We start from the raw sequence: 144,179 nt of genomic DNA on the forward strand, positions 1-144,179 counted from the left end.
ACGTCCATTCTGCCATAGCTGTCATGAGAGTGGAGATGGAACGATTGGGGAAGGACGTCAAAGACCTCACTGGAGAGTTGCGGGCTAGACTCTCTTTGTACGAACGAGCCTTAGCAAATGGAGGGGCTGGCCACACACAAGCAAAGATAAAGGTGCCTGAGCCAAAGTCTTTCAGTGGAAAGAGATATGCAAATGTCATAGATAATTTTCTATGGCAAGTGGAGCAATACTTCCATGTGAGCAAGCTCACTGACGAGCAAGCTAAGGTTAGTACGGCTGCCATGTTCTTGTCTGATGATGTTGTTCTTTGGTGGAGAAGACGCATGGGAGATGAGCAAGAGGGAGAGGACCCCGTCCACACTTGGGAAGATTTCAAGAGGGAGTTGCGGAGGCAGTTCTTTCCGGAGGATGTCGAGTACCAAGCAAGGAAGGAACTTCGTGCATTGACGCAGAAAGGTACAATTAAAGAGTATGTACAATCCTTCACTTCCCTTATGCTTTGTATTTCCAACATGACGGATGAGGACCGTCTCTTCTCCTTTCTTGCTGGCCTTCGTCCATGGGCTAAGCAAAAATTGAGAAGACGAGAGGTAAAGACACTAGTTTCAGCGTTATCTACGGCTGAAAAGTTAACCAAATACGAGAGGAGGAATGATTCGGTTAACAAGGTGTCCAAGGAAAATAATGGTAAAACAAATTTTAAGAAGAAGGAGAAAGGGGAGAAGAAGCCATGGGTAAAAGATACCAAGGCTAGGCCGGAAGAGAAGAAGAGAGGGGACAAACAGAGGAAGAAGGTCCATTGTTTTATATGCGAGGGAGAGCACTATGCGAGGGATTGTCCTAAAAAGAGACTCCTCAATGCTACTCAAACAGAATCTGACAATGGAGGAATTGAGCCTAGGATGGGTTCTCTAACCCTTCTCAATGCTGCTGTCCGTTCCAAGGAGGAGAAGGCTGCTCCACTTCCGGTAAGACCCTAAAGAGAACTTCTTTTTATATCACTAACACTTGCTGGACATACTATTAAAGCAATGGTGGACACTGGCGCCACCCACAACTTCCTTTCGGAGGAGGAGGCTAGGCGCCTAAGGATACGAGGAGAGAAAGATGGGAGCAAAATGAAAGCCGTAAATTCTGCTGCTTGTGAAGTCCAAGGCATTGCCAAGAATGTCCCGGTGGTGACAGGCAAGTGGGTAGGATTTCTGAATTTTACCATTGTTGGTATGGATGATTTCAAAGTAATTTTGGGAATGGAGTTTTTCACGGTTTGTAGGGCTTTTGTAATGCCACATGTTGGGGTAGTGGGGATTATGGACGAGCAAAGTCCTTGTACTATTTCTGAAGTTGAAGATGAAAAAAATAAAGATTTAATACTATCAGCCCTCCAGCTTAAGAAAAGTCTTAAGCAGGGCTGTTCTACTTACATTGCTTCTCTTTGTGCTATAGAACAGGATGAGGCCATGCCTACCCCTAAGGAGATACAAACCGTTTTGCATGAGTATAGAGACATCATGCCGGAACAACTCCCAGCGAGGTTACCACCTAGGAGAGGGGTGGACCATCGCATAGAGCTTGAACCCGGAGCAAGAAAGCCAGCACAAGCACCATATCGAATGGCGCCCAAAGAGTTGGACGAATTGCGAAGACAACTCAGCGAGCTGCTGGATTCGGGGTTCATAAAGCCAAGCAAAGCACCTTATGGAGCCCCTATACTGTTTCAGACTAAAAAGGATGGAAGTATGAGACTATGCATCGATTATAGGGCGCTCAACAAGGTAACCATCAAGAACAAGTACCCTATTCCCCTTATTGTTGATCTCTTTGATCAATTGAAGGAGGCAAGAGTTTTCTCCAAACTGGATTTATGAAGTGGTTATTACCAAGTTCAGATTGCTGAAGGAGACGAGGGGAAGACTACTTGTGTAACGAGATATGGGGCTTACGAGTTCATGGTTATGCCCTTTGGCCTAACCAACGCACTAGCAACTTTCTGCACTCTCATGAACGAGGTATTTTTCGAGTACTTAGACAAATTTGTCGTTGTGTATTTGGATGATATTGTGGTGTATAGCAAGAGTATGGAAGAGCACAAAGAACATCTTCGAAAGGTGTTCAAGAAATTGAGACACAATCAGCTATATGTCAAGAAGGAGAAGTGTTCATTTGGGTTGCAAGAGGTGTCCTTTCTTGGACATTGGATAGGGGAAGGACGGATATGGATGGACAGCAAGAAGGTGGAGGCTGTGCGTGATTGGTCTATCCCTACCAAGGTGCGTGAGCTTAGAAGTTTTCTTGGCTTAGCAAACTATTATAGGAGGTTTATCAAGGGTTTTTTAGCTATAGCAGCCCCCTTGACCGATCTCCTAAAGAAAGACCAAAAATGGCGATGGACGGACTCATGCCAAAGAGTATTCCAGCGGCTGAAGGATACCATGATGGTTGAACCAGTGCTTCACCTTGCTGATTTCAGCAAGCCATTTGAGGTACATACTGATGCCTCAAATTATGCCATTGGGGGTGTACTAGAACAGGACGGACACCCAGTCGCTTATGAGAGTAGGAAGCTCAATGAAACTGAGCAACGGTACACGATACAAGAAAGAGAAATGACGGTGGTAGTGCATTGTTTACGTCTTTGGAGGCACTATCTTTTAGGCTCCAAATTTATTGTAAGAACTGACAACGTCGCTTCTAGTTACTTTCTTACGCAGAAAAAGCTCAGTCCAAAGCAGGCCCGGTGGCAAGATTTCTTGGCCGAGTTTGACTTTGAGATGATGTACAAGGCGGGGAAGGCCATTGGTGCTGCCGACGCACTGAGCAGGAAGGTGGACGCACCTAACTCTTATGAGGAAGAGACTAGCCAGAGTTTAGCGCACATGGCGCAGAAAGCACCAGCATCATGCACGCATGCGGCAGAGGAGAAGACGCGTGCGGCTGAATTCCAGCATACCGCAGCAGCCGGCACTTGCGTCACGCGCCCCACGCGCGGTGCGGTAGCAGCTGGACAGGAAGAGGCGTGCGGTGCGAGTGTAGGCGCAGGAGATATGTGCTCAGCATAAGGCAAGCGCGCGTGCAGGGAGGACCATCTTGGCGCAAAAATAGAAGATGGGACTTTGCGATTACAAGCCTTAGCAGTAATTACACAGGTTGGTACATTGTTGCTAGACAAGATTCACATTGGAATACGCCAAGACGCCCAGGCTTACAGCATTGTACAAGCTGCTGCTTTGGGCGAGACGAGAAGATTCTGGCTTGACGACGGATTGCCCAAGACCAAAGGTAATGACTTTATGTGCCTAAGTACGATAACCTACGGCGTGACCTCTCGAGGGAATGCCATGATACCTTATGGGCAGGACATCCAGGTCAAAGAAACACGTGTCTTATTTGTCAACAAGATAAGATCGAACAACGCAAACCGAGGGGTTTGCTACAACCCTTACCTATTCCAAAGCGGCAGTGGGAGTCTGTTTCAATGGACTTCATCTCTGGATTACGTAAGAAAGATGGGCTGGCGTGTATCATGGTGGTGGTAGACAGATTTACGAAGTATGGTACATTCGTAGCGGTGCCAAGTGATTGTACAGCAGACGGAGCAGCTAGAGCTTTCATGGCACATGTGGTGAAGCATTGGGGTTTGCCCACAACGATCATTAGTGACCGTGACCCCAGATTCACGGAAAAATTCTGGACCGAGTTATTCAAACTAATGGGAACATCTCTATGTTTTTCCACTAGTTTTCATCCTCAAAGTGACGGCCAAACCGAGCGGGTAAATGCTTTGTTAGAACAATACTTACGCCATTTTGTTGCAGCAAATTAGAAAAACTGGCCAGACTTGTTAGACGTGGCCCAGTTTTCATACAATTTGCAGAAATCAGAATCAACCGGGCACAGTCCTTTCGAGTTGGCGACATGACGACAACCTTTGGCTCCCATGGGTCTCTTTCCAGACACTTCACGGAAAAGTCCAGCAGCTCATCAGCTGGCGAAGAGGTGGAAAGAGAAAGCGGAGCTGGCACGAGTCTTATTGCATAAGGCAGCTAAAAAGATGAAGAAACATGCTGATTTGAAGAGGAGGGAGTCTTCGTTCAATATCGGTGACCAAGTCCTTCTCAAACTTAGACCTGAGCAATTTCGTCACCTAAGAAGCAAGAACAAAGGTCTTTTGAAGAAATATGAAGGACCCTTCCCTATCATTGAACGTGTGGGCAACCTCGCCTACAAATTGCAGCTGCCGAAAAGGTTTAAGTTCCACAACGTTTTTCACGTATCAAACCTTAAACCTTATTTTGAAGACCCGGACCCGGAGAGAATAGTTGACCCAAGAGCTCCCATGGATATATTTACTACCTTTGACAATAAGGTAGAGTATATTATTGCAGACCGAGAGGAACACCAAAGGGGCAAGCCTCGGAGGACGCAATACTTGGTTAAGTGGCTGGGTCAACCGGAAAGCGAGGCAACATGGCAAGATGCTGCCGAGTTATGACAGTTCGAAAAGGAGGTAGCCGACTATCGCCAGGGGTTGCAGACGAGGGCGTCTGCCTTATGGCGGTGGGAGTATGAGACGGAGGATGAAGTCATGGTGTGGCCAGACACCAAGGCAAAAGACTGTGCAAGTCCAGTGCACAACAATAGCAGCAACAGCCAAGGCCAAGTGCAAAGGCACGGCCCAGAGGGGCGCACACATATGGTTGGCCCGACATCAGATGCAGCAAAGGAAGACACACTTGAGCTTGCCAAACGGATGACCAAGCAACAAGGTGCACAACAACTCCAGCAGCCAGCCCAGAGACAAGGCAGCACGCTAACAGACAGTCCTGGCGGGGCGAAATGGGGTTGTTGGCGCCCATAGAGTCCTGGCGGGGCGAAATGGGGTTGCTGGCTCCAAGAGAGTCCTGGCGGGGCGAAATGGGGTTGTTGGCACCAAGAGAGTCCTGGCGGGGCGAAATGGGGTTGCTGGCGCCCATAGAGTCCTGGCGGGGTGAAATGGGGTTGCTGGCGCCAACAGAGTCCTGGCGGGGCGAAATGGGGTTTCCAGGAGTCCGGCGCCAGGCGCCAGGCGCGCGCCAATAGAGTCCTGGCGGGGCGAAATGGGGTTGCGCGCGCCAACAGAGAGTCTTGGCGGGGCGAAATGGGGTTTCCAGGAGTCCAGCGCCAGCAGAACTCCAGACGCCCGGGTGCCCCTGACGCCAGAATTCGGATTTTTCGGATTCTGGCGGATTCCTTTTCGTTTTAGAGATTTCTAAAGCCAAAGGAGAGGTTATAAATAGAGGGGCCTCTCCCATTGTAAGGAGGTCGAAAATCCTTAGTATTATTTATTTTTCAAGTGTATAGAGAGAGTTTTTAGCCTTGGCCTTCAAGAGTGTTTGGCCATCCTTTGTAATCTTGTATTCTTAATACAAAGTAGGCTTTTCTCTGCTATATCTTGGTCCTTTCATTGTCCCATTTGGCTTGCAACTTCTTGTGTGAAGTATTGGTTGGAGGATCCGAGGCTCAAGGAGGCTGACTAGTTCTTCGGAAGAGCTAGGCCACACGGGGTAGATATTCCGCAAGGCTAGATGGACTTAGCCTAAATCTAACCGCGTGACACCAAGGTTCAAGTAATGAAAGAGTGGACTCTCCCGAAGGTTGGTTACTTAAAATTGAATTTTGACGGCTCTTCTCTTGGCAATCCAGGGATTGCTGGTTTTGGGGGTGTGATTTCGGATCCATCTGGCAATCGGTGTTTCTCTTATGATGATCCATTAGGCATCTCTGATTCTATATCAGCAGAGCTATATGGCCTTCTTAATGGGCTCCGCATGTTCAGAGACAACTACAGTGGTCCAATTCACATTGAAGGGGACTCCAAGGTAGTCATTGGTTGGTGCCAGCGTGCTTCCTTTTTGCCATGGAGGCATTGGGACATCTTTTAGAAGATTTTAGATATTACCTCTTTACTTTCTTGTATTTGGTCTCAAATTCCGAGATCTGCAAATTCGGCAGCAGATGTGCTTGCCAAGCAGGGAGCGTCCCTTCAATCTCTTGTTGTTAGGGATCTGCTCCCTCTTCCTTTGTAAATTTTCTCTTGTTAATATAATACATCTTTATCAAAAAAAAAAAAAAAAGCATAGGATTTTTCCAAGACTAAAGCAATGTAGCACTATCCTGTCACAACTTTTTTCACTCACAAATGACTAGCTTGTAAAGTGGAATATACATTCAACCGCATATAACTTGGTGGACTAGCTCCTCGTGAACTAACTGGTCAAAGTTAAAGGATACCTCTTTCTATTAGCAAGCACATGATCTTTCATAGACCAAACGAATTTAGGACAATTCTCTTAGAACTTCTCGCACTATCAGACAGCTAGTTTGAGATGTGGAACACACGTATTACTGCATAATACTTGAACTCTTCGCTTACCCTTCCCCTTATATCTTGTCAACATGGAACAAGTAGGTTACAAAACTGAAATAGATAAGCTTGGGTTCACTCTGATGCCCTATTAAATGTTTTCAATGTGGCCAGCCAAAGTTAGGAGGCTTCTTTCAATTTATAAGCATCAGATCTTACAAAGCCCAGGCAAATGAGATTATTCTCCTGCAACTTTTCTCACTTTCAGACAACTAACTTGATATGCAGAGCACGAGTACAACTCCTTAAGGGTGGAATTTTTTTATCCACCAACATTGATATGCATAGGTTTTTCTTTGATTGATATTCATGGTAGACAAGATATAATTTTTATAATATGGTTATCTTTTGACAATGAATTATCTCTCTCTCTTTCTTATAATCGTTATTAGTTTGTTTCTTTCCTATCATGTCTGCTGTAATAATATCTCATAAACTTTGAAGGGAGAAATTTCTGTTATTTGCCAAGCAAGAGAATTCTCTGCTTAGATGTCTTTTTCTTCCTTTTCCCTTTAACACTCTCCCCTCCCTTTTTTGTGAGAGATGGAATACTGGTGGTTGATGTTTGAGAATAATCAATTAATCAAGGTCAACACCATGGAAGTATTTGCCAAAGTATTTTCATTACGATCATACTGATTTTCTTCGTATTTTCAGAACAATTTCATTTGTATCAGGAGAAAGCACCAACGATTTCAAATTGTGGGACTTAGAAGGCCTTAGTCAATGCAGTATGCACTTGCTTGTCCCAGATGGGTAATGGTTATCTTGTCCTAGAGATATTGCAGAAAGCCACTTTACTTGGTACGAACATGATTGATATTTTGTCAAGAGAAAAAAGGCGGTTCTTCTCAGTACAATGTTTGGCTTCCTTGGTCTTCTGCATGTGTCAAATCCATAGAAAGACCTGATCTGATAGCACCCAACCTCATTTCTATTGATTGTTCTCTCTATAATTAGTGCTTGTTCCAAACCTTTTGATCATGATGCATATACAGTTTTTTTTTATTGTTACGTACACAGATATGTTATCATGCAAAAGAAAGATCTTCTCTAAGTGGATGCTCTTACCCTTGTACTGCCTCCTTGGCATTTTGAATCTGCATATCACATAGCATCTATTAGCTGGTGAACTGAAAAAAATGTGCTTGTGAACTTTACAATAGAGTTATTCTTCTGAAGGTTTTCTTAGTGATAGTGATCTTCTCTGAAAATTTTAATGTTTTGTTTACATGACAGCACCTCAAACTGCCTCTGGAGAACACACGTGCAGTTCTCAGGCTGCTGCTTCTGCTGAGCCCTGAATCCAGAAGTCTTCCAGAAGAGGGTTTTGGCACTTTAAGTTACTCCCTTTCTTTCTACTTTATTGGTGCAGCTTCTGGAAGTTTTTACTGTGTTAATACTTCAACGAGAAAGTACTACCCATTTCTCTCTGTCTAAATTCAGTCTATGTGTTCATGATTAATGTGAATGTCAGCTTAATTGCTCTCCCTTGACATTTTCAAGTGATAAATAGAAATAGGGGCATCAGTGTAAATTTAGTCAATTGGCGAGCTCGTAGTTATCATGATTTCTAAAGAGTGAGAAAAGGTGGGTGAAAGTTAGTCAAGCATTTGTGCCCTCTAACAGAATTCCAGCAGACTTGGTCCAAGCACATTAGATTCCTCTTCATATATATCAGATTGTTTTTTTTTGGAGGGTATATGATTTGTTGGTTGAAGCAAAGAGACTAAATTTTTGTTTCTTGATTTGCTGCAGTTCTTGCTAGCAAACAATAAGAGTGCTGAGAATTCTCGTTGGCTTCGAATCTTCCAGTACTATATGCAGCCTGCGATTATACTACTCCCTAGAAGCAATAAACTTCTTACCCTTGTGCTTGAGTTGCTTGTGTCCTCGATCATGGAATCTAATTCATCACCTATTCCTGAAGGTGGAATTCAATCTTCATTAGAGCTGTTAAGTAGGATACATGCAGTTGCTTCCCTCACTAAATTCATCTATGAGGATGTGAAGCTTCACCAAAGTCTTTCTTCGTGTAGATTGCTTATCAAGCATATTTTGCAGGTCATACTCAACGTTCAGGTAAAATTACTTGGCATTTTGAGTTTATGTTTTTATCTGTTCTCAAAAGAGTGTACGATTCAAGCTCCCAAACTATATGTTTTTTCTCTAGACATGTATCGAGTATAGACAGACATAGGGGGGCATTTTACCCACAAATCACTTGTAGAGAAGTTCTAAGTGAGCCACTGATTTCCAGGGATTGTCAGAAGTCAGATAGCTTACAGACGTTCCTGTTGATGTTGGAGGGTCCTGATTCCAGCAGTTTCATCAACCAAGAGGGGGCCAAAGCCTGTACAGTCCTTGTTTTCAAGACCAAGAGTCGGAGGTTGCCTAATAGGATTTATTTATACTAGACCTCACTGTACGAGAGGGTTGATGTCAAGGCTGTCAGGACTAAGCGAGGAAGGCCCGACCAAGTTGAGTGAGGATTGCATCAAATTGTCCAAACTGCAACAATTTGAGAGGAGAGTACCCTTGTTGGCCGGGTTTGCATTGTCGCTATGGAACAATTCTCTTTCCAGAAACAAGAAGATGTGCACCATCACAGTGATGAATTCAGTCGGCGTGGATACCGGGTTTGGCGATTGCACAAGCAAGCAATTTTACCCGGCCTCCGGTCAGATGACATCCAAACTGTTCAATTTAAATGTTATATATATCTTTATTCTAATATGAACTACACAATCCGAAATTTTCCCAGTTTATGAAAAAAAATTCATAGTTGCTTCTGGTCAGGAATTTCTAAACCTGTCAAATATCAACAATGAAATATCATTTTCGAACATACAAGTGAGCATATATAGCAATCAAATAACTCTACCCTGTGTTACCAATCATTTAGTTTGGTTTCTACACACTATTGCAAATAGGTGATGCAAAATGGAAGTCATGGCACTAGCAGTTTGTGGGCATTGCAGTAATGATCGTTGGGAGGTGGGAACATCCGAATTAAATTCACGCCCAACTGAAGAGCATGTTAATCATCCCTCTCTTCGTCTCAAAATTCTTTTTTCGTTGAGACAAATTCAAACAGCTTCAGAGAACTGGGAGAGAAATTCAAACATGGTACAATGACAGTTTTCCAGATCAAGGCAATTCAATGAACAAAGATAATCACCTAAGCTCGCCCTTGAAACCAACTTCACAGGACTGTTCCCGTCATTTGAGACGTCCAAATTTACAAGGTTCAACTGGAGTAGTTCAAAATGGTTCACAACTGGGACAGAATTCTACATTCATGGACGAAAATTTTCTTATCTTCGGAATCTATGGCTGAACCTTGCAACTAGGACAGAACCTGCCTTCAGTTTCAATTCTGTTTTTAAATTTGCTTTCAGCAGTCACAAGAGGTGCTCAACTACGTAATCCTTTTCCTTCTCTTTTGTAGATTCAGAATCTGCTTTTTCTCAGTAATAGTAAAATCCTCGGTGCCTTTCTCCATTTTTCCCCTGATGATGCCTTTCATGTTACAGGATTACCAACAACGAGTTTCAAGTTTTCTCAACCTTCCTTCTTCCTAACCAATCTCCATCATTTTTTTCTCCCAAGCCATTTCATCGTTGATTTTCCTCAATTTTAGACATGGGCGGTGGTCTGGTGTGTCCTGATATTGACTGTTCATCTATAGCCCTGTGATAGATCCTTCATGACTCCATTAAATCTGATGATCAAGCTAACCACCCAGATCCACCTAGCTGACATGTAAACAGTACATGATTATATAGCAAAGCTGAAAAGGAAAAGTGAGACAGATAGAGATGAGAGGATTTATAAGCTGTTGGAAGATGGGCTCAAACCCATAAGATATGGATCCACCATGATTACACGATCTGGAGGGACCCACTATGATCACATGAGGTGGCATGATGAGTCATCACACGAGCTAGAATCCTTATCACATGATTTTGAAGATTTGATGTAATTGATATATCTTCCATTGATTTATGTTGATTTGGATAATCATGATTGATGCAATTAGGTTAAACTCTAGAGGCATAATTATAATATTATAGTTTTAGTAATCTATAAATTGAGTTTCAGGAGAAGGGTTAGGATAATAAGTCCAGAACCTCTTTTCCTCTTGTTTTCTATCAATGAGTTTTTTTTTTTTTCTTCACTAGCTAAATCCAACAACATCCCTTGTTCATTCAGCTAAGTCTGCTATCCCCCACCTTTCCTGCCAAGCAAGTGCAAGCAAGTGCCTGGAAAGAAGTATTTCCGAGCTAAGGCCTCTTTTCTAGTAAAATTTTATCACCCACTTCATCGGCTTCTTGGTCACTCCTGTCGTTCTGGCCTCTTCAGTTATCTTACGTGAAGCTTCGTCACTAATTTCCCCCCTTACCCTACCACATGCAGACACATAAATGAACCGGAAAGCGAGATCCCTCCGGTTTATGTAACTCTCTCTCTCTCTCTCTCTCTCTCCCCTGTATCCAGAGAGAATGCCAAAGGTAGAAGAAGACCCTCGCATTGCCTTCCTCAAGCGAGAGCTGCAAGCTGCCCAGGAGAGAATCCGGTTTCTGAAGAAAGAGAACGAGCAGTTAAAGCAACACCTCGCCATTCTAAAATCTCAAACAGGGGACATAAAATCTTTTGCGTGGAGGACGCTACAGAATTCTGTAGCAGACAACAATAATACACCATCAGAAAATCCCACCGCTGACAGCAAAATTGTGGAAGCACCTCCATGTCCAAAAGCAGAGTATTCACGACCGTTTACAAAAGAGAAAACGGCAAGAGTGCGAAAACCTCCTCCAAAGCCATCAGGGTCCACCACAAGCACCAAAAGGTATGAAAACTCCACCTCAGGAAGGTCTGTCTCTGCAGTCCGAAGGGTGCCCAAGGTAATGGAGATGTATCGATTGCTTAGAAGTAAAAATATGAGAGCAGATTGTAGAACAAATGGGGCAGGTAATCCAACTGCTGTAAATGCACGGGATATAATCGGGGAAATTGCGAATCGATCATCATATCTTTTAGCAGTAAGACTCTTTTCTTATCACCTAATTCATTTAATCACTCTGTTTTAAGAATTCTGATTCTTATCACCTGAATGCCATTTTAGCAGATATCTTTAACACATCCTATGGCAGATAAAATCTGAAGTAGAAACACAAGGCGAATTCATCGCATTGTTAACAAGAGAAGTCGAAAATGCAGTCTACACAGAGATGTCGGATGTGGAAGCATTTCTTAAATGGCTGGATGATGAACTATCTTACTCGGTGGACGAAAGAGCCGTGCTCAAACATTTCCCGCAGTGGCCTGAGAGAAAAGCAGATACAATGAGAGAAGCAGCGTATACCTACCGAGATCTGAAGAATTTGGGGTCCGAGGTTTTGACATTCCAAGACAATCACCAGCAGCCATTATCTGCCGCATTCAAGCGAATGTAAGCTGTGCAAGACAAGTAAGGATTTCCCCAACTTCCATGAAAGGCTGAATTACACTAGCGTCTGCGTCTCTTTGACCCGTTGATACAGAAGAACCATGATTTTGAACCAGATAAAAGTCTACAACTTGCGTTTAAATCAGGTCTTTTGATTGATGCAGAATGGAATGAAGCGGGAGAGCGCTAGCAAGAAATACAAAGTGTTACAGATCCCCTGCGGATGGATGCTTGATACTGGTATGATCAGCCATGTGCGGGAAGTCTACAATCGTCGGAGATTGCTTATTGTGCAATTGAAATTGCTCAAAAGAATTCGACATTCTTGAATTACAAACATTCACAAGATAAAAAGTAGTTGGAACATAAACAACCTACATGATTAGTCTGCAGATTAGCTAAAATATAACAACTCTTTACATAGCTTTCGTCTAATATTTCCTTACATCGCAGCTACAATTGGGTTCAATCAGGCTGGCTAAACACTCGTGAAATGAATTGTTGCCGAATTCAGCTCAGCTCATGCATCCAAGACGCTCATCTTCTGCTGCAAGGTGTCCGTTTCGCCTTTGGAGTGCAACAGGTTTTTCACAATCAACTCATCTTTTTGCAGTTCTAAACAGAGAATTTGAAAAAATCTAAACATGAAAAATACCTGCAGTTTGTCGGTGGCTTCAACGCCAGACGCAATGGCAGTATTCCAAGAATTTACGAAAGTCGCCAGAGCTACCAATTGCTAAACAATTCTTGAAGAGGAGCCAACATGAGCTAGACAGGCATTGCAGCGATCCAGTTTATGAACGACAGGGGCAAGTATGCGTACGCACGAGTTTTGTGACCACTGAATGTGATATTTACAACAAAATGATCACAGTTTATGAACGACAAGGGCAAGTATGCATAAGCACTAGTTTTGTCACCACTAAAAATCAAGCAATCGATCATTTTTTTCCAGAAATAATTAGATGTATCAATTATGCTGGCCCTGTCATGCAGCTGCTTTAAGAAGAAAAGTGGCAATCAACGGTAACCAGCCTGCTTGCTCAAACGAGCATCAAGAAAACCGATAACGCTCTATTACTCAGACCAGCCCTTGCTATGACAAAGATTAAAAACTCGATCACTGACTATCAACCCGAACGTGAGTAGCTCGGACTAGAATATAACATGCTCAGTAGTCAAAGGTGATCGAGCAGGAAACTTCATTGACCACAAAGAAGATACTGGGCAAGAGAGAAAATAGGCACTATAGGCCATAGATATGCTCACAAGTCCATCGGGAATGACGTTTTCAGCCCTCTTGGCCAACCACATTAATATGGCATTAGGAAAAGGAAAAACATCAATGGACGCTTAACATTATCAAGATGAATCTAGTTCACAGGCCGATAAGCGTTTTCCACAACGATAACAGGGCAACTAAAAAAAATACAGACGCAAACAAGATGAATCAACAACAAAATGCATCCAAAACTATATGCAGCTCTCTTACCTTCCCAATGATCGAAGACACCGTCATGCAATAATTTAAACAAAGTTCCAGTATCCATATAACAACAAGTCCACATCTACTATACGAAATGAAAGGATAAACGAAATCGTCTGAATTAATCAGTGAAAGAAAATAGCAGGATATCAAAATTAACAATTCCAAAATCTAAGGATCTTTTTACTACATGCAGCAACGCCAAAAAAAAAAAAAAAAAAACACGAAACTACTTAGAAAGCGGAAAGCTACAGAAAACAATAGCGGCGGAAGTCCTTCTACTTGGATCTCTGTCTCATCTTTCGGCGCTTCCTCTTCAACCGCCTCATACGCTTCTTCTTCCACTGAAATTAATCAACGAACAAAAATAAGTAACCGACTTCGCCTAATCCACCTTCAAGGTGGAAAGGAAAAACCTGGATAGAAGGAAGAACAATCTCGATCTTACCTTCGCACGCATCTTGGGAGGACGAAGTGAAACGAGACCTCCTGCGCTGGCTTGGCTTTCGAAACCCTATACTCGCTCCAAGGCAAACCCGGGAACCGAGCGACAGAAAGGGAGTTGCGAGAATTTATAGACGGGATAAACCCTAAAAAGAGAAAACCCGAGGGCGGGTTCGAACCGCCCGTCCACCCTATCCTGACTCGTGTGACCTCGAGCTTTTGAGCGGCCAGGAAATGATTTTGAATAAGAGATGTCTAACCCATGTTTGGCCCAATTTAAAAGATGTCTAATCCACTCAGAAGTGGGATACGGATACGTTGCCAAGTGGCGCAGGGTAGGACTTGCTTTGTTCGCAACCCAGGTGGGATTGGATTACGTACGATTGGCGTGCGATCTCCTCGATGTGATAAGCGCCCGTTGTATGTAATGTAACAGCCTAACAGGAAGTTAAATGGTGCTTTTCTACTGATACCCGACGCCGCTCTTCGGTTCCACTTTCTTTCTCTATCTTAATCCCAACGCCAACTCTCTTTTTCTCTCTCCAAAGGTCTTCCTTCCCAGTTCCAATTCCAAAGACACTCGGCAGCAAAAAAAGGACAGAATCCTCGACTTTTCTCAGTGATCATCATCCTATCTCTATTTCCCTCCAACGACGACCCTTCTTTCTGTTATTTATTTTTATCTTCTCTCTTTCTGCTGCCTTCTCTCGCTAATGCTCCTGCACACACAGATTCTGTAGAGCCAAAGGTCATCTACCCGCCATTCCAATCTCTGAATTTTCGATTTGAAATATGGGTACCGGTGCTTCTAAGAACCCAGATAGTTCCCATGAAGGGGAAGGCAGGGACGAAGAGAACCTCGACCATGCTGGTGGCCAACTTTATGTGTCTCTGAAAATGGAGAATTACAAACGCACAGGGGACCTTATCCCTCACGTCTATGGGTCCGTTCCTCTCGTTGGCTACTGGGATTCTTCTAAAGCTGTAAGCATCTGAAGAGCTCTCACTTTTTGTTGAAACATATTATTTCAGTCCGTTGTTGTCCGGAAGTAAGATTGAATTTTTTCTTTTCTTAGCTTGCAATGGAACGTGAGTCGACTTCTATGTGGGAACTCAGCTTCGTTGTCCCGCCTAATCATGGTACCACTTTGCATGTTTGGTTGTGTTTTAAACGTAGGTGTTCTTCTCGTTCTTGTACTGACTGGTTTCTTTGAATTTCAGAAACATTGGATTTCAAATTCCTTTTGAAGCCCAATTATAGCAATGTGCCCTGTGTGGTCGAAGAGGGTCCCATTAGGTTGCTCACTGGTGGCACCCTGCAAGGCGATGCTCGGCTGGCTCTATTCAGGCTTAGTGGTGATGAGATGCTTGAGTTCCGTGTCTTTATTAAGGCGGATAGAGTTTCTCCTTTTGATCTTGCTGCAAGTTGGAGAGCTTATCAGGAGAATCTTCAGCCTTCCAGTGTACGTGGGATTCCTGATGTGAGCATAAATGCTGCTCCAGAGGCGGGTTTTGAGGTACAGAATAGGGGCTGGCTCGAGAATTTACTTTTTTTATTGACATGTATAAATCTTGTTATAAATTTTATTCTCATTAATCGCGCCCTGGACACAATTTCTTTTAAATAATTCTTTCTCAATTTAGTTCTGAATGGTCGGAATCTAAATATTCGTTCAACTCTATTTTGTCGTATCGCTAAATGATTTTTCCATGCATCTGCTAAGTGGCTTGGCCTACAATTAACTGAGGTACATATTCACCAAGTAATTGCCACAAATAGTAATTTCTCTAAATTTGATATGTCATAGCTGCTCAGCTTTAACGTCCTGGACTTTGAGTGTCCTTGTTTTTTCAAATTTTGACTTATTTTCCTTCATCTCTTTCACAGAATGGTTCTTCTGCCAGTTTGGAGCTTGATTTAGAACACTATGTTGTCCCACCTCCAGCTTCTTGTGCTAACTCGGGCCTAGTTTATGCTGCTAATCTGACAGAAACTCCAAGATCTTTGGTTAGTTCTGGAAAATTTTCTAACGCTGATGTTTCAAGCAGCAACTCAGATGCTTCAAATAAAGCCGGCACCTTTCCTCGAAAGGTTGGTCTGTAAGCTTCTTAAAATATTTTGTAAGTTGCTTGGTGGAATGTCATATTCCTGCTGACAGGATTTGCATAAAATTCTTGATCTATCCTTTTTCTCGATTCAACCAACTTGCTGGATCATCATTACGATTTGTTTTTCTATCATTGATTAAGTTATTTATGCAGGACGTTGAAATCATCATTCCAGATTCTTCGAAAGTTATTTCTCCTTTAGGCATGATTGAATCAAAATCTGTTGGCACGTTTTCACCCTTGCAGAAACAAGAGTCTCATAGGGGACTCTTTGTGGATAGGGGTGTGGGTTCCCCGAGACTTGTCAAATCAGCTAGTGCAGCTGCTTTCACTAGTGATCTTAAACTGGATACTGAAACAAAGGTATCTCTATCTCTTCATCCCTTTCTTAACTGTAATATGTTTGTTGGAGACCAGTTATTTCAAGGTTTGAGGAGTATCATTAGTCTTAATGATTTTCATAGGTCTTCTCAACTTATAACACATTTTGAATTAATAGAATTCTAATATGGCCTAATTGCAAACATGATAGAGCAATGTGAAGCTAAAGTTGACAATTTTTTTTTTTTTTTTTTTTGAGAAATACAGTGGACAAATTTTTGCTGTTGAGTTCTTTAGTTGCATCTTTTTTTTTTAATTTTATTATATAGTTTTCTCACTTTGAAGAAAAAGAAGAAGCCCTTAAAGCATCTTTTGACCAGGCTTTGTTTTAAAAATTTGATATGCATACTTGAAACATGTTAAAGATGCAAATGACCTATGGATCCAAACCTTTTAAAGAGAATAACATTAAATTCTCAAGAGAACGTGCGGTGGGATATTTACCCGAGTCAAACAAGTCATTATTTTGCCCATTTAAAAAAAGCTGACGTAACGATCCTAGATGATTGTAAAGTGATTTATCATGCGTAACGGGCATTATTTTTGAAAGGAAGGACTTATGGATTGGGAGTCAACACTCGGTTAAAATTCCCTCGCCTCAACTTTTCCAGACAATTGCAAAACCTGATATATAAAAACTAAAAAGAGTTTACAATCCCTAAAAATTAAAGACACTTTTTAGATTATCATTCACTACATTTGTGCATTGTGCATTTCCATTTGAGATGTGTACGGTGTTTCTTAAATCAAAGCTTGAGTTTTCACTTTCCCTTCATCTCGTGTGAAAAAATTAGTTCCTTTCTCATCTAAATCCTCTAATCTTCTGAAACTTATAAAGGAAAATTGCATTTGCTGAGAACTTCATGGTATGTAGCAATAATCTATACTGAACGGAACATATTTACTACATTGGGTCCAACGAAAGGACCTTGAGTGGAATTTTGACTTAGCGTTATCTGAACTGAGAAGACCCATAAACAAAGGAGAATTATCACTGTATAATCAAAACGAATCCCAGATTTTTCATATGTTTTTAAAGGAAAAATACTTGAGTTTGTTTGTGTTTTAAACATGGCTGACTGTCTTTTCTCAATGGAAATGACCACCCCTCCCCACACACACAAAAACCCCAAAGCTGGCCATTGAGCTCAAGGCCCAATCCATTATTGGGGCAGAACGTTGATAATACCTTTTCGCAGTGGTGAAGTCTATTTTCTGCTACAACTTCCATTCATCATATGTGCAGTCATTCTGTTGGAGTGGAGAAAATAAAAAGGGGAGTTCAGTTTAAGTATGTTTTTTGGTATGAAACATATGGGTGAATAGAACGCTTTTTCTTTGGTTGTGGATCGTATATAACTTCTGTTCTTCCCTTCTGAAAATCAGAATATAGTATTAATCCTTGCTCTTTTATATTCTGACTTGCATTTTTAGCTTCTTAGAGTGTGTGCATTCCTTTCATTAGGTGAAAGGTGAAACTATTAGTGTTTTGAAATTAAGAAACTATACAGTATGTATCATATACTCTGAGAAAATATTGCTAATATTTTACAGGATGTTGGTAGAATTATTCGACTATTAACGTTTTTAAATCTTTTAATGTATTCACTTCCTGCTCTATCCTTTTAAAATTTAAAATCTTATGTTAATTCCTTAATAAAAACTCCTTAATGTATTCACTTTCTGCTCTCCCCTTTAAAAATTTAAATTTATGTGAATTCCCTAATAAAAAATCCTGTCCTATGACATGTTGATCTCCCAGAGAATTCTATTGTAGCAGTCCTCTTAAAAATCAGATAATGAGATTCTATTTTTCGTGTTAATGCTTATGATTTTCTAATATTAATGATGTATTTTTTGTCTGTTTATCTTTATTATGTTTATGATAGTGGTTCTTATGACTCTTCATTTATTGTGCTGACTGTTAGAAGACCATGCCAGAGGCAGCTGGGGCAGTTGCAGCAGCAGCAATTGCTGATCAGATGCTTGGGCCAAAGGAAGACAGGAAGCTAGCTATTGTTCTGGTACATTAATAACTACAAGATGTTTACTGTTATTTACTTTTTTGTTGCTTCTGTTTCTCTTGTTTCCCAGCATATTTTTTATTCCCAAAAGGACTAGAGGTTGAGGTTTTGATTTTTTATACTCGTTACGAGCACTTGGATTCAGAAGAACATGAATTAACTTAGAAAAAGATTCTCTGTCTTTGATGTTTCAGAAATGGTCACATAAAATAAATGAACAGACTTCCGTTATTGTAATCTATTTATGTATGTAATTGGAAATTATATCATATGAAATCTTATGTCCCTTGTCATCTCTTAGTGTAAGATGAATAAATGATTCAAAACTGTTTTTTTTTTTTTTCAAATTTCTTTGAACCGATGGATTTCATTAACGAACAATAAATGATAGGATACATGGAGAGGGAAGAAACTCAGGGGCAATGGATTACTCAAAAGCCAGAAATTGGCGAGATATCTCATCTTTTGCCAGTTATCTGCTAAACTATTTGCAACACACAAGTGTGTGCTGCCGTACATGAATGGATAGGATTCACGGAGAGGGAAGAAACTCAGGGGCAGTGGATTACCCAAAAGCTAGAAAATTGGCGAGATACCTCATCTTTTGCCGGTTATCTGCTAAACTATTTGTGACGCACAAGTGTGTGCTGCTGTACAACCTGAAGAGCACATCAAATTTCAATAAGACCTCTTATTTAAATTCTTTCCCCCAGGTCTTGATCAGTAGTTTTGGCTTTCAATGAAATCATGTATGATACCTCAGTTGCTCTACTCAGTACTGGCTCTTAACTCGAGCAGCCAAAAACAATACATGATTTGCACAGGATGTGTCAACTCAGCTGAGATCTCGGGTGCATCGGACCTTTTTTCTCATCCTGGGATCCCACAAGCTAAGATGAGTAGCCCAAGATGCAAGTCATCTTGCCGAGATGACAACCCAGCATGATAATGTCATTATTTCAATTGGTCCAACTGAAATATTATGTATCACTAAAGAAAAAACTGAATGGAATATACCATTTTTAGGATAGAAAAAGCGGTACATACATGAAGATCGTAGCAGCATCACTTTTTCAAAAACAAAAACAAGGCATATCCTTGACATATGGTTCGAACTGGGACCATCTACTACAATTACATCTTCTGACTTTCCAATTTTGTACTGATCTTTCAGCTATCTTATTTCTCTTATAGGTTGGATTGCCTGCTAGAGGGAAGACATTTACAGCAGCCAAGCTTACAAGATATCTTCGCTGGTTGGGTCATGAAACCAAACATTTCAATGTTGGCAAGGTGGGTCAATACCTTGCCACATGGCATTTGCTGCTAGAAGCAGTCTTGACAAGCTTTACTTGTTTCTTATGTGATACTTTACTTTTTTAAGAAGCTTTACTTGTTTCTTATGTGATACTTTACTTTTTTGAACAGTATCGTCGCCTTAAACATGGAACAAACCAGGTGAGGCTGTGTGCTCCATGCTGTTAATGAGATTTCTTCAGGAAGTTTTTTGCATCCTTACAATTATTTTTAATGTAAAGTTCTTGCTTGCTCACTGTAATATTTTGAAGAAATTCGCAGCAAACCCAAGAACAAAATACAAAGATTAAGCAGGGAGGTCTCCCTTTACAACGAGTATCAGAGGGAGACTCCTTCCTTGGTTAAAGAATCAGCTAAAGAATTAGTTGATCTAGGTATATGACTTCAGGTACAACCAAGAAGAGAAAAGTTGTCTACAATCTTATGATAAGTCTTCCAAAGGATGACCATCTGTTCACTACTTTGGAGGTCGCCTTCAACCAGAAGCTTGCCATATAGATGGTCTCGGGAAATAAGTAGCCCTTGAAGAAGGGCTTGGATCTATGCTGACGTAGAATTTGAGGTGCCTAAAGGTCGTGTAGGAGACTAGGATGCTAACTTCACTGTTTTTTTATCACACCCCCAATCCTTGCCCTACCTGGATTACCAATTGCGCACCCATTGAAGTTTAGTTTCAAAGATCCACCAGGGAAGGGAGACCCATTCCTCTATGACAACTGGGTCCAAAGGGACAAACATCTAATCAATTGCTTGCCTATTTTCTCGGATAGGGATAACCTCTTAAACTTAAAAAATCCTTCCTGCTGTGTATCCAAACTGTTATCATCCCCGAGATGCTGAGTGTAACCTCTCCTACCTTGGAAAATCTGTTGGTGACTGTTGCTGTTACGTTCTATCCACAAACCCCATGGAACATGCACAATGCAGCCTGAAAGGAGAGCCTTACCCATATTAGGAAGATGTGGGTCTTTGCCCATTTGGTTGATCTTCAAGGTTGTTTAGGTCAGATGTTTGAAGCCGATCTTGTTAGAGAAATTTGTCCAATCTTGCCAGGCAAAGGAGCACTGGAGTAGTAGGTGATTGACACTCTCCTCCATGTCACCACATAAAGCACAGTGAGTCCTCAGTATTGCATTTCCTCCCCTCCGGAGGTTATCTGCTGTGAGGATCTTGTTGAGAAGGATGTCCCACATAAAGAAGCGGATTTTGGGGGGACCCGATGGCTTCCAAGAAGTGGCTGCACTATGAGGTGCAATGTTACTCCAGCCTTTAAGGTGATTGTATGCTGAAGAACAGTGATGTTTCCACTGTCATCATGAGTCCAAATCAATTTGTCTTTCATATGCTCCCTTACCTAGGTCCTGCTCAGAGAGTGCTAGTAAATTGCTGGTTTTTAGAGTTTCTTTTTCATTTAGGCTTTGCCTAAAGCAGAGGTCCCAGTTGCCATGCGATCTCTAGGATTCAAAAACTAAAATGGCTTGATTGGCGGCTAGCAAATACTGATATTTATAGGTTTCTTTTAGAGGGCCTCCTTCTAGCCACCAATCATTCTGGAACTCCTCTTTGATCATTCCCCATATAGAATCTTACTGCTGATACAAATTTAGAGAGGAACGGGTCATGGGGCCACCAAAGGAGAGAAAACCATCTTCTGGTTTCTTCTATGATCCACCATTGGGATTTCCAATTCAATTTCTTGGCTATCATTTACTTCCACAAGGTTGTAGGAGTATTAAACCTCCAAAACCATTTGCACAATAAAGCCTAGTTCGTTTCTTTAGTACTGCATATAACCAGACCCCTCAATCGCTTAGGCTTACACACTTTTAACTGAGAAGATGATATTTGAATCCACCTTCGGCACCTCTCCAAAGAAATCTCTCCGTCTAGCTTTCAATCCTTTAACAAGCATACACAGGACATGGTATGAAGGACACATAAAAATTTGGAAGCCTTGCAATATTGGAATTAAGTAGGAGTAACTTCCAGCTTTTGATAGGTGCTGTCCTGTTTAGGTGGATAATTTATGTTTGATTTTTTCAATAATTGGGGCCCTTAGATTCTTCTCCAGCCTGTTGTTAAACAGAGGAAGCTCTAGGTATGTCGTAGGCAAGGTAGTGGATGAACACCCAAAGCAATCAATGAGGGTATTGAAGAAGCCCAACTTCCAAGTGGATATTCTACACTTGATTTCTCAATAATTGGGGCCTATAAATTCATGTCCAGCCTATTGTCAAACATAGGATGCCCCTAGTACGTTGTAGGCAAGGTAGCGGATGAACACCCCAAGCAATCAGTGAAGGTATTGAGAAGCCCATCTTTCAGGTGGAACCCCACCAAGGTGATCTTTCACCAATTGATCTTTTGCCCTGATGTTATCTCAATTAAGTTGAGGAGGGCTTTCATTTTGCTGACTTGGTCTAGAGATCCCTCATAGAATCACATGGTGTCATCTGCAACCTAGAAGAGGGGGATGTCAAACTCATGCTCCTCAGCTATCCGTTTAATTCATCTTGCTTCCTTGGCTGGATAGATCATGGAGGATAGGTATTCAATGACTAGATTAAAGAGAAGAGGGAAAATTGGGTCACACTTGATTTTATTAAGGAGTGAGTAGGAGGTAGATGATATACATATGTGAACTAGAGTCACTATTTATCTCCGAATCCCTTTGTACCGAGGATGTTGTCACACAACTTCCAATTCACTCTATCAAAGGCCTTCTCAAAGTCCAATTTGCGAATTACCCGCTGCCTCTTAGCTTTCTTGAAATGGTCGATAAGATCGTGAGTCATCTGTTGAAGAGCAGGTATGAAAAAGTCTTACATCATTCTCATAGCAAGAAGTCTCATAGAGCCATAATTATTATTGTGGAGTCTTATAGGAGTCTCATAGGAGGTCTCAAAGAAGAGCTTTAGTTAAAGGTGTTTTAGTTATCTTAGTCTTCTATTTATGTTCAGTTGTTCAATTGTTCTAGGACTTATCTTTTAGTGTTTAACTTTGGGTGTAATTCGGACAAAGGTAGTTTAATTATAATTGGATTCTACTTGTTTCCTTTATTATAAATAGAGGCTCATTTACTCAAATTACAACAAATTAGTGAAGTTTTTCTTTTTTCCAGAAAGTCAACATGGTATCAGAGTGGGTTATGTGAGTTGACTCGGTCAATCCACAAAGATAATGTGATCCTTTTCTGATCTATCATCTCTAGTAGTTAAGGTTTGTATTCTAGCTTTTTTCTTTCTTTCCTGTCTTTGTACCCGTTGTTTTCTTACTGTTTTCACCTCCATATTGAGATTTTCATATGACAAATTATACATTTACGGAAAGATCTTTGAATCTACTTTCCAATGCAAAAAGAATTTTGGCAATCGGAGTTTTCTACAAAGAGAAATTGATATTTAAAGCAGAAAAGGTCAGACTTCAAGAGAGGTTTGAGTAGCAGCAGAAAGCTTCAACTTTCAAGACATTTTATGCCATTAATAATGAGACTTTGTATGGAGAATTATATATCAAAAGAAAGATATGTGAGTCTATTTTCTTACCTATCTAACCAATTTTCAATCTGAGTTTTCTAGAGGGAGATATCGATCTCGGAAGAGTTAATAGTCATGCTGGCTAAAGAAGAAAGAGTACTCAGTACGGCCTGATTAAAGAGTCCGAAATCTATCAGATTCTTTCCCTCGAAATAAGTATATTTAATGAAGAAAAATTACACTTGAATGAAAGTTATCGAAGTCTAGTTTCAGAAAGAGAATATTTTATGTCAATCTGATCTGTATTTAAGAAGATATTCGTATTGGAGTTGACAAGGGTCAAACTTCAGAACGAAGAAAATCAATAGGTCATAAAAGATTCAAGAACGAAGTTTTTATGTCTAATTAGGTATCAATTTAAAGCTCTTTGAGTTTATTTTCTTAATCAACAAAACATTTGTGATTCTGACCAATATTTTTGGAGATATCGATATCAGAAATACCAAAGGTCAATTCTACTGAATAATATCACCTTTTTTCCTATTTTCTCTCCTATTATCTCTCCATGACATGAATTGAATTTCCTTTTCTCCTAAAATCCGAGTTTTTTAGCCAATTTTTTTTTTCTAATAAGAGAGTTTTGGTCAAACTTAATCACTCCATGATGTTCTCATTCAAGGTATAAATGTCAGAGTGGTTCCGTCCACTCTTGTGAGCGGTGGCTTTCCACACTTAACCGACTAGTCTTTTAGGTTGCATTGGCCAGCCTCTTGACATGGTATCAGAGCCAGGTCTGGCACGTCCCGCCTTCAAATCCCACGGGGAGCGGTAAGGGGCGAGGTGGGTGTCAGAGGTCGACCTCTTTTGAGTAGGTTGGCTTTCCGCACTTAAACGACTAGTCTTTTAGGTTATATTGGCCAACCTCTTGACATCGGAAGCTCTGGGGCACGCCATGTCCCGCGTTCGAATCCCGTGAGAGGCGGTAGAGAATGGGCGAGGTGGGTGTCAGAGTGGTTCCGTTCACTCTTGTGAGCGGTGGCTTTCCGCACTTAACCGACTAGTCTTTTAGGTTACATTGGCCAACCTCTTGACAATAAAAAGATTTCCTGCTGCAATGGTGTTTTCAAGTTTTGCGTTTTTGTTACTTGGTTATATATCAATAGACCCCAAATTAGAGGGTGATTAATGGGTTAGGGGCATTTTGGGAATTTAATTAATGGGTCAGGGGTATTTTGGGAATTTAATAATGTTAAGTGTTTGCGGGAGGGAACTTAGGGGGTACGAAGGGAGAAGGGGAATCGTCGTTTTGAGTATTCAGAGGAGCGTAGCTCAGGGAGAGTACTGGTCTCTCAAATACCAGGGTTATCAGTGACTATTCCCTGCGAGTCTTACATCGATTTCGACAGAGGAGTTGCCGTTTCTTGTCGTGGGTCGTATTTGCATCAGGGGACGTATCTATCGGGGAGTATTCTTGTCAATTTGGGTGATTTCGGCAAGGAAGGGAAGGTTTGTTGTTATTTCTTTCATTTGTTTTGGCTTGAACATCTTTATTCCTGCTTTGGGGTATATCAATCTTCCACATAGTTAACTCCAAAAAATGGTGGTTACCTCAAAAAATTTATACTTGGTCAAATTTATTAAGTTTTTTTGTTATCGTATCCCCGAGTTTTGTTTTTAAAAAAAAGGCCACTTTGGTAGTATGAGTGTTGCATAGTCGCTTCCTTTTTGGTTAAAATTGTTTTCCTATAGTATTTCTTTAGTTTATCATCTTGTGTTTTTATCACTTCAGAGTAATGCTTAGACCCACTACCTAAAAAGTATAGGAGTGTGCCCAACATTCAGCTTGAGTCAAGACTTTTGTTCTTCACCCAAGAGGTGATTTGTGTTTGAGCTACCCTTAAAAAGTGAGTAGTCTATTTGCTAAGCCCTAAAATTGGCCCATTTTTTCACCTTTAAAATTGATCATGAATGTGTTTCAGACTGACAATTTTGACTGGTATTTGGAGCTTTGTTGTATGGCTAGGAGTGATTTTCTTCTCCCATATTGTGTTTTGTCCAAGATGGGTCTCTATGTCCTTTTTATCCCTAGCTTGAGGGGGAGAAATAGAAGAAGAAGTACAAGAAAAAAGATATTTTGTGGTAATTTTTATATGACCTTTTATTCAAAAAAGGGGGACCACAAAAGATAAAGTTTTTGTATCTATGAAGAATAGTTTTCAGCGATAAGGTAGTAGATAGGTTAGGTATTTCATAAGAGGCAAGGACTTGAGCCTTGATTTCATCAAATTCAACACCCAAACCATCAAGGAACTTTGCTACTAGAAGTTGATTTGGTTGTTTCCTGAGCTCTTGTTCCTAAACATTATCTCTTGCCAGAAATCAGTATATAACTCATACACCCATGAAAGATTTCTCTTTTGAGCATATAAAGCTTCTAGAGATACCCACATAGCTTTGGCAGTCTCAAAATTCATAATCTGGTTCTGCAGAGAATAATTTATACTGTTGACAATCCAAGTCGTAACCTAGCTGTCTTTTGCTTCCCAATCATCATCTGTGCAAATGGGGAGATCATCCCTAATAAATTTCAGCTTTTTCCTGGCTTTTAAATACATCCTAATTGATTTGGCCCTGTTGAGATAATTGTCACCATTCAATTTTCAGATGTAATAGTAATAATGTCCTTCCCATTAGAACTTGAAACTTCTTTAGATGGCATATATACCTCAGTAGAATCAACCATAATGCATGTATGAAAACACAAATCTGTTCAATTGCACCTTCCAAAAGTTTTTGTATAATCAACTTAAGTGTGCCCCACCATGCAGAATTAGAATTAGGGCAGTTATTGCGATGTGTGCACTTCAAACTTCAACAAGTATAGCATGAACTTCAAAAATTATAGCATGAACTTCAAATTCCAGATAAAATAACCCAAATAATCATCAATTAGGGCTGATGTCAGCATAAAGTAGAGATGGCGCAAGCATGGGCAGGAGAGGAAATTGGTGCACATCCCAAGATGAGCATAAAAAAAGGAACAGTAGAAGTGGTAACCCTTGGGTTTTAGAGGATAAAGAAAGAAAAATTGAATTCTTACCAACTAGTAACAGAAAAATCTGAGAAGATCCTTCTTTTATGTAATTGTCTACTTCTAAGGATGATAAAAGTTGACAAAAGGCTTTCCTAGAAGTGATCTACTATTCTGATACCATGTAAAAAGTAAGGAGAGATAAAGATGGAGAGAGAATGAGAGACGGAGAGAAGGTGGAGGAGAAAACTCAATTAATGAGCTGCATTGGGGCTTGTGCACGACCTCCACCCTCTTTATTTAAATGTTATTATAAATTTACAAAAATGCCCTTCACTTAAGTGAAACCCTAATCTTCTTATATCTTCCATTCTGCATGTCCTGTGTACATGAAACTTGGACTATAGACATAATTCAACACAGGGAACAAGATTACATAAGAATATAAAAGTGAGGGTAAGATGAAATGACAAAAATGCCCTTGCACTAGTTTTTCAACAACTCTCATGGATGATGTTATTTGGGAGTTGGAGGGAGTTTTTTTTTTTTGCAATACCTGATGGCTATAAAGTCTCTAGCTATTGGCCAAGGAAAGGGCCAGTGCTGGGAGATCTTGAGCAACGCATCACAAAAGTTTGTGCGCTCCCTATATCTGGTTAGTCTATATACTCCACCCGACACCAATGGTTGCCCGAGTTACATATGCTCACTGTAATTTTTCTCTTAATGCTGTGAAATTTCAAGCTGCAAATGTTGTTACTCATTCATTAGAAAAAGTTTTTTGTGGCTCTTCAGCCACATGGATTGATATGTTGGTAAGAGGCAAAGGTCCATAAATTTAAGATTGCTGCATAAAGATGTGGATATTGCTAAGTGACCGGTAAGATTCAAGCAGTTCATGTGGTCAAGCCATGAGACTTGAGATAGTCCTAGTGAGAAGAGAGTTCTAAGATCTAGATGGTTCAAAAGACAAAAGAAGATGCAAGGGAGATGTATAGAGGTATTTGGAAGGACTCACAAGAAAATCTCTTAATCTGAAGAGGTAAAGAGAAAAGTTACCCGATCCTTTATAAAGAAAAAGTGAGACTGTTTCAAGAATGCCATTTGCTTCATTATTTTTAGAATAATGACATTATCTCTATGCTATCATTAAAAATAGACAAAAATATAAAAATTCAAAAAAATTCTGACTCTTGAAAAAATCAATTATGAATGAATGGGTTGAAATATAAAATCGAGTTTGTAATTTGTTAAGTTCAAAGTTGATGGTTAAATTAAAATTTGCATACACTTAGCTTAGATGGATTTAGGTCCATTCTTCTTTTTTCCAAAAAGAAATGCTTGAAGTACACAATTTATAGAATGTTGATTTTTTTTTCTGGAATTAGAGAATGTTGAATTAGGTGAACTTTTAGAAAAATTTTAAGAGTCAAAGTTCTTAGATATTGAAGTAGCTAAAAGCTAAGTCTAGAAGTATTGGAAGACAAAATGCTTCATGTTTGAATACTTATTATAGTTGCCCATGTAAAATCTTCTGAAAACTCGAAGTTGTGGCATTTTTGTTGTTGTTGTAATTCTGACTACAAAGAGAGCAGAGGGAAATTTACATTTTGGCTTATTTAAGGCCCATCATGAGATTTTAAGTGACAGTCCAGCATCATTTGCTTTTGCTAAAGTTCCATCATCCAGATGAACTGTAATTTTATTTGTGTTCTTCTCCAAAGAATACTTCTATAAATACAGATGTTGTCATTTTGATATTCTTTTACTTAAGTTTTGCAGTCTTCTTAAGTTGGATTCTACTTCTGTAGTCTGCAGATTTCTTTCGGGCTGACAACCCAGAAGGCATGGAAGCACGCAATGAGGTAAGCATTCTGAATATCTGAGATACTGCGCCAGCTAAAGATTTGGGCTTGAGGAGTTGTATTCTGTACCACTGTTGTTTTCAACCTCCAATTATATTTGACATTTGTTGCACTCTTGGCAGTCTTTCTTTTCATTTTGCTTAATGGAATTACTAGCGTTAAAGAAAATTATGTGGCTGATTTATACCTGGCCACTGGATGCGTTTTTCTGCCACAATATGTTAAATATTCTGACATAAGAATCTTTTACCTGTTAATAAATCAAACAAATAATATAAATCTGTGTCTGTAATTCAAAATTCATTTGGTAGGTATTTTTAAGTTTATGCTGGTACCATTGGATTAAATTCTTCTTGTATGCATGATACCAGGTAGCTGCACTGGCTATGGAGGATATGATATCCTGGATGCAAGAAGGTGGTCAGGTAAATCAAGCTTCGGTTTCAATTACAACATTTGCAGACAATTTACGCTAGTCCATTTTGTTGGCTTGGGGAATTTGTCAGAGTCAACATGCTTTACATTGCCTAGTTGTAGGGACTTTTTGTAGCCGCCTAAACTGAGGGAGGAGAGAGAACTTTTGCCCAGGTCAGCCTGTTTTTTCTGCTGCCAAATTATAGAAAGTTTCTTACAGTTCCCTAAATTAAGGGAGGACAGAGATGTTGTTGTCATTTGTCAGTTCTTTTCTTTACTTTGTGTCTATTTTGTCTCACTCAGCTGACTAAGAGACTAAGTTATGCCATTTGGATAGGGATTTCGTGAAGCGAGTTCCTTCCATGTTGATTATTTAAATTGGAGATTCTATCTAATTTCTTATATTGTAGGTTGGCATTTTTGATGCCACAAACAGCACTAGACAACGAAGGAATATGCTAATGAAGATGGCAGAAGGAAGGTGCAAGGTATTGTCTACCCATATTTAGTGGATTTCATCCTGTTATGTACATGTAACTTGTGGACTCGAATTCTTAATGAACTCTTAGAGCTACCTCGTAATAAAGAGGATCCATTTCATTTATTATTATTATTATTATTATTATTTGAATGGCAATAAAGAGGATCATTCTCCGACACTAAGTTTCATCCTGGGAATTATTCTTTTCTTCTGAATCATTTACAGAATCTCCCATGAATCAGAATGTTAGTAGGAAGTATATTTTTGGAGTTCTATAAAAAAAGTATATTTTTGGAGTGGTTACTCTCACCCTCCTACAATATCAAGAATTGCACTTGATTGTGAAATTTTATATCATTCAACTCATGTTTAATTTTATAATAGAAAGGACAAAACCCAAATCAGTTTTTTAGAACATTTCATTTTAAAGAAAGTGAAAGGTCCACAACATTTCCTCTTAAAGAAAGTGAAAGGTCCACTTGTTCTTCAACTCATCTCCCACGTTCCTATTGGAGGAGAAAAGGAGGCCTCCTGTCCCTTCCCCTCTCTACTCAGAAACAGTAAGAAGAAAAGGGGGAGGAGCCCTGCTACCATTCTCACATATTCACGTATGGGGAGAAATTTTTAACAAAGAGAAGTTGAGGGGAGGTGGCTTTCCCATTTTCACTGTTGCACATGGGGAGAAACTGGAAAGGGCTTGCCTTCTCCTCTTTGCCCTCTAGTTTTGTGGCCCAGGCCTCAGTGAGGGCAGTGGGCCCTATACCTGGGAGGATAAAGGAGAGAGCTCTCTCCCCTCGCATACACAGTGCAAATGGGGGGAGGCCCTTCTCCTCCTCTTTTCTTTGTTCGTAATAAGGAGGATGTAGGAGAAATTTCCACATCTTCCCAACCCTTCTCTCCTAGCGTGACTTTTCTTTTTTTTAATGACTTTCTTTTTGTGAAAAAATGCTTAATATACCTTAGGGTAACTTTGTCCTTTTTTAACATGATAAAGAGACTAAGGCTCTTTTACAACACGGAATGTTGGAAGAGAGTGGATTCTCTAGAGAAAGTGCCCAAAACACATTAGTACAAATTGAAATTTTGGGTGGAATCTACTTTACTTCGATAATGAATCACCTGTTTAAGCATACACATGAGAGAAAGTTTAAGTGAGATAGGATGTTATGATGTCATCTTCCATCTCAACCTTAGTTTTAAAATAGAAGTTTAACTGCTCACTTTTTATATTGCACTTTCAATTTTGCCATATTTACAAAAATGGTGCATTTTTAAGAGGTAGATCAATCTGTAATGAATTTTCACTTTCTCTTTCCCTGTGTGATCTACTTTCTCCACGCATTGAACTCCCAAGAGGGTGAATATAATGAAATTTCACAATCATATGAGTTGTAATTACCTATATTCTAGGGGTGAGTATAATTAATTATTTCTGTAGGTTATAAAGAGTGGAAATCGGGAAACTGATCTCACTGATGCCCTTTCCTTGTTAAGTTTACCACTGTTAAAGATTTACTCTGTGGAATTCTTTTTGCACCAGAGGAAAGTCTCTCTCTGTGCCCATGAACCCACTTACGACTGTAAGATAAAAATAACATCGTGATATTTCTATAACAGTGTAAGCCCACATGTTATTTGAAGTTATTTTGGTGCATGTTAAGAGTCGCATGAGTTAATATGAGTACATTGCTCTTTACTTATGAATCTAGTGGATGGTCAACATACTTTACATCCTTTTCTTTGAGTGGGGATTGCATTATCATTGCATCGTCTTGTTTATCAGTTTGCAACCATTTAAAAGTATTATCTGACTTGGAGAAGTGACATGTCTTCCTTTTAGATTATTTTCTTGGAGACTCTCTGTAATGATGAAAAAATCATCGAGAGAAATATACGACTGAAAATTCAGCAAAGTCCAGATTATGCAGAAGAGTAAGTGGTGATTACTTAGTATCTTTATATTTCACTTATTTCTTTGTTTATCTCTTACCTGAATAGACACGAAAGTATTTGCTCGTTTGCAGGCCAGATTTTGAAGCTGGAATGCAAGATTTCAAAACCCGTCTTGCTAATTACGAGAAGGTCCATGTTCAAACTTTCATTTGGCAGGTAACCGTCTTGCAGCTTGGCTTAATTGGAATGTGTGGATTTTTTTGTCTTTAGGTCTATGAGCCAGTGGAGGAGGGCTCCTACATCAAAATGATTGATATGGTTAGTGGTCAAGGTGGGCAGATACAAGTAAGTTGAATTTCACTTTAGCTTTACTTGCTTTAAACATTTTCATTGTTTTTGTTGACTATTGTTATTAGTTGTACTAATTCTAGGTCCATTGTGAACTTTCTGGATTTAGGTGAACAACATCAGTGGATATCTCCCAGGGAGGATTGTCTTCTTTCTGGTATGCACCTTTCCCTCTATCTATTCAAGACTCTAAATATCCTCATTTAGGCCTCCATAGTAGTTAAATCTTGTCTGCATTCTGCTTTGGGATTTTTGGGATGAATGGATATAATAAAGTCAAGTAATATCATAGTCATTACTAGATTTATAAAGGCAAACTTAGGATTCCATAATGTATAATCATGGTAGAAGAGGATTAAGGGTTGAGAAGTGTCAGAACTAGGTGGTTCCATCCATCATTGATGGGTTAGGTACTTGGCTTTCCACACTTAACAGACCGGTCTTTTGGGTTGTATTGGCTAGGCGTTTGACATGGTATCAGAGCTGGGTACCTCCTTCCGCGTTCGAATCCCGGGTGAAGCGGTAGGGAACTGGAACGGTGGGTGTCAGAGCTAGGTGGTTCCGTCCACCACTGATGGGTTAGGTACTTGGCTTTCCGCACTTAACAGACCGGTCTTTTGGGTTGTATTGGCTAGGCGTTTGACAAGGAAGGGGCGACCTAGCGGAGGGGGCGACCTAGCGGTGTCGCTAGAGTGGGCCGTCGCTAGAGTGGGCCGCCGTGGTCGTCGGCTCGTGAAGATGGGATGTGATGTTATGGTCCTGTTAAGTACTTGGCTTTCCGCTACCTACCAGGTGGCTAGGTGCTTAACATTTGGTATCAGAGTGGGCACCCACGTCGCGAGTTCGAATCCTAGAAGGGGTGACCTAGCGGAGGGGGCGACCTAGCGATGTCGCTAGAGTGGGCCGCCATGGTCGTCGTCGGTTCGTGAAGGTGGGATGTGATGTTATGGTCCTGGGTTAAGTACTTGGCTTTTCGCTACCTACCAAGCCGGTCTTTTGGGTAGTATTGGTTAGGTGCTTAACATTCTGTCAAATGCCTAGCCAATACAACCTAAAAGACCGGTCTGTTAGGGAGCGGAAAGCCAAGTATCTAACTCATTAGTGGTGGACGGAACCACCCAGCTCTGACACCCACTGTTCTCGTTCCCAACCGCTTCACCCGGGATTCGAACGCGGAATGTGGTACCCAGCTCTGATACCATGTCAAACACCTAGCCAATACAACCCAAAAGATCGGTCTGTTAGGGAGCGAAAAGCCAAGTACCTAACCCATCAGTGGTGGACGGAACCACCCAGCTCTGACAAGAAGAAGAAGAAGAAGAGTTGTGGAGAGAAGGTTTTAGGAGGAGAAGAGGAAGGGTGACGAATTTGGAGAAAAGAGGAGCAAGAATAGGGTTATGGACTCAACTTAACATGGTATCAGAGCGGGTATTCATATGTGGGCCTACACCTAAATTATCCACTTGTAGAGCACAAAAGATATTGCCTCAAAAAAAAAAAAAAAAGCACAAAAGAGGGCCTACACCTAAATTATTCACTTGTAGAGCCACAAAAGAGGGCCTACGCATGAGAGGGAGTATTAAGAAATAGTCTCACAAATATTTGTGAGTATAAAGATCTTGAGTTTATTAGTTAGGAAAGAGGTTTCCTAAGTTGGTTAGTCATTTTGGGATTGGCCTTGGACCCAACTTAACAATGAAGGAAAAATTTTCAGCTTGATGATTCTAATTTGCGAGGAACCACTTCTGTGTCAAAGGATAACAAATTAACTGTCATACTTTTTATCTAAAATTCATCTTGTTTTGAATTGGTTGTGCACTTACACATGATACCTAGACGCTTGTGAAACTTGAACCCAAGGTTACACACTACCATTTATCCAAAGTGACACAAACCAATTAATATCACAGACCAATTCTTTCCCACCAAAGAGAATTGATCTGTGATAAAAAGGCTCACTCGACATTTATGGCACCTTTTTTTTTTAAATCATAATGCATTTTTTATGTGGCTACTAAAAAGGGCTTTTTTTTAGAGTGCAAGAACCAGACAATAGTTCAGCTGTCTATGCTTCTTATAAACCTTTCCCTCCTTTTTCTGTTCGCACATTGCATTTTTTCATTTTTTCCTCTTTTACTGAAGTCTATGTTTGCTTTTAATACTTTTGTACAGCATGTGAGACAGAGGAAATATTTGATTATTTTGTAGGTAAATACACATCTCACACCACGGCCTATTTTGCTTACTCGACATGGAGAGAGTCGAGACAATGTACGAGGAAGAATCGGAGGTGACACAGTTTTGAGGTTTGTTAGCCTGCTTCCTTTAACATACATTTTATATTATATATATATATATATTTTTCTTGAAAGAGACATACATTACATACATTACAGATACTTTCATTACATACATTTATATACATTTTATAATGTGAACCTCCATATTTGCCTTAAAAGAAAAGTGAAAGAAAGAACTTGTGGTTTAACTCCCAACTGTTGACCTGCATTACCGTGTATTCATTTAGCATCCTAGGTGATTAAATTTGTCAGATATTTGCAAACTTTGTTGAAATTGATTCACATTTGGCCAATGAAATTTACTCAAAAATAAAATAAAATTGGCCAATGAAAAGTTTTGTGGTGTCTTTCAGTTGTGTTTCTAAAATTAACACATGGAGTTTAATTTAAGGTAGAAGTTAACTGGAAATGCATTACTGACTACTTGATAAAGTTCTAACTTTTCCCCTTACACATTGTACTTGAGGAGTCTTATGGAAGATGGTCTGAGCAAAAATTTCCTGGACAACATGCTACTATTTGAATTTTGATGTACATAAGTAATCAAAGAAAAATATTGTATTCTTATGTTATTTTGTAAGCATCCCTCCCTAATGGTGACCTATATTTGGGCAGTGAGGCTGGAGAACTGTATGCAAAGAAACTCTCAAACTTTGTGGAGAAGCGACTGAAATCTGAGCGAACTGCTTCTGTAAGATTCTCGTTCTTGCTCTACTTGAATTTTACTTAATTGGTGAATATATGGAGTTTACTGGTTGTTTTTTTCTGTAAACTGCTATGACGTCTATTATTCCTATCCCATTGTTTAGATATGGACCAGCACATTGCAGAGAACAATTTTAACAGCCTCTCCCATTGTTGGATTCCCTAAGGTCAGTCATTCCACTTAATAAGAAAAGCATCATATCATGCCTTTGAAGGGATAGGCGTACTTGAAATTGTTGTTTCTTTAATTCAGGAGCAAAATATCCAGTTTTCAACTTGCAGACTTTTTTTTTTTATTGTGAACATGTGATTGTTTCATACCCAAATTCCTAAATTTTGTGATCTCTGACTTTTTGAGCCTTAAGATCTGTCTTATTTGTACTCTTTTCATTTAATCTTTCTTTAAAGTGGTATATCGTCATTTAGGGGTGCTTTCATCATTTAGGGGTATTTGTATTAGATCTTTGTAAATTTTGCTACATGGAACATCTCATGTTAGTTAAGATATGGTTAAAAAGAAAAAAGAAAAAAATTTGCTGATACCATGATCTATTAGTATAAAAAATCAGTTCTTGAATGTGGCCATTATTTCTTTCTAAAGAAAGGCCTTTATTTTGAATAACTGGGGGAGAATAATTTCAGAATTATTTTGGCTGTTCTATTGAGTTGCTCTAGGACCATTGAGATAAAAGGGATCATTAATAACTCTACTCACATGGATAAGAGAATTTCTACCCACAAGGTATGTAAGCATCATATTAGGTGGAAAGAGTTGCAGGAGAGCAGGGTCAGAAAAGGGGCTGCATACCTGAGTGGAAACTTTACAAGTTAGAGCGAGTAGGTTAAAGTGTGTCCAAGGGCAACCTGTCCGGTTGGGAAAGCGATGAGACAGGTCAGGTAGAAAGACTTTAGTGACCCTTAGTCTTAGGGAAGAAGAGAGCTCTTCTCAATTTTCAAAGGGAAGGGAATTCGGTTGAGGTTTCTGGTGCGGCGTAAGCATCACTTGACTTTTTGCCCTGCTTGTGAGTAAGTGGAATTCGTGTAGATATCAAGTGCTCCTTCAATCTGTTATGGGGAGGCCGTGGTTGCGCAAAGCCAAGTGGCAAGAGGAAAAGGACAACTGAAGACAGAGTAACAGCTAAGGAGATGTTGGCAATTACCTGGTTGAATCTGTTCAACTGGGTTTAACCAGGTTTGATCATGTGATGTCATGAATTAAGTTAAAAATATAGTAATATTTATTATTTCATGTATATTATATATTGTGGTAGTATAATTTTTTGAAAAAAGGTCATATATTATTATTGTCAAAATAATTTCTCAGAACCAATGTAATGTCAAGAGATCAATTTTCGATTCGATACCTCCCGATTTCCTCCCGTTACACATATATAGACTTTTAAGTTATAATCTATAGGAAATTACGGTAATGCCCTCCCTTATCATAATTCATAAATAAAAATCAACTTGAATACGATAACATCCCCCCTCAAATTTATGATTGTAAGTCAACCAACAACAATTTACCAACCAAAATTGATGCCGTTGTCGTGTCAATGCTTTGGTAAAGACATCGGCCACTTGGAGATCCGAAGAAATGTAACGAAGAGATATCACCCGACTATCCAAGGTATCTCGAATAGAATGACAATCAACCTCAATGTGCTTGGTGCATTCATGGAAAACAGGGTTGGTGGTAATCTGAATAGCACTAATGTTATCAGCATGAAGAGGAGTAGAAGTAGTCTGAGGGAACTCAAGCTCCTCAAGAAGACCGCGTAGCCATACAATCTCAGAACAAGCAGTAGACATGGCACGATACTCAGCCTCAGTGGAGGATTTAGAAACACGGTCTTGTTTCTTACATTTCCAAGAAATTAAGGCATCACCTAAAAACATACACCAACTTGTAGTAGATCGACGTGTATCCGGACACGCAGCCCAATCAGCATCACTATAAGCAATAAGTTGAAGAGAGGAGCCTGTAGGAAAGAATAACCCACGAGTAGGAGAACCTCAAAGATAGCGGATGATGTGTTGAACTGCAACAATATGGAGATGACGAGGAGAGGACATAAACTGACTAACCTGATGAACGGCATAGGACATAAACTGACTAACCTGATGAACAACATAGGAGATATCAGGGCGAGTAGTGGTCAAGTAGATGAGACTCCCGACCAGGCATCGATAGAGAGTAGGGTCATCTAGAAGGTCCCCTTCATCTTTCCTATATTTGACATTTACCTTCATCGGAGTATCAACAGAAGAAGTGTCCTCCAAACCAGCCAAGGTAATAATATCTTGAATATATGTTATGGGCTGGCCCATGCACGACCCTAGTATGGGCTAGGCAGTTATGGTCCTGGGTTAAGTACCTATGTCTTCCGCTTTTAATAAGCCGGTCTTTTGGGTAGTATTGGCTAGGTGCTTAACAATAAACTTATGCTGGTTTAAGAAAATACCATTGGCCCGATGATGGACTTCCAGTCCTAAGAAGTATGTGAGCTGGCCAAGATCTTTCATATGGAAAGTGGCATGCAACAGCTGTTGAACCTTAATAATCAAACCACAGTCAGTGCCAGTAATGATAATATCATCCACATAAACCAAGAGAAGGACTATACCCGATACCGAATTGTGGAAGAAGAGAGAAGAATCATACTGACTTTGTGTAAACCTGAAGGTAAGAAGCGTACTGCAAAACTTCTCAAACCAAGCCTGGGGAGCTTGCTTGAGTCCATATAGAAAACGCCTTAGCTTACAGACATCATGAGGAGAAGAAGTAGTCATACCATAGGGAAGCTTCATGTAGATCTCTTTTTGAAGATCACCGTGAAAAAAGGCGTTCTTCACATCCATCTGATACAGTTGCCATGACTGGGAAGCAGCAATAGCTAAGATAGTTCGAACTATGGTCATTTTGGCAATAGGAGCAAATGTATCTTCATAATCTATCCCATATTCCTATTTGTTACCCAGAGCGACTAGGCGAGCTTCGTACCGATCCAAAGAGCCATCAGAGCGAAGTTTTATAGAGAAAAGCCATTTACTCTCAAGAGGCTTAATTGTAGGGGGGCAAGGAACAATATCCCAAGTGTGATTCTCCTCAAGAGCTCGAAGTTCTGTTTGCATTGCATTTTGCCAACACTCATGTTCCATGGCTTGTTTGTAACAAGTGGGAATGGAAATAGAGGATAAAGTAGTCACAGGAGAGACAGTGGAGGAGAAACCATACCAATGAGGAGGCCAAGAAAGGCGAGTAGACCGGCAAAGAGCAGTGGAAGCTGGAGCAAGAGTAGGAACAGGTGCCAGGACAAGATTTTTGAGGGGGCACAGAGGAAGTGGAACTAGACTCATGTCTACTACGTCTTCCATACACAAAACTAGGTTTGAACCTTTTCACAATTGTCGGAGAATCATCAAAGCTAGGCAGAAGAGATGAAAATGTTGATGGCAGCTCAACATGAGATGGAAAGAAATATTGATTTTCAAAGAAAACTACATTCCGAGAAACACGTATACGACGAGCATGTGGATCATAACAAACATAACCCTTTTGAGGTATAGCATAACCAAGAAAAGCACACTTAACTAATTGGGTTGTAAGTTTATGTCGTTCATGAGCAGGGAGATGCACAAAACAAACACAACCAAATGTCCGAAGATCAGAATATGAAGGAGAATGGCCAAACAACTTAAAGAAGGGTGAAGCATGACGTAATGTAGGAGAAGGTAAGCGATTGATCAAATGAACCGAAGTAGAAAGCGCTTCACACAAAAACGAGAAGGAACAGATGATTCAAGTAAAAGGGTTCTGACCACATCAAGAAGGTGACGATTTTTCCGCTCAACAACACCACTTTGTTGCGGTGTCGAAGGACAAAAGCTCTGAGAGACGATCCCTTTGCTTCGAAGAAAGTCCTAAAACTAATTAGACATGTATTCCCCACCAGAATCAGAGCGCAAGACCTTGATGTTGGCAGAGAATTGAGTCTCTAGAAACGCAATAAAACGCTTAAATACTAAAAAAACTTCGGCCTTAGCCCGTAGAAAGTAAACCCAAGTAAAGTGACTATAGTCATCAATAAAGGTGACAAAGTACTTGTAGTGCGCATGAGAAACAACAGGTGTAATCCCCCAAACATCAGTATGAATAATATCGAAACATTGTAAGGCATGAGATGCATGATGAGGAAAAGGTAGAACTTTACTTTTGCCAAGTTTGCATGATGGACATTCAAAAGAAAGATCAAGAGAAAAACATGTCCTAATACACCTAAATTAAATAATTTTCGAAGTACATTAGAGTGACCTAGACGTTTATGCCACATCTTAGGTCAAGAACCAACAACATTACATGCTAGGGAAAGGAAAGGAAAACTAGGACTAATGGTGGAAGGAAAAACATAAAGAGGAAAGAGTCTTCCCACTTTAGGCCCCTTTGTGCTCATCGTCCCTTATTGATCCTTCATAACACAACCAGATCGAGAGAAATGGACATTACAATTATTATCGACCAATTGACCAACAAAAATAAGATTTGTGGAGAGGTCAGGAGACACAAAAACATCAATTAAGCAAGAGGAAAGATCACCAACAACACTGATAGGCAGAAAACTGCCATCAGCGGTGTTAATTTTCTGATTTCTATCATAATTTCTGACATTGGAAATAGAAACAACAGTATTGGTCATATGGTTAGAAGCTCCGGAGTCAAAATACCATGGCTTAGAAGAAACTTTATGATTACCTGAGAGCCCAAAAGTAGAGAAAACAGAAATGATCATCTGTTATACCATCTCAGAAGTGAGTATGTTCGGGATTGCTGAGGTTGTAAGGGCAGGAATAAGAACAACCGGCGAGGTAGCAGGCAATGCTGTAGAACTAAAGGCACCAGCGGAGGCATGAAAAGCAGTACCCTGTTTCCTTTCAGGTCAAATGGGGCAGGCAGAGATAATATGACCTTGTTTCTTGCAATAGTTACAAAACTTCTTAGGGCAATCCCGAGCAATATGACCAAAAGCTTTACAACTAAAGCACTGAACAACACACATGTCTCTTCCCTTATTCCTCCCCTATGCTGCATAAACCACAGTAACAGGGGCACTACCATTAGCCCAATGTTCCATGCCAGCCTGCTCCTCACGAAGAAGTTCACAGAAACAAACATCTAGAGATGGTTCAGGATGACGATTCATCAGATTAGACCGTGCAATTTCAAAATCGGAACGGAGCTTCATCAAGAATTGATCTCTCTTGCTGGTTTCATGCACTACTTGAATAGCAGAGAGAGCGGCAACGAGAACATTAGCATAAACAATGTCTGCCTAGCCCAAAAGTTTTGAAAACCAGAAAAATATTCCTCAATGGAGAGACTTCCTTGTGTGAAATTAGCCATCTCATACTCCAATTGAAAACGCCGAGCTGTGTTATCTTGATGGTAAACCTTGTCGAGGTAATTCCACTTGTCAGCCACATTTTTATAGGGCCTCAGATTGAGAACAAAGTGAGGCTCAACTGAGCCAAGGATTCAAGTCATGACCCTAGCATCCTTGATTTTCCACTTGGACAAAACCTCGGCCTCTCGAGGTGCGGGATCACTCCCATATATATGACCCCTTAACTCTTTTCCCATAACAAATAAACGAAACTGAAATTCCCAAGCAGTGTAATTTTTACCTGTGAAACGAATAGGGAACGAGTCTAACCTATCAGATGACATGATAAAATTCAGATGACATCTCTCTAGACAGAAACTCACAAATTGCAGAACAAAAAACCCTGATGGAGATCTGAATGTTATGAAAGAAATTCACAGAAACAGATAAGAAACACCCTATTGTATTTCCTTTCTGTGCCTAGTGTTCTGTCCCAAAAGTCACTAGCAGCAGCAAATGAAACCTCTCTGCTATGTCTTTGTGATAAGAAACACAAATCCAAAATCACTATTTCCTTTCTGTGCCTTCTTTACGTACACGCACTTGGCTGGTGTTCTGTATCTACAGACACAGAGCCCAAAAATCGTTAGCAGCAGCAATGGAAACCTGTCTGCTATGACTCAGTGATAATAACCACAAATCCGAAAATCACTATTTCCTTTCTGTGCCTAGTGTTCTGTATCTACAGACACAAAGCCCAAAATTCACTAGCAGCAGCAAAGGAAACCTCTCTACTATGACTCAGTGATAAGAAACACAAATCCGAAAATTACGTGCCCTAAACCCTCACGGCGCAAACCCGGCGCTGGATCCCACCCCGTTGAACACCACGCGGAACCCCCTGTTACTACTGGATGTCCCCGTCGAACACCAAAAACGAAGCAAATGACGCCGTGAGAACCAGATGTCCCCATCGAACACCAAAGACAAAGCAAATGACTCCCTGAGAGTCCACCGAAACCAAATCAAGAATTGAGAACCTATATCCGACGAACTAATAAATTGGGGGGAAGATAACTCACCTCTGAGAGCACCGAAAACGTCGAAGGATTACTCTGGCGCCGACGATCTCCAAACGCAGCTCTGATACCATGTCAAAATAATTTCTCAGAACAAAGGTAATGTCAAGAGATCGATTTTTAAAGGAAATAGTGATTTTGGATTTGTGTTTCTTATCACTGAGACATAGCAAAGAGGTTTCATTTGCTGCTGCTAGTGATTTTTTTTTTTTTCACCTTAAAACTGTCAAAATAATTTCTCAGAACCAAGGTAATGTCAAGAGATTGATTTTCGATTCGATACCTCCCGATTTCCTCCCGTTACACATATATAGACTTTTAAGTTATAATCTACAGGAAATTACAAGAATGCCCTCCCCTTATCATAATTCATAAATACAAATCAACTTGAATACGATAACAATTACAAATCTATAAGTATGACATATAATATATAAAATTTATGATATGATTATTCTTGGGGGGGAGTCGGCCCTCCTGCTTTCATGTGACTATGCATGACTGTGGAGAGGGTGGCGTTCCCTCCTATACATGCATAAAAAAGGGGGAGGAGAGGGGTTGGGTCCCCTTTCCCTCCTCTCTGTTTTGTTGAATAAAACAGAGGAGGGGGAGGGGGCCCTGCTCTTCTCTTCCCCCTTTTTTTTTTTTCAATGGTTGGGGCAGGGAGAGGGAGGGAGATTACCACCCATCCTCCCTGTCTGATACTGAGGGGGGAGGAGGGGGGCACCACCCCTCCCCTGTCTTTTTGTATGGACGGGGAAGGGTCCAGTAAACCCTCCATACTGATGGGACACTTTTTAAGAGGAATTGGTTGGACTGATCTGACTTTTTCAACAGTTCAGCAGTCAAATGGTAAAAAGTGGCTGGTCAGCCTGTTTTTTCACATTTCATAACAAGACTTGGATCCAGTTTAATGCTGAACCTGATTCAACAAGCTGACCCCAGTCCAGTTCTAACAAACTGGTACAGATGGAGTTTGTATGTTATCGGAAAAGTTTATTAAAAGATGGTTACAGTCAATTGGTACAAGTAATCTAGGGGTTGTTCACTACCTATTTCATGCTTGCGTTTTTTGTGATGAGAGATAGTCTGCAAGAACTTGTATTTTGATTCTGCGGAGAAATTAATTCATGATTTTCTGTTTAGATACAATGGCGTGCACTTGATGAGATCAATGCCGGGGTATGTGATGGAATGACTTATGAAGAAATAAAGAAAAACATGCCTGAAGAATATGAGTACGCATTGTTTTTTTCTCTTTCTTGTTAATGTTTGTGAACCTTGAGCTCTCAATAGTCTCTTTTCCCCTTTGCTGAGTAATGACCATGTACCTTCTGTGTACTCACAGATCACGTAAGAAGGACAAGCTGCGGTACCGATATCCTCGTGGAGAATCATACTTGGATGTAATTCAAAGGTTTTGTGCTTCAAACTAAATCACTTTGTTTTTGTTTCTTACACTCTCAAATGTTCTCCTCCCTTATGCAGTAACATTTATTTTTTCAATTATTCATGTTCAGATTAGAACCTGTGATAATTGAGCTTGAACGTCAGAGAGCACCTGTTGTAGTAATTTCCCACCAGGTTATGTTTGTCATGTTTATACTGAGTTGCTCCCATTATTGCTGTAACTTTCTTGAAGTATAGATCATTGATTATTTTACTTGTGAATCATGCAGGCAGTGTTGAGGGCTCTTTATGCTTACTTTGCAGATCGGCCTCTAAATGAAATCCCCCACATTGAGGTAATTGCTCAACACAGTTGATCCAATACAAAAAACCATTTGCTGAGATAGCCATTTCGTATTGGATCATCCCTCAATCACTCAAATATCATCTGTAGTTGTGATTTTGCATTTTGTAGCTAGTCCCCAATAGGGGACTGACAATCTTACCTTCAGACAACTTCGAATTAACAATCCTAGGCTATCAATCATTCTCCAGTGGATGGCTAGGATTGCCTTGTCAAAGTGATTAACCGGTTCAATTTCCCTTAGGATGGGTGCGGATCATACTGGTCATCATCATATTGCTGTATTGAGCATCCTTAACTGGGTATTTCGGAAAAAATTTCAGGTTCCGCTGCACACAATAATAGAGATTCAAATGGGAGTTACGGGAGTGCATGAAAAGAGATACAAGCTCATGGACTGACCTGATCTGTGAACACTTTTTCTCATTGTAAAGAAGGGATATCCAAAACCAATAAGAAAATATTTTTCTCATGTAATCTTAATTTATTGGCCAAAGATGGGTCTTTTGGTATTGGTATTGGTATTGGTATTGGTGTTGGTATTGGATGGAAGCCATCCATCTCTTACTGATGTATTGATCAAACTAATTATTTTTATTAAAGGCCTCATGCTTTGGCATCAACGATCTTTCACAACCCACCGCCGATGTCGAGGTTGTTATACTCTTCCTACGCTGAGAATGCGATGCTGGTGGCTGTCATCTTCTTGTTGGTCATCACCAGACTCATGCTGTTGCTCCACTTCTATATGAAATGGCGGTTCGAAAGACGCCGGGGGCGGTGGTGTCGCATCTTCGTGACCCGTTTTCGATGGCTGATGGGGCTGGGGTCGGCTTGGATCGTTCACTTGTTGCTTCGTTGCCGGTGTTTGTATACAAGGTCGGGGAGTACAAAAATGCGGTGGTCTGTGTGGTGTGTTTGACTGTGATGGAAGAGGATGAGAAGGGCAGGATGCTTCCCAAGTGTGGTCATTGTTTCCATGTTGGGTGTATTGACAAGTGGCTGCTCTAGCATTCGTCGTGCCCGATTTGCCGGTCGGCTGTGGGGATGGAGGAGGCCGTGGCATTGTCAATGACGGTGGAGCTGGAGGAGGCAGAGGTAAGTTTGGAATTGGACGATGGCATACAGAAACTGAAAGCGTTGAGGACAGAAGTTGTAGTATAGCAGAAGCCGGATTCCTCGATAGAGAATCGTAAGTGGAATCCACCATCTATTCCGTCTTTTCCTTCGTTTTTTTTCTCTTTGGTTTTTACTAGGGAATTTCCCTTAAATACTTATTTAAAATAAAATATTTTCAAAAATACCGACGTCATCAAAATATTTCTAAAACTACCCAATTTTGACCGGTCAAATGCTTACGTGTGCAATCAAAAGCGACACATAATTTTTGACTGTTTATGTTTCGCCACGTTATCAGTGTAATAAACATAGATCAACATGTCATTATTTTACCATGTCATCTGCCACATAAGTTGCAAAGTCATTAAATAAAAAAATTGAATAATTTTAAAAAAAAAAATCAGATACATTTTTTATTACCTAATATCTACAATATTGGATATTTATCTTTGGGAAAAGTAATAAATTTTATGTCTCGAAGCCTAAAAATTATTTTAGAGTTTAAAAATACAATTACTTTGTATAATTTTTATCACACTATTTACAAAATAATAAATTATTATAAATATATATTAGTTAATTAAAAATCTTACAACACTTTTTATTATCAATTAAAAATATTTATTAACTGAAAAAATATGAAAATTTTACTTGAGTGTAAAAAATAAATGTATCGGTACACTTTTTATTACCTTATATTTAAAATAATAAGTTGTAAAAAATCTTACTCTTACCATTTTAACACCTTTTTATTATCAATTTAAAATTTATTTTAATAAAAAAATTTAAAAATTTTAGTTTTGAGTTTAAAAATCAAATTTATCAATAAGTTTTTTTCAAATTTATTATTACCTTATATTTAAAATAATTAAAAATAAAATAAATATATAATTAATTAAAAAATCTTACTCTTACTAATTTAACATATTTTATTATCGATTTAAAATATTTTTAATTTTTTAATTGAGAGGGGGGGCGTCGAGGGCGAGTTCTGAGGCCGAGCGGTGGGGAGTGGTGGCAACAGGCACTACGAGCGGGGGGGAGGAGGAGGAGAGGAGAGGAGAGGAGAGGAGAGGAAGCCGAGGCTGAGCGATGGCAGCGAAAGGAGAGAGGGTGAGGCCAGAGGAAGCCGAGGCTGAGCGGCGGTGAGAGGCGAGAGGAGGGGGAAAGAGGAGAGGAGAGGAGATCGAGGCCAAGAGATGACAGTGAGAGGAGAGAAGGCAAGGCCAGAGGAGGCCGAGGCCGAGTGGTGGCGAGAGGGTGAGAGGAGAGGAGAGGAGGCCGAGGCCAAGCGGCGGCGAGAGGGCGAGAGGAGAGGAGAGGAGGCCGAGGCCGAGCGGCGACGAGAGGGCGAGAGGAGAGGAGGCCGAGGCCGAGCGGCGACGAGAGGGCAAGAGGAGAGGAGAGGAGAAAGATGAGAAGGGACACGTAAGGTATTTAAAATAACTTATTTTGAAAAACAATGCGGTGGAATATGGTGAGGATTATTTAATTTTTTATTTAATGATGTGGCAGCTTATATGGCAGATGATGTGGTAAAATAATGACGTGGTAGACGACGTGTCGATCTATGTTTACTGCACTGATGACGTGGTGACACATAAGCAGTCAAAGCTTACGTGTCACTTTTGACTGCACACAGGCATTTGACCAGTCAAAGTTGGGTAGTTTTAGAAATATTTTGATGACGTCGGTATTTTTGAAAATATTTTATTTTAAATGGGTATTTAAGGGAAATTCCCTTTTTACTATTGATTTTATTTTTATAAATAAATTATTTAAAATTATTTTTTATTTTTATAATTGATATTAGAAATATTTATGGATAAATTTAAACTTATTATTTTGATGTGTGTATTTATTAACATAAATATTTTTAAAATTAGTAACTTTAATATTTAATAATTTATTTAATTTAAGAGTAAGAGGAGAGGAGAGGAGAGGAGAGGAGAGGAGAGGAAGCCGAGGCTGAGAGACGGCAGCGAAAGGAGAAAGGGTGAGGCCAGAGGAGGCCGAGGCCGAGCGGCGGTGAGAGGCGAGAGGAGGGGGAAAGAGGAGAGGAGAGGAGATCGAGGCCAAGCGATGACAGTGAGAGGAGAGAGGGCAAGGCCAGAGGAGGCCGAGGCCGAGTGGTGGCGAGAGGATGAGAGGAGAGGAGAGGAGGCCGAGGCCAAGCGGCGGCGAGAGGGCGAGAGGGCGAGAGGAGAGGAGAGGAGGCCGAGGCCGAGCGGCGACGAGAGGGCAAGAGGAGAGGAGAGGAGAAAGATGAGAAGGGACACGTAAGGTATTTAAAATAACTTATTTTGAAAAACAATGCGGTGGAATATGGTGAGGATTATTTAATTTTTTATTTAATGATGTGGCAGCTTATATGGTAGATGATGTGGTAAAATAATGACGTGGTAGACGACGTGTCGATCTATGTTTACTGCACTGATGACGTGGTGACACATAAGCTGTCAAAGCTTACATGTCACTTTTGACTGCACACAGGCATTTGACCAGTCAAAGTTGGGTAGTTTTAGAAATATTTTGATGACGTCGGTATTTTTGAAAATATTTTATTTTAAATGGGTATTTAAGGGAAATTCCCTTTTTACTATTGATTTTATTTTTTTAAATAAATTATTTAAAATTATTTTAATTTTAATTTTTATAATAGATATTAGAAATATTTATGGATAAATTTAAACTTATTATTTTGACGTGTGTATTTATTAACATAAATATTTTTAAAATTACTAACTTTAATATTTAATAATTTATTTAATTTAAGAGTAAATATTATTTTATTTCGAGTAAATAGATTTATTATTATATAAAATAAAATAAATTTATTACCATTACTAATATAATTCATAATTATATACAAATCCTGTCATACAATTTAAAATACTAATAGATATATAATTAAATTAAAATAAATTATTATAAATATTTATATTATTTAAGTATTAATTAATAAATTGGATAAAATTTCAAGATAATATATATACAAATATTCAAAAGCATTTCATCTCAAAAGGGGGAGAATTGTCATGTAAAAATTTAAAGTTGTTGTCATCAAACTAAATAAGAAAAATAGGGGCCTTCTATTAAGGGGGAGCGAAAATTCAAACTATTGAAATGAATCAAGATAGACAAAGCAAGTTTAGGTGAAAACTCATTGTTACGATATCTTAAAATATATATTAGATATAATTTATATTCATAATTGTTCTATAATTTGGGTTATGTACATAGCGTTATTAGATTAGGCTTAATAGGATGGGTGGCATTGTATTGGGCCCATGGGCCATTTTGTAACAGGAAATTATCCACCTCCGTGAAGTCAATAAAGTCTGAGACGCGTACCCTTAGGTGAGACTTAATTTATGGGTCCCAAAATAAATTGATGGCCCTGATTTCTTCTATACAAAATTGACGGTCCAGAAAATGTCGTAGGCAATGAGGCTTTTCAGTTTTGTGGTTACTTTAGACATCTAGGTTATAGATAATACTGTCGTTTTACGTCCTTGAACGCGTCTCATAATCTGTATGGGAGACTGCAATCTCTTCGAACCTGGAAAGTAAGTAGAGCGTCGTCCCAACTAGGATTTGTTGATCCATAAAAGCAACTCCACAACTCATTCCCTCTCTCTCCTTCGATTCAACAATCCTTCCTGTCTCTGGAATTCGCAGTGATAAGCAATGCTCGTCATGACGTCTATTTACATACTCGTCGTTCTGATATTCCTAACAGCGACGTGCCGAATAATCGGATTCATGTTGAATAGCCATGAGCACTCTGTCGAGGCCAGAATCGGAGAGCTTCCAGCAAAAGGTCTCCCCAGAGGTTTGGACCCTAGGGTAATCGCTTCTCTCCCTTTCTTTCTCTACAACCCGGAGGAGGAGCAGGGGAAGGAAGCGCAGTGTTCGATATGTTTGAGCGACATGGAGAAAAACGACAAGGTTCGGAAGCTTCCCCTTTGCCAGCATTGCTACCATGCGGAGTGCATCGATGGGTGGCTGGTGAAGGATGCGTCGTGCCCGATGTGCCGCGCCGCCGTACTACAGGAAGTGTAGAAGATAACAGTCTTTGTTATGTAGATTTCACAGTCTTACTCTTTCCTTTTGTTTCAACTTTGGGAGTCTTTGCTGTTGCTAGAGTTGCAGATGTATGATTCAGTCGACAGGCACAAGAACTGTCTTGTCTCCCTTCATCTGTCAAACTGTTAATGGAAAAAAGATTTGGAAATCTGTTGGCCTTTTAGCCCAATGGTTTCAACATGGTATCAGAGCAGGTGGTTTTGAGTTTGAGTCCTGTTCCCCCGTTTATTTCATCCCCGCATAGGTTGGACTTTGTCTTTGGCCATCCCCGTATAGGTAGGATTGTGTATTTGCATTTATCCACGGTGCAGGGGAGTGTTGAAATTTGTGTTTGTATCGACCGGGCCAGTCCTTGTATAAGATTAGTGGGGTTGCTTTCCTAAAAGGTTCGAGCCTTTTAGCGCAATGGTTTCAACAAAATCCTTGTTCGTTTATTTCTTAGCAGCAACAGTTGGTATTAACCCTTTTAAACATAATTATAAACAAAATTAACGATACCCTTACTGATATTGTTATCGATATCGAGCCTCTGTGGTAAGTATAAACTGATATGGAATGCAACAAAAGGAGCGGGTAAGTATAAACTGATATGGAATACAACAAAAGGAGCGGGTATTCCAGGATGACAAAAATCCTAGAGGTCTTAGAAGTCTTGAGTTGAGACATCTCAAGACATCTCAGCTTATCCAGCCTATAATTTAGTAAATCATGATTAGTTAGGAGTCTTGAGACCCCAGGAGCCAGCCTATCGACTTGCCCACAACCTCATAGCCACTTGGTTGGTTCTTGTGAAAGTTCGGCTCATTTTAGTTTTTATTTGACATAGTTTTTTTTACGAAAAAATTATTTAATCTTAATTGTTCTCGTCAATTCCCTTTTTAGTTGGTTGATAGTTTTTCTTGCAGTTCAATGGTATTAAATTTATTATAATATTATTATTATATTTTTTTTATAGTTTTAAATATAGGTCAGAGCTCGAACTCAAACTATCTCAACTACAATTTTAGGTTCGAGGCTACACTTGAGCTGGAGTTCAACTCCCCACTAAAATTCAAATAAGGACTTCGGAATTGCCCCTGCAAATCATTATCTCTGAAGTTGACTCTCATAAGCTGCGACAGACTAGCATTAGCAAAATTTCCAATCCCACCGGCGATCCGGTTTTGGCTGAAGAGTAAAAAGCAATAAGAGGATGGACGCATTAATGGAGTTATTGTGTAAACTGGACACCGTAAGATTCAAAAACCCATTTCCAATATCAGGAATGGCACCGCTTAAACGGTTTGATGAAAGGTGTAACTTAACCAGTTGCTTCAAATTTTGTCAGCGGAGGATTCAAATGAACGAGCCTTGTAAGGGGTTTTCAAGCAAGAAGGTCAGCTATCCGGAGAAATTCAATCCTTAAAGCTCTAACTTGGTCAAGAAAGCGAGCTTACCAATTGAAGATGGCAATTCCCCAGAGAATTTTGTACCTTTGGTTGTCAATTCTTCAGAGAAATTCTTCTCGGAAATTTCTGGTAAGCAGCCGCTCAATTTCAGATTATTAGCTAAAGCAAGTATCCTCAGGCTCTGTATCCGAAAAATATTTTCCGGAAAGTCCTCTATCAAATGACAAGAACTCAGAGGAAGTGAAGTTAAAGAAGAGATGTTGGACAAGAAAGGAGGAACCAACGAACACAATTATTGTTATAAAGGTGGAGTATACTCAATCTGGTAAGATTCAATTGTGACGGCAACGCCTCAGTTATAGAACAGTTGGAGAGGCTCGAAACGCTTCTAAAGTTTTTGTAATATTCTTTTAATGAATTTGTTATATATTAGAATGATATTTTTTAGTCTCTGTGTATATGAGAGTCGTTACGGAGAAGATTGAATGATTGAGAGGAGAGAAGAGATAAGACCGAATCCGTTGACATTGAAATAAAATTTTTACAGCTTCCGTTTGAGGTAACAACAGCCAGAACCGGCCACCAAAGGAATACGTTACACTCAACCTGTTCAAAGCTAGACAAGATTTTCAGAAATAACCAAATTATCAAGGAATCTTGTAAGCTTTATCAGAGAGAGAGAGAGAGAGAGAGAGAGGGACAACGAAGAAAAACATCACAAGGACAGTGACAAGAGAGGACAGCTGCGCGACTAAACAAACCGCCTCTTCGCATATCTGGCTCCATTCCTCGTCTGCTTCCCCCCATTCGTGACGTCTCTCCACCACAAGAAGATAAAAATCGGTGAAGAAAAAACCAAATCGGTTTTTAGCGTTACAGATTTCATCCGCTTCCGACTCCTCTCAGTTACGCGATCGAACCGGTGCTGCCAATTTTTCACGTTTTGCGTTCTTTATTTTCATCTTTCACACGACGGCATTGATCCGATCCGGATCCGAATCTCCGAGGGCGGCTCTGCAGAGGGGACAACTGGAGTGGGTGCGCAGCCACTTGTCGACGCACTCGGGGTGGAAAGTATGGTGGCACAGGGGCAAGACTTTGACCTTCTCCCCCTCCACGAAATTGCTCAGACAGATGGAGCACTGAACGTCGTCGGCCGGGGAAGTGACGTGGAGCAGCACGGGTATGCTACTGATGGCGGCGGGATCGAGTCCTGTTCGTTGGTGGAGCGGGGGGATATTGGTCGCATGGTGGTGGCCGTCGGCGAGGGGACCAGGGGATAACTGACGCCGGTAGCGGCAGACCCAGCGGGCGTAGAGACAGAGAAGGGTGAAGAAGAGGAGGACGGCGAAGAGGACGACGATGAGGAGAAGACCCTTTCCGTGGATTTGGAAGTTCTTGTCGTCGAGCTCGCCGTAGTGCCAGTGGAAGGGCTGGGAATCCTGGGAAGCCATGGATGACATGGGGAGGAAATAGTGAAGGAGACGAAGCTTGTGGGGAAGAGAAGAGGTGAAATGTCATGGCGAGGGGCCATGCTCACATAGAGGTTCAGCTAAAGTAGTTCCAAGCGGAGTCATTAATTCAATTTGCTTGGATCTTTAAAGGGGGCTCCTCCTCTTCCGCTCTCGTCGTCTTCTTCTTCTACCCAGTTGAAAGACCTATGTTTTCTGCTTTCCTTCAATTATATTCATTTCTTGGCATGGACCTCTTTTTCTTTACCCTCCCTCTCGCCTCGATTATCGTTTGGCACGTGCAGGAGTTTTACTCACGTGTCTCCATCTAATAGGTCACAGAACGGGGCCCCTCCTTTGCCTGCTTAGACATGAGGGCAAAACTGTCAGTGTCATCATTTAAAGGAGATATGGGCATGTGAATAGATGATACATAAAGAGCCTCCAAAGGCCGAGAGAATATTTATGAAATTAATTGCTTGGTAAGTTGTGCATTTAGTAGGAGAGGTGGGTGACCAATGCACCCACTGGATAGGGTGCACCTTGCCCTTCTAACCACCCCATAATAAATGGTGAACCGAAGATATTGTATTCATTTAAGTGTAGAAAGAGATTATTGAGTTACTGGGTCACATCATGTGTACCTTCTTCTCCTTTATTTTTAAGCTCAGTGGAGATGCTCTCTTTTGGGGACCTGATTGGTCTGACTGGGATAATGATCCAGTTGGTCAAGTTGGAAGATTTTATTTCATACAACTGGATCATTGGCAGCTTTCTTTTGTCACACTTAACATTAATGGTAGATTGTCACAATAGTCATGCAAACAGATAAATTCCTCTGCTATAGGGGTGGCATCCAGTTGAGTTGAGCCGAGTTTGCATCTCTATATGTTTGGGTTAAATTTGATTCAAATACTTTGAACTCAAGTTCTAGCTCGAGTTTGAGTGAGATTTGAACTCCAATTTATATTTAAAATTTTACATATCAACTAAATTATACCCTCTTTGAAGATATATTGTTTTGAGTACCAAAACTATTAGAATAATAGCCAAGATCATTGGGAAACTGGTACAGTGATGGTGAAAATTCACAAAAAGAAAGAGTTGTAAACCCTTGCTTCCAAACCCTCCCGTCTTTAAAGCCTGTTAACTACAACAGTTACTCTAACCAAGAATAAGAAGACCAAATCTCAGACCCAAGAATCAGCTAGTTCTTGCTCTTGGGTTTCATCAGGAGCTTCTTTCCCATGTTTCAAGCATGATCCATGGAGGGTAATGGCTCTAAATGACATCTTCTACATAGCAGTTACTATGTTGAAGATAATTCACTTTTCCCCATTTTCTTTACATTAAATAGCATTGATAAATCAAAGCTAGCATCCTGGGGAGTTCCTCCGTATCAGTCTTTCTCCATCAATGATCATATAACTTATATGGCGTTGCCAGATTACCATTTTAAAGCTGAAACATTCTAATTGTCTTTTTTACATTAAGCAGAGAACAAAATGAGCCAGACAACCGATTTTGTGGTTATTGTTGAGGGAAAATCGATGGAGAGGAGTTGTGTAGTTACCCTAATTTCTCGACGAACGCCTATGCTCTGATGAATACCCGCCCGAAGAGTCAAGACCTGAAATGCTCTTATCTCCCTGCTGCTTGCTGGTTTAAGTAAACAAGCCCTCATGAATCGAAGTGCTCGAATCTGAATTCAAACTATTCGTAAAACCGTCACACTTACTTCTCTCTGATTGTCTTAGCGATGGCGTCTCAATTTTGTTATCTTGATTACATGTGGTCTGTCTCAATATATATCTGAATATTTTTTTTTGGTAAACATGGTCTGTCTCGATTAATGAAAGGCCATTGAAGCTTTTAGAACATGGACACTGTCGCATGAGAATGGCCTCGTATTTTTGGGCAATTGAGCAAATAATGCAGAATATATAATTAGCAGGTCCCTGGCCAACTTCAGGTAGGCCAGCTACTATCGGTAAAATTCACTCCAGGGGTTTCTTCTATCATCGTTGAGTTACCCGGCGGCGGAATTCTCCCACGGCAGACAAGCCAGAACCACTAGCCTATGTCGTCGACAAACGATGAGACGAACCGTACGTCCAGCGATGACGTCATCAAATTGAGAGCTTCGTGATTCCTGAGCCCTGACTAATCTAAAGAAGAAAGAGGGAGGAGTTTCTTCTGGACCGGACGACTTAGGTCTTCTGCTTTTCTTTTTCTTCGTTGGACACAGAGCTTCAGGTCCAGACGATTCGGGATTCCAACCGTAATGATAAATTCTCACCAAACCCTGGCGTGAAAACCGGAGGGGCACGTGAAGCACCTCCATTCTTTTCCCTTTGCCGTCTTTTCTCCGACTTCATGTCAAACTACAGCAGCAGCACCACCGCTGTCCTGGACCTCCTTCCGTATGTACTTTTCCCTGCTGACATCTATCAAACATCTTATGTTCATAATTTCCTTTTGTTTCTTCACGTATGTTCGCGAAAAAGAAAGCGAAGGAGACGACTGGGTCCTCTCCACGTCCATGCTCTTATCGGAATCTCTGCTTTGACGAAATTTGAACTCCGGCGAGGACTGAAACTAGTACTCCACTGCTCTTCCCCCCACCTGCCACGTCCTGGTTCAGAATCAAATACCTACGTATGTGTACCGTGTCCGTTACGTATCATCAATTTGTACAGGTGAATCAACTTCAAAGTCCAGCTACTCATAGAAACTGGTCATCTCTGAAGTTTGAGATGAAGCTCAGGCAGCCACGCCATTCTCTCTCACCAATTCCAATGTGAAAGAAATGTCTAATTGTCTTTCTTTTCCAAGAAAAAAAAACACGAAACGAGAGAAGGGAAAAGCTTGACGAGGAGACGTTGAGATGAATCCATCGAATCAATCAAAACATTGAAAGCAAATCTTCACGTACAGAGTTGAGGCTTGGATTTCTTCGTCGAGATCTTTAACTTGAACGTACTGAAAATCGACAGATTTCGCGGGAGAGATTCACCGGAAAACGAATATCGAGGTCTTCTTTCTTTAGAAATTAGAAGAATGGAAATTGGAAAACAAAGTGTCCGAGTTCTTTAGCCGTTCTCGTGCATGTTGGTCAGTTGTTACCCATACTTTCATAACATGGGTTTCACTGAAAATTTCTCGCCGAAAAGAATCTTCTGGATCGGATGCCCTCTGCAAATTTCTGGAAAACTCGAAGAAACGGAAAGATGAAATGGGGAAAAGAGCAGAGTTTCCACAATCTTCTATAGTTGGATGGATGATATTAGAAATAGAGGCTTGCTGCTCTCACAGAAGATCGAGGGAAAAAATCAAAAGGAAAACATGATTTGATGGCTAATCATGTGAGCTCTCCTGATGGGTCAATTCGGATTTCAATTCTGATGCGGTCAGGACGCTCATGTTAATTTAATTCAAGGTTTTGGACGGTTGACTGATCGGCCATGTGCTGAACATTGCTTGTCCGTTTTGCCTTGTATCGAACGGCATGATAGGAGAGTTCAATCGTCCTCTCATGGCTATAGCAAAAACAGAAACCTAGTGTATGATTTAGGGTTGACAAGTTCCTGGGATCTGTCGCTTGCATCATCCCGTTGAATCATGTTGGTCCGTTTTACCTTGTACCCAGTGTGCCGAGAAACTTTAAAAACCCTAACTTGTGGCTTCCTGTATCCAGTATCGTTTAGGTTTCTGAAGCCTCGTCACCTGTGTTTCACGGTACCCAGATCGCAAAAACAATATTATTATGTAGTATTCTTATAAAACGAGTCTCTACCTGAAGCAATTTACGGTTATTAAGCTCAACTAAATATTTCTAACAAGAAGTTCTTCTCTTCCTCCTCCAGGGAGTGTTAATTTGGTCTCTATCGTCTGCAAGTAGGAAACGGAATACCTGAATTCTCGCAAGTCCCTGCTCGATAGGAGATTCGTCAGCTTATGTTTCCCTGTAGAACAGTACTGTAACTCGTAATATATTCAGTTTATTGAAGAACTCGAGATATGCTCTCTGCCACTGGTATTCAGGTTGATTATGAGGGATTCTCCTCTTTTGGCACGCTTGAGTAAAGCAGAAACACCAAATCTGATGATATTCATCCTGAATTTTCTCTTGATAATTCTCTTCATTGTACGGATATTTCTTGGAAGTTGAAACTGACTATTGCGAACGTTTTGAACTTGAAAACTCGATGATTATTCCGAGGCCTGGTTATAAATTTTATGCGCTATGACAGTGAAAAGATACGATTGGTGAAGCATGACAGACTTGAAGCTAATAAAATAAGTTTTAAAGATTTTAGCCTCTCCCTGGTTCTATGACTAAGTGCCAGCTTCCAGTTCAGGGCTTACGAAGCTAATTATCAACTACATACAAGGGAAACTAACGATTCTTTTCTCCAACCTGTCTCTGCACTCCCGCGGTTTACAAAGAACTGAGATCTTAGACGGGAAAAATCTACATTCATGATAGTTTTTGATAATGAATTGATTCGACTTGGATGATAAAACGCAAGGTGATGCAGGCTGCTGCAAGTCTTAACAAGCTCCGCGGTCAAGGCCGACAAATGTACTGGGCTCAATTAATCTGGAAAGAAAATGGGGTGCAAGTTTGGTCGACAATAGACAACCCTAGTAAGTTAGAAAATCAGTCGGAGCTCCCGCGGCGGACTCGGACTCGCTTGGGGGAGATCAGTCATGTCTCCTGACCTTCTCTCACTAAACGTCTAAGCCTACTTCCTCCCCTACTTTGACGTACCAGACACCTGAATCCTGACCCGCCCCGACATGAGCTCAACTTACCCACATGACGATCTCAATCATCTTCTTCCTCCTCCACTTGCACTGCTTGGTTATATATAGGCACCCTTCTCTTTCCCCCTAGCCACTGGGGGAGTCTCATTTCACTGGTTTGAATTACCGTCTTAATTTGAATGGCAAGCGAGGGGTCTTCTTCGCACGGTGTGAAAGACAAGGCCAGGCCGCCGAAGAAACGGACGCCCGGCCGCGGCGGTGGCGTCAAACTCTCGACGGACCCACAGAGCGTTGCGGCTAGGCAGAGGAGGCACCGGATCAGTGACCGGTTCAAGATTCTTCAGTCACTGGTTCCAGGGGGAACGAAGATGGACACTGTGTCTGTGCTGGAAGAGGCGATACAGTACGTGAAGTTCCTCAAGACCCAGATACGGCTTCACGAAGCGATGATACCTTCTCCTTCTTTCCCCCACCTCTCCAACCATTCTCTACAGCAATGGGTTCGCTCCGGTGTCGGCATTCCGCCGTTGCCACCTTCTTATGTGTATGCAGAGGAACCCCTCTGCCTCCACAGTCGTCCAACTGACTACTAGTAGATTACATATGTCGCACGTCCTTTACTAGATTACATATGAACTTGTCCTCTCGTGTATTGCACCCATCCGTCTTTTGACCGGAAAGAGTCTCTTCCAGTATGATCAAGGAAAGAGTCTCTTCTGTTGTTTGTATATTAATAGAATAAATTATGTACAGATCGTATCAAATCCCATGGATTGCAGGGGGTTTAAATTTTTAAGATCCAACTCAGTTTATCTTATTTTGGAGATCATGTCCGGTTCGTGTGGGTTTTGCTTTTTTTTGACATCCTCAAAGGCCAAAACCCATACATGCTATGTGCAAACGGAAAAAATAAATTACTGACTAACTAATCCAAACATGAAAAGTCTTGAATTTGGCTTGTTATACTTAACGAATTTCCGGTTTAAACTCGAACAAAACTCAAGTAAAAACTTAACTCCAACAAAACTCAAACTGAACTTAACTAAACCTTTGACATCATATTAGATTTTGAGTTAGTTGTTTCAAAATAATCGAATGTCATTTGGGGGGTTAGTTAACTTATGAAATTCAGCCACATTACACAATTCATTTCCTTTAGTGGAGCACGAAACTTTTGGAATAATTAAGATGAAGCTGAACATCATCTCTACGTTATAATTTATGGAATCTGTTTCCGCCCAAAATTGCTAATTATCCAGATGAATTAAACGCCAGGGTTCGAACCCTCAATGTTTTTCCCCCCCTCTCGGTCTCTTCTCCTTTTCATTTTTTTCTCCCTCTCCTACACCCCTCTCTCATCTCAATGCGCCCCCGAGGTATCTACTCCCTCTCTTCTCTCAGATTCGCTCTCTGGCCTCTGTCTCTCAATGGCCTCCCTATCCCTTATCCCTCTCGCTCCGTCTCTCCGGCCTCTATCCCCCTACCCCCACTCGCTTTTCCCTCTCTCTTACCCCTCTCGACCTCCCTCTCTTCTCCCTTTTGGCCTCCCACTCCCTTCTCCTTCTTGCTATTCTCTTTTCCCCCAAGATGTCTTCCAATTTCATTCGATATCCCCCATTTCGATTTTGATTTTGACATTTGGACATCAATTATTTAATTTCTACTTCAATTCGGCATCGATTTCCCCATTCAGCTACGATTTCACCCTTCGACTTCTGTTTTCCCCAAATTTCAGAAGGTATGGCTAAACCTTAATTTTTTTTATTAAATTAGTGTTGTATTTGATTTAATTTTAGTTGCAGTACTTAATTTAGGGTTATTTACACATAATTGTGGGATTTAGGGTTACAGTTGAGGGTCTAAATTCTTGATTAGGGTTAGGGTTTGGTGCTCGGTATTTAAGGGTTTAAGTATTTAGGGTTAAGGATTTATGGTATTTTTAGAGTTTAGGTTATGGAATTAGGGTTTATTTTTTTTTTCAATTTTTTTTAGGGTTTAGGTTTATTGGGTGATAGGGTTTAGGGTTTAGGGTTTGGGATTTTTTGGGTTTTTAAAGTCTAGGGTTTGTTGTTTAACTTCTAGAATTAGGGTTTAGGGTTTATTAGGTTTTTTTTAGTCCAGTTCAAACAAGTTTGAGTCGCCTACACGGGCGTCCATTAGCCAACGAAACCCGACCCCCTTCACCGACGAGGTACAATTCGTAGCAACTACGAAGTCACATGGGGCTCTAGTAGGGGTGTTCGGTGAATTTAGACTTGATGTGTGTGTTTTTGCATTGTTTAGTGCATCTGGAGTAGTGAAAATAGTTTGATTAATTTTGAAATGTTTTAGAATGTTGTTGAAAATTTTTGAAGTGCTATAAAATGTTTTTGCTATGTGGTGAGGAGATTCATGTGTTATACATATCCACCACATGGTATTCTATTTTTTGTGGTTTGTGTTTCCGTGATGGGTAAAGGTTGTCTAGGGTTTAGGGTTTTAATGTCCGGAATTAGTGTTTGGGGTTTAGGAAGTTTAGGGTTTAGGGTTTAGGGTTTATTAGGGTTTAGAGTTTGGAGTGTTTAGTTCAGTTCAAACAAGTCTGAGTCACCTACATAGGCGTCCATTAGCTAACGAAACCTAACCCCCATCACTGATGAGTATAGTTCGTAGTAACTGCGAAGTCATATCGATGAATTTGGACTTGATGTGTGTGTTTTTGTATTGTTTAGTGCATCTGCAATAATGAAAATAGTTTGATTAATTTAGAAATGTTTTAGAATGTTATTGAAATTTTTTTATAACGATGAACCTAGTTGATTGATATTGAGTTCTTTTTGACAAGGAATAAATATTACAAATCTTATTTGAAGAGTCTTCTTTGATAAGACAAAATATCTTCTAACTTATTCGGACTATTAGTTTCTAATTTTTGAATGTCAGAGCATGGCCAATAATAGATTTTTTAGAGGTTAATAGTTTTGATTTGATTCATCATGTCCAGTTTGAGTAGATCGCTAAGCTCTAAAAGGATGAGGACTCAAAATCACTTTGAGAGGCTGGTGGTTTGAATCCACCAAGACCCATTTTCTTTTTCTCCAATAACAAAAGCTTATATTTGTCATTTTTCAGCATTAGTATAACTCTTACTGCATTTATGTTTAATCTATGGGAGAATATAGAAGAGTGAAAGTAGTCAGTCTTAGATTTATGTCGTTTTTGCATTGACGCATGAATGATCAGACATTGGCATTTATATACTAGTTATTCTTTTTACAATGACTATGATTTAAAAACACATGTCTTGCACACAAAAGACTAATTGTTCCTATTTGTTTGGCTACAGGCGTCCTCTTCTTCGCCTGTTGATGTGGTTATTTCTTTATTCATGCAATGGGTTTAGCCTGCAGAAAAGCTATGCTCCCATGGTTTATTTTACGGAGAACTGCAACGCTACAATCCTCCAAATGTAACAACAACTCCAACGAAACAGTCCAACGAAACAGTGTGGGTTATGGGAAGAGGCCTCGCTCGCTTGTATGTTTAGAGATTTTCAATTCCAACTATGCTTTTCTCATCTGCGTCTTACTTATCCAACCAGAACAGCAGAACTGATGTAATGACATATTTAGAGCTCAAAGTGATTTTGAGTCCTCATCCTTTTAGAAATTGTTTTCTAGTGCACATCAACTTGTCACACTAACACCCACTTCAAAGAAAAAGTTTATATAGATTAATTTCAAATTTTATGCCCATTTCAATGATAAGTTCGTGTAGATGAATGAAATAAAGATGAAAATGAAAATAAACTTCAAATTTCATGACTAACCCTCCTTAAAGAAACTTCCCTTCATGTAGACTTGCTTAGCGTTTTCCACCAGCCCTAATGTTATCTTTCAACCATCATGGTTCGTTCATAGTAATGTGAAATGAAAGCACAGCAATAGCTCTACAACCACAGATTTCATAAGGAGCCCAAGCCTAGTTCCAAAAACCGCCAACAATGATTCATAGAATCAGTCTGCTTTCCAAACCCTTCATTTCACAAGGTGAAACATCTCCCCGCAAGTATAAACTTTAAAACTGTAGCCAGAAACATCACTCACATCTAATGGAGGGCCTACTTTACTATCCTCAAAAGACGTTTGAACAAGTAGCTATTCTAAAATCATCAGAATAACATCTCATCCACGCTAACTAACACAAACAACTGATGTTCCTCACAAATAATCCAACATGGCTCAAATCTCTACTGCTGTTTGACTTCAGCTTTCTTTTTCTGCCAGAGCCTGTCAAGAGCACTGTCCGCATCTCCCTGCAAAAATTACAGAAAGATGGTCTCGCCTTCAATCAACAGAATATATATCGTTTGTATGAAAACTACAATCAAAGCTGAGCTCTATATGTATGACATAGACATCATAATCTAAACAAACTGTGCTAGGTAACAAATTATCGACCTGAGTCACAAGTCTACTTAAAAACTTTATGGTGTTTTTACCACAAAAACTCGTAAAATTGTAAAACTGAATTTAGTCAGGTTGATCAGACTTCCAGTATCAACATCATGCACCAAATAAAAAGTCAGTATAACTGGATGATATAATGGCAGCAAGCATCAATATCCGCTATCTATTAAGATACCCAAAATCCAATACCATAAACCAGATAACACACCACATGCCAGGCCATACGAGTTTATATCAGCACACCCCTGAAAACTGACACATACTAATCAATGGCACAAGCACGCCTGGATGATAGAAAAGTATGCTTTTATCATATCTTTGATGAAGGGTTCCAAAACCTTTGTATGAACTTGGAAAACATGGTTTTGGATATAGTTTGCATGTCCTAAGCTCCAAAATGCCGAAGGTTTGGAAACTAGATGGCTACCTCTTTACAATGGTAGAGTTTTTGAGAATTTTCTAATTTGCCTAAACTCTAGGTCTTCAAATATTTGTTCTTCTCCAAGGTGCTTCTTCAATATGACTAACTATTTATAGCATTCAGATGCATTTTTTTCAAGTGACTTAGTTACAAGGTCTATGAGGAAGAACTGGAAAATCCAACACAAGACCTCAAGCACCATATGAAAAGTCAATTTTGAATTTCAGAGACTGAAGTCCTTAATCTATACAGCTAGGAACAAACTACATACACAATACATATTGCAAAATATAAAATTTCACTTCTACAAAGACTGAGAGCAGAATAATTCCATATACAGAACCTACTACTGTTTTAACCTTTTTGAGCTCACTCAAAATTAATGATAAATTCATACATAATCTTATGCTTGAGCATAACAATCAGATTAGGCTGGCTGGAAAATGCAGTTACACTAAAAAAAGAATGCAAAACTTACCAATCAACAACATTATCATGATCCAGTTTTGAAGTGCATTACTAAAGGGCAAATTGCCCAGTAAAACAAGATCGCAGGATGACTAATTATTGAAATTTCTAGATGTAATCTAATCAAATGGTACGCTCAGCTACACAAGTTTCATTTTTCCTCTCAGAAACTATGAAAAGGCACTCCACACCCAGATAACTGGTAAGCCTGTAAATGGATACAAGATAACTGGTAAGCCTGTAAATGTAAATACAGCAAGATAGCACATATATCGCATAATTTCTTGCAGGCAAGTTCAGAGAACCAAGTAAAATAAATTTCATATGCTCAGAAGATCAAAGTTGGAGAGAACCATAAATCACTTAAGAAAAGACACATAAGTCGAATAGTGAGTAATATAGGAAAATTACGAACTTGGGCACGGACAAAACCGCAGAGAGCAAAAGTGGAGGCTTGCCCAGTGTAAACGCCACTCTCATCCAAGTGCCCAATGTTTATCTGAACGGAGGCATGGTCCTTCGAAGTTATAAGTCTGTTTGTAGCAGAACTGAGGAAAAAGAACAACAAAAAAACAATAAATGCAACGTTAAACAACATCGCATATATGATGAGAAAGACAAATAATAAACAGAACGTCCATTTCACCATTTCCTGACTATATAAAAAAAATTACCATTTCCTGGGGATGTAAAGATCCATGTGCTGACCCTCTTCGTTCTGCATTTTGGCAGTTGTTTTGACAATATGTTTACACCACCTGAGAAGACTTATAAATCAGAAATTCAGATCAGAATCAGGCCAGGATTTAAAAACTTTTAAAAAAAAATCACGAGTAAGAGTATAATCTCCATAGAGATATTAATAATTTCTCCTAGCACAGAATAAGACGACATGAATCCAACTACAGGTGATTAGAACAAGAAAAATTAAGACTTCGGCCCCTTCAAGCCCTGTTGAAGAAGGGGAAGAAACTTTTGCTTCTTTCTAGGGTTTCAACAAAAGCAAATTCAAAACCCAGAGTTTCATTGCATAAATGAAACAAGGGAAAAACAGAGGCAAAGTTACCTGCAAAGGAAAAGGTCCATGAATGCTGGGAAGCAAGAGGAAGAAGATAACAAGAATTTATAGAAAAACCCTAGTAGGAGCAAACATCATAATCCAACCACCTTATCTCAAAAACTAATAGACCAAAATACCTTTTCACACTCCTTCACTCTCCAATTTGTACAAGTGTCACTCAATATAAAGGTAGCGATCACTGTTTCACACCATATATTTCTAACATCACTCAAACTGAACTGCTCACTTACAGCCATTGTAAAAATGGTGAGCACTAACCTACAAAACTTACATAAGTTATTGATCCTCAAGGAGTTAAGGCTAATTTTCAAATATAATTCTCTTGGATATTTATTTTCACAACTTTATTGGACTTTTTCAGCCAGTAGCATTCCTCCTTGCATCTAGGCCTAAACAAACAACATAGCTTTATGGAGAAAGGGAGACAAGGTGGCACCTCATGCCACCCCACCAACACAGAAGAAGCCTTAGGGACAAGCATGGGAGCATGCACGGGAGAGTCCAGGAGGGGTAGCTAAAGAGGGAAGGGCAGGCAATAGGCAAGCAGCAGACATGCTAGCAGCATCATCTGCCAATGGGAACCAGCAAGGAGCATAGGCGATCAAGGGGTCACTGGCAGATGATGAGAGCAGGGCAGCACATGAGAGGAGGGCCGCCAACAAGGGAGCTCCCTGCTGGACCAACCTAACTTGGGAGCACCTTGACTGCCCCCTTCAGGAGCTACTGTCAAAGTAGCTGTACTGACATACTCATGCCCAAGAACATCAGGCCACACTGCCGTGGGAGACTTAAGAGATGTCTCTCTGCTTTAAAAAAATGAAACAATGGTTTCATTTGAAAAAGAACATAACAGCAACTGAGAGGAAATCCTCAAGCCTCAAGATACAACAGTGAAGGAGTTTCCAATCACCTCAAATTGGCAGGAAACACTGTCTTAAGCAAGAGAACCAGAGATGCTATTAGCTGATCTAAGACTCTGCTTCCATCAAAGAGAGAGTACGACAAAGATAAGCAACTTCCTAAATTCCGTGAGCTAGCTAGCCTGTCAGGGAGGGGGGGACTGAGAGGAAGAGTTGGAGGGGCCCAAGAGACAGAGAAAACTTATTGGTAGACAACGGAGAGGAGAGCAGAGAGATAGATCTGAAAGAAAAGTAGATAGATTTATGTTTCCAAGTTTTATAACATCCTTGTGTTATTAGGGGATTATTCTTTTGAATTATTAGTTTCTAAGAGAGTTTTACTTTTCTAGATAGGTAAGTGCTGGGTTTGTAGTAGAGCTTGAGTCTCATACTTGAGCTAGCGCTAACTCGTGTATAGCTTCATACGATCGAGATGGAGCTCGAGCCTATGAAATAACCATGGAAGGCATTTGGTAGTCTCTGAAATTTGATGGAGCCAAAACCCACGCTCTCTTTAACATAACGAGTACCGCATTCCACCAAGTGGTTCAAACCCAGCAGTAAAGGACCTTCAGTTCCCTAGGACTTCCCACGGGATTCAGCTAAGAGAATTCGGAAAATCTATGGGAATGCTAAACTCGCGAAAACAAGTAAGATACCCAGCGAGGAGTCTAACCATAACCATTAAACCAGAAAGAACATTTCGACACAGAAACAACTAGAGAGAGAAAGAGGAAAGAAGGGATAAGATAGAGGATAAAAAACAACTGTTTAAAGAGAATTCCCGAGCAGTAGAATATTGCAAGCGTACTGGTATCCAACAGGAAAAATGCCGTTGCTTCCCAGATGAGGAAGATGAACTTGAGCGAGTTTCAAACGGAATCCACCGGAGGCTAGGAACAACAATTATGGATCATGTCAAAAAGGGAGTTGATTCCAACCAATGAATGGGAAATATGACACTAAACCGTATCACTTAGTAATTGAAATGGGTAAAACTAAAACCACCCGAATAAACAAAACAGCTAAAAAACAGTCGCACACAAAGTACAAACATTCACGCTCCATGAGAGAATCCTTTAAATAAGAAAAATAACCAAGTTCCACCAATGAAAATGATCATAGGAAAAAAAAGAAAATCTTTAAATTATAGACCAATGTACTAAAAGAGGTGGCACATTCCTGAATGGATAGAACCGCCAGGTATATATATATATATAGATATCTTCGAGCGAGCAGAGAAGGAGGATGAAGAGAACAAAAAGAGGAAGAATGGTGAAAAACGAAGAAAGGGAAGAGGAAGAGGAAAGAGGAACTTACCGAGATGACGTTCGGGAGTCGACCGATTTTCTGATGACCGCGCGGCTGACTGAGAAAACGAGGAAACTAGGGCATCTTATAACGTGTAAGTAATGGCATTTTCGTTAAAAAGTATAACTTTGAACCGGCACGCAACCCATTGAGTCAAATTAGGCGAGTCTCAGGATTCACTGATTCTTGACTCGGGGCTTGAGTCAATCTCTAGATGTATAAACGGCACTAAGACAAAGCGAACTGTAGTTATTTTATATTCTTTTTTATATTTTGTATTTGTTCCTGCTGACTATTTTTTAAAGCATTTCCATATATTTTATTTTAAAATTTTCAAAAGTAAATATCTCATACCAGTCTTATTATCCATGTAATTACTAAACAAAAAAGTAATAATTTGTTAATTGAAAGTCTCGACTCTAATTCGAGTTCGATTGGCTGAATAAATTAGGGGTCACTTCACAATCTAAGCGAGTTCTAAATAAATTGTCACTTATTTTTTTTAATAATAAGACCCTGTTAGTGCACTTTGAAAGTGAAAGTACTTTATAAGGCTAGTGAATTCCTTCTCTCTCTCTCTTTCTTGTTTTGTTATTTTTGGTATCTCATTTTTGTATTTGGATATAATAACCTTATTTTATATATTTAAAATTTAACAACTCTTAATTTAATTTTTAATTATTTATTAATGAAAATTTTGAAATTTATCTTAGTTTATTAACAGAATAGTTAAATAAAATATTTTATAAAAATTAAATCTATCGGAGTAATTTATATAAAAATATTTTTTTTATAATTTATAGAATTTAAGTATTACACGAGTAACAATTTGATTAAATATTTGGATATTATAAAAATAAATATTTGTTTGATCATTTTATTTTTATATCTTTAATTAATTAATTAATTTAAATAAATATTTATTAATTTAAAACAAGTTAAAATTATTCCACTATACTTTCACACGCTAACATAAAAAAATAATTCACTTTCACTTTCACTTTCACTTTCAGTAGGTAATTCACTTTTAAATAAAAAATAATTTATTTATACTTTCACTTTCACTTTCACTTTCACTTTTACTATTTAATTCACTTTCAAAATGGCCTAACCCCATAAGTATTTAATAATAATAGTCTGAAAATTTCTTTAAAGATTATCACTCCATATTTATGTTCATGAGGGTACAGGAAACCGTTTCCCGGGGCGGGGATGAACTTTGTCACCCACCCACCAAACAAAACCGAATGAATCAAGTCAACCAACAGTATTCTCAGTTTTTCCTGCTTCAAAAGAAAATCAAGACAGACAAAAAAAAAAAAAAATCAAATATAGAGGTAAAACTGATTGTTAGATGTACCCACTCATCTATTTACATAATCAGTTGAAGTTCCAAGCCAAGTAATGTTTAATATATTTGATGAAACATTAAGAGAGAACGACGCCATACAACAACGGTAAAATGGGTAGAAGTCACTCGAACTGCTCCCAATCTTGGGTTCTTGCAGAGGGGGACATCGGATTTGGAGGTGGAGCGCTCAAGCTTCCGACACCGGACTCGAAGGTCTCCCACTGAGTGGACACAGAAACGGCTTTGCTGCTGTTACTGGACTGGTTGGCATTTCTTGCCTTCAGGTGATCCAGGGTGTCCACAAGACTCTGAACACGTCGAACCTGTTGCAAGGAATTCATGATGAATCAACAAAAACCTTTTTTTACTAGCTAGAACATCTTCAGAACATTATAAACAGGATAAATCGTTAGTGACAGACCAGGTGAAAAGGTAAGCAAAGAACTCAATAAACAGACTGAAACAGAGGTATGGGGAAAGCATATATATATTCACCACAGAACGGATTCTGATGGAGGGTATGTGAGCACCATTTCAATGACACAAATCAAAGGAAAGCAAAATAAACCCAGCATTCAAAATTGGATGGGATAGGGTAAATAATCTTTAGCAAGTATTTGCAAATTATAAACTATAGTATTTATAAGGATCACAGAACTGTGACACTGAACATTAATGAAAAATGTCATTCAGATTCTAGCTGGTGAAGACAAACTTGATTCTCAAGTAATTAGCTCAAACGAAGTACCCATTCACAATCAAAGCTGAAATGCAATAGTTTAGCTGATTTCACACTTTCAGCATCACAAATATGTCATTTCAATAATAACGAACAAATGGCTACAAGATAACAAATTCCATTAGAAAGTTCTGAACATTCATTGCAAACTAATCATCGCTAGTGAAAAGAAAAACAATTAAAATATAAAAAAGTTAATTATCTTTCCTCAATGAAATCCTTATCCTTAGTTTTTCAGGATTCGAAGAACGTTTGTCACTACCTAAACAAAACATAGATCCCACATGAAGGTTGTTTGTTTTTAGAAGTGAGATAGAAAAGGGAATTTATTGAGAAGAAGCCCCTGAAAGGAAAGTACAAGCAGGAAACAAAATACAAAGTAAAAAACAAAAAATTACAGAAGTCAAAGAGGAAGGTAAGACCAAACAATGAGGTTTTCTTGCCAATGCATCAGCAATGCCATTGGCGTACCTAGGAGTATAAAGCCAAGTAATGCTGAGGGTACCATAGATATGCTCTAACTTATTAAAGTACATTGAAAATCTTCCTAGTGGGCTCTTGGCTATATTAGCCCTGCTGATGACATCCGAAGAATCCCCTTGGGCAATGAGAAGGGAGGAGAAGTGGCTGGTATAGAGCCTGAGGCCCTGAAGGATATGAAATTTATTTAATTACTATCTAGTGAAAGGACAATTAACTATGTAATATGCCCTTACCATGTTTACATTTTTTATCAACTCATTTCTTTATGCTTAAAACTTCAAATATAAGTGGAAGATTTGTTTCTTAAGGGACTTGATTTTCCACTTTGGACCTGCGCCCATTGATCCACAGGCTAACAGTTATACAAAAGTTTATCTTAAAAAAGAAAAGCTTCATTTACAAAAACAAGGTCTTGATATTAAAACATGATCATCATTTAAAAAATGTCATTTACAAAATTCATCAAAGAGATACTTAACTCCGCATATTTAGAGTTTACTCAAGTTTTGACAGATAATCACAAGATAAGAGCATAGTAGGGCAAAGACAAACAAGGAACATGACAGACAAGAAAAGGGAAGATAGAGACAAAAAAAAAGAGAGAGAAACTCAGCAAATGCAATGTACCCAGGCACAAGACCAAGTTACAAAAAACAAGTTTTCCGCACGGGTAGAGGTAGCATTTTCCGAATGAAAAATAACAATCCTAGTAAAAAAAACAACATACTCCTCGCAGCATTATTTTCAGTAGCATCCAAAAGTCGCCAAATAATGCAATTCACACAACAAATAAAAAGGGCCAAATTTTCACTACAAGGATTTAGCATTAATGTTATCAACTTACAGAAAAAAGATAATGAAACAACAACCAAACGTCAGAACTAAAATGGAGTTATGATTAATGTACAAGAGGAAATAGCCATGAAGAACATTGATGATGTAGCAATGACGAATTCAGAGGATGCAATTCTCATGATGAACATTAAGGATGGAATGGTTAAGCTAACATGTTTATTTCTCAATCCTGCAAGAAGAATAAGGACATTATGATACACTTGTGCAACGACAGGATTCCACAGACAAGAAAACGTTCTCGTGTTGGGATAAGGTTTCAACCTCAAGAGGTTGGCCAATAGTTGGAGACAACTGCCTCAAGAAATTCCAACTGTGCAACCATGAAAAAAACACGATCCAAGGGAGAACCCCCTCTACTCCCCATTAACAGATGATATATCATGAGGGTTTGATGAGCTGACTAAGACTTAACAACACCAAAGATAAAAAAAATGAAGGAAAAAAATTGCATATAGTTCACCACCTCAATTCGCCTCTGCACTTTGGCTTCCCCTTGGGCCTCGATGCTGTCCAATTTCAGCAAATGCCTCATCAGCAGTTCAGTCAAGATGACAAACTCCTTTTCATCAACCTTGGTTCCCGCATGCATAGACTTCTCCAACATAGAAACCTAAAGATCAAATTCACATTGGTAATTGCTGATATATAAATAGTTGAAGAATGGGTGTTTCCTAAATGTGTGAATTAAAATTACCTCTCCCACAAGCTTATCAACCTCCGATCTGACATATACCACTTCTTCACATGACTTAAAGATCCCTTCATCTATTTTCATCTGTTCAAGCTTCCGCTCTTTGCTTGCAGGGTCTTCCAAAAGCATAATTTTTGACATGTCTTTCACACCTACCATGTGTAAATGCTCCTCATTATCTTTCTCTTTGCCTCGGAATAGCAGCCTCTGCTCCTGGGGCTCCAAACCAGTCTCTTGGGTAATAACCTTCTTCAAATCGCCTTTACATGTAATAAATTAAGCTAAGATTAACTAAAATGGAGAACAAAGAACGTAACAACCATACACACGAAAAAGACACATAAAAGATGAGATATTATATAAAAAAAAAACTGTGGATTCTAATTGAGAGAGAAGGGGCTAGACAAATCCAGAAATGGATCAAGAAGAAATAGCACAGTCCATACAACGTGCCATATCACAAGACAAACAAGAATAATCACATTTTATTCAACAGAGTTGTGGGGATGGTCACCACTTGTAGATTGAACAACATGGTGGAACCAGATCATGGTTTTTTTTATATGATGCAGGATCTTAATATATCTAAATGTAAGCGAAGAAGTCTAGTCCACATGCCTCAACGAAAAGAAAATTCTGCAAAAATATCCAGGAAAACTAACCTTACGTTTACTCTTCTCAACAATCACAACCAAATACCAAAGGAGAGGAGATAACAAAATCACCAGCGGAGGAACCGAACATAAACGAAGCAGTACATCAATCAAGAAAGCTAAAACCTAAAGCAACACCAACATATATGGACAAAAAATAAGCAAATTCGAGCAGGAAAAGGAAATTTGTACAACTAGTCGACTAATTTCTGCTAAACTTCAATATGATGGCACCTGTTTAAGATAAATGAAGTTCAATCATAATGTTTTTTTTTTTTTTTTTTTGAGAGAAAAGTTCAATCATAATGTTGGGCAACTGACACCGAGATAGAACGATAAACGAAGCGATAGAAAAGGGTTTTAGCAAAATCAGCTGTCATTAGAATCATAGAACAGATGGAAAAAAATTGGGACTACACAGATTCGATGAAACTCGAAATTAAAATAAGAAGAGCCAGTGAAGATGATACCACACTATAACAGGCAAGAAGAATAAAGACAAAACGCAAGGATACCACAAAACACAGTCTTCATGCCAATCAAAAGAGAATAACAATTTGAGAACGAGCAAACCAGTTCAAAAGGGAGATGAACTCGAAAAATATACCAAAGGTAGCCTGAGCAGGCACACTGATCTCATGTTGGTAAGAACCGTGTGAGACTTTAATTGTTATTTTTGAGCCTGAACCCCCGAGTCCGTCATCCCTTTTCTGAACAAGCATCCCACCAGGCCTCAACTCCCAATCTACTTGCTCGTTCCCATTTTCCGGGACTTTCCTCCCGTTAGATCCTCTCATCTCACCAGACGGAACTTGAATCTCAAGAAAAGGGGAAGAAGGAAAGAAAAAGATGGGAAGTCGGATCAAATTCCCTTCACTTCAAGCAAGATATCGAGTACCCAACAGAAAAAGATTGAGAGGGGGTTGGGGAGTAAAAGACACAATATCAGGAAAGGAAAGAAACGAATACGCTGTCAGAAGTCAGAGACTCAGGACAGCGGGTATGCCTGTTTCCCAGCCGATTTAATAAGTAAACCTAGTTGTTCACGACTGAAAAAGAACATGAAGTCTAGACGGAGGCAGGGAATGATGCACAACACACAGCAAGAAACTTTTTTTTTTTTTTTTTTTTGGCTTTTCTTCCCCATTTCCACCCACCCTGCTGACGGTTTAACGGGTGTTTTCTGCTTGTCTGATCATTGTCAAGGAATTAATCGAGTCCAAGCAATTTCGGTTGGAAAGGGAAGTCAATGGCCGGTTGTCATGTCGTAGGATAATTTAATTGCTTAATTACAGGGTTTTGAAAGTCGAAACTTGATGAACGAACTGGCTATAAATCTGGAAATTTTCTGAAATTAAAATCAATTACTGTTTAAAATTAGAGGCCTCATCTATAAAAAACTTTATTAACAAGGTTTTAAATCCACTGGTTTACTCTTGTTTTGTTATCCAATATCAAGGGGGGGAAGGGGTTAGTCCACATTGAAGTTTGACATTGAAGTTGAAGTAGAAGTTAAGACTTCAAATTCAAGGCAATGATTTAATTAACTTCAACTTTAAGTTGGGTGTTAGTGTTCCAAAATGAAAACAGAGTTCAAATACACTGGAAAACAGATTCTAGTGTTAATGTCCTAAAATGAAAAATATGATGTAAATTAATATAAATAACTTTTTATAATATACTTAAATAGAACATATATTTAAACAAATAATTAACCAAAATAAACATGATTACTATACTAATAAGTAATTTAATATAGTATTTAAATATATTAATATACTAATTAATAAAATACTATATTATATTAATTAATTATTATAATTTATTATAAAATAATATAATAATTACGTGTGACTATAATAATTTATAAAAAAATAAATCACAGTAATTAAAAATTAAATATAATGAATAAATAATATTTGTTTAATTTTTCTTTAACTTAGGAAAAATTAAATCTATAGTGTCGTCTTCCTCACAATGCCGATAATGGTAAGGAGACAACGGCGGGCCATGGCAACAGAGGACGGCTCTGACGGTATGCTGGAGGCCCTACAACAGAAACACTCCGATTGGTTGCTCTGTGACGGAGCGGCGACAGGCAATTGCGATGGAGGCTCGGTGATGGCAAATCTGCGACAAAGGCTGAGAGCTATAAGAAAGGGAGGCCAAGAGGGAGAAGAGAAAGGGAGAAGGGATAGGGAGTGCGAAGATGAGAGGAAGAAGAGAACGGGAGAAAAAAAATTGGGGGAGGAAAGCCGAGAGGGAGAAGAGAGGGCAAGATAGAAAAAAAAATTTTGACGCATCCCGAACGATGGCTTCAAGTGGATGATTCACAATTTTGGGTTGAATCATGATTCCACGATTTTAGACTGAGACGATTACCTGCATTTTTTTAAATTACGTTGGAGTTGGTGCACTACTAACGGTCTAATTGAATGAACTACGTAATGCGCGTAAACTTTATTTTAACTTCATTGTTGACTAACGCATCCCAAAAGGTGTCTCACGGTATTTCATGGGTATAAGTATAATCTAGCTTTGCTGGGTTCATATTAATTGCACTTGCCTCTACAACATGTCTGGTATTATTTGTACAGGTTCTCTGCAATTGAGAATGAGGACATGAGTAAGGTATATTCTGCTATCCATTTTGATTATTTTAAATTTTATTTTATCTGAAATAAAAGCTCTTTATTTATCCAATTATCTATGAAAGTTTGGGGTAATCTAGTCTAACTTGTAAATAAATTTTTTAAATATAATGTATAAAAACAAGATAAAATCATAAACTCAATATTAAAACACAGTAGAAATACACAAAAATATCAATTGATGGGTGATTAAACTATCTTAGAATGAAAAGTAAAATAAAAAGAAATGAATAGTGAAAATTCGATAATGGCCATTGGTCCTACTTTAGGTGTACTCTCCGTCAACACATGTCACGTATTGGATGTTAATTATCTGATTTAAAGGTGATAATAAAAAGATGTTCGGAGCTATGTTTCACCTTTAGTATAATTTACTAGTTTCTATAGCAGTTCATCTCTCCTTTTCCTTTCTCATTCTTCTTCTTCTTCTTCTCTCCTCTAACTTCTTAATTATTTAGTTTCTTGAATGATACCAAAGAAATCCATACAAACTTTACAAATGACACTAACTGCTACAATATGGTAATCTTGTGATATGGATGTGTTGTTCAACATTTCTAATTTTGAGGGTTATTTTAAGATTGTGGAAAAGCACGCTTCAGGATTGCTTTACGAAATGAGAATGATGATTATGGAGTTGTAAACAAATCATATCTAGTTAACTATCTTCTTCAAGTTGATGGAATGATAGTAACATTCACATACATAAATCACACTTGAAGAAGCCCGTTGAGGACATTTTTTGTCTAAAACTTTCAATGCAAATAACTATTGTTAAAATTGTTTTGCAACAAAAAAAACACAACAACCAAAATTATTGTTGCCACAAAAGGTCATTAATGACAAAATTTTCATCACAAACTCCTCTATATTACAATAAAGAAACTTGCTATTAAACTCATATTTTATGACAAAAGAAGTTTTGTAATTAATAAACACATTTATCAGAGAGAAATTTTTGTTGTAAGGTGACAATTTAATGATGATGTTTCTGTTGACCGTATGTTGATTCATTTCTTGATTTTGATGATAACAACAAAAGTTAATAGAGCCGAGGATTGTAAATCTAGTATTTCATATACTTTTTCATTCAAGAGGAGATATCTATTTCATGATCTAAAGCATTAAAACGAAACAAGCTTCTCAAAGACCTAAAGCATTATGGAAAACCAAGAATCCTTGAAGAAACACCCTCAGAAGATGAAGACAACTTGAAAACTAGACTTTAGGATTCACTAAGAAGTGTCAGGACTCAATCTATATAAAAGAGAGTTATCCACTCCTTCCAATTTGATGTACAATGCAAACTTGGAACTTTAGGATATAATATGCATTCAAACAATTATATACATATTTTATACATGTTAGAATCACGTAGGATAATTCATTCTCATACTTTAAAAGAATATTAGATGAATTGGCACTGGAATGATCGATCGACATTTGCCAACGATTGAAACCAGAAATGCACATGCCAAAATTATAAAGCACGATTGATCATCCCCTTTGGATTGATTGATCAATGTTGTCCAGACAAAGACAATTTATGTTGATTGATCAACCTCTAAAACTGATCGATTATACAGAATTTTGCCGGTCAAGGACATAAAACATGATCAATCATAGCAAGTTCATTGAGTGATCATACTTGCAATGCACTGCCACAGAAAATTTTGATTAATTGATCATATTATGTCATTGATCGATCAACTTAAAATATCAGACCCAATGGAAAGATATTGGTCAACCATACCATCTATTAGTAAGACACATTCAAACTGAAAAATAGTCGTTATACTCAATTGATCGATCAATCACTTTACACGGATTGATCAATGTAAACTCAACATTTTGTAAACGAGCAAAAAATGACTAGTTTGGCTTAGAGAACTTGTAAAAACCCCACCAAACCTCCTATTGAGAAGTTAATGAACATTTATTGTTACATCCATAAGCTTTTTTTTCACAATTCCTTGAAAATCCTCTCAAAGTATTTTTGTGAGAAAGAGTGAGCACAAACTCTAGAAAATTCTTTTAACTCTTCTCAAATCGTTTCCATTGCATATGCATTAGACAAGCTCCATCATTCTCATTGTGCTACAAAGCTGAAAGGTTGAATTTCTCAAAGAGAAGATTTTCTCCAATTTGTAACGGTTGTAGGTTTTTATCATTTCTTTTGTGCATATATTTATATAAAGGTTCATCAAGAACCTATTTGAATCTAGATAGAAAAGGTTTTAGTTAGAGCTACAATTTAGCCAATTTCCTGGGAGATTATTTGTAAAATCGCGTATTTGATTTACACGTAGCTTAAAGAGAGCCAAAAAAATTTTTATGTAAATTTCAGCTATTAGAGTTAGATTAGTTGAATTTTTCAAACAAAAGTTTTTTGGGAACATCAATAACAAAACATCTTGTATCATCTATTGTGGTGTGTGAATGTTTTACGCTTTAAATTGTATGTTTGCATGATTTTACTTTCCACGCATTAAGAAAATTTTAACTTTTAGTTCTCAATTCACCCTCCTCTTAAGAAGCCACTTGAGCCAACAATTTCATCATTAAATCCCATTTTAATGACAAATTGACTTTGTCGTAAAATAGTTGTCATCTTGATATTTTGGCTACAAAATGGTTTCATTGCTTAAACATATATTTTTTTGCAATATGGAAATTTTGTTACAAAAAAATTGTCTTTTTTCATTTTTCTGCTTTGCTCTACTAAATTATTTTTAATATTTGTGCAGTAATTACGAGAATCCATAAAATTAAAAATAACATTTCGCACAAATATTAATATTAAAATATATTTTACATTGAATATTCTTTTTTTTTAACGAAGGACCATGAAACCAACGAGCATTGTGAAGGACATTCCCTTTGAAGGGGGATGGCTAAGTATCAAAACTTGCCAATAGGGAATGCAACTGCTATGTGATACCAGCCAATACACTTGTGTAGCATGTTGGTGGAGGTGGCTTCTCAAGAGGGAGGTGAATTGAGATTCTCAATTGAAATTTAAGTGCTAAGGTGGTAAAAAAAAGAGGCAAATAATTAACAATTACACACCACAAGGATACAATGATCTTTTATTTTTTATGTTCTCCTAAATGGTAGTCACTGCCCAAGAACCCTTGCATATGAAAATTTAACTAATAAGTTCTATTAGCTAAAATTTATAAAATGATTTAGGCTTTATTTAAACCAAGTGTAATCCCCAATTACACAATTTGATTTCTCCCCAAGAGATTCAATACATATCAGATTCTAGCTCTAGTTGGCATTCCCTTTCTAGATTTCAGGCCCTAGAATGACAATTCTTATAGCTTTAAGGTACTATTAGAACCTCTAATGAAGAAAGTTAAAATACAAAAGAATAAAATCAAACTTACAACTTTCTTTTGGAGAGTTTGTTTTTCCTTATGAGATCCTATCTTCCAAAACTTTAAGGCTATGTTTGGAACGCAGAAAGTGGAGAGAAAAGAAAAGGAAGAAAAAAGAAAGAGAAAGAGAAAAGAAAAGAAAATTTTCTTGTTTTGACACCGATAGAAAATGAGAGAGAAAATAGAAGAGAAATATAGTTTCTTTTGTTTGGATACACAAGGAAAAAGAAAAAGGAAAGGAAAATAAAATTATTAATATTTTAAAATTTTGATGATAAGATTTTCTCTCAAGTTTCTATTTATTTTCTTTTCTCCCCAAATTCTATCATTTTGTGAGAGAAAATTTATTAACTAAGAGAGAAAATAATTTTCTCTATTATTTTTTTTCTCTCAATGATTCTCTGCTGCCAAACAATAAAAAATAACTTTCTCTCCCATTTTCTTTTATTTTCTTTTCTTTTTTGTGGATTCCAAAAAGACCCTAATCACGAGAGAAGATGTAGTGGAGTTTGATATAACTTTGAGTGTAAAGAAAGTGAGAAGAAAATGGAAGGTTTAGGAAAATCAAAAAATTTCTTCAAAAGGATTAAATAAAAATTTTAGGCTTAAAAATATTCTTCCTGAGGTTTGGTATACTCATATAAACTCAACTCTTAGTCCCCTATGAGTTTGGGAACCTATTTATAAGTTTTTCGGTCAAACTAGCCATTTTTTGCTTTTTATAAAAGCTACAGAAAATGTTGATCGATCACTAAAAATGTATGATTGACCAACCATGTAACATGACTATATTTTTTTGTGTTCCCTAGGCCTATTAATCTATTAGGGCATCAATCAACAAGTTTTCAACCTTTCATAAAACCCATTGATCGATCATCCTATTTCAATTGATCAATCATGATTTATAGAACTGGTTATGCTAAGTTATGTATGATCGATCATACAATAGGGAATGATCAATCTCATGCTTTATAATATCTTCTTGATAACATTTTGGATTATTGATAATGCTTGAGCTAATGATAGGATTTGCTTTATTAGTTATGCGGGACCGCATTCTAGATGATCAATCAAGTCTATATAGTTTGATTGATCATGCCATATGTCAATGTACTATTTTAACATTTAAGCATGATATAGGTTATTCTAAGGGATTTACCCATTGTAAAACATTTATATGCATCAATTAAAACATTGTTTTGGAATGTTTCATGCCCTAAAGCTGCATAAGATAATTGTACTTAAAATCTAAGTTAGGTTGGCTTTATACTTACATAGCTGGAGTTCTTGAGATTTTCTATTTGACTCTAGGTCCTAAAGTCTTCAAACTTCTTTTTTATGTTAGTTCTTCTTCACAACATCAATCTTCAATGTAGTTTGCTTCTGGTATTAACATGACAACATGGTTGATCATTATTTTGTTTTGATTTTTTGCCATATAACTCATAAAATTTATGTCGCAAGGTATGTGTCTAAAATAAACTTGTAACATCGTTAGTATCACACTTTCAAGCTATCCATTTTGTTATTATCAAAATAATGGGGACCAATATGAATTTACCTTTAGTCTAACATAATAAACTCTTGGTCATCTTGAAGCTTTCCTTCATGTGGGAAAGCTCCACGTTGGTGAGAAGGGGATGGGTATAGGACAAAACAACCATTGAAACTAAAAGGTTTACCAAGTCCCATCCTCTTTGTATAGTTGGATCAGGTGCTTAATACCCATCAGTCCATGTCCAAAGGGCCAACATGCACATACTTCCCTTCATATTATAATAAATGATGGTTAGATATATGACAAAATGTCAAAAAAATGATCACATTTGTAGACTTAAAAGTGTATGCCATTGCCATCTTCCCTTGTCTCTCCTAATTAAGAGTTAATTTGAAGAATTTAATCTCATTTAAGCCCTCCAATAAATTTGAATAAAAATTAGATTTATTACAAGAAATGAGTAAATAACTAAAGTACTTAATGTAAATTAAGTATAAAGTCATTGCCCAATATTAGTGAGAATTTTTCAAACCATGCATTCCTTATATGATTGTGGCATGGAGGAAACAAGGACTCTTGTTGTGCAAAGGATTTTTTTTTTTTCCATTTAGGGACCATTTGAATATTATTTTTCTTTGAATAATTTTCTAATTGAAATATTTTCATATTAGAAAAAATTCCCTTTAACGATTTTTTGCTTTTGTGCTGCCATAGAAAACAATGGGAAAACTAGCTATGGTATTTGTGTTTACACTAAAAAAAAAAAATCTTTATAAATAATAAAAGTAAGATTGAAGTAAGAGGTATGTGATCAAGAACTACTTTTGCGCTTCTTGGTCTATTTTTTCCCTAGTTTCCTATTGGAGTAATAGAAAACTCAATTTTCTATGCTTTTTAATATTTCTTAAAGGCAAAAGGAATCAAGCAAAAGAAATTCTATTTCCATAAATGGCTCCAACACTAACAATTTTGATCAATGGAAAAGTCTTTACATACCTTCTTTTCCAACAATTTCCTATTGGCACAAACATACCCTTAGTTGAGAAGACATATTCCCAATTTATTGATGTGATAGTGAAGCTTGGGCATTTTGAGAGATCAAACATTGCTTAGACAAATGGTAACTATGCTCATGTATCAGAGTATCTTTAGATGAATATGAACTATCCTTGACTTTAATTTGAAGTTTTAGAGCATAACATCTGATTTCCACAAAAGATTATGTAAAATGAAACCAGATTTTGAGGAATGGCCACTAAGATTTTCATCTCTATCTCCAATATTAATGTCCAAGAATCCTCATTGGCTTTGACATATAGTTGTGATCAAAGTATTGATATTCATCACATAGAAATGATAATTTAAGGTCTTAAAATATCATGCTCTATTGCTATACTTTTCCCCCTTTTTGTCCCTAGAAATCCCATGTACTCTTTTTAAATTTTGATTGGGAATCTTTATATCCCTATGATGTAGAATTTTAGTTACATCGGCTTTAATACCTCGCAAGCGTATGAATCGTTCATGTAATCTAGCAGTAAGCGAGGGTCATATCCACAGGGAGGATTGAATTTCGTGTATTCTTCAGTCAACTAGCCTAACCAAATATGATGAATTAATATGAACTAAACACTAATTATATCCTAAATTATCAAGCAATAATTTAATTAACTACTTGCACAACAGGAAACGCCAACTCTGGATTTTACCGTGATTCGTGTCTCTCTCGAGCGCCACGTAACCACGAATCCGGATTCTCAATCCTTGCGTCTAGCCCCTCTCGGGCGCCTAGAGTTAATGACAAAGATCGGATTACAATAGAATGCAGAGAATTAATTTCCTATTGTGATGATGCTAAAATTATCAACTTTGGTTTTTATCGCGATTCGTGCCTCTCTCGAGCGCCACGTAACCACGAATCTGAATTCTCAATCCTTGCGTCTAGCCCCTCTCGGGCGCCTAGAGTTAAAGACAGAAATCGGATTAAAATACCAAAATCTAACCTCAATTATAATCTTACCCTAATTAACTAATTTAATCAAATATCAAGAAAACAAATCTTAAATAAACCTTAATTATCAAATCAGATTCAATTAACATTCAAAACCTAAGTTCAAACCATATAAAAAATTAAATTCAATAATGACAAATTACTCCCCTTCTTCCTCCTCTCGCTCGGGCAGCAACTCGTTCTCACGGGTGCTGCGATTTCCGGAAATTGGTGGCGTCGGGTAGCAATAGTGAGTGGCCGGAGGTAGAGAAGACGCCGGCGATGACGGTTAGAAGCCGACGGACGGAGGTAACGTCCGGCGAAGAGCGAAACAGAGCTCACGTTCTCTAACCGGCTCTCTCGAGTCTCGGTTGGAGTCGGAATGGCTCCGGGACTGGTCGAAATATGTAAACGACGCTGGAGGATGGTCGGAAAGAAGAAGTGGCACCGGAGAAGCTCTCTCGGATCCCCTCCCGGCCTGGCGAGCAAAGAATGGCAGCGTCGAACTCGCCGCGATGGAGACTCTCTCGAGCTCTCCTCGGGTCTGTTCTCGGTTGCCGGATGGTGGTGGACGACGGTGGCCCGGCGAACGGCGGTGGGGAACTCCTCTTGGATCCTCCCTTGTTTCGGTCGACAGTGCTCCTTTGTTTTTCAATACTCTCTCTTTTCCTTTCACGCTCCTCCTTCGGGTCCCCCCTCTCGGGTCCCCTTTCGACCCTTCTTTGGACGCCCCTCTTTTGCTTTAAATAATCTTATTTATGTTAAAACGATTTGACCTAAAAATCATCTCCATTTCACTAAGGGCATTTTGGTAAATATCTCCTTCTCCACCATAATTCTCCTAAAATTCCATAATTAAATCTATAAAAAGCATTTCAGAAAGAAATAAACCTTAAAAACAATAAAATATAATTCAGGAGAGAAAAATATGCAATATCGACAGTGATTAATGCCAAATTCAATAAATGCTCATTTCATTTGAAAACCGATAAATAACCACCTATAACACAATTATAAAGGTTATTCTATTATAATTAACTTAGTTCTCATGTCAAAATATAGCATCTATCACCCTACATTCAAAAGAGGGAGAGATTCTTGAATTGATCAACTTTTATTAGGTTTTATAAGGATAAACCTATAGGGGGGAGGGGTGGGGAGGGAGGGAGGGAGAGTTGAATAGGTTTATCAAATTTTAATGGCTATACTTCAACTTAACTAAATCTCAATAATTTTAACTTGCCAAACATGAAATTAAATAATCAATCACAATAAACTCAACTATTTTTATTGTGGTTCACAACTTGACATTATCTCGAATTGTTGATCCACTCCCAAGGTGTTTCCACCTCAGAGTTAGTTCACTATGTACTTAAGCCAAACAACATCTATAATGGCATACCTTTTAGGTCTAATTTACAACACTTATCCAACACTTGGTATTTATAGCATTCAACTCTAGGTATAAGTACCTACACCCTTAAAGAGAATTTTCTATAGCTACATATTAGCTTATTTAATTCTTGATTGGTTTGCAATTTGCAAGGTTTGCTTCTTTTCTAATTCATCTCAAAATTTTCACTTACTAGACAGTTGCTACAAATTCAAATCTATAAAATTACACCAATCCTATGGTGTCACCACAAAATAATTCAATAGCTCAAATATGGATTATAAGAAGCTTATAAACACAAGGATTTGACTACCAAACCAATTCTTATGAGGAAGTCAATTAATCACATCCTTAAATTTCAACAATTGGATTTAACGTGATATGAAAATCACGCAACACAAACTCAATAGTCAAGAATCTAAGTATTCAAAAATCAAATTTTCAAATACTAGAACTGAAATAGCTAGCTCAAAAATAACTATGAAAATTGACTTTGTTTTGAGTTGGGAGGAGGCAAAAACTACTCAAATCATGTGAAATGGCTTGGGAACTTTAAAAATTATTGTAGCACATTGATTCCAACCTGTATGAGTTTGGGGTTAAATAGAAATCTCTCTAATATTAAAAAAAAAAGTTGTTATAGATAAAAAACGATTTTTTGTCATGATGTAAAAAATGGGTTCAAATCAACTCCAGAAATGACGAAAAGTCCCATTTTTTTTATCAAATCCTTTTTTTTCCTCTTATGCTTATGCTACACTAGGGGTTGACTCCTTTTGTCTTTAAAACTTACTATTTTGTGGGGCAGACTCCTTTTATCGTTGTCTCTACATGAAACAATTTAGTTGAGATAAATGTGTGTGTGTGTGTGTCGAGGGGGGGGGGCTGAGAATGAATAGGTTTGATACAAACTATGAACTTTTATACATTTTTTAAACAATCCTTATACTTCTTTTAAGCACATCCACAACAAGATTTTAAAGTGATTCACAATCACTACAATATATTGCTACTCCATTCCCGGAGAGCTCTTTCATTGGAATTAAAGTATCCACTAAGTATAGACAAACAACATCTATACCTTAGAACCACACTGGTTCTATTACAACACCTGACCAAACAACTAGGGGCTTGTGGTAAGCAAAACTCTATGTACAAACACTAAGAAAAATAATTGCAACTATCAATAGTGACCAAAGAGCAAAGGTCTCTTGTTTTAAAATTAAGCTCACAATAATCTCTTAATAGGTTGATAGATCCTACTACAACTACAAAAGATTTCACAAGTTTCCTATGTGAAACTACCAATTTGATTAGTAGTACTTATAAGAACAATTTTGAAGTAATGCTAATCCTTTTCAAAAAGTTTTGACAATGAAAATAAAAATCTCAATCAAAAGATGTAATCAAAACTTTAAATGGCAAGCAAGGTATTCAACATACATGTAAAAGTAAAGGTCATATACTTAGTTTGCTTGAAGAAACAAAAGCCTCAAGTAGAAGACCTGAATTCTTCAATTTTCAAATTTGAGCATAAGAAGACCACTGAGTATTAATAGGTTCAAAACTCAATTTGAACAACTATTTGTTACTTGTTTTCTGGATGGTTTCTAGCTGATGTCAAAGTTTGATGAAAAAGATTCTAAAAAATATAAAAATACTCAAAAATATTCTACTTATGTTGTTTGTCATTGTCGTCAATCACTTACACATTTGGAGGTCTATAATTGAAGTTTTTGCTTTTGGAATAACTTATGATTCCATTTTAGGAGTATGGGGTCGAGTCCTTTGGTCTGGGGTTAATCCTGTCTGCTCTAACAACTATTTTTAGGATTGAATCTTTTTTGTGATTTGAATCCCATGTCTTCTGTTTCCTACATGGGTAGACTCCATTTAGCAACTATTGAATCCTTCTTGTTTAGCAACTTTAGTCTAAGTCAAATTTCTTTGATGTAGTCGACTCCTATATATACATATTTTCAACAAGGGTTGAATTGTTAATTGAAACAATACTTGCTATACCTTGGGTTTGTCTCCTTATTCCTTGCAGTTGATTGTATGGGGTGGATCTACTTATACGTGAGGCTTTTATATTTGGCTGAATTTCAAGTAAGTAACCCATGTATCATTTGATCAAGTTTTGGCAAGAAAATACCATCCTCGCCTCCTTTTAATTGAGAGCAGCCTGTACAATTGAAGAGAAGATACTATTAAACTTCGGAGCTGTTGTGCGTGAAGGTAAGTAGTATTGAAAACCCCTTTGTTTGGTCTAGGCTGGTGTGCCTTGTGAACTGTTGTAAATCTTTGAGTGGATCTAAACTTATATAGCTTAGTTAGTTGTTGAAGACATCCTAATTTGTTGTTGGATTAACATGTAAAGATGATGATTTTAAATTGGCTATTTGATCAATTGAGAAGCGTATGACCTTGAGAAGACAATATTATAATTGGCGTAAGAGAATTTTTTTGTAAGAGTCATTTGATAACCATAATATAATGAATTCACAGCAAGGTATAAACACCTTAGGAGTAGAGTAACAATTTACTGAGAGGATTGTGAACCACTATAAATTGTTACATGTTTGTTGTGGTCTTGTTGTTTCAATTGTTATTTGTGATTGAATCTTCATTATAATAATTATATTGTAAAACCGAATTATATAAGACTATCGATGCATTAAAAAGGGTTGAACAAAAGTACCAAAAGAAATTAAAATTAGCAACAAATTGTATAAGGTTATTCACCCCCTAGATTTGTTTCCTCACCCGATTAACACATATTAAGGTTAGGAGTTCCAGTTATAATCAAATATACTTTGCTTTGGTCAGATTATTAGGGTTAATTCTATCTTCTTTTAAAATAGCTATTTGAAGGGAGGATAGTTAAGTATTAAAAAAAGAGCATGTAGCACCGCTAGGCTTGTCGTTCAAAATACAACAGCTTCATGGAGCGACTGTAAAACCACAAATCTACCTGTTCAAGACCGACTTCCCAATTTCCATTCCTACCAGAAGAACGAATCCCAGTTACCTTCATCTAGTCTCACTAATCGAAAAGGGTAAACACATGAGAAGAGCCAAAGAACAAAGCTGACTCTGACTTACTAAAAGCTGCATACTGGGTGGTTCAGCCAGAAACTTTGACGAAAGGCGAAGCCACCATTTCCAAGCCCACACAAAGAACAAGTAAAGGAAAGACGAAGCACCTTTCCACGATTGGTTTCAGATTCATGGCTTCCATTGCCTCGACGCTTCAGACTTCAGATCATCATAGAATCGTTGCTTAAACGTGAATTGAAGGTTTCAGCGATTTCCCAAAGGTGCAGGAACCGCCAGAGAAAGTTTTAAGAGGCAACCAATGAATGAATAAGATAGCAACAAAAGAGACAGAGATGCATGTGGACATGCGACAGACATATGTTGCCCAAAGACAATCATCGAAGCTTGTGTTCAAATTTCAGACTTTCTACAGAGCCTCAGAACTCAAAAACCATGGAACGAACTTTGCTTTTCTTTTTCTTTTTCAAAATTTGCATGTTTCACACACACACACACACACACACACACACACACACACACACACACACTATATATATATATATATATATATATATATATATATATATATATATATATATATATATATATATATATATATATCTAGAGAGAGAGAGAGAGAGAGAGAGAGAGAGAGATGATCCAATACGAAAAAACATTTTGTGATGCTATCTTAGTGGTCCGATCATGATCAACAACTATCTCAGCCGTGCGATCAATGACTCTCTCAGTCGTCCAATCATGATCAGACGGTTGAGATAGCCATTTCGCATGTTTTACACCAAATAACTTTTCGTATTCGATATATGTATATAGGGCTGATCAATACAAAAAGTTATTTGGTATATCCAATACGAAAAGTCATTTGCTGTAAAACAAGCAAAATGGCTATCTCAACCATCTGATCATCTGAGTCATCTGATCATGATCAGATGACTCAGATAGCCATTGATTGGACGGCTGAGATAGCCATTGAGCATGATCGGATGACTGAGATAGCGTTTCGCATATTTTGCACCAAATGACCTTTCGTATTGGACCAGATCTCTCTCTCTCTCTCTCTCTCTATGTATATATATATATATATATATATATTACTAAATTTCTAGAAAAAAGGAAAACTTCACTAACTTTTTGTAATTTGAGAACATGAACCTATATTGATAACAGAGGAAAGTAGTAGAATCCAATTACCTTTCTCCCAATTGCACCCAAAGTAAAACATTAAAGATAAGTCCTAAAATAATTAAACAACATAAATAGAAGATTAACATAACTAACACACCTTTAAACTGAAACATTTTTGTGAGACCTCCTTCTATAAGATTCTTGTAAGACTCTACTATATTAATTATGGCTTTGTGAGACTTCTTATTGTGAGAGACATGTAAAACTCTTTCATACCTGCTCTTCAACACTCGTCCTCAAGCTAGAGTTCATAACTTTAACTGGCAATGAAAAGGATTCTTGGTCTATAGTTTTCTTTTGCTGGAAAAAATTCTTTACTGATGCAATTCTTCATAGATGCAAAAAAATTCAAATTTCGTGTTTCCCCTTTCTTGAATATTCTAGTCACATAAAATTTGATTACCACAATATGTGGAATTATTCATTGTAAATTATACTTCTTCTTCTCAAATGATAGTAACATCTATTTTTCAATTTTGAAGGAGGCGCAACTACTGCAACACTCAACTTCCAATCTTATCCCTATACTTCTTCTATTTTTTCCCTCAAGTTGGGAGTTAATGAGAATGATCCCAACTTGAAACAAATAAAGTAGTTTTAGTAGTGATCTCCTCCATCAAGTTGTCCCAATGATAAGTACTAAATCGAACACAAACTCTCAAAAAGTAAAAAAATGGGTGATAAAACATAAGTCGAAACCAACCTCAAAGGACTTAAAAAAATAATGATAATAATCACTGAAGTGGGTAATGCCTGTCAGTCACAAGATGACGATAAAAACCCAAGGGTTGGTCAAAGGGGGTAAATGAGAGTAAAAAATAAAAATGATGGGAGGAGAAAGGCAGCCAAGTAAACGGTTAATGGGGAATTATAGGAAGAGAAAATAACCACCACCTTTATAAGAAGAAGATTGTAAAGGTAGTAATGAAATAACTGAACAAATTTGATCAAGTATTACTTTTTTTTGGGTGATCACAATTTTTCAGAGTTAAGTATGCGGAAGATATACAACCAAGTAACAAAAACTCAAAACTTGAAAATAACATTGATGCAAGATATTGCATATCTTTAATGAGCACATCATTGAGAGATTAAGTATAAAAAATTCTTTGATTAGAAGAAAAAAATGTCTAAAAAAAAGATATTTAGGAGAAAAAGAAACTCAATTCATGTCAATGCCTGGAGAGATAATAAGATATAAAATACAAAAAAACAAAGATTTTTCGTAGAACTGATCTTTGGTACTTTTGATATCAATATCTCCCAAAATATAGCTTAAAATCACAAACAATTTGTTTATCAAGAAACTAGACTCAAGGATCTTTAATTAGATAACTAATTTGATAGGAAAAATTAGTTCTTGAATCTTTTATAACCTCTTGATTCTCTTGATTTTGTAGTTTAACCCTTGGCGATTCCAATGCAAGTATTTCCTTAAATATAGATCAGATTGACATGATATTTTTTACTTCTAAAAATAAACTTTAATAAATTTCATCCAAGTATAATTTCACTCCATAAAATATACTTCTTTTGAGATAAAAAATCTTATACATTTTGGGCTTTGTAATGTACTCTTTCTTTTTTTACGACATTGATCATTGACTCTTCTGAGATTGATATCTTCCTCTAGAAAACTTAGATTGAGAATTGGTTGAATAATTAATAAAACATACTTACGGATATTTCTTTTGATATATAATTCTTCATATAAAATCTCATTCTTGATGGCATAAAATGGCTCAAAGGTTGAAACTTTCTACTATTGCTCGAACCTCTCTTGAAGTCTGATATTTGCTGCTTCAAATATCAATTTCACTTTGTAAAAAACTCTTATTGAAATTTTTTTTTTTTGCGTTGGAAAGTAGACTCGACGGTATTTCCATCATTATATAATTTGTAATATGAAAAACTCAGTATAGAGGTGCAAACACCAAGAAAGCAATTGACACTAGGACTAAAAAAGAGAAAAAAGATAGAATACAAACCTAAACTACTAGAGATGATAGATTAGAAAATAATGACATTATCTCTGTGGGTTGACTAAGTCAACTCACAAACTTGCTCCGATACCATATTGAATTTCTCGAAAAGAGAAAAACTTTACTAACTTATTGTAATTTGAGTACATGAGCCTTTATTTATAATAGAGAAAAGTAGTAGAGTCTAATTATATTTAAACTACTCTTATCCCAATTACACTCAAAGTCTAACACTTATACATAAGTCCTAAAAAAGTTAAACAACAACCATTCAAGGAAGTGACTGCAGCAATAAACCGGCCACACTTTTCTCACGTTGACCAACTTATGAGTGCGTGATTCTCTCATTCCCGAGATGACAATTGTCTCCAAAGACTTCGTTCTTCACATGAGAGACCAAGGGAATTCTCAAATCTGGGGATGATCTTCCGCTGGATTATTATTCCTACTACATTTTAATATTCTACTCAAGACCCTCGTGAACAAAGTTGATAAAGAATTCTGTTTGATTCATGGAAGATGGGAGAAAAATTAGGCATGCAACTGATTGATTTTAGAAATGGAACCATACATGATCTGCCAATTACTAATTCTATGAAAGAAGAGAGGATACAAGATTTCGTTTCCTAAATGAGTATTACTAGCTTTCCCGGTGCCAACGGAAAGAATGAATTTCATTCCTAATCGAGCATGATTACCTTTCCGCCTTTTCCCTACGTCTGTAACAACGAAAAAAATGAAATTGATTCCTAATCGACCATGATTATCTTTTCGCCTTTTCCCTGTGTCTGTAAGAAAGAACTTGAAGCAAGGATGAGAGCACACCACGCGCAAGTGGAGACGTTCCCCTGCATGGCAGGCGGGCACCATTCAAGATCAGTCTCAATCCAACAGTAAAGAGAGGAAAAAGAGACTACTCCTCTCTGAAGTTTGACGAAGCATTAAAATTTTATGAGCACTTCTCGACTCCCAAGAGATGCCTGGTTCATTTCCAATGAACTTCTTACACAACCCTGTTAAGGCCGTTCTCTCTCCATCTGCCCGTACCTTCGAGCCTTAATAAACCCATTAAAGGAAAGGAGATGGCAGCTTCGCTCACAGAGCCGTCACAAGCGAACATCTTTCCTTCCGAACCTAGAAAAAACTGAAGGAAGCAGCAGAAGCTTGCATGGTTGCACCATCAGACACATCAAACCTCGTCGTCACAGAAAAAAACCCTAAAATAATATTCCAGCTCTGAACTCTACCGCTTTCCAAATTCCAAGCATCAGAATTGAGAGTCGGTTGTCGGCCTGTTTCTCCCCGTCATAGCACTGGACCTTCCTTTCTCCCAGCAACTTTCTTTTCCTGTACAAGAGAGAAGGTTGCGATCAGTGATCGCATTTTTATATTATGACCACCGCCCTTAAAGCCCACAAAGGAGAAAAAATAAGCCCCACTGTCTCTGTTCTCATCGTCCCACACAACGAGGTCTAATCCTACTCCTCCTGCAACAGGACCCATGGACGGTGGCGCAGAAGAAGAAAAACTCGTTTCCCCAACACGAAACTTCCCACCATCTTTATCTTTACCTGTCAACAGTAATAGCAGCAGCAGCAGGAAGTGCAAGGGGAAGGGTGGGCCCGAAAACAATAAATTCCGGTACCGTGGGGTCCGCCAGCGCAGCTGGGGGAAGTGGGTGGCGGAGATCCGCGAGCCCCGTAAGCGGACCCGGAAGTGGCTCGGCACCTTCGCCACCGCCGAGGACGCTGCTCGGGCTTACGACAGGGCTGCGCTCATTCTTTACGGCTCTCGCGCCCAGCTCAATCTGCAACCCGCCCCCGCCAGTCAGACCTCTTCTTCCTCCTCCACCTTTGCCCTCCGGCCCTTGTTGCCCCGCCCTGCCGGTTTTCACCTTCAGATCTACAAACCCTTGAACGCGCCTGCTGCTGGTCCCTACTCTCTACCCCCAGCTGTGAGTACCACTACGTGCTTTCCTGGTCCCTCTCCTGAGAGTGACGGTCATCATCAACACCTGCAGCAGCCGCCGCAGCCGCAGCTTGGCGTAGGGACCACCACCCCTTACGTGAGCGCAAACCCTAATCCTATTCTACACGAAGAGATCAGCATCCTCGCAGGCTCCGTCGACTCTAGCCTCTCCCTCTCCGCCGCCCCCCAACAGGAGACAACATCTGTTCCAGACCCCAGCCATCTGCAGGGTGTTCCCCAGACGCCGCCGGCGATCTGGCCATACGGTGGCGATGACTATTTCTGGGACGATAACCAGCCATTTCTGTTTGATTTTTGAGAGATCCAAAATCCATTTTCTTTTTTATTATCATTTTTTACCTTTAAAAGCCTCATTTCGTCTTACATGCAAGAACAACCTCGATATCGTCTGATTTCATCGCCGACTGTTCAGCCTGAGCATCGGCAAATAAAGGAAGGAGACCAGAATCTGGACGAGTTGCGAGGTTGCACCCTCTCTCCAGTCTCTTTGATTCAGTTGGAAGTAATTTCCAGAGGTCTGATTTCTCCTGCATGGTTTGGTGTAATTCTACTTTGGCCATTGTAAGGTTTTTACTTTTTTACAAGAGAATTTCATTTTGAAACCGGAAGTTTCTTCACATGTTAGTATTTGATCAGTTATGATTTTCCAAATATCCAGTACTAGACTGATGTCTCTGGCTTTTGTAAGTAATCTAATTTAGTATTTTAATGAAATGGTGAAAGCTTTTTTCCTTTTATTCATGTTTCATTGTCTTAGTAAGATAAGACTGGTTGAGTTCTCCATTTTGCAGAAATCAAGTGAAAAATTCTGAAGCTTTGAATGGTGACTTCATCAGAGAGGAAAAGAAGAGTAAGAATGTAAAGCTTTAGCACTTAAAACTTTCTTATTTCACATATAATTAGATATTGATGTTTGCCCTTCTATGCTATTTAACCTGCCTTTCCTGGAGATCCCAGGAGAGTTTCACTAATTCTTACTTCTAAAATATCCATCTGTTGGAGAAGAAGAGTATATAGGTTAATCTTCTTTTAAGAAATTGAACCAACCTTGAAAAGCAAGAGTATTTAGGTGGAAAGAAATGTACACGCAGGGAGGGAGAGAGAGAGAGAGAGAGAGCAGAAACAGGGTTGCGCAATGTGAGATGCCAAAATGGATCAATAGAAAGCAAGATATGAAACAAAGTGTCGCAGATAAAGATGATGTGAAGAAGCAACTTAAATGGGCGGCAATAATTCATCAAAAGACTTGAGTCAAGTGGCACACATTGCGATTAAATTCAAGAACAGCAAAGCCTTGAATAAAAAGAGAAAAAAAGGCTTTTGTTTGGATAATAAGTCCCAACAGAAGGTTAGTGCAAGGTTATTCTAATGGGGCACTCGTCTCTCTTGATTCTTCGTTTAATTATGGTGGGCACTCGGCCCACCTTGATGGAGAGGAGAAAATGATAAAGCCTGATGCAAGTAATTCGATTGACTGGTGTCCACTTGTTCCTCCTTTGATAGATAGGATCCATCACAAAGAAATGATCATGATCTAGGGTTGGATCGCTTATAATTTATTTATCGATAGCTCTTCGTTATAATTGGCAAAGAGAAAACTTGTTTCTTTGAAGGATATATGATACAGAGGCCTTTTGTGAGTACGAGTAATCAGGAAACAAGAACAGAGAAAATAGAGAATTCATTCCGAAACCTGGAGTCCTATTCAGCGCATTTACAGAAAAGCCTGGTTTCTCTGCAATGTACTTATGCTTCCGATAAGAAAGATTAGCCATGCGGATTTTCGAGTTCAATTCACTGCTTGAAATTTGTTTCTTATTCAAACAGATTGCGAAATAATTTCTGAAACGTGAGGAAGCACCAAAAGAATTCGGATCTCATTTAACTAGACAAAACCAAGCAAATCAGGCAAAATCGTCTATAATATAGTTTCATATGCTAAAAAAATTGAACATCAAGTTTATCAACAATGAAATTTTGTTTCATATCACATTCTAATTTATAGTATATGAGCTATATGTTATTAATTGCTTCCCTTCTGCAGTAGTCCAACTTCTATCAAGGAGTAACTTCTCTACTTCTATCAGGAGTTATAATTCTCTCCCATCGGTAATTATAGGAAGCCGATAAGCTTGATGGAAGTTTGACTTATATATAAAATGTTTGGTCCCAAATCTCGGTCACGAATTCCTCTTCAGTAATACACCATCATATGAGAGTGATTAGAGAGTGGAAGTGCCAAACATAAGCAAAGAATAGGACCCCGGTTATTTATAAAAGGAATCTAATAACATGGAGGGAGGTATGATTCAGGGTTTCCTTTTTTAAGGACAAATGATATTTTTTTTCTGGTTGGAGAGTCATCGGGAATGTTGATGTAAAACATCCCAATGACTCGTTGCTATCGAGCGGCCACGGTCGATCATGCAAACCAGCAACGCTCGGCTAGAAGGCTGAACAACGCTGCTGAGTGCTCATTGAGCGCTCTTCGGGGCGACGGCCGAGAGAGGACCGAGCCGACTCGGCTTGAGCGCTGGCAACAAATTCGGCGCCAGTGACCATTAGGCCACTGGTTGTCGTGTGTCAAATATGTTGTATTTTATACATTTATTTCCTGTAATTGTTTTTATGCATAGTATTATAGTTTTTAATTATGCGTATATTATGAGAATAAATTGTGCATAATGATAACATGTTAGTGTTAGTTAAAATTATGCAATTCATACTATTCTCATGTTAATTTTGTATTTATGTGATTTAATGTCTAGTGATCCATATAATTTTTATTAATTAGAGAGTAGCCAAAACATGTTTAATTGAATAAAAAATTATATATTATGATTAGGATCACATAAAGAATATTAGACCTTAATTGTAACTAATTTTACTTAATATAATAATTTTTTTCCCAAAGGAATTTTTATTATATTTGAGTTTAATAGTTAGGATAAAATATCAAGTTATTCATAATTTACCCACAGGAATTATGAATTCATAAATAATTTGATAATTTAAAGAATAATTGAATCTGTTTGAATTAAATTTTTTAGCCCACATGCATTTTTTTATGTCAATAAATTCACTTTTTTAAGCATGATTTATATTGGTAAAGCATGATATTTTATTCAGGCCTCAATTTTAACATAAACATGTAATTTTTAATTATATGCAATTGTACAACCTACAAATTTATCTAATATTCGTTCTGATTTCCCTGAACTTAAGGGAGATAACTATAAGGTCTGGAAAGAGAGAATTCTTCTTCTTTTAGGGTGGATGGACATAGACTATGCTATTAGGAAAGGAAAAACACTAGCAATTAATGATACCAACACTGAAGCTGAAATCATGCTTTATGAATGATAGGAGCGATCTAATCGCCTCAGTATGATGTTCATTAAGACTAAATTTTTTTCCTGGTATTCGTGGTTCTGTTGATCAGCATGAAAAGGCCAAAGACTTGCTGAAAACCATTAATGAACAATTTGTCAGTTCAGACAAGGTACTTGTAAGCACCCTAATCATGAAGCTCTCATCCCTAAGGCTCACCAGTATGAGAGGTGTGCGCGAGCACATCATGCAAATAAGGGATACTGCGGCTCAATTGAAGAAACTCAAGGTTGAAATGTCGGATTCTTTCCTGGTGCACTACATCTTGAATACCCTTTTGCACCAATATGGCCCTTCAAAATCTCATACAACACACATAAGGATAAATGGTCAATTCATGAACTTTTAACCATGTGTGTTCAAGAGGTAGGGAGACTGGTGATGGAATAAGGAGAAAGTGTCATGCTGACAACGCATGAAAAGAGAAAATATCAAGCCAAACAGAAAGGGAAGGGTAAAATACCCCCCCAACCTGGTATTAAGAAAGATTCCAAGTGTTTCTTCTGTAAAAAGAAAGGACACATGAAGAAGGAATGCGCCAAGTTTCAGAAATGGCTTGCGGACAAAGGTAATCCAACCTCATTTGTTTGTTATGAATCTAATATGGTTAATGTCAATATTAACACCTAGTGGATTGATTCATGGTATTTTGTTTGATGGTCTTTATAGCATCAATTTACAAAACAATGTCACTTATGATTCAATACATGTTCAAACTGGTAATAAAAGAGGTGTTATTAATGAGAATTCCTCTACATTATGACACCAAAGATTAGGTCATATCTCCATGGATAGAATTAAAAGATTAGTAAATGAAGGAGTGCTTAATATTTTAGATTGTACTGATTTTAAGACTTGTGTATACTGCATTAAAGGAAAGTAGGCTAACAAGTCAAATAAAGGTGCCAATAGGAGTTCAAACATATTAGAGATCATACATATTGATATATGTAGTCCAGACATGGATTCACATGATAAAAAATACTTCATCTCTTTTATAGATGATTACTCACGATACATGTATCTCTACATGCTTTAAAACAAGAATGAAGCATTATATGCCTTTAAGATCATTAAGGCTGAAGTAGAAACACAATGAGATAAAAAAATTAAGATCGTGAGATCAGATAAAGGTGAAGAATACTATGGTAGATACACATAGAATGGACAAGCACCTGGGCCACTTTCAAAGTTTCTTCAAGAACATGAAATTGTTGCCCAATACACCATGTTTGGTTCGTCGGACCAAAATAGTATAGCAAAAAGAAGAAACCGAACATTATAGACATGGTGCAGAGTATGCTTAGCAGCTCCAATCTTCCTAGATCCTTGTGGGTTGAAGCACTTAAGACGTCAGTGTATATATTAAATCGAGTTCCAACCGAGGTTGTTCCTAAAACACTATTTGAATTATGGAAAGGTTGGAAACCGAGTTTGCGATATATGCGTGTTTGGGGATGCCTGTCTAAAGTGAGAATTTATAATCCACAAGAGAAGAAGCTGGACCCAAAGACCAATAGTGGGTATTTAATTGCATATGTTGAAAGGTCTCAAAGGTAACATATTTTGTTGTCCATCTCACAACACTAGAATTGTGGAATCAAGAAATGCAAAATATTTTGAAAATGACTTGATCAATGGGAGCAATCCGACTCGAAACATAGTTTCTGAGAAGGATCATTTAGAATCTCAACCTTCCACCTCAAGTGATAGATTAATTATTGTTTACAGCACACCTCAAGGACAAACTGGAGTTGAACAAACAATCATTTTGTTTTCTTGTTTTACATGTGGATGTCATTTTGCTAGCAACCAATGATAAGGGTTTTCTACATGAGGTGAAACAATTTCTCTCTAAAAATTTTGATATGAAGGATATGGGTGAGGCATCTTATGTCATTGGCATTAAGATTCATAGAGACAGATTTCAAGGTATCTTAGGTCTGTCTCAGGAAACCTGTATTAATAAAGTTTTAGAGAGATTTCAGATGAAGGATTGTTCACCAAGTGTAGCTCCTACTGTGAAGGGTGATAGGTTCAATTTGAACCAATGCCCAAGAAACGACCTTGAAAGGGAACAAATAAAGGACATTCCATATGCTTCTGCTTTGAAAGCCTAATGTATGTTCAAGTTTGCACAAGACCTAACATTGCATTTGTTGTAGGAATGTTGGGACAATATCAGAGTGATCCAGGATTAGACCACTGGAGAGCTGAAAAAAAAGTAATGAGGTACCTTCAAGGAACCAAAGACTACATGCTGATGTATAGACGGACGGACAATCTAGAAGTAATTGGCTACTCAGATTCTGACTTTGCTGGCTCTATTAATTCATGCAAATCAACATCAGGATACATTTTCTTGATAGCCAGTGGAGTTATATCATGGAGGAGTGTCAAACAGACTTTGACTGCCATGTCCACTATGGAAACCGATTTAGTTTCCTGTTTTGAGGCTACTTCACATGGTGTATGGGTTAAGAGTTTCATTTATGGGCTTAGAATTATGGATTCTATCTCTAGGCCATTAAGAATGTATTGCGATAATTCAGCTGTTGTTTTTATGGCCAAGAACAATAATAGTGGAAGTCAAAGTAAACACTTTGACATATACTATTTGGCCATAAGAGAACGTGTTAAAGAAAAGAAAGTGATCATTGAGCACGTAAACACTGAATTAATGATAGTTGATCCTTTGACTAAGGGCATGCCACCGTTTAAATTCAAGGATCATGTCGTGAATATGAGACTTGGTTCCATTATGTAATTTTTCTTTGTATGAACAATGTTATTTTAGTGAAATTCTTAATTATTATGATATTTTTTCTCATATTTATATGCACCTTAATTTTGAGAAAATTCATCTGTGTTAGACCAAGAATAAACATAGGGTTTATTCATAAAGTATAAGAAATAAATACATAGTAATACATGGAAGGTAATACTCGTCATTAGAGGACCTATCGCCATGATTCATGTATTTATTACTTAAATTCAGATTATCGATGGGATTCAGATTACACTAGAAGTGTAGACCAAGTGGGTGAATGTTAACTGCTTCCCTTCTGTTTCAGAAGCAGTGGTCCAACTTCTATCAAGGAGTAACTTCCATTTCGGAAGTTATGGTCTAGTTCTATCAGGAGTTATAACTCCCTCCCGTTGGCAGTTATAGGAAGCCGATAAGCTTGATGGAAGCTTGACTTATATATAAAATTTTTGGTCCCCAATCTCGGTCACGAATTTCCCTTCAGTAATACACCATCATATGAGAGTGATCAGAGAGCGAAAGTTCCAAACCAAAGTGCGAGAAAGTCTTCTTTCTTCATAAAAGTCAGAATCTAATCGGCATTGATGTAGGTAAGTTTCTGGGCTTCCATTTACATTTTATTCAATGAATTTCATAAGGTTAATGAGAAATTCAATTAGCCTAACAATATATACATAAGTAATATAAACATTTAAATACAATTTTACACTGATTAATAAAGTTAATATTTGTTATGATCTGCCTTAGATATAAATTATCTTTTTTGCGTTAGACTTTTCCTTGAATGAGGATTATGTGAAGTAACTCTCTTACTTTGAAGCTTTTAAGTATGCCTTGATTACTTTTCTTGGGGGAATCCAATTTGTTTTTGGACATAAATGTGAAGGCATCCACCATTTCTATGCCAAGCTCATAACCTAGCCATGCATGTCAACCATCTCATTCAATGGAAAGACCAACTCAATCAGGCCATGCATGTCCACCTTATCAATCCATGCAAAAGACAACTTAGCTTCCATCACGTCCACTTGGCTTCATGCAAGGCAAGCCAACTAAGCTTTCACCATATCCACTTGGCTTTATACAAGGTAAACTAACTCAACATCTCTTGAAAGGCAATTCTCTTACATATTTCACAAGAGGAGATGCTCTCCATGATTTTTCTTAATCAAAATACTATCAATCAAGATTCTACAAACAAGTGAACAGATCCTCTCTAAATTAGCTCTAAGAAAGACAAGTTTAGCTTGTATTTGAATTATTTCCTAAGTTCTTACATTGCATAGGGAAAGTCTATCTTTGACTCTCTCTAAAGAATTCTATATGTCCAATTCCAATAAACCACATGTTTGAATTGTTTTGTATAAATAGAACACCTCTTGTGTCATTCATTCATTGAAGTTTCAATTCATGTTTTGGCTAGAGAAATTCTTCATTTTCTGAGTAATTGTTATATGGTATCAAAGATAACAGTCTTAACCAAGGGAACTTACAATCTTTCATTCAAAAGAGTGTCTTCCACTCCACTCTCGTCATCCCTCAAGCCTTTTTCAAACGTCCACCAAACTTCCCTCACTCTTCTTCTTTCTTCCTCCATGAATTCAAGCTTTTCTGAAACACCATCCACCACTCCACTCATCTTTGTGAAACTCACATCCACCAAATATCTCCAATTTTGAGATCTCAATGTGTAATGGGATTGTATTGACGGATCTCTCTCACAACCACCCCAGTTCATCATTGGCAATGTCAATCTTTCCATAATCAGTCCAGCCTACAAAGAATAGGATTTGAGAGACAAGCTACTTGTCAATTGGTTCAATGCTACAATGACAGAAGAAGCTTTATGCCATGTAGTTCACTTAAGGACATGAAGGCAATCCAAAGTTTGAGAGATGCACCTCGACACAACCCTATAATAAATGAAGAAGATAGAAGAACAATCTCTCAATAGGTACATTACCAAGTTCAAAGGCATTTGTGGTGATTTGGTTGCCATTCAAAGTCCCATTACTGAAGAAGGTAAGGCATTTTGGCTTCTCTATGGTTTGAACTCGATTTATGAGTTCTTTGTCACACAAAAATGCTTGTTTGACCTCCACTTCTACCCTATGAAGAAATTCTTCTTATGCTCCAAATTCATAACTAGAATTAGTCAAACCTTAGGGCATTCGATCCATACCATGGTTGCAAACAAGACACTCACAAAAATTACCCCCAAGTAATAACAACTCACATTCATACAACCAGCTTCAAGTAAATTTTCTAAATACGTACACTTCAATCAAAACACTCACATTACACAAACCACACTTCCTCAATGTAGCAAAAAGAAACCATAATCAAACAATGGATCAGCTTCCACTCATTGTCGAATTTGCCACAAGCCAAACCATACTGTTGAATTGTGCTAGCAACAATTCAATCATAATTACCAGTCATAGAACATTTCCAAATACTCTAGCTGCCTTCTCTCATTCCGGAACCAAAGAAGACCCACAACGGGGTGCCGCTACTCACATGGCAAGAGTCCCAAATTAGTTTTGTAACCCTACATATTCCTTTTGTCTTAACAATGCTTTATTAGTTTCACAAATCAAGAAGAATCTTCTTTCTGTCTCAAAATTTCAAAAGACAATAATTATTTTATGGAATCTCACCCAAATTGATTTCATGTAAAGGAAAATTAGAGTTTAACAACTTGAGCTAGTGGTCCATATCTAATTGTATATATCCATTCCCACAAGACTAAGGAGCATTTTATATTACCAAGGCATCTTCATATTTGTTTTGGCATTGAAGGCTTGGACACCCATCCTCATCAACTCTCTCTACACATGTTCATAGTAATTTGCCTCCAAATTTTAAAATTTCTTCTGTAGATACTTGTATTAGTTTTCGTATGCCAAAACAATCCACAAATTGTTAATAAGGACTATAAGCCACTAATTTCGAGTTTTTTTTGTTATTATATCATTTTTCATGGATGATTACTATTCCTTTGAAATAAAAAAATGAGCCTTTTCGCACCTTTGTTAATTTTTGAAATATGGCAGAGACAATTTCCTTGCAGGATCAAAGTATTCCTTAGTCCAGTTTTCTTGCTCTTTGTTAAATTTTGCACTATACAAGTCCAATTGACTATGATCAAACTTTTAGTCTACTTTGCAAAAATACAAACTATACGAGTTGTCCTTACCGTTGCTCTATTTTAAAGTTGGCCCTTACACCAATTTGACATTAATACTACCTTCTTACAAGGTTTAATACAAGAGGGGATTTGTACGTATCAACTTCCAAGGTTTGAACTTCATACCTATCCCAATCATATATATTGCCTGAAGAAGGCTCTTTATGATCATAAACAAGACCCAAAAGTGTGATATGCTCGATTCAATGAATTTTTTATTCATTTGGTTCTAAACCTAGCAAAGTAGACTCTTCCTTGTTTTGTTATAAGCTCTCTTCTTATCATCTATGCTTATTACTTTGTGGATGATAAAATTCTTATTGGTAGTAATTCTTCTTTTCTCAAAAGATTTGAAACATTGTCGCATAAAACCTTTTTTCAGTCAAAATATATATTTGGAGATCCAAGTTCATCACACTTCTATGGGACTATTTCTCACACAGATACAATCTACATGATATTTTACATTGAGTAGGCAAGGAATCATGCACACTAGTTATTCCACAGCTTCTAACACCATTTTTTTTTTAAAGTCCATCCTCCTCCGACATGTTACACAAGAAAAGGCTACACAAGAAAACATGACCATTGAAATCATGCAAAAAAAAGATATACAAGAGGACACATCCGCTCACATTAAAGCCATGCAATTAGATCAACCTCAGTGACCTCAAGAGTCTTCTAGAATAAGTTCTCCTATAATTACTCACATGTGAGATCCACCACAAAGATCCTTAGCTATTCCAGATTCTCTAACAAATCATACTCAATCAATCCAAATCAATAAAGGAAAATTATCTGAAATATCTTTTTCGCTCGAAGAGCTATACCTCTACCAATGAGTTGAAAATTTTGTTGGTAGAAGGCATTCCATTATGTGCATGGGAGAAAGACCTCTTCTATTGAATATCCAAACTCATTGTGGGAGTTCAATATCTACGAGTGAACTAAACAATTGGTTGGTAGAGGTCTTTCTCAAAATTACAACTACCAGTGATTTCTTTGGTAGAAGTACTTCCTCTATATTGGATTTCTACCAACGAATATCATAATTCATTGGTAGATAGAGTTTGCTTCCACTATTGGCAACAAAATGGACAATTTCGTTGGAATAGGTTTTTCCTGGGGTAAAAAAATTTCTCGAGAAACCTTTATACTAGCGACAATTTTTGAAGTACCAGCAAATTTGTAATTCACTGGGGTAGTTGAGTTCTCTACAAGCGAATTGCAAAATTCTCCAAGAAAACCCATTCCAACAGCAAAAATTTTAGTTCAAGTTTCTTGTAGTTACATTCCTACGAATTACTAGTCTACCCCCAAAAATGTTTTTATCACCTTAAGGCTCCACTAACTTTTGGTTGACCTACGACATCCACAAAAAAATGTTGATAAGGCTAATTACAATAATACTCACAAAGGGACTTATGCCACTCAATTGACCACAACAATCAATTTACAATAGCATACCCTCATTTATAGTTACAACAATTAACATAGTACACTAGCGCAACCCAACAAAGAGATTTTCCAATAGATCATTAGGCTACACAAGTCTAGACCCACACTAGGATTTTCAACAGCTCATTAAGCACACCACCTTAGACCTTCAAGGGGATTTTCAACACAAGCTATCTACACAAGTCTTATGGCTCACACAACAGTAAAACCAATTAGCAAACTCCTACTTATTAACCACTACTGCTTCTCTCAAACTCTTTGGGGTGAAAACGATCTTCCCTATTAAAGGCTTGACCCAAATTACAAGGATTACTTGCTGATAATGTTGTTCAATATAAATCCTCTCAATATGCTGATTTGACAATCCAAACACAAACAAATAGGCGCACAAATCCTAAGTTCCTACCAATGTAACCAGTAACTTAAAATAACCCTTAATAACTTGATTTAAAAATTTAGATAGCTCATATAGTCTTTAATGACTTGATTTGAAAATATAGGTAGCTCAAGATAGTCTTTAATGATTTGATTTAAAAATGCAAGCTCATTGTAAATCTGGGATTAGTTTTTCAAATTGGGAATGCACACAAAATAATTCAATGTAATAATTGAGTTGAAAGTATAATCGACAACTAATAATATGAACTTTATGAATTATTTCACGGTGCAATGGCACTAGTTCAATGTGCTCGATTAAGTATAATCTTATATCTCGAAGTTTGAGCATGTAAATATTTGCATTTGAAATCTTATTCATAAATTTTAGTATTTTTCAAAATCCCTTTCAAATGCCCTCCAATAATTTAGCATATAAGCATGTAAGATATGATTTTAAAATAAAGAAGGATACTAACATTGATTTTGAGTAGTAGTCAATCTCACAACGACTCACAATACAATGGCTTAATCAAATATGATATTAAAAATATATGGCACACATTCAGCAAACTGAGATCTAAGTATTCAGTAGGGATTTAAATGAACTAGCAATAAATACTTAGTTCATTGAATAAATCTATCTCTATTGGATTCCTTTCGAGCTTTGGAGGCAAAAACTTCTCAAATCGTTTGTGAGGTATTAGGAGGCTTGGTTTTCACTATGGGGAGGGAGAGAATTCTTTTGGGGCATGTTTGGGTTAAATTGCACAATTCCCAACATTAATAAAACTAATTGTTATGAATGAATAAGCCTACTTTAGCATTTAGCTAAAACAGGTGAAAACTAGGTCCATAAGTTACCAAAAAATAATTAATAAATCCTATTTTTAATGATAAACATATTGGTAGCTCCGTTACAAATTTTGAAGACCTAGAGCTTCTAAATCTGCCTTAGACATTCTAAAAAACTTGAATTTCTACTGCTTGTGGTTGACTCCTATGCTTGCAATTGACTCCTTTATGCACCGACAACTCTTTCTAAGGTCAAACCATCCCATGGATTTGACTCCTCTGGCTTCTACTTCTCTTTTGTATGGACCATGGCCTGTTGAATGGATATGTTACTAGAAATTTCTTTTCTTTTGGGGCTGCAAGCAATACTTAATAAATACTATTACGAACTTAACTATTTGCTATCATCAAAACCATCTCAGTAGGGATCTTGAGACTGACAGTTTTCCTCCCACAAACTTTCTCTCTCTCAATTTCACAAAAAAAAACTACCGTCTTCTCATCTTCACAACCCTCATGGCCACCCATGCTTCCATCGGTCTCACAACTACACACCCACCAACGTCTGTTACTTCAATTACAGCTTTAGTTTTCATAAAAATGTGTTGCGGTGACGCAATGGTTTCCAGCTCTTTGCTCTCAACATCTTCAAGGTTTCATTTATGGTTCCTCCCCTCCATTTCTATTTTTTTATACCAATCAACCTACCATCAATACAATGTTTGAAGAGTGGGAACAAAGAGATCAGCTTTTACAATGCTAGTTCAAAGCAGCTATGGCTGAGGACGCTCTCTCATGTAGTCAGCCTCAGCCTAGGAGGTTTGGCAAAAATGTGTAGTTATCTATGGAAAGCCATTCAAAGGTATGTGAGATGTACCTTCATCAATCTTTACAATCTCTTTAAAAAAACCTTGAACTATCCACTGCTGAGTATATCTACAAGTTTTAGGGTTTATGTGATGTTTTAGCTGCAATGCAAAATCTCTTGTTCGACGAAGACCAAGTCTTTTTGCTCCTATACGGACTAGACACTATCTACAAATATTTTTGTCACCTCTATGTTGCGCGCTCCCATACCCCCCTAATAGGAGGAAGTGGCAATGCTCTAGAGTATAGAACTTCCTCTCAAGGAGTCAGTATCTCGATCCTTCCTATCAATGTTTATTGTCAATGACAAAAACTATGGCAACGCAAATAAACACTCACGCCAAATCACTTGGTTGACATTTATTGGTATACGTTCCATGGCTACTATCAATCTGAACAAGTCTTTGATGCCTTGGCCACACTCTTCCATTTCTGAGCCCAAGGATGACCAATGGTTTCCAGATACTGCACCACTGCCCTCGTGACCAAAGAGGCATGTTATCTTCCTTGTCTTCTTATCAAGGTACAAAGAAGGTATGTGTGGGGATGACAACCTTCTATCCATTGCTGGAAAAGAGTCAAGTAAAGTTGTCTTTCCCATATGGTATGTTTCATCATAAAAATACTTTTTCAGTCCATCAAATTACCAAAAATCTATTATTTGTTTCTCAACTTACTATCAACTTACTAATTATAAACATTACATTCTTGAGTTTCACCCTCAATTTCTATTTCAAACTTCACAAGATCAAAATTTCTTTTCAAGCACACATGTTTCTTGGCCAAGATTGTTTCCAAGTTTGAGTGCGAGTATTGAAAAAGTGATATCAAGGAGTTTAAGATGCTTCCTAATTATGATTTGTATCTTTTATGTTTTAATTAGAAAGTTATACTTTGGGTGTAATCGGGTAAACTGGAAAAGTAGAATGAGTTTGTATTTAGGAAATTTTTACTCTATTAATATAGGTGTCTAGAGGAGGAGGAAATACCCGTTGATCTCTCTCCCCTCTCTTCTATCAACGTGTTGTCTCTCTTTCTCTTCTCTTTTCTCTCTCATATTCTCCTCCTCCTCGAGCATACCCGCCTTATAAAACTCAACTGTTTCTATGTGAAGGATCCTCAGAATGGAGCAATCAAGGCAAGTGGGACAATGCATGATGGCTTGTACTATTTTCCACAAGATGAGGATACTCTTGCAATCACCACTGATTTACTCACTACTCTTTGGCATCAAAGATTGTGTCTAACATCTCTCATATCTATTTCAGCATTAGTTTCAAACACGTTTCACCCCAAATTTAAAGTTTATTCAACTGATAGTTTTTTTTTGTTGCCAAATGGCCAACAAGCTCATCTTCCTTTTTCTCTTTTAGTTTAAATATAATGCCAATAGGCCACTAGAACTAAGATAAAAAGCTTGGCTATAAATATTACATGCTCTTTGTGGATGATTACATGCTCTTCAATCCTCTCCTGTATAAGATTGAAGCCTTTAGTACCTTTGTGGGGGGTGGTTAGTCAACGTGAACTTGAACTTGAAGTTCATGTGATTACATGCTTCATTCACTTGAAGCCGTTAGTGGTGCACCTCCTCCAGCTTCAAGCGAATGAATCAGGATTCCGCCCAAAATCCCGATTCATCTGGTTGAAGCAGTCGGGGCTGCTCTCGTGCCCTGAAGACCTCCCAAAAAAATTTCTTTCCTCTCGGCCTCCCTCTCTCTTCGCCTTCTTGCTGCTCTCCCCCTCTCGGCCTCCCTCTCTCTTTGCCTTCTTGCTGCTCTCCCCCTCTCGGCCTCCCTCTTGCTCTCACACTGGCTTTCCCTCTCAGCCTCCCTCTCCATTCTCACTAAGTTCATTGTCGTCTTTCCCTCCCTTTCTCATAAACTCCACCAACAAGGGTAATTTCTCTAAACCTTCGTGGTGGACTACTGAAACTCTTGCTTGAAGCAATTGACAGCGTTGATTTCCTTTTGAACGAGTCGTGATCTTGAATGATTGGGCGTTTGATTCAGAGTTCAAACCAACCAAGAGGCCCCCTCTCACGTCTGGTAGTGGATTTGGTGAAAGTCCAAATCCAGATCAAGAAAACGCTCTGCTCTTTCTTGCGTCCTTCTTTTGACTCTTTACAACGTCTTTTTTAATCATCTTTGGACTCCTCACAACTGCTATTAAAACTTCGGATTTATCATCTCATTTATTCATATCATCTTTGTTTTTCTTTTTTTTGGGCAAATAAGCATGGCTGGATTGGGGACCCATGTTGTATTTGCCCAAAAATCTTTATTTATTTATTATATTATATTCATTTTTTATTATTGTGTTAAATTAGTGATTTAAGAGTGGTAATTAAAATATTATTAAAGTTAACACTAGATCAATTATTTTTGTTTAATTATTCCTTTTATGAGTTAAAATATAAATTATGTTATGAATAAATAAATAAATTTATTTATTATATTCTTTTATGATATTTTAAATTTTTATTTATTTATTTATAATTAATCAATGTACACTTAATTGTCACACGTAATTATTGTATTAATGTACAATCAATAGGAATCATTAATTAATATAATTAATATATTATTTAATTAATTACTTATTAGGGTAGTAATCATTTTTTTTGGTTAATTTGGTGTTTAAGTATATATGTTCTATTTAAGCATATTATTACAAGTTACTCATTCTCTTGTTTTGATTATATTTTTCACTTTGAGTCACTAACACGGGAAACTGTTTTCCAGTACACTTGAACTTGTCCACCTTAACACCTAACTTGAATTTGAACTTGAATTAGATCATTTACTTGAATTTGATTTTGAAGTTGAACCAAAGGTTCACTAACTCCCAACTTTGTGAAGTTCAAACACATGGATGAAAATCAGCTCTCTCAAAAGATCAAAAGCCTCCATTCAGATGGAAGGAGTGAGTCATGGATGAAAATCAGCTCTCTCAAAAGATCAAAATCAGCTCTTCTCTATTTACAGCTTACATGCAGCAACATGGGATGCTTTATGGTGTTTCTTATCCAAAGCATTAATGACATAAATAAATAGGATTCGTTTATTTATTTATTTATTTATTTATTTATGTCTCCAAACTGTTTAAAGTTTGTTATCGAGTAAGATGTTTAATTAGAGTTTCCAAATTCATTTTTGCTGAGATAAATACGTGCATCTTCAGTCTGCTCTACCACTTATTTTGATCGTTGCAACAACTCCATTTCAAGTCAGTTCATTTCAGTCATCCATTATCCTCTAGGGTTTACCTACCAATTAGATAATCCTCTCCAAATTCAATAGCATTACTCATTCGGTTAATTCATCATCGATAGAGAGCAGCTTTACGCAAACTAAATATATCCATTTAATCTAACACATAGATTAAGATTCGATATCCCGGTTAAGAGGGAGAGAGAAAACAACTTTGATTTAGGGTTAATTACTCGTATACCATTGAGATATGTTATACACCTCTAACATTCAATTAATCTCTATATGCCCTTTTAGCTTCAAAGTATACATGTGATTAACCCTTTTCTTATGGGGATATTTATCAAAATAAAGATTAAAAAAATTATTTACCTTAATAATGAACCCTATACTTCCTTCCTCTTGTTCCTAATTAGAAAAAAAAGTGAGATTAGTAGAATTGTTAACTTAGTAAAAATACATAAAACATTCACGAACTGATGAATTCAGATACTCCTCATACACCTTGAAGAAATAAAAGAAAGCAAAGACAGGTTTTAAAAAGGCTACGAACCTCAAATTAAATAAAGAAAAGAAAAGAAAAGAAAATTGCAGTTCATGATTGCCCGGTAGATCTCAATCCTCATCCAGAACAAGAAGATGGACCCTGGGAAGAAGAAGCTACCAAGCGGTGATCGGGGCCCCGTGGCAGCATAATGTGTACGAAGAAAACTAAGGTAGCAAAGATTTTGGTGAACCCAATGAAAGGTGCTACACTTGGAAGAGCACTTGGGCGGTGGGAAGAGGTCTTAACGTTGTACGAAAGCGTTTTGGATGGATCTCTCTTCTTGGTAGTGGTGGGAACCCACTTGTCCTCGTGCAGATTATAAAGAAAGGAAAGGGTTGGGAGGGAAAAGGGTTCCATTGCAGCATCGAGAGAGAGAGGGAGTAATGAAAGGCAGAGACAATGACAGATGAGATGTGGAAACCATTCGTGTTTCTGAAGAGGGGGGGGCGGGCGCGAGAGAGACGAAGAGTGAGTGTGATTGCATTAAGCTTTTGTTTAGTGTTCTTTTGCTTTTCAAGCCATTAAGTGAAAGCGAGGGACGAGCGTAGTGGGCGTTCACTTTCGAATGTAGATGTCTCCAGGGGGCCACAATCGAACCGATTGCAACACATGGAGCAACAATGGCAGTACAAATGGAAAGATCATAACAAGGGAGACAGACTCCACCCCACAAACCTCCCTTCACCTCCTTCACCATAAACCGATACACATTAAACACACCCAAAACTTCAAACCAAATTGCCCTTTCTATCTTTCCTTCCTTCTCCCAGTTAAAAAATCCACAAAAGACCAACATATCTAAACCAGGATAATTAATATGTATGTTTCAAGAGAGAAGATTTTTGGGCATTGAGGCCATTATTAGTTATTTGTGATTGATGAGAGGTCGATGTAACTCACACCAAATACAGTGGCGAGACCTCGAAATGTTCAAGCCAGCGAGGAGAATCGACTGCCGACTAACTACCCTTTTATGTTAATCCCTTTGTCTCTTCTACTTAGCATTTGATTGTCGTTATGACCATGTACCATATTCTGATTAATGTATCTGTATATAAACCCCCTGGTTTCTCTAACTCTCGTGGTCTCACTAGGCACCTCTACAAATGATTTTTTATTCGTCCAGAATCACCAGCGGACGTTTGTGGGGTTGTTCTGGTTTGAAGGAGACTAGCACTTGTTGATCCAAGGCTTCGTCGTCGTCGTCGTCATTGCAATGGCGGCCGTAGACGAGGTTGAGATAAGGAGCTTTGACAAGCAAAGAGATGCAGCGATGGTCGAAGCCCTTGAGAAGAGATGTGAAGTGGGGCTAAGAGCTATCGTCATCGACACAATGGGAGATCCCATGTGTAGGGTCCGTAACAGTCCGCAGTCCAAAATGCTGGTAGTCTATAGCTCTCTTTGCATTTCTCTTAAACTACTCTTTAGTTTCATCAAACGCATTGATTTGCATCTAACGTACTTCTGCTCGCTCTTAATTCATTCATAGGTTGCCGAGTTGGAGGAGGAGTTAGTTGGTGTCGTTCGTGGGTCCATTAAGATCGTCACCATGAAGAGTTCATTGGGTGGCAAAGCCAAAGTTGGATTCGTTCTGGGTCTCAGAGTGTCACCCCTTCACAGGAGAAGAGGAATAGGGTTGAGGCTGGTTCAGAGACTGGAAGACTGGTTCGGGATCAACTCCGTCGACTATGTCTACATGGCCACCGAGAAGGACAACAAAGCTTCCCTCCGGCTTTTCTTGGGAAAATTAGGGTATGTCATGTTCAGGACGCCGGCCGTGCTGGTCAATCCGGTGGCGAACCGACCAGCGCGCATTTCCGCCAAGGTTGAAATTCGGAAGATTGAGGTGGAACAAGCCGAGTGTCTTTATAGGAGATTCATGGGCTCCATGGATTTATTCCCCCATGACATCGACAGTGTTCTACGAAACAAGTTGACCTTGGGTACATGGGTTGCTTACCCCAAGGGAGAGTCGTGGATCGGCGAAACTAGTACAGATGAAATAAATGGGTGGCCTCTTCCCACAAGCTGGACCATGTTAAGCGTCTGGAACTGCGGGGATGTCTTCAAGATAAAAGTAGGCAAAGCTTCCAATGTTTGTGTGATATCGACGAAACTCCTGAGCCTGGTAGATCGAGCCCTGCCTTGCCTGAGACTACCATCAGTACCGGATTTCTTCGGTTCTTTCGGAATCTATTTCGTTTATGGCATGCACGGAGAAGGCCCCCGGGTGGGTTTGCTTGCGAAATCCTTGTGCCAGTTCGTGCACAACTTGGCAACCGATCAGTGTAAAGACTGCAAGGCGGTAGTCGCAGCGATGGGAGGTTGCGATCCCATGAAGCATTATATCCCCCACTGGAAGCTGCTTTCCAGCCGCGAAGACATATGGTGCATCAAAGCTCTGAATCATGATCAGGAAAAGCAATCGGAACAAGGCCGGGGAACGCCGGCCGAGGCGGCAACGCGTGCCGTCTTCGTCGACCCACGCGAAGTATAGGAACGTCCTTATTTTCCCCACCTGTGGTACATTATCCACCACCAAAGGGGATCTTCAACGACTTCCTAATTTAGGTGCCCTCCATGAGCTTCTGTTAATGGAGGCGTCGACGACTGGAACTCTTCGGTAGGTGCCAGTCGGCACCGGCAGCAAACAAGCCTTGAAATCATATCCTAGCTTCCACTATTGGTTCTGAACAAGCTTGCTGACCCGCCATGAAAGGCAAGAGCATGTAACCATAAAAATAAAAGACGAAAATTGGCCCTTTTGAAAGTTTATGGTAAAAAAAGAGCGATCGATCATATGTGAACACTGGTCTGAAACTATCTGACCAAAAAACGCGTTTCCATGTCCGTCTTTGGAAGCGGTGAGAATCGGCAAACATTCCTCGATCGCCTACCTCGTGCATGTAAATAGGGAAAATCTGTCAACTCCAAATATCCATTTATACAAAAACCAAGGGAAGTTTGGTGCTTGCTCACACCTTCCTTTACAGGGAAAGGTCACTCCAGGCATCACCCACCACCCCACCATGTGACCCTCACCAAACTCTAGTTTGGTCCTTTTCTGACCTGTAGGTCCCAGATTACGTCGAAAATGATTGGACTCAAATGTCAAATAATGACCTAGCCTTCGCAACACGACGAAGAGGACTGCCATTTAATATACCTTTTTCTTCTGCTTCTTGTGACTTTTTTGCCATCACTAGTTGGATGACAAAATGCCAACTTTTGTGGCTCTATTCGCGTTACTGTGGTATCATCTTCCCTATTATTCGTCTCTCCCAAGCATTCTGTAAATTTCTCATCATCGTTTGTTCATTAATTACCTGTATGTGGAAGACGAAATTATTACACTCTAATGGAGCCTCTTCCCGAAAACCCAGATCTGTAGTTCAGGGTGTGAATAGCATAAGCACTCTATTCATTAATAGTTAGGCATTTTATCTTAAAGTTATTCTTCCCACATCAATGAATAGTCATGAGAGTTAAAAATCATTCAAGTCCCAGTGAAAGAGCTCTGTAATATTCTGTTCCAATACTAAATTGGCTACTAAAAAGTTGGTGTCACTGGGAGTAGCAATCGGTGATGAAAGCCTGACTTTCAAATGAGGAGTGTCCACATCACTCAAATATAAAATTGGCTCTAAAATGCAAATCTAAAGCCTACTTTACTTAATTAAACCTTTTTGTGGACGAGCAATATCATCACTAATAATCAACATAGCATCAGCATATAACATAAATATTACATGAGGGAGATGTATGTCATGAGTTCTGATTTGCTAATCTTTTTACTTGTCATTGGTATATAGGGGCCGGTTCGAGAAATGGTGCCACCGATAATAAAGCAACAAAAAAGAATTAAAAAATTCAAGTGATGAAAGGTTCAATCTTCAATTTAATCCTTTGATTTGATCTCCCCGCACGAACTTGACTTCAGTCTTGCTTAATCTAATGAATGAATTGGAACTTCCTTGGTCAACTAGCTTCAGTTTATAGTTAGACTTTGATCGATGTTTGATAAAAAGATTTGACCTTGTATAGCATGTACCAGCTTCAAGGATAGTGGTAAAGTACTGGCAAAGAATATTGCTTGTCGTTATGAATGTGATAGGCTTCGGGCAATTTGATATTTAAGGTGTTGAGAGCACAATTCAAGCTTTTTCTTTTCTAATGAATAGAGTTTCAATGCACTTGAAACTTGGAGAAATTCTCCACCAATTTCTCTCCCAAGTTTTTCCAAAAGTTCTCTCTAAGTTCCCCAAGTTCATCTATTCATAGGATGGTGGGGATGGTCCAACCACCCCACCTTTTTCTCTCCTTAATTTCTCCATATTCCCTTAACTAAGTACACATACAGGGGCTACCATGTGACAATGATTCTTCACCTTGTCCCTTTTTGAAATGGTGCCACCTCTTTCTGCTAGGTGGCACTTCCTTACAATGCCATGTCTCACTTTTTGTGCCACTTCATTGCTTATGTGAAATTCATTTGCAATGTGAAACATCACCAATATGTCACCTCATTGCTTAAGTAAATAGATGAAAGTTTGTGTGGCCATAGAGGATCAAGTTGACAAGCATCATTTGTTTGTTGTAGTGAGTTATAAGTCCTTGTATAGGCGGAATGTGCTAAAAGTCCCATTATTAGGTTCAAGCATGTGCCTAGTGAGCTACTGTGAATCCTTGAGTGGATCTAGGCTTGTATAGCCTAGTTAATTGTGAAAAATCCCTTTTGTGGCTATAGGTTGGATAATCTAGTTCGTTGTTGTATTCATATGTAATGGTGTGCTTTGTAAATTGGTTTTTATGGTCAATTGAGAGGTGTAAGTTTCTAGAAAAGTAGCACTATAATTGATCTAAAAAATAATTTGTTGTAAGTGTTGTTTAGCAAGTCTAATATAATGAATTAACTCCAAGGTGAAAACACCTTGGGAGTGGATTAGTAATTCAAGACAAATATTAGATTATGAACCACTATAAATCGATGTGTTGTCAACTTGTTGTTTAAATTATTATTTGTGCTTAAATTTTGATTTTGATAATTATATGAAAAAATCTAATATACAAGATTAAAGATAATTTAAAAACTCATTTAACAAAAGAATCAAAAGAAGTTACTAATGAATTTAAAACCCCCCTCAGGTTTGTTCTCCATTGGACCTAACAAATGGTATCAAGCAAGTGTACTTTGAAAACAACCTTGTGGATTGAGTATTAAAGATCCTAGGAGAGGATTAAGATAGCAGCACATTAGCCCATTGTGTCTTAAGACTGTATGGACATGGCAGCATATGAGAGCATCACTTTTTTGGAGGATGATGACCCATTTTCCCCTCCAATGTTTGACCAAACCTAATATCAATATATGGGAATATGAATATTTTCATTCAATTAGAGAGCATAGCCAAGTAGGAATCCATTTTTATTGAACCCATGTTTCATCTCAAAATTTGAATGATAGATTGATTCAAAACCTATTTGAGAATAGAACAATGTGAACATTGTCAAAGTAAATGATAACGTCATGGCCATGGGACTATTAACAAAGCATTGAGTAATGAGATAGCTTATTTGGTTTCATTTAAAAATTAGCTAAAGAAATCTAGGACAACTTAGAGTCCAGTGATTCTAGAAACACTGAGTAAAACTCATTCCACTCAGGTATCATCTAGGTATCTATGCCTAGTAAATGAAATTATCTTAGAAGAAATGATGATTTTAGAAGTGAGAGAAGAGAGGAACCTAACTTGAGAGAGCTATGATCCTTGGTAGAACAACCAAGGATTTTCCAAAAGATTAAAGCCGAAGAGACTAGAAAACTCAGTGTACAACTCATTAAGTTAAAAGATGAAATTATTTCCATGAAGCATGAGAGCTCCTTAAGACTAGAAGACCTTGAGAGAGAAAATGATAAGCTCAATGTCAAATGTGTAGAGCTAAATGTGCATGGAGAATTAAGAAATGAATATGAGAATGTTTATAAGAAAACATTAGAGCTTCAAGAAGAAAATGAACTCTTGAAGTACCAAATGTTGCTAGATGAAAGAAGAGTCATAGAGCTGTCTTTGCCTAAGAGAAAATTACTCTAGGTAGCCTGTTCTCCAAGAAGAAGCTATCTTGGAGAAGAACAAAGAGAAGAAATATCAAGTGGGAAATATTCTTAAAATTAGGGAGTCCTTGCATAGATATGCATGCACTATTGTGGATGCAAAAGTGACAAGGTATTTGAGTGCTTAATAAAAATATCAGAGCTTAAGGGGGTGAAGCAAGTTTTGATACACCATGGTTTCTTAAACTTAATCTCAATTATGAGGGTTGTGGGACCCAAATCAATTTGGATACCTAAAATCACTTGATCTCCTAGACTAGAGAACATGTCTCTAACCTAAGTTATGCGTTATAATTTAAAACTCTTTATTAGCTTGAGATGTATAACTTGTAGAAATTAAGGTGGATCAGAAAGTCAATTCGGGAGACACAGAATTAGATTACATAGTTTAGGTAATTCCCAAATAGATTGAAGTGATCATTGGAAGAATAAACATTTATATTAGACTAACATATTAAAAACTTCCTCAACCTAGGTTCATGATCAAAGGATGGCCTCACTAGAGAGGAGTATGACTGTTATGGTCTTGGGTTAAGTACCTATGTCTTCCGCTCCTAACATTCCGGTCTTTTGTGTAGTATTGGCTAGGTGCATAACATTTGGTATCAGAGCTAACGCTACGTCCCGAAAGGGGCGACTACGGAGGGGGTGACCTAGCGGAAGGGGCGACCAAAGTGTGCTTCCCGCACAAATGGGCCACTGCTATATGTGGAAGGGGTGACCTGAGTGTGTTCCCGCACCATGGGTCGTCGCTAGAGTAGGCCGTCACAAGTGGGCCACAATGGACGTCGGCTCTCGTGATCGTGGGTGTGATGTTATGGTCCTGGTTAAGTACATACGTCTTCCGCTCCTAATAGGCCGGTCTTTTGGGTAGTATTGGCTAGGTGCATAACAATGGCTGCCCTCCACAGGCCCCATGGAGTGGTTGAAGAGACTGGTGCTTATAGGTTACATATGGAGGAAAGAGTTGGTGAGATTGTGAATGTCTCTAGGGGTGGAGCATCACCTTTTTTTATGTAGAGGAAAGAGAGGTTGAGGTTACACAAAAGGCAGGAGAGCACCCCCTCCATTCAATTCACACTTCAACACCAATGTTGCCTCCCATTATTGAGGAGTCTACTTCCCCCATGCACCATGGAAGGGCCATTCGTTCAGTAAACATCCACTCTTGTGCAGCCATTCTGTAATGGTCCTCTTGATCAGTCAAAGATGAGTTAGTCCTACGCTCAAGAAAGGGAGTGCATGTTCAGCAAGATAAGATGAAGACATCCTCGTAGCACCCTTATACCCATTGTTTTCTCATTTACTCACTTATATAGATTATTATTTTGATATATTTCGATGTACTCACTATATAAAAACAACTATTTTGTATGCTCTACATTTTGATTAATGACAAGTTGCCATCTTTTTGCCCCAAAAATGTGTAACTATGTTAATTTTGACACTAAAAAAGGAAGAAAATTCAAAATTCAAAAGAAGTAAGAAGCACGAGAAAAATACTATGCACCCTAAATAGATGGTGGCAATGAAAGGGAGGCCCATAGGACAATGAACAATTGACTTCTAGGCCACCACCCTATCAATCTAGGTGAGTGTGGAGCCTTTGGCAGCATAGCTCCACAAGAAAAAACAAAACCCCAATATTAAAACATCATTGTGTGTTGTTTTGTCTGTGAGAAAATAAAACAACCTATATTCTCAAGATCCTTCAAAAGATAGTTTTACTACAATTGTACTATAAAAAAGGGGGACATTTTTTGTCTCAAGATCTCCAATGAAATAATTTTGTTGATAACAAACACTTAAACTACTAATGAAGTATAGTAAGTATATCTTGTAGCTCAAAACTCAAAAAGAAATTTCTACTAGCATATCTGTTTGATGGGCTATGATCTGACCAAATGGCCCATAGAAAAAGGGAAAGCAAAGAGCACATGCTAGACAACATATTGTTCAAATGGCCTAATTGCACCATTTGACCAAACAAGAGAGAAGAAATTTTGTTGAAGACCATTTGCCCAAATGTTAGAACAGCCACAACAAAAAGAAGGAAAACTAGTAAAAATGTTAAAAGAAGTCGACCAAGGAGTCAACCACTTTAGTAGAGGAGTTGAAGCCTCAAAGTGACCAAAATCGAAAGAAATCGACTACAAGTTACAGAAAGTCAAAGAAGTCAATTACTTATGAATAAGTCAAACCACATTGAAATGTAGAAAGTAAAGGATTCGACCACTTGAAGAAATAGGAAAGAAAAGCAATCGGTTAATTTAAAGAAGTTAACTACATACACTTACAAAAGTTGTGGAAAAAAATAAAAAGTAGTTGACAACTCTCAAAAGCAATCAACTACATAAAACAACATAAGCAAAAAATGGTCAACCACTTAGAAGGAGTTGACAACAACCACACTAGTAGAACTTGGTAGGAAAAAAAGCAGTCGACTACTCTCAAAGTAGTCGTCAACATGGATAGCAATTCAATTTGGCAAATCTTTCAAGTCCAGATCTAAGAGTTTTAAGTCTCCAAAAATTGTAAGTAACCTACCACTATGTTTATTAGCAAAAATATAGTTTAAAGCATATTTTTTTAATAAAAAATAGACCTATTTTTTTCCTACTTATACAGGGTAATAAAAAGTCATTCTATAGCCATAATGTCTAGCGTTTTTTTAAACTTTGGGGGAGTTTTCTATTTAACCAAACTTGCCCAAAATGTTGAAGCCTCTTAGCCACAATGTTCTACAAGCTCTATAAACTATGACACACAATTTTGGGATTTTGAATTTCTTCCAAGAGTAAAAAGGAAGACAAATTTGGGAGGTTTCTTCATTGAGTGAATACTTATTTACTTAGAATATCTTGAACTAGATAAATTGTTTGTGTATTTTGAAATCATAGTATTCACTCTAGTGTTTTTTACATTGAAGGGACTTTTGCATAGCTATAAAGATTTTGGGGTAGAATTTAAAAAATGTAAGTACTTGCAGACACTTTCAACTCCTTTAATTATACTTGGTCGACTACACTGAAGTAGTCATTAAAGTTTATAATACTACTCATGAGTTATACATTGAAATCACTTTGTTCAAGAGCAGGTGTGATCACAACAAGAGGTCTATTAGAGCCACGATTAATATGGAGAAGTCTAAGAGGAGTCTCATGGGAAGGAGGTCTCACAGAAGAAGCATAGTTAGAAAGTGTTTTAATTATGATAGTCTTCTATTTATATTAAGTCACAATTCATATGGTCAAGTCTAAGAGCAGTCTCATGAGAAGGAGATCTCACATAAGAAGTTCAATTAGAAGGTGTTTTAATTATTCTAGAACTTATATTTTAATGTTTGACTTTGAGTGTAACTGGGATATGGCTAGTTTTATTGTAATCTAATTCTACATGTTTCCTCTACTATAAATACATGTTCATTGTACTTAATTATTAAGTCAATTATTTCTCTTTTTCTAAAAATTCAACATGGTATCAAAGCAGGGTTGGTAAATTAACACAATGTAAATTTATAGAGATGATGTGTTCCTCTCTCCCAATCAAGGTTTACTATAATTTATTTTTTTCAATATCTCTTATTTCCTTTCCCTAGTTTATTTTATTGTTTTAGTTTATTTTTATTCTATTTGGTATACGCTTCATCCTCTTTGGTACGAAAACACTCAAAAGCCAGACCTCTTCTTCTCTCTAGGCCTCTTGTTTCTATATCTCCTTGCTTCCTATTCCTTGCTTCTTTCCAGCATGCACATAAATCTTTGCATGTTATCCCTTGAGAATTTTGCACCAAGCCCCAAAACCACCCCACTTCCCTCTTAAAACCATTCAGGGAGTGGTGAGTGTGAGCTTTTATTGAGAAAACTTTATTCATCACAATTTGGAAACCAAGATTACATCATGTATTTATACATAAATTAGAAACAGAAATTTTCTATTTCTAGCGCTCGTGATCCGGTCATCGTCTTCCTTTGGTTTCGGTACTGGAAGCCTGGTCTCTAGGATTTTGTTACAGTGGTGTTCACACCTTTACGGTGGTATATCATTCACACCTCCGCGCAAGCTGAGCATCAGATTAGAATAGACATGAAGTTTGGAGTGAAAAAAATTCAAAGAGATGGTGTGGAATACTTTTCGTAAAAATATCAGTAACCTGTAGGTGAGATAGCATATACTGCGTGTGAAGTTTGTCAGTAACAACCAATTCTCAAAGAAAATGATAATCTAATTCAACATGTTTGGTGTGCTTGTGAGAAACTGGATTGGAGTTGAAAAAGATTGCACTTTTGTCGTCACATAAGAGAAGAGCTGGTTGTGGAATATGAACATGTACATCGCAAAGGAGATACGTAAACCAAATAAGTTCAACAGCAGTGTGCGTAAGAGCACGATACTCAGATTCACAACTGGAACGTGATATTGTAGATTGCTTTTTAGCACTCCAATAAATCAAATTGTCTCCAAGAAAAATAGAGTAACCAAAGGTGGAGCAACGAGTATCAGGCCAACCAGCCAACCCAGTCAGCATCAGAGTAAGCAACTAGTGCACCAAGAGTAGCAGATGGGCATGAGACTCATTGGACTCATTACGGGCATAACGTTGGTTGCATCGATTAACATAGTGACCATCAAGACAGCATATCTGACAGCGAGGAGGGTGGCACCCTTGTCTAGAATGAGTTCAGCCCCGGTTGACATAATGGTGGCCAAAACCATTGGTTCGGCCATGGGTTTCACCAAAGCCGCGGTGGATCGACCGATCAGATCCATGGGATGCGGCAGTGATTAGTAGTGGGAGAAACAGAGGTCTTGAGAGATTTTACAAAAGAGATCAAAGCTCTTGGATCTAGACACGAGGTCGGAGAAATGAGGCAGAGGTGTGAGTGCCATTTGTGTGACGGAGAAGGTGGAAAATTCGATGCCCAGTCCATGGAGAAACCAATGAAATTTGTCGGTGTTGTTGACAAGTCCACCGATTGCGTGAAGCTGATCGCAAAGACCCTTGAATTCGCGGGTGTAAGCAACAACATATTGATTTCCATGCTCTAGTTTTTGGAGATGACTTTGAGACGGATTTCTCGAACCTTCAATCGATGACTAAAGGCATTTTCCAATGCAAGCCAAACCTCGTGTGTAGTGGAGAGGCCAATGGCTTCAGCCATTGCCTCCTCTATGAGGGCGGAAAGGAGGTGGCTTAGAAGGTGTTGATCCATCGCTCTCCATGCCAAATATTCCGTAGTAAGAGTGGTAGAATCTGTGGTGGCAAATTGAGGTGGTGGCACGAGGGTGTCATCCACATAGAGGAAAAAGTTGGTTTTTCCACAAGAGGTAGGTTGTGAAGGAGAGTTTAATTGTGATCATGTGTAATAGGGTATGAAATAGGAAAAGATGAGAAAATGATTCAGAGGCCATTGAGGTTTGACTAGACTTTTTTTTTAATCTATGTGAACCAGATCGGGTTTGACGAGTTGATGCAAGCTCGGGTTTGCTTACTTGGGTTGGACGAAGGCGGCTCCAAGAGAAATGACCTCAAGCTGGAAGGAAAAATAAACACAGTGATTTATTAGGGAACGTCGGTGGTTGCTCGGGAGAGGAAGCGGCGCCGCAAGGAGTGACGAGGAGTCAACACCAGAGAAAGGTGGAACGCTGGGGGCCATCGTGTCAGGACGAAATCTGAAGGGTGACGACTATGTGGGTTTCGAGGCTAAGAGCCGATGCGCAGAAGTGGGTCGCAGCGGAAACAAAGGAGGCTAGCTTGGTGGTGAGACTGGTGACAAGGCTATTAGCACTGCATCAGCAGTGATGAGTGGTGAAACAGAAGAGGGTTCCCATCTAGAGAAAAAAAAATCAGGAGACAGGATCGTTGAGCTGCTTTGATACCATGTGAGCTTTTAATCAGAAAACTTTATTCATGACAATTTGGAAACCAAGATTACATGATATATTTATACATAAATTGGAAACGGAAATTTTCTTTTTATGGCACTCATGATCCGGTCGTCGTCTTCCTTCGGTTCTGGTACTGGAAGCTTGGTCTCCATGCCTCTGTTACAGTGGCGTTCACACCCTTACGTGGTATATCGTTCACAGTGGGTACTTTCACTCGAAAATAATACTTCACTTTCAATCTTGATTTCTCATTCACATTATCGGCTTAAATAGCTGTTTTACAAAATATACATGGAAGAATTTGAGTGATTAACGGGATTACCCCAATCACCTGATTTACAGAATATTACATGATTTCTCCTTAAAGGAAGAAATCTTTGAGTAAATCTTAACACTCCCCCTCAAGTTGGTGCATAGATATCACTTATGCCCAACTTGTCAAGACATTTGTTAAAAGTTCGGTAAGACACTGCCTTGGTTAGCACATCGGCAAGCTGATCCTCAGATCGAACATGAGGGACTTCAATGATTCTTGCTTCTAACTTTTCTTTAATAAAGTGTCTATCAACTTCAACATGTTTAGTTCTATCATGCTGGATTGGGTTGTGGGCAATATCACATGCGGCCTTATTGTCACAATATAATTTCATAGGACTTGTCTGCTCAATATGCAGTTCTTGTATCAGATTTTTGATCCATAATAATTCACATATTGCCTTGGCCATTCCCTGTATTCGGCTTCAGTTGAAGATCTAGCCACCACCTCTTGTTTCTTACTTCTCCAAGTGACTAAATTTCCACCTACAAATGTAAAGTATCCAGAGGTAGATCGTCGATCTTCTATTGACCCAGCCCAATCGGCATCGGTATAACCTTCAATTTTCAAGTCACCTCCCTTTTTAAATAAAATTCCTTTCCCTGGAGATGATTTCAAGTAGCGTAGGATACGGTTGACGACATTAATATGTTCTTCACTTGGAGAGTGCATAAATTGACTAACCACACTTAGTACATAAGCTAAGTCTGGTCGGGTATGTGCAAGATACATTAACCTCCCAACTAGTCTCTGATAACGCTCCTTGTTAGCAGGAACTTGATCTGAATATATTCCAAGTTTCAAATTTTCTTCCATAGGAGTACTGACTGGACTACATGCTGTCATACCAGTTTCCTTCAATAAATCCAAAGCATATTTTCGTTGAGATAAAAAAAATTCCTTCCTTGGATCTGGACACTTCAATGCCAAGAAAATATTTTAAGTAGCCAAGATCCTTCATTTCAAATTCTCTAGCAAGACGATTTTGCAATGATTTCTTTTCTTCTGGATCATTCCCAGTTACTATCATATCATCAACATATACAATAAGAGCTGTGATAGCCTCCTTGTTATATTTCAGGAAGAGAGTATGATTTGAGTTGCTTTGCTTATATCCGATAGATTTCATAAAATTCGTGAACCTTCCAAACCACGCCCTCGGGGACTGCTTCAAACCATATAGGGATTTCCTCAGTTTACATACTTGTTTGCCTCCTTTGTTTTGCATAATGCATCCAGGAGCTAATTCCATATATACTTCTTCTTGGAGATCTCCGTGTAAAAATGCATTTTTTAGATCAAACTGATATAAGGGCCAATCAAGATTCACAGCCAGAGATAGTAGAATCCGAACGAATGTCTCCATATAATCGATCCCGTAGGTTTGAGTATATCCTTTGGCGACAAGCCTTGCTTTGAACCTTTCAATGGTGCCATTGGCTTTATTTTTAATGGTAAATACCCACCTGCATCCAACTGGTTTCTTTCCTACAGGTAGGTCAACCACTTCCCATGTTGAATTCTTCTGAAGAGACCTCATTTCTTCATTCATGGCTTCTTTCCATTTAGAATCTTTCAAGGCTTCTTGCACACTATTAGGAATAGATATAGCAGATAATTGATTCACAAATACCTCATTTGCCTTTGACAATCTATGACAAGACACAAAATTATGCATGGGATACTGAGATTTAGAGGTGAGAAGAGGTTCATAATTGACTCTAGGTTTTCCTCTTGTGGTTCGATGAGGTAGCACTCTTAGTTGAGTTTCGGAACTTACCTGAGGTTCAGACATGGACTCGGACTCAGAAGGCAATTGATCCATTGGTACATTATGAAGGAGGGAAGATGGCGGTTGAGACTCTGGTTGCATCACTTCCATCAGGTCTTGTCTTTCTCCATCCTGTGAATCATTTTGATGTCCACAATTGTAATCAGAATATTGACCACTTGTAGTATCCAAGATATCCAAATGATGATAAAGGGTCTTCAATTCAATCCTGTTCTCCCCCTGTATTGAAGACTCGGGAGTAGAATAATACATGTTTTCTTCGTGAAATACCACATCAAGAGTGACATACAATTTGCGAGATGGAGGATGATAACAACGATAACCTTTCTGATGTTGAGCATAACCAACAAAAACACACTTGAGAGCTCGGGGTTCCAATTTATGTCTCAATGACTTATGGAGGTGAACAAAGGCTACACACCCAAAAACTTTTAGTGGTAGATTCGGCGCAGCAGGTGAACTTATGGTTTTATGAAGAACACTCAAGGGAGTCTGAAATTGTAACACACTCGAGGGTATTCGATTGATAAGGTAAGCTGCAGTTGTGATGGCTTCACCCCAGTAACTTGTCGACATATGAGCTTCAAACAAGGAAGCACGAACAACCTCAAGAAGGTGGCGGTTCTTTCGCTCTGCAACTCCATTTTGCTGAGGGGTGTATGGACAAGTAGTTTGATGAGTAATACCATGGTCATCTAGATATTCTTTGAAACTTTGATTCACAAATTCTCCCCCATTGTCACTTCGAAGAGTTCGTATTGTAGAATGATACTAGGTGACTATCATTTTGTGAAATTGTTTGAACAACGAACTAACTTCACTTTTTGACTTCATTAAACAAATCCAAGTCATACGGGTGTGATCATCAATAAAAGAAACAAACCACCGTTTACCACTAAGGGAGGCTATATTTTCTAGACCCCACACATCAGAGTGAATAATCATAAAAGGTACTGGACTCCTATTCATGCTTATTGGGAATGGAACACGGTGGCTTTTCGCCAATTCACATACATCACACTTAAAATCTGAAATAGATAATTTTTCAAAAAGTGTAGGAAATAATTTCTTTAAATAACCAAAGGATGAATGACCCAACCGTTTATGCCATAACCAAATATCAGAATCTGCTGATTTTTTCTTCATGGAGAACGCTTGAGCTAACTGATGAAAACTTTCTGGCTGCAGATCAAGGTAATAGAGTTTCCCCCTTCTAGTACCATACCCAATTGTCTTCTGAGTTCGAATGTCCTTAAAAACACAAAGGTTAGGCCAAAAAACCACAATACAATGCAGAGTACGAGTTATTTGAGCAACTGATAATAGATTATGATTGAGGGTTGGAACAACTAATACAGAATCAAGGCTCAGATTTTCAGTGAGAGTGATAGAACCTTCTCCAATAACGTGAGATGGGGTACCATTTGCTATAGATACGATATGTTGTTCAGATGGTTTCATACTTTTAACATGATGATTGTCAAAGGTCATATGATCAATAGCACCAGAATCAATTATCCATTCACTATTTCTACTAGGAGCGGAAGTATTAAGAACCTTACCAGATGTAGCGATTAAGACTGATGCATCCTCAGTTGTGTGAGAGGTGGAAAGTTCTGCTACTACAACGGAAGCATGATTATTTGATTTGGAGTTTCGTTTGCGAGGCGCTTTTTTAGGATCCCACCATTCTGGATACCCGAAAGTTCATAACATCGTGACTTTATATGCCCAGTCTCACCACAGTGAGTACAAATACGCTCTGGTTTGGTTGTTCCAACCTCATAGCTACGATTCTGAGATCCTGATGTTCGATTTTGATCACTGTTAGGACCAGTTGGTCAAGCTGTTTTAGGCTTAGCTCGACGTGCTACCATTGCAGATGTCTCAACACGATCAACTTCACTATTTAAAGTGGTTCAACGAACAGAGTCATGACGTACATAAGCATAGGCTTCTTCAAGATCCAATATCGGGTCTTTTCTGAGAATTTCGCCACGGACTTGTTCGAATTCTGCATCCAATCTGTTTAAGAAAATATGAACATGCAGTCTTTCAACGGATCTTCTATAAGCAAGCACATCATCAGGATCTTTCATTATAGTCCTGTCACGATGATCAAGTTCTTGAAAATTTTCCACAAGATCACCATAATATGTTGATAAAGGGTGACCAGTCTGTTTGGTGGAGAAAGCTCTCTGATTCAATGAAAATAATTGTGATTCATCTGACCCATCATAGAAAGGTTTTTCCAGAGCCTTCCATATTTCGCGTGCGGTACGTAGCCGAATATAGCGCTTCATAATATCTGGTGACATAGAGGTTAACAACCACCCCTTGACTTTTTTATTTTCAGCATACCATTTCGCATAAGAGGCATCCGTTTCTTGTGGGAATGGTGTTTTTCCCATAATATATTCGAGTTTTTCTCGTCCTGCAATTTGCATCTCCATGATCTGGGACCATACATCATAGTTGACTTCGGTAAGAGTGACGTTGGTTGTAAAACCAGAGTTTTCGGATTGCACATGAATAATCGGTGTTGATTCCTTCAACATGATGAAAAGAAGATCGGCGGGGACACCAAAAAAATATTGGTCCGATCCGTAGACTGATTCGGTCTGGTCCGGTTCGCTTTCTCTTCTTCATCGAGCGTCTCTTCCCCTTCGCCGCACTGTCGAGCATCTCTTCCCCTTCGCCGGCGTCGATTGGGCTGACGGTTTTCGGGAAGGCTTCGTCGAGACGCACGCTGGACTGGCGCCGGTGAGGCTTTTCTCCTTCTTTTTTTTTTTTCTTCTTCGTTGGTCGGCAAAGCTTTCTAATGGAAAGGCCGAGCACTGGCTCTGCTACAATCGTCAGCTGCCTGCGGAACTTCCGAACAGCTCCATTTTTTTTTTCGCGGCGATTCGTCGGTCGGAAGTTCTCTGATGGAAGACCAAGCAGTGGCTCGGCTACGGTCGTCGGCGTAAAGCTCTGTTTCACTGCGAAACAGAGTCCGTCGATTGAGATTACGGAACAGAGCTTTCGCTCTGCTCTTCGGCGATGAGAAGGAGAAGGAGATGATTCTCCCGTTCTGATACCAACTCGAAAATAATACTTCACTTTCAATCTTGATTTCTCATTCACATTATCGGCTTAAATAGTCGTTTTACAAAATATACATGGAAGAATTTGAGTGATTAACGGGATTACCCCAATCACCAGATTTACAGAATATTACATGATTTCTCCTTAAGGGAAGAAATCTTTGAGTAAATCTTAACACTTTCTCTATCTCCATCTTCTCCTAAGCCTGAACAGGGTTGGGGGCAGAGCTTCATTTGGTTGCCTTTGTAGGGAAGATGAAATGCAATTGTATCAAGATTTGAGGTATTGATCGATATCAGTGGGGAGTGTGAATCTTTCTCCGCTTTGTTGGAGTTGGATTTCATGGGCTGAACTTGTTTTCTTCTCGTTTCTGTTGCTTTCCACCTCGACCATGGCATACAACTACAGATCACCATTGAAGCTCTCTTCTACCTTCCCGTGGTTTTTTTTTCAGATCATACTGGCTTTCCCAACACTTCCGCCATTGCTGCTGCTCAGCGCATTGCACTGGGGGCCCACACGCGGCACATGGGTCTCATGGTTCCAGGATTTACAGGTCCAAGAGTTTGCGAGTGGGTCAAGGTGGACCAGTGCCTCAGATATAATTTGCAGCATGGCTTGTAGTGGACCAGTGCTTCAAGATGAGTTCAGCCCAGATGGATTCTGTAAAGCTGACATTTGTTTTGCTAGTCAAAGAAGAGCTTAACTAATGGCCGGAGCAGGACACAAGCGAACAAAGACTCAGGCGACTAAGTGCGAGGAGGAAAATCCAAGAAGTAGGTCAAGGTGAGACCTCTGACTACACTGATGGTATGTGAGGTTTCTGACAAAAATCTGCATCTTGAAGAAGCCGAAGGGAGCCGTGCTATTGACGAATCTTCTCCTCATCCCAATCACAGTAGGAAGTCGACATTAAATTAGCATTCCTCGTTATAGTACCAGTTTATTGCTACTGCACCAATGCAACTATGGGATCGATTACCGTTGAGACCTGGATCCGACTCCAGGTTTGAGTCCGAGTCTAAATCCGGATCCTATTTTATATCCGGGTATAATTATATGGTTGAAAACCGATAGAATCAATTGGGTCTATGTGTTCTCGTACCCATTTCCAATAACATTACTATTTTTTCTTTTCAGGGGAGATCACATGAGGCGATTTGACTTAGGGTCTTCTCTCTAGTGTTGGTTTTTTTTTTCTGCATCGATTGTATATTTTCCACATCGTCATATCCAAAAAAAAATTGGTCACCCTCTAGTGATTCCCTAGAGGTCATACTTGGTAAATTTTCTTAAGTTATTTCAGTTTTATTGTTACAGTCTCTTTGTTATTACCGTTGTGGTTTTTTTCTCTTTCTTCTTAACTTTTTTTTTTTTTTGTTAAACTTATCCACTATAACCCTTTTACTAGGTTACCTTTCTCTTGCCATCCCTTTTTATACTCGTGTTTACCCCTTTGGCCAACCCCTCAATATTTTACTCAAGTTGGTCCTTTTTTTCTATAGGGTTGTTTGTAAGTCCATTGAAACTCTTTTATTGGTTACCTTGGGATTTTATCGTCATTCTATGCACAACCCCTTTTAGTGATTATTATCACTATTTTGTTCAAAATACTATAAGGTTGGTTTTGACTCTTTTTTGTCACCCATAATTTTTTATTTTTTGAGAGTTTATGTCTAGTTGAGTACTTATCCTTGGCATGCCCTAATGGAGGAGATAATTATTATAGTTATTATTTTATTTGTTTCAAGATGGGATCATTGTCGATACCTCATAGCTTAAGGGGGAGAATAAAAGGATAAGTATGAAACATTCTACAAGCTTAACCAAGTTTGGTCACTTCTATTACTCTATGAATTTGATAGACGTCTTCTTCAAATTTTTTATACATGTAAGAATTTGTGAGTGTTGGAGTGATCATGCTTCCTTTCGACTTATTTTCTTTATGTGTCAAAATTTTTATTTGAAAGTTGAGTGTTGTAGTGGTTATGCCTCCTTTTGATTTATTATATGAAGAATTTTTCTTTTTGCAAGCTTAAATTATAAACTCCAGTTTGAGAGGGAGTATTGAAGAACGGGTATGGAAGAGTCTTACATGACCCTCACAACTAGAAGTCTCACAGAGCCAAGATTAATATGGTGAAGTCTAAAAGGAGTCTCATGTGAAGGAAGTCTTACAAAAAAAACTCAGTAAGAAGGTGTTTTAATTATATTAATCTTCTATTTATGTTAAGTTGTTTAATTGTTCTAGGATTTATCTCTGAGTGTTTGACTTTGGATGTGACTGGGACATGGGTAATTTAATTGTAATCTAATTCTACTTATTTACTCTATTATAAATAGAGGCTCATTATTATTCCTCTTTTCCAGAAATTCAACACATTTATTCAATTAAGTTACTTTGTTAGTTTTTCCCTTATTTGAAAAATTAATCTAGCTTTACTTTGAACTTGTAATTTAAAATAAAGTCATTAAGAACTATTTAAGCTATTGCTACATAAGTAGGCACATCGGATTTGGTCTGCTTATTGTTTGTGGGTGAATGTGAAATCTGCCTTATAAAGTATTCAGATATAGCTTTAAGCAATTAAACCTTGCATTATTTTGGCAAGCCTTGGCAAGGTGGGATCGACCTCCACACAAGTAAATTGTGGAAGGCCTATGTGACAGTAGGGGATAAGGTTGAGAAGCATCATTTATTGTTGTTGTCAGGTATAAGTCCTAGTATATGCAAGTCGTGCTAAAAATCCTAGTGTCGGGTCTAGGAATGTGCCTAGTGAGCTACTTCAAATCCCTAAGTGGTCTAGGCTTGTATAACCTAGCTAGTTGTTAAAAAATCCCTATGTGGGTCCAGATTGGATAACTTGGTTTGTTGTATTATTCATATGTGAGGTTGAACTTTGCAAATTGGTTGATGTGATCAATTGAGTGGTGTAAGTCCCTAGAAAGGTAGCATTGTAATTAGATTCAAAAGCAATTTACTATAAATGTTATTTGACAAAACTTACATATTGAATTAACTCCAAGCTACAAACACTAGGGAGTGAATTAGTAATCAAATGGGGGGGGGGGGGGGGGTGTTAGTCAACGAATTGGAAATTTGATCTTCATCTTCATATTCATCTTATGCATCTACATGATCTTTATCTTCGAAATTCGTGTTAGTGTGAACAAGTTCATCTTTGAAATCTTCAAAATAGGGTATTAGTGTGGACAAGTTCATCTTCATCTTCATCTTCGAAATTTAAAACCATTGATTTTATTAATTATAAAAATAAGTTAATTAAACCAAGTGTTTGAGTTAACAATATTTTAATTACCACTATTAAATCACTAATACAATAGAGTAAATAAAAAATAAATATGATTAATGAATAAAAAATCTTATATTAATAACATAAGATAGATTTTTTACATGGTATTAATTAATAATATATTTTGACAAAATTAAAAGTAATTAATTAATCAAATGCATACTTTAATTATATTTTATTTACCAGAGACTTACTATGAAGTTTAATATAGTAATAAAATTGAACAAAAATAATAAATAAATACATATACAACTTTATTAATAACCTAAAAAAAAGATTATTTAAATAACGAGTTCGTGCCTTTAATATTAAAATCATCAAGTTACAAGTTTATTACATATAAACGACGCATGTTTAAAAGTAATAAGATAAAACCATCATTTATCGTTCCACATAGAAGTCGATATGACATCTTGAAATTGTGCGGCTCTTGTGGATTCTAACGCACTCTGCCTCCGAAAACATGTTACTTGGCTACCCACATCCTCAAATCCATCACAATCGTCGTTGTCTGTATACATTTTACATAAAATGGGATATGATCTCTACTTAAAATTAGGCATAACCTATATATATAATACATGTATAAGATTGGGCATAACCTCTTCTTATAATTGAGCATAATCTATGTATATAATACCTGTATAAAATTCGGTATGACCTCTACTTAAAATTGGGCATAATCAATATACATAATACTTGCATAAACACTCCATAAAATTGTCTATACATTCCATAAACACTCCATGGAATTGTTTATATACACTCCATAAAATAGTCTAAACACTCCATACACTCCATAACATTATAAATAAACTCCATACAATAATCAAACAAACAAAATTAAATGAAATATCACTATCAATTTACAATCGCCCAAATAAAAACTATAAATCCATTATAAATTTACAAACTATAATTGTTTCTCTTCATGCTAGTTGTTCCTCGCCCATTTCCTCTTATGAATTGATCTCCAAATCTTCCCCTTGATTGATCTTTCTCTTGTAGAGGAGGCAACTCCTTCAATACTGCAATTGTTACATCATCCACAATGCCCTGACATGCAAATAAGAACATCCAGAATAAATCTGTGATTATGGTATAAAAAAAAGGGCCAATTCTTTACTAGTTTACTTTTAACAATCTAAAATTTTTGAATAGGGATATAAATATTGCCCTAATGAGACATTCTCAAGCAGGCCTCCGGACTCAAAAGTCTCCTACTCCAAAAAATAAGATTGGAAAACAAAATCTTAGAACAATGGTTGAAATGGCATTAGTCAACAATATCAAAAGTAGGATGTATCAATCACAAGTAGCTGTCTATAAGGCAAATTATATACAACACTAAATTAATAAAAAAAAATAGAGTTTAGACTTACCATATGAAATTTGAGAAAAATCAAAGCCGAAAGGTTAAATCGAAACCACAAAAAAAAAAAAAAAAAACCATGTGGTGGATATGTATAACACCCGAATCTCCTCACCACATGGCAAAAATATTCCATAGCACTTCAAAAATCCTCAACAACATTCTAAAACATTTCAAAATTAATTAAACTATTTTCACGACTGCATATACACTAAACAATGAGAAAACACACACATCAAGTCCAAATTCACCGAACACCCTTGGTAGAGCCCCATATAACTTCGCAGTCACTACGAACTGTACCTCGTCAGTGATGGGGGTCGGGTTTCATTGGTTAATGGACGCTCGTGTAGGCGACTCAGCCTTGTTTGAATTGGACTAAATAATCCCTAATAAAACCTAAACCATAAACCATCAAACCCTAAAGTCAAACCCTATCACCTACTAAACTCTAAATGTTAAACACTAATTCCATAACACAATACCCTAAACCTTAGAAGCCCTAAACCCTAAATCCTATACCATAATTCCAGACTCTAAACCCAAAAAACCCTAGAGCTTAAAAACACAAACCCCCCCAAAACCTTAAAAAACCTATCACCTACTAAACTCTAAACCCTAAACACTAATTCCATAACTTAATACATTAAAAGCCTTAAACCCTACACCCTAATTCCAAACCCTAAACCCAAAAAACGTTATAGCTTAAAAACACAAAACTCCCAAAACCTTAAAAACCCTAAACCCCCTAAACCTTAAAAGCCCTAATCCCTAAAATACCATAAATCCTTAACCATAAACCCTAAACCTTAATTACTGGACCCTTAAATACCGAGCAGCAAACCCTAAAAATAATCCATACACAAATCAAGGATTTAGACTATAAACCGTAACCCTAAATCCCAAAATAATGCACAAATAACCCCCAATTACGCACTGAAAATAAATTTAAATCAAATAAAAAACTAATTTAATGAAAAAAATTAGGGTTTAGGCTTACCTTTTGAAATTTGGGGAAATCCGAAGCTGAAGGGTGAAATCGATGTCTAATCGAAGTAGATATTAAGCAATCGATGCCCAAATGTCCAAAATCGAAGAAAATCGAAATGGAAATGAGGAAATCGAACGAAATCGAAAGGTATTTTCGGGGGAAAGGAGACTAGCCAAAGAGAGAAGGGAGTGGGAGGCCGAAAGGGAGAAGAGAGGGAGAAGACAGAGAAGAAAGGGAGGTCGGGAGGGAATAGAGAGAGAGAAGCGAGAGCATCACGGAGACGAGAGAGGGGGTGCGAGAGAGAGGGCGACGCCGAGAGAAGACCGAGAGATAACGCCGGAGGTGAGAGGGAACTGAGACGGTGGCCGGAGACGAAAGACGAGATCGATTTTGGCAGCAGCGATATAGGGGGCGCAGGGAGACGAGAGAGGGAGTGCGGGAGAGAGGAAGAAAAAATAAGAAATGACGACGCGCGATGGGGGGGGGTGCGAGGAGAGAGGGGAAAAACCAATCGTCGCCCGTCCTTCAATTCAAAGAAGATCAAACAAGGCCTTCTTCCACATGATCGACATTAAACCGTGGAGATGAAGGACCCCTTCATCCCCTGCATCGAGATGAAGCTTCATCTGAGCTCCACTAACGACTTCAAATGTTGAAGGGTGTTATGTGGTTGAAGATCATCTCGTCCTTCAAGTTGACTAACCCCCCCTAAGATAGTATCATATTGTGAACCACTATAAATCGTTGTATGTCTACGGTGGGCTTGTTGCTTAAATTATTACTAGTTCTTGAATCTTGATTTTAATAATTTCATTGCAAAACTGAATTAAAATTATAAAAACTTATACAAAGGTTCAACAAAAAAATCAAAAGAAGCAAAAAATTACCAAATAATTTAACAAACCCATTCACCCCCCATAGTTTTGTTCCTCATCAAACCTAACAACTTCTTCCATGGACCTGGTTTCATAAAGGAGGAAGGCGAAGCCTAGCCTTGCCCCCCAGGGAAAGAGTCTTTGCCAACTGCTACAAAGGAAAACATCAATGAAGGAATTCACATTCTCATCCTTTGAGGAAATGAGAATGTACCCTCATCTTTAAATGCTTCCATAAGGAACATGGGCCTTTAGTTTCTTCCTCATTAAATTCTACCCAAATTGTGCATATTTTCATCTCCAATTTGGGAGAAGTGAGAATTGTCTTAAAGGGAAGTGAAATTTGGGAGAGGCAAAGACTATGTCAAAGAAGGGAAGACTTCCTTTTTGCTCCCTTTTGATAGAGATAAGGATATGGATCCAAATAGAAGTACCAAATAGACTCAAACTCAAACTTTGAAGAGTTATAATATCTACAGTCATTGTTATAATTCTATAAATACATGTGTCCTCATCAATAAAAATCACTACAAATATTATTATCAATTCCTAAATTCTATATGGTATCAGAGCTCTCGATCAGTCGTTGTTGTTGCCGCTGCATCCTTTCTCCCACCATTGTCTCTGGTCCGATTCCTCTCCCATCGTTACCACTGCTTCTTTGTTTTTAGTTCCATCGACCGACGATCACAATAGCAACCTTCTCAGCCTTCCCGGACATGTCCGCCTTGCTCTCTCCCACCATTGCATCATACCCAACCTTCGACCATCCCACCTCCAAAACAACTGTAATCCCATTGCCCGATGTTGCACACTCGTGTCTAGCTGAGCCATCACAAAGCCTCTACACCGCCCACCCTTCTTTTAGCTCTCCCAATGTTGTCGCCGAAGATAATCTCCAACCTTCGCCGCCATCGCCATAGAGATTACCTCTGTTGTCACAGTCGCCCACTTCATATCGGCGGCAAGGACCATGCGCCCCTTCCGCGCCTTTCTCTCCCTCCTCTACGACTCCATCATTGTCACCACCCCTATCAGCTAGATCCTCCACACTTCGCTCTTCTCCTCCCGTTGATTTCCATTGAGATTTACCTTTGTTGCCAATTATCACTATCACCCCGCTCTACTGGCAACCACCCTTGCCGGCACCACACCAGCCTCCCCCTACATCGCCTCAGCAAAACCATGCCAGGCTACCTAACTCACCACTAAACTTCTTCGTGGATGATGAGATTTCGTTCGCCCCAGCTGCTACCAGTGCTGCTATTCTTCTACATATCTTCACCGGATAATGTATTTTGTTCGCCCCAGCCACTACCAGTGCCACTACTCTTTCATTCACTTTAGTCGCTATCACTGTTGTTGCTCTTCCATTGAACGAAGTGATTCCGTCCGCCCCAGTCGCCACCAGTGTCATTGCTCTTTTCATCCTTAAGCTTCCGCGAACACGCTTCCTTCTCTTGAAGTCCAAGATTGGACACTCCTCTCGGAATTCTATTTTGTGGGGGCATGATAGAGATAAAGATAATGATTGAAATACAAGTACCAAATTAACTCAAACTCTAAAGAAGAGTCGTAATCTCTATTATTACTATTATAATTCTATAAATATATATCTCCTCATCAATAAAAATCACGGTAAATATTATCCTCAATTCCTAAATTTTATACCTTCGTCATCATCTACAAGACATGCAACAGGGATTCGCATTCGTGTCTCGAAAATTGAGGCTGAGCGTAGTGGACTAGTTTCATTTTTAATTTCTCTTGATTTATTTGTATAAAAAGCTTCATCCGACATGACTCGTAAGTCGTAACCTTAGCAGAAGCCCTCAAAACACTGGACCCCCCACATTAAATGGTATGCACCTCAATCCCCATCCAACGGCCGAGAAGAGCTCTCTTTTTAACACAAAAGACAAAGACACCCAACCACGGATTGCCTTTTTCCACACGATCTTGGTCCGAGTGGAAAATACACATAGCCCGCAACCGCCCCGTCGCCGAAGCCTCTCCAGTCTCCTCCCGAAACCCCCAGCCATGGCCACCGCGTGCATCACCGTCTCCGCCGGTGGGTCCACGTGCCGTGACAGCGCCGCCGCGTCCCACCTCAAGCTCCTGGCGATTCTCCTCATCTTCATCACCAGCGTCTTCGGGATCTCCTCCCCTGTTGCCCTCGCCCGCTTTTTTCAGGGCAAGCCCGCCTACACCAACATCGTTCTTGTCATCAAGTGCTTCGCCGCCGGCGTTATTCTCTCCACCTCCCTTGTTCATGTCCTCCCTGACGCTTTCCAAGCCCTCGCCGACTGTCAGGTCGGCTCACGGCACCCTTGGAAGGACTTCCCTTTCTCAGGGTTTGTGGCGATGATTGGAGCCCTTGTCGCCCTCCTTGTTGATATCGTCGCTAGCTCCCAAGCCGAGCATTCCCACTACACGCTGTCCGGTCCGAAATCCAACTGGGCTCTAGCGTCTCCCTCCACTGCGGCGATTCTCCGACGGACGAGCTCGCCAAATTGAAGGAGAGACTAGTCTCCCAAGTTCTCGAAATTGGGATCATTTTTCATTCCGTCATCATCGGGGTCACTCTGGGCATGTCCCAGAATAAGTGTACAATTCGGCCTCTGGTTGCCGCTCTCTCCTTCCACCAAATATTCGAAGGAATGGGACTTGGAGGATGCATTGCGCAGGTAAGCGAACACAAACACCATCTGATCAATTCCTTTCACTGACCAATTGAATTGAAAGCTGGAGGATTTCTGGCTAATTTCTTCTTCTACTTCTTCTTCTTCTTCACTCTCCACTATAGGCGGGTTTCAGTGTCAGCACTACAGCCTACATGTGTTTGATGTTTGCAGTGACGACGCCCATGGGGATTCTCATGGGAATGTTCGTCTTCTACCTCACTGGTTATGACGACAGTAGCCCCAATGCACTGATTTTAGAGGGACTTCTGGGGTCGCTTTCGTCAGGCATTTTGATTTACATGGGTCTTGTTGATCTCATATCCCCTGATTTCTTCCACAACAAATTGATGAGTTCCCAGTTGTGGCTCAAAAAAGCCTCTTATGTTGCTTTGGTGCTTGGATCAGCTTCAATGTCTGTTCTTGCTCTCTGGGCATGAATTCCTTTTTCGAAACTAAAAAATTACTTCATACACATGATATGATGAAATACACAGCAACTGTTTCCCCCTCTTTGTTCCAACGAACGCGATGCTCTGTGCCCTGAGCTTTACGCCTTCAGACGAAAAGGAAAAGGAAAAGAGTGAGAACTGATTGCTCCACTTTCTTTGAATTGAGAACTTTCTAATTTAATAAGGAAAGATCTTAGAGCGGCAGATAGCTCAACACGATTGAGCGCACTGGGATTTAATTTTTAATACCACGAAAACTGGTATGCTTCACGACCGACAGACGAAGGCAAGGGATTTTGTTTTGAATGGAAATTTTCTATCATTTGTTACGTTCAGTCTATATCAAACTAGGTTAGCCCAATCTAATCAGTATTTAATTCTGTTATCTGCTGCACTCATATATAGAAGTGGGTAGATCTTAACAAAAAAGTCTCCGACGACCAAAAAAACTGCCATTTCTTGCACAATGAAACAAAATATGCAAGCAATGTTCTGATTAAAACCCCATTAATGGCGTTCAACAGCTTCACCTTGGTCACCTGTAAACCATCATATGTAAGTGAACAAAACACAAACGGCGGGTCGATCTTGTAATAAAATCCCAAACATCGAAAAAGGAAAAAACTAAATAGAGAGTCACCTTTTTCCAAGATTCATGGTGTCATCCGAGGCAAAAAGCCTGAACTGGATCCGATGTCCATGAGTAGGGAGAAGGGGTCCACAGTCTCCACCCACTTCCTCCGATCCTTGGGAGAAAGCCCTCCGGCTGACCCTTCAACGTCGGAATGTTGAAGACGATCCAGTGACACTAGGGCACGATTGCGCCGCCCAGGTCGGGGGCGTCAATGTCTTCGACGACCAAAATTCAAAGAAATTATGACTCCGAACCCAACTTAGTTAAAAACAAGGTGTTACTTGGATGCCAAAAAAATTTAGTCAGATTAGGACTTGAACAAAGGGATTTGGACAATCGCAATTGATTATCTCTTCTAACACAACTTCAGAAGTGACAACTAGATTTGATGGGGGTCAAAGGAGGCGTCCGACGATTCTTCAGTTCTCTCCTTTTCATGGCAGACGGCGAAACTCGTCAAAGTCATTCATAGTCAGTCATTCACAGTCATCTAAAGCCGCCTCTTTTAATTTGTGGTCTTCCATTAAATCATTTCCTGTGATTATTTGTAGTTAAAAGAAGACAGCGAAGCAGACCCAATAAAGAAAGGATGGGCCGCTGAAAAGCTCATCTTCTCCAATCAAGTGAGAAGGAGATACTTGAGAAGTTCTGTTCGTTTTTGTCTTGCATCTACAAGGTCAAAGAAGCGATCTTTGATTCGATCTTATTGTCTCCGTCCTTCGACAAGTCAATCCGTAGGTCTAGAATTCAGGAGGAGTAAACTAATAGAGCTGGCAATGAAATTAACAGATCGTGTTCAAAACTTCCAAGGACGAACAAGAAACTGTCAACGAAAGAGATTCAAAGTGTGTAAAGTCACAATTGTACAAACTCAATGTAATCTAGTGATCACTGGAAGAGTGAAAGAAAAGGACGACGACGTTGTCTATAACTGAACGGTGAAGCCGCGGGCACCATTGGCTTGTCGGACTTGAATGTCATCACCGTAAACAGATGTCTGCCCGTGCCGGGTCGCGTCGTACTTCTCTCCGTCGCCCCACAAGGCGTAAGCTTCTTCTCCGTGGACGGCGTCGTCTCCAATCAAGAGCTGCTCGTCGGGCATCCTCAAGGGAATGAAGAGCCTTATGACGAGAAGAATCACTGTGGTGGAGACGATGTTCCAGCCTATGACGAACAAAGCGCCCACCAATTGCTTCAGGAACTGCACCCCGCCAACGCCGCCGTAGAAGGCGCCTCTTGAATTGGTGACCGGCAGGATGAGATTGCAGAGTGTTGGTTCCGCTAGAAGGCCTGTTAGAGCCCCGCCGAGAAGACCTGCCACGGCGTGGGTGTGGAACACCGCGAGCGTGTCGTCCACCTGCGATTACAGTGGAAAATGATGATCAGTTCTAGAAGCTAACATATCATAAACATGGAGTCAAGAACGATGACCTGGTCTATTATTGGAAAAAGGATCCCAGTAGATCACGGAATAGTAAGAGATGATGTCACCTTTTGTAACAATGTGGACTTCTTGTGAAGAATCATCATTGAGAACCACGGAATGCTGCCTGAAAGCATGCCCATCACCATTGCCGCCCACGCCTGCACTACCCCTGCAAATCCATTGTCAAACTCTCGGATATTAGATTAACCCGCCAACTAGAGTTTTCCACTTTTCCTGTCAAAAAATGGATTCGGATTCATACCTGCGCCGGGAGTAATGCAGACGAGTCCGGTCATCATCCCCTGTACTGCGCCGATCACGGAAGGTTTCCCGAAGAAAACCACATCGAGAGTTGTCCAAACGAGGAGGCTGGTGGCCGCACATATGTTGGTATTCAGCACTGCAATCGAAGCGTCAACATTTGCGGCGTACGGCGCTCCGCCATTGAAACCGGACCAACCCATCCACAGAAACCCCGCCCCGCAGAGCATCAACAAGACGTTGTTCGGCGGGAATCTCTCTCTGTCGCTCTTCAGCCTCGGCCCTACCTGCATGGCGTTGTTACTGTCATATAAATGGAAAGATCGGGTACGGAGTGTTTACAGAACGAAAAGGAGAACTACGGGTGTTTAATAACTGAGTCAAACTCAGGGCGGTTACCCAGTAGGCCGCGACGAAGCCAGCGATGCCGGAAGACAGATGAATGACATAGCCACCAGAATAATCGATGACGCCCCAGTGGTAAAGGAATCCTCCGCCCCAGAGACTGAAAGCTCCGACGGTGTAAGAGAAAGTGAGCCACAAAGGAACGAAAGCCATCCACGCCTTGATGTTCATGCGGCCCAAGACCGAGCCTGCGAGCAAGATGAGCGTAATCGCCGCGAAGGTGAATTGGAAATAAACCAGAGACGACATGGGGTAGAGCGGTTCGTTCCTCGGCGTCTCCACGGTCCCATTGCTGTAATGGTGAATACTCTGAGGCACATTCGCCTGACGAGCCAAGTACTTCTGACCCAAGGCCGGCGCACCTTTACCCCAGAAGGGAAGCAGTTTATCACCAAACGCCATCCGGTAGCAAACTAAGACCCAAAGGATGAGAGCGGCGGCGAATGCATAGAGCGCCATGAAAGCGGAATTGACAGCCCACTTCTTCTTGACGATGCTGCCGTAGAGGATCACCAAGCCGGGCATGCTCTGGAGGCCGACGAGAGTCGCGGCCGTCATCTGCCAGGCGTTGTCGCCTTTGTTGAGCCATCCCGGCACCGAAGGAGGGTGAGGAAGGTACGCCGGAGCGATCTCCATGTATCAAACGTGTGAATGACGCCAACAACAGCTGCCTGAGACCGGCTGCTCTCTATAAATAAGGACAAATGCGACATGAGAAAAGGTAAGATCAGAGAGGAAGAAAAGATGAGAAAAGTAAAAATTCCAAAAGTCAGTCAACCTATGATTTTAGGAATGTTCATATGACAAGAAAGGTAACAGGTGGAGCAAAGGTTTGGACTCAGGAGGCTCAACAAGAAACGTTCACGTCCCTGTCCTTGCGGTACACCGTGACGCACACGCGTTTGGAAGAAATTAAAAGAATCATCATCAGATAGCAGAAATTAAAATTGTATACTCTTTTCCCCTTCCCTGTTATTGGATTTATTTAACGGATGTAGAAAGCAAATAATCGTGCGTCGGAGTACACGCAAGAGGTGGGAAATTTCGTTAGTCTTCGTCGTAAGGCCGGCGAGTGTCTGATTCCGAATTTCGGTGTCCTCTAATACCATCCAAACCCCGACGACCTGTGGACCCCTTCAGTTGTCCGCAGACGCCTCGTGTCTTTCGTGAACCCTGAACGAAATTTCAGATAACTGAAATTTGAAAGATTCTGCGATTCTTCTGAGGTGCTTGTCTCCGTCCGACATGGTAGCCACGGCGGGGGAGCTCTCACGCTTCCGATCCTATTCTGCCCTGATCTCTCTCCGCAACTGATCTCGATTCTCGAGTCTCGACTTCTCGATGGAATCTCTCACCGGCAGAGACAAGCGTGCAGAGCACCTGACGCCGTCATTCTTCGGCGAGGGAGGCCGCGAGGGAGGAGGGAGAAGAGAGGGAGAAGAGAGGGCGAAGACGAAGTCGAAAGGGAGAAGAAAGCGGGAGAGAGAAGAAAAAAAATCGGGAGGAGAAAGTCGTCCCGACGCTTCAACGGGATGACTCAGAAAATTGGGGGGATTACTGATTCTACATATTTACTCTTGGGCGACTTCATTTCGATGACCTTTCTCATTTCATCGAAGCAGGCGCAGGTGCACTATTATCGCCTTATTTGAATGATATAGGGTTAGGCAACAAATTAAAAATTTGATCGTCATCTACAGCTTGATCTTCATCTTCATCTTATGCATCAATGGTAATGCATCAATAGGGAGGTTAGTCAACAAAATGAAAATTTGATCTTCATCTTTATCTTTATCTTCATCTTCATCTTATGTATCTACATGATCTTCATCTTCGAAATGGTGTTAGTGTGGACAACTTCATCTTCATCTTCATCTTCATCTTAGAAATTTAAAATCATTGATTTTAATAATTATAAAAATAAATTAATTAAACCAAAGTGTTTGAGTTAATAATATTTTAATTACCACTATTAAATCACTAATACAATAGAGTAAATAAAAAAATATGATTAATAAATAAAAAATATTATATTAATAACATAAGATAGATTTGTATTGTATTAATTAATAATATATAATATATTTTGACAAAGCAGATCTGAACTCTGTCAGTATATACTGGACTGAATCAACCTATTCTGCAGGTAAATCGGGTCGGGACGGGTTCTGTGGTTCACCACTGCCATCCCTGATCCCAGAGGTGTTTCACTCAAGAAATCGTCTCTCTGTCTCCCGTTGTCAATAATCGAAATGTCGAACCAGTAAATAGAGTTCAATCTCTTAAACACGGTCTCCATTAAAATGGTGTCAAGTTACAAACATGGCATAGTTGAGACCCAGAAACAAATGACAAGTTTTAATGCCCACAGCAATAAGTAGGTTCCTGTGGTTGAACTTGCTTGTGACCTCGTTCCCACCAGAATTTCTCTGCAGGTATCAGGAGCATCTATGAGCCTTGCTTCCATGTAAGAAATATTGTTGCTTGATTCAATTCCTCGTACTTGAGCCTACTTAATGGTGTGAGGCGAATGAAAAAAAAAATTGGAGTCACTTTCACAGAAGCATTAAAATAACCAGTAAAGCTCGGAAGCGAGAGATTCATCGAGCAAGGATTTCTAATTTTTTTCTTATTTTTTCCTTTTTTCGCTAGAAAATCTGTTGCTCTTTTATGCTCAAAAAAATCATAGATGGTAGAAGCATAAAATACAAGATTTAGTTAAACAATTCCAGAACAGGAAATTACCAGATCTTCCCCTATGCCTAAATTTCTTCAAATTTGCAATTACTCGGCGTTGGAAACTTGAACACCAGATCTTTTGACGGAATCAAACAAAGAGATGACACTCTTTCTTTGATGCATCGGCCTGGAGAGCTCCTCTTCAACATTGATTTCAACGTCGCAGAGTCCGATTTCCACGAGACGGAAACCTAGTTTTTCTCCAACTCTAGAAGCGATTTTGCGATCCCAAAAATTACGAGACCGAGGGAATTGGTTGAGTCTCGCCTTGTACTGAGGTAGAAATTCCTACTCCGAGGAACAAGCCATGGCCATGATCGCATCCGTGTTGGGATTTGTCACCTGCGTTGTGATTCTGCGGCAACTCACCAGCAGTTTCAGGAGATGCGAGGTAGTCGGAGGCGCACCCAAATCGGAAGGTATTTTCGGGGGAAAGGAGATTAGCCAGAGAGAGAAGGGAGTGGGAGGCCGAAAGGGAGAAGAGAGGGAGAAGACAGAGAAGAAAGGGAGGTCGGGAGGGAATAGAGAGAGAGAAGCGAGAGAGAGCGAGTCCGAGAGAAGAGAGGGAGTCAAGGAGACGAGAGAGGGGGTGCGAGAGAGAGGGCGAGGCTGAGAGAAGATCGAGAGTTGAGGCCGGCGACGAGAGGGAACTGAGATGGTGGCCGAGATCAACGTCGGGGGCGCAGGGAGACGAAGGACGAGATCAATGTCGGGGGCGCAGGGAGACAAGAGAGGGAAGGGAGTGCAGGAGAGAGGAAGAAAAAAGAAAAATGACGACGCACGATGGGGGGGTGCGAGGAGAGAGAGGGAAAAATACGAGCGTCGCCCGTCCTTCAATTCGAAGAAGATCAAAAAGGGCCTTCTTCCACATGATTGAAATTAAACCGTGGAGATGAAGGACCCCTTCATCCTCTGCATCGAGATGAAGCTTCATCTGCACTCCACTAACGACTTCGAGTGTTGAAGGGCATTATGTGGTTGAAGATCATCTCGTCCTTCAAGTTGACTAACCCCCAGTATATGTTCTTCATCTTCGAAATGGGTGTTAGTGGTGGACAAGTTCATGTTCGAAGATAGTGTTAGCGTGGACAAGTTCATCTTCATCTTCATCTTCGAAATTTAAAACCATTGATTTTATTAATTATAAAAATGATTTAATTAAACCAAATGTTTGAGTTAACAATATTTTAATTACCACTATTAAATCACTAATACAATAGAGTAAATAAATAAATAAATATGATTAATAAATAAAAAGTATTATATTAATAACATAAGATAGATTTTTTACATGGTATTAATTACTAATATATTTTCATAAAATTAAAAGTAATTAATTAATCAAATGCATACTTTAATTATATTTCATTTCCCAGAACAATAAATATGAAGATTAATATAGTAATAAAATTGAACAAAAATAATAAATAAATACACATACAACTTTATTAATAACCTAAAAGAAAGATTATTCAAATAACGAATTTGTGCCTTTAATATTAAAATCATCAAGTTACAAGTTTAGTACATATGAACGACACATGTTCAAAAGTAATAATATACAACCATCATTTATTGTTCCACATGGAAGTCGCTATGGCATCTCGAAATTGTACGGCTCTTGTGGATTCTAATGCACGCTGCCTCTGAAAGCTTGTTACTTGGCTACTCTCATCCTCAAGACCATCATCTTTGTCGCTGTCTGTATCATCCATTGCACCTTGGACCGCATCACCTCCTCTATCGAGCTCGCCACCCGAATCATCATCTTCATCTTCAAATATATCATCATAATCATGTCCACGTATATAATTGTACAATATGCAACAAGCATGTACAATTTTCACCTGGATCTTAAAAGAAAATGGAGGAGCGCCTTTTAACGTTTGAAATCAAGTCATATTAATTCAATTGTTTTTGAGTCAGACCTCCTTATCAATGATTACCTAGATTTAGAAATTGTACTATTTCATTCTCTGAGCTCTTCAACTGTCTAAAGATTCTTCTTCTCATCCTAATACAACTTCGCTCAGATCATAACAAGTAGAATAACACAAGTAGTAGAAATCTCCTTACCTAAAAGGCCGAAAAATAAGGCCCTCCTTGCATACAATCCTCTCAATGGGGACTTCAGGGTTTTCAAAAAATAAGAAAATAGATCATGCTTGATTATTCCAACTTATACTATCCAAATGAAATCTTAAAAAAGACAAGAAAAGTGCCTAGATAGAATTTAGCATTTTGTTTTCAAAAATTGACGGATAATAATTTGACCTCAATGTCTGTAATATATTACTCCTCAAACTCAAAAAGTTGGGAGTAAAAGAGTTCCAATCCAGGAGTTGCTAATCAAAATGGGAAGACAAAAGCATGCATGTCAGGTATCTATAAATTGGTATCTCACAAACACATGTATGTGAGACACATACAGAAGATTTTTGAGCAGCAGCCAAAGTGGTATTATGAAAAATTCTTTGAAGAACAATATATTCTATAAAGTATCAATTAGAAATAAGTATCAGAAAATATGGAAGAATTCAATTTCTTACAATCAATGCCAAAGTAGAATTAGCTGTATGCAGAAAAAACACGAATGAGAACCCAGTACCACATGCATCAAAAAGGTTGATCAAATTCATATGAAAATAAGATCATAATCTGGTCTGGTTTTTGATAACCAATTTTTTTTTTTTTAAAAAGATTCAATCCCATTATGACATACCCACAAAGAGATGTATTGTAAAGCAAAAATATGATTAAATCAAATAAAGATGTTGGCACACATTGGTGTGTCGTTTCTCTCTTTTTGCTTTTCAATTAAGATCCAGCCAACAAAGATTAAATGTCTGTCACTCGGTACATAAAAATACATGCTTGAGTCATTTTGGAGTCCAGAATATTTAGAACGGTTGGTGATTCTAGGTTCCCTTTGCGGGAACTCAGAAAGTTCAACACCTATGAAATAACATCTCTATCAAGAGAGCTCAAGTATATCTCAAGTAAGTAATAGTATCCGAATAAGAATTAAAAATGCTGAGAGATTAAAAGATAGTAAAATCAGGCACTTGGCAAATAATAGCATCGCATTGTATGAGACTTCATAACATCCCAAAACCTATAATTCTGAACTTACAGGACAATCCATATTGCCCCAACCAAAGGGAGTGCACCCCACAATAAACCACATACGATGGCCACAAATTGTCGAATCCAGTGTAAAACATCTCCTAATTGATCCTGCAGCCAAAAAAAGAAGAAGCAATAAACAAATTACGAACACTTAGGTAGTGAAGACTATTGCATTCAGCAAGTTAACAGTCTTCAGTCTTCACTCATCACCGTGCAACATCGAAAGAAAATATACTCATATGTATGTTGAACACATACATACTTTATAAAATTTCCACTAAGGCATAAAAAAATTACATATCTAAAGGCACGGGAACCAAACTAGAACCGTCAACGTCTAGAAAGTTATCCACAGATAGCAGACAATACCCAAGATTTAGTTCAAATCAAGTAAAAGCCACAAACCACAAAAAACAAGTGTCAAACTCGCTACGAGATGCTTTTGTCAGTACCTTGTCCCAGGAAGCCTCAGGATCTAATAATTTGGCAAGTTTAAACGAAGAAACGTGACCGTTCTGTTGCAGATGGTGTTTAATGGATGTCCCTTCCTTCATTGCGTAGGCAATTAACAAATATCAAATAGTGGAAACCGGCAGTTATCTGAGTTGCGTGGATCAAAGGCTCGTTATGACCTCCATTAGCAATCGAAATCGAGCAGCTTCACAACTTCTAGGAACTGCATCCGCTAGGGTTTGACAGAGCGAACGACAATGGAAACAGAGAAATCGAAAGATGTAAAAATTATTGTCAAAGAGATATTACATTGATTAAAGGTAAAAACAAGCATCCACTGTCAAGTGGATCTGAACTCTGGAATTGCTCGGTCAGCGGGTTAGTAGACCTGCTAAACGAAGAGAGTATTTTAATGCATAGGAAGAAGAGGTTCCCAAATGTCAAAATCGAAATCGAAATGGGGAAATCGAAAGAGATCGGAAGGTATTTTGGGGGAAAGGAGAATAGCCAGAGAGAGAAGGGAGTGGGACGCTAAAAGGGAGAAGAGAGGGAGAACAGAGAGAAGAAAGGGAGGTCGAGAGGGATAAGAGGGCGAGAGAAGCAAAAGAGAATAATGGAGAGCGAGTCCGAGAGAAGAGAGGGAGGCACGGAGATGAGAGAGGGGATGTGAGAGAGAAGGCGAGTCCGAGAGAAGACTGAGAGATGGAGGCCGGAGATGAGAGGCAACAGTGACGTCGGGGGCGCAGGGAGACGAGAGAGGGCGTGCAGTAGAGAGGAAGAAAAAATAGGGAAACGAGGACGCGCGAGAGAGGGGGTGCGAGGAGAGAGAGGGAAAAAGCTAAGTATTGCGCGTCCTTCATCTCAAAGAAGATCAAATATGGCCTTCTTTGAGATTAAGGATTTTAAACCGTGGAGATGAAGGAGCGCAACTGTGGAGATGAAGGACCACTTCATCCCCTGCATCCAGATGAAATGTCATTTGCGCTCCACATAAATGTCATTTGCGACTTCAAGTGTTGAAAGGCATCATGCGGTTGAAGATCATCTCGGACTTCAAATTAACTAACGCCCCCTTAATTGAGATGGATTTCATCTCGTGATTCATGTTGACTAATATGCTGAAGATAAATATGACACCATATTGAAAATATTAGATATTCCAACTTGGTTTAATCCTCTACGTACCTAGGTGACATGACTAGACTCGCATATGACAATTACTTTATGTGCATATTAAATTAAGGATATTTTATTAAATTACCCATTTTTAAAAAATATTAAAAAAATAATTGATTTCCAAACTTAATATAAAAAATACCCAACTTTGATCGGTCAATTGTACATGTGTAGAGTCCAACTCGACACGTCAGCTTTGACCGCTTAGTGGTGCAACATTAGCACACCATGTCACTAATCGAGGGAATTAATGCCCTATCATCTACCATATCATCGAATCACTATGTGAGCATCCATGTAGGAAGACACATCATCATGTCTTGTCATCATAATGCCACAGTAGCCCTCTTTCCACCCTCTAATTTCTCTTTCATTCGCTCTCTCTCAACACTCCTCTCACCAACGTGTGCTTCCCTCTCGACACTTCACGCCTCGACCCCTTCCTCTCACCCTCTCACCTTGCTTGCTTCCCTCTTGCTCAACCACTACTCCCCAGTTGCCACCGGTTGGCCTCGACGCCTTCCTCTCAACTTAGTCTTTGTCTCAACCACGTCTCTCACCCTTCTTTTATATTCGCTCTATTCATCCTCTCGCCATCCCCTCTCTCAAAGTCGAAGCCTACCATTTCATCCTCTTGATGCCTCCTCTCTCATAACCGAAGGTGTATTGAAATTCTCTTACCCTCTAAAGCCACATTTCAGAAGCCGATTAACTAGAGTAATTTTTTTAGGATTTCTGTTAATTGAATCTAATTTATGTATTTAATTATTACATTGATTTTAATTTAGGTATTTAGTTAATGTATTGATTTTTTGTGTGATCGATAGTTTAATTTTTGAATTTTGTAATTACAAATAAATTGAATTGTGATATAAATTGAAGTTACTACTGAGTTTAATTGAAACTTGATCGAATTGATCTTTGCATTTATTAATTTTTTGCATTTTAGTTTATGGATTTGTATGCCATTGAATGTTGTATTTGATTTCGATAAATTGAGCAGATTATTCAATAATGATGATTTTGAATGTTGTATTTTATTTATATTAATTAAATGATGATTTCGTTCTAATGGATGATTTATTGTGTTTGACTTCTATTTTTAATACAAGTTTCAATTTCGTGTGTATAGGGAGTAACCCTCAATCCTATGTCCTAAACCCTAATCCCTATGCGCTAAACTCTACCCCTAAGCCCCAAACCCTAGACCTTGATTAATGGAAGTTGATTTCTCTATTTTTTTTTAATAAAAATTGCAATTTTGTGTGTTTAGGGCCTCAACCCAAACCAAATTTTTAGCGTTTAGGGTTTGAAAACCTCCTAAACCTTAAACCTCAGACCCTCAACCCTAACCCTAACCTAAAGCTCAAATTCCAAACCCTAAGTCTAAGCCTAAAAACTTAAACCCTAAGCCCTAAGCTCCAAACCCTTAACCTTAATCATAAGTCCTAATTTAAACCTTAATCCCTAATCCCTAAACCTTAATCCCCAAACCCTTAGTCCTAAGTCCTATGTCCCAAACCCTAAACCCTAATCCTAAGCCATAAGCCCCAAACCCATAACCCTAATCATAAGTCCTAAACCTTAAGCGCTAACCCTAACCCTAAACACCAAACCCTAATCTCTAATCCCTTAACCTTAATCCCCAAACCCTTAGTCCTAAGTCCTATGTCCCAAACCCTAAACCCTAATCCTAAGCCATAAGCCCCAAACCCATAACCCTAATCATAAGTCCTAAACCTTAAGCCCTAACCCTAACCCTAAACGCCAAACCCTAATCTCTAATCCCTTAACCTTAATCCCCAAACCCTTAGTCCTAAGTCCTATGTCCCAAACCCTAAATCCTAATCCTAAGCCATAAGCCCCAAACCCATAACCCTAATCATAAGTCCTAAACCTTAAGCCCTAACCCTAACCCTAAACGCCAAACCCTAATCTCTAATCCTTTAACCTTAATCCCCAAACCCTTTGTCCTAAGCCCTATGTCAGAAACCCTAAACCCTAATCCTAAGCCATAAGTCCCAAACCTTAAACCCAAATCCTATCCTAAACCCTAACCTAACCGTAACCCTAATCTTAAGCCCTAAACCTTAACCCTGACCCTAATCTTCCTCCCCCCGCCATTTTTTTTTCCTTCTCTTCTTTGAACCAAAGTATTCTGAATTCAGATTTTAAACCAGTAGGGTTCTGAAAATGGGTTTTTGTTCGATTTGAGGGTGTTCATGGTGTCGAGTTTTTGATTTCTAAGTTGATGATTCTAATTTAGATTAAAATTGATTGGGTTCTTAAATTTCATATTTCAAATTTGATTAAGTATGAAAAGTAGCATAAATTGGGTTTAGCACCTGAAAAATTGATGTTTTCAATTCTGATTTAGGGCAAATGAATTCCAAAATTTCATGTTTGTCTCGATTGAAGCTTGATTAGAGGTTGATTAAGTTTAAAGTTCTTGAATTGGTATATGGTTGAAATTGGTTCTTAAATGTCACGTTTTGTTTGATTTAAGCATTGTTAGAAATAGGTTGGATGTGAACAAATTTTAAAAATGAAACTCCTGAGTTGGATTAGGGTCAATTTGAGTTCTGAAATGTCAAATTCAGTTTGATTTAAATATAATTAGAACTAGATTGAGCTTAGAACCATGAAATTGAAGTTCCTAAATTTGGATTAAGGTTGAATTGGTTCTAAAATATTATGCTTTGATTTGATTTAAGTATGATGAGAGGTATATTAGGTTTAGAATTCTGAAATTGATAGTCTTGAAGTACCTAAAATTTGAAATTG

The 144,179-nt window shown here is 38.7% G+C and overlaps 11 protein-coding genes and 1 long non-coding RNA gene across 15 annotated transcripts; 7 read left to right on the forward strand and 5 right to left on the reverse strand.

Moving 5' to 3' along the window:
- The first annotated feature begins 10,908 nt into the window (after positions 1–10,908).
- Positions 10,909–11,862, forward strand: LOC137965338 (INCREASED PETAL GROWTH ANISOTROPY 1-like protein 1). Its single transcript, XM_068811647.1, has 2 exons — positions 10,909–11,448; positions 11,560–11,862. The coding sequence occupies exons 1-2, from the start codon at positions 10,909–10,911 to the stop codon at positions 11,860–11,862; spliced, it is 843 nt and encodes a 280-aa protein (XP_068667748.1).
- A 338-nt stretch (positions 11,863–12,200) lies between these two features.
- Positions 12,201–13,949, reverse strand: LOC137966145 (uncharacterized). 2 transcript variants are annotated; one of them, XR_011116191.1, is made up of 3 exons: positions 13,790–13,898; positions 12,511–13,685; positions 12,201–12,422 (listed from the first exon to the last, which is right to left on the reverse strand). It is a non-coding gene; the product is annotated as an uncharacterized lncRNA (long non-coding RNA). The 2 variants fall into 2 exon arrangements; XR_011116192.1 differs by lacking the exon at positions 12,201–12,422 and having other exon boundaries at positions 13,437–13,685; positions 13,790–13,949.
- Positions 13,950–14,303: 354 nt separating this feature from the next.
- Positions 14,304–42,958, forward strand: LOC137965812 (6-phosphofructo-2-kinase/fructose-2,6-bisphosphatase-like). Of its 2 annotated transcripts, none has more exons than XM_068812166.1 (23): positions 14,304–14,769; positions 14,862–14,925; positions 15,007–15,302; positions 15,674–15,877; positions 16,048–16,257; positions 18,204–18,299; positions 19,494–19,592; positions 19,728–19,757; positions 27,935–27,988; positions 28,360–28,413; positions 28,813–28,890; positions 30,724–30,815; positions 30,908–30,965; positions 31,047–31,121; positions 31,234–31,281; positions 33,333–33,430; positions 34,040–34,115; positions 34,234–34,296; positions 41,736–41,827; positions 41,938–42,006; positions 42,110–42,173; positions 42,269–42,334; positions 42,666–42,958. In XM_068812166.1, exons 1-23 carry the CDS (start codon positions 14,578–14,580, stop codon positions 42,741–42,743), a joined length of 2,256 nt encoding a protein of 751 aa, XP_068668267.1. In that variant the 5' UTR covers positions 14,304–14,577; the 3' UTR covers positions 42,744–42,958. The 2 variants fall into 2 exon arrangements, with proteins under 2 accessions (XP_068668267.1, XP_068668268.1); XM_068812167.1 differs by having other exon boundaries at positions 18,207–18,299.
- A 4,202-nt stretch (positions 42,959–47,160) lies between these two features.
- On the forward strand, positions 47,161–47,526 carry LOC137965339 (RING-H2 finger protein ATL66-like). The gene has a single exon (XM_068811648.1). The coding sequence runs from the start codon at positions 47,161–47,163 to the stop codon at positions 47,524–47,526; it is 366 nt and encodes a 121-aa protein (XP_068667749.1).
- A 2,377-nt stretch (positions 47,527–49,903) lies between these two features.
- On the reverse strand, positions 49,904–50,392 carry LOC137965340 (RING-H2 finger protein ATL66-like). Its single transcript, XM_068811649.1, has one exon. The coding sequence runs from the start codon at positions 50,390–50,392 to the stop codon at positions 49,904–49,906; it is 489 nt and encodes a 162-aa protein (XP_068667750.1).
- Positions 50,393–55,338: 4,946 nt separating this feature from the next.
- Positions 55,339–55,752, forward strand: LOC137965341 (transcription factor HEC3-like). The gene has a single exon (XM_068811650.1). The coding sequence runs from the start codon at positions 55,339–55,341 to the stop codon at positions 55,750–55,752; it is 414 nt and encodes a 137-aa protein (XP_068667751.1).
- A 3,275-nt stretch (positions 55,753–59,027) lies between these two features.
- On the reverse strand, positions 59,028–63,836 carry LOC137965834 (small ribosomal subunit protein eS21-like). 2 transcript variants are annotated; one of them, XM_068812197.1, is made up of 4 exons: positions 63,797–63,836; positions 61,171–61,254; positions 60,912–61,044; positions 59,028–59,453 (listed from the first exon to the last, which is right to left on the reverse strand). In XM_068812197.1, exons 2-4 carry the CDS (start codon positions 61,218–61,220, stop codon positions 59,388–59,390), a joined length of 249 nt encoding a protein of 82 aa, XP_068668298.1. In that variant the 5' UTR covers positions 61,221–61,254; positions 63,797–63,836; the 3' UTR covers positions 59,028–59,387. The 2 variants fall into 2 exon arrangements, with proteins under 2 accessions (XP_068668298.1, XP_068668299.1); XM_068812198.1 differs by having other exon boundaries at positions 61,171–61,263; positions 63,797–63,834.
- Positions 63,837–65,105: 1,269 nt separating this feature from the next.
- Positions 65,106–69,807, reverse strand: LOC137965955 (BAG family molecular chaperone regulator 4-like). The gene is made up of 4 exons (XM_068812366.1): positions 69,167–69,807; positions 67,910–68,166; positions 67,679–67,825; positions 65,106–65,461 (listed from the first exon to the last, which is right to left on the reverse strand). Exons 1-4 carry the CDS (start codon positions 69,354–69,356, stop codon positions 65,261–65,263), a joined length of 795 nt encoding a protein of 264 aa, XP_068668467.1. The 5' UTR covers positions 69,357–69,807; the 3' UTR covers positions 65,106–65,260.
- A 17,395-nt stretch (positions 69,808–87,202) lies between these two features.
- On the forward strand, positions 87,203–87,988 carry LOC137965342 (ethylene-responsive transcription factor ABI4-like). The gene has a single exon (XM_068811651.1). It carries the CDS (start codon positions 87,203–87,205, stop codon positions 87,986–87,988), a length of 786 nt encoding a protein of 261 aa, XP_068667752.1.
- A 17,397-nt stretch (positions 87,989–105,385) lies between these two features.
- On the forward strand, positions 105,386–107,389 carry LOC137966206 (probable N-acetyltransferase HLS1-like). The gene is made up of 2 exons (XM_068812760.1): positions 105,386–105,675; positions 105,781–107,389. Exons 1-2 carry the CDS (start codon positions 105,508–105,510, stop codon positions 106,786–106,788), a joined length of 1,176 nt encoding a protein of 391 aa, XP_068668861.1. The 5' UTR covers positions 105,386–105,507; the 3' UTR covers positions 106,789–107,389.
- A 22,647-nt stretch (positions 107,390–130,036) lies between these two features.
- LOC137966626 (zinc transporter 6, chloroplastic-like) lies at positions 130,037–131,181 on the forward strand. Its single transcript, XM_068813306.1, is given in 3 exon segments — positions 130,037–130,482; positions 130,485–130,726; positions 130,846–131,181. Coding segments are annotated over 3 exon segments (960 nt in total). The 5' UTR covers positions 130,037–130,079; the 3' UTR covers positions 131,161–131,181.
- Positions 131,182–132,643: 1,462 nt separating this feature from the next.
- Positions 132,644–134,537, reverse strand: LOC137966287 (ammonium transporter 2-like). The gene is made up of 4 exons (XM_068812869.1): positions 133,893–134,537; positions 133,495–133,780; positions 133,298–133,401; positions 132,644–133,163 (listed from the first exon to the last, which is right to left on the reverse strand). The coding sequence occupies exons 1-4, from the start codon at positions 134,532–134,534 to the stop codon at positions 132,732–132,734; spliced, it is 1,464 nt and encodes a 487-aa protein (XP_068668970.1). The 5' UTR covers positions 134,535–134,537; the 3' UTR covers positions 132,644–132,731.
- Between the last annotated feature and the right edge of the window lie 9,642 nt (positions 134,538–144,179).

Source organism: Aristolochia californica, unplaced genomic scaffold, assembly GCF_029961685.1.
Source record: "Aristolochia californica isolate CCGP_79_NKW_82.1479 unplaced genomic scaffold, dmAriCali1.0.hap1 SCAF_5, whole genome shotgun sequence".
Classification (NCBI taxonomy): Eukaryota; Viridiplantae; Streptophyta; class Magnoliopsida; order Piperales; family Aristolochiaceae; genus Aristolochia; species Aristolochia californica.

Coding starts and splice junctions, on each gene's coding strand:
- LOC137965338 (XM_068811647.1), top strand. CDS start 10,909: ATGCCAAAGGTAGAAGAAGACCCTCGCATTGCCTTCCTCAAGCGAGAG. Junction 11,449..11,559: donor GATCATCATATCTTTTAGCA/GTAAGACTCTTT, acceptor ATCCTATGGCAG/ATAAAATCTGAAGTAGAAAC.
- LOC137965812 (XM_068812166.1), top strand. CDS start 14,578: ATGGGTACCGGTGCTTCTAAGAACCCAGATAGTTCCCATGAAGGGGAA. Junction 27,989..28,359: donor GCATGGAAGCACGCAATGAG/GTAAGCATTCTG, acceptor GCATGATACCAG/GTAGCTGCACTGGCTATGGA. Junction 33,431..34,039: donor GGAGGTGACACAGTTTTGAG/GTTTGTTAGCCT, acceptor ATATTTGGGCAG/TGAGGCTGGAGAACTGTATG.
- LOC137965339 (XM_068811648.1), top strand. CDS start 47,161: ATGACGTCTATTTACATACTCGTCGTTCTGATATTCCTAACAGCGACG.
- LOC137965340 (XM_068811649.1), bottom strand. CDS start 50,392: ATGGCTTCCCAGGATTCCCAGCCCTTCCACTGGCACTACGGCGAGCTC.
- LOC137965341 (XM_068811650.1), top strand. CDS start 55,339: ATGGCAAGCGAGGGGTCTTCTTCGCACGGTGTGAAAGACAAGGCCAGG.
- LOC137965834 (XM_068812197.1), bottom strand. CDS start 61,220: ATGCAGAACGAAGAGGGTCAGCACATGGATCTTTACATCCCCAGGAAA. Junction 61,045..61,170: donor CTTTACATCCCCAGGAAATG/GTAATTTTTTTT, acceptor CTTTTTCCTCAG/TTCTGCTACAAACAGACTTA. Junction 59,454..60,911: donor GCGGTTTTGTCCGTGCCCAA/GTTCGTAATTTT, acceptor TAATTTTTGCAG/GGAGATGCGGACAGTGCTCT.
- LOC137965955 (XM_068812366.1), bottom strand. CDS start 69,356: ATGAGAGGATCTAACGGGAGGAAAGTCCCGGAAAATGGGAACGAGCAA. Junction 68,167..69,166: donor GCCTGCTCAGGCTACCTTTG/GTATATTTTTCG, acceptor TTACATGTAAAG/GCGATTTGAAGAAGGTTATT. Junction 65,462..67,678: donor AAGTGCAGAGGCGAATTGAG/GTGGTGAACTAT, acceptor TCCTTGCAACAG/GTTCGACGTGTTCAGAGTCT.
- LOC137965342 (XM_068811651.1), top strand. CDS start 87,203: ATGGACGGTGGCGCAGAAGAAGAAAAACTCGTTTCCCCAACACGAAAC.
- LOC137966206 (XM_068812760.1), top strand. CDS start 105,508: ATGGCGGCCGTAGACGAGGTTGAGATAAGGAGCTTTGACAAGCAAAGA. Junction 105,676..105,780: donor GTCCGCAGTCCAAAATGCTG/GTAGTCTATAGC, acceptor ATTCATTCATAG/GTTGCCGAGTTGGAGGAGGA.
- LOC137966287 (XM_068812869.1), bottom strand. CDS start 134,534: ATGGAGATCGCTCCGGCGTACCTTCCTCACCCTCCTTCGGTGCCGGGA. Junction 133,781..133,892: donor GCTTCGTCGCGGCCTACTGG/GTAACCGCCCTG, acceptor AACGCCATGCAG/GTAGGGCCGAGGCTGAAGAG. Junction 133,402..133,494: donor CTGCATTACTCCCGGCGCAG/GTATGAATCCGA, acceptor ATGGATTTGCAG/GGGTAGTGCAGGCGTGGGCG.